This window comes from Astatotilapia calliptera, chromosome 14 (genome assembly GCF_964374335.1).
Source record: "Astatotilapia calliptera chromosome 14, fAstCal68.1, whole genome shotgun sequence".
NCBI lineage: Eukaryota > Metazoa > Chordata > Actinopteri > Cichliformes > Cichlidae > Astatotilapia > Astatotilapia calliptera.
In genome coordinates, this window is record NC_137435.1 from 8,049,053 (window position 1) to 8,173,271 (window position 124,219).

Here is a 124,219-nt window from a genome sequence, read left to right on the forward strand (position 1 = left end):
GCACATTTATACAGCAGACATGTCTGTTGGAGACAGCACATACGTCCTTCCTGCAAGAGGAAACCTCTGTTCATGTTCATTTCCTTTTGCACCAGTAGTTAAATGAGGTGGACAAATCAGGTATACCTGGCACTTGCAAACAAACAATGCTTTATTGTTTAGATTTCTTTGAAACTCTGGTTTTAAATGCAATTTTTGTTTTAATATTATAAAAAATTATACTGGCAAGAAACTTTTAAAAAATGAAATAATTTATAAGGAAATTTGAATACAGCAGGTAGAGGACACACTTACATGGCATGAGAAAAGAGACTGCAGTAACTTACAAGTGATTCAATGCAGTGTAGAGAATCATATCTCGTTGCTGCAAAAGTAGGTGCTCTTTTCATTGTTCAAACGTGAACATTTTTCGGGATTGTTTATATCCTTTTGCAGTGTTTCACATATTTCTTGAAGGCTGTTCCTCCTTTGCCCCAGACATTATTTCTTGCTTCAGGGCCTGTGTTAGTCTACCTTCCTCTTTTAAATACTGAATAATAATAATCTGATATGTATGGAAGTTAGGCAAGATACTTGCCCAATTTCACTTTTTTCTTCTTCCTTAAAACCTCTTGTGTGGTATTGGCAGCTTGCACTTGATCATAATCAGGCTCGGATATTTTTGTGGATATCTTTGTGGATATTTTTTTAAAAGACATGATTTAAGATGCAATCTCTGATCTATCCAACACCTTGAATGAATGCCTGTATTATTGCTCCCCTCACGTCCATACTTGACTAACTGGGCTATTATTTCCCTGTGTGAGGCCTGGCCAGGTTCCTGCCAAACATGTTTTTTATTTCCACTGAAGAAAGTTTTGTTTGCTTATAGCAAAGCTCAATTTTCCAGATATGTTTTTCCAAGCAATATTGTACATGTAATTCACTGGTTGTAAATTTTACTTTATGTGCATTACCACTGCTGCACTACTGAGCGGTACATTTACTTCACCTCCTTAGTATTCCTGCAACTTTGCTTCCCCTCTTGACTGATTTCTAGTTAGTCACTGATCTTCGTGCAACCTCTGTCTTTGTGATATCACTCATGTGAGATTAACTGGAAGTCATAGGTTTGCTCACCTTAGTTTCAGTAAACTGAAGTAAACTGAAACTAAGCAAGTGATCATTTGCTGCAAACCTCTGAGTTTCAGTCTGAGTTCAGTCTTTGTACTCATATTGGATGTTCATAAGGAAATACTTATATTATATTTATAGCTATTACTGTTAATCCTAAATTCTCAGAGGTGGCAGAAGTTCAAACAGCCAGTATAAACTCTTTTAGACAAATTCATACACCTCCAACCCCTCAGTTTATAAGACCAATACATAAAGACACTTCCCGGTTCATCATGGCCAGTGGTGGGAGACCCTTCTATCTGCAGGACACAGACCATGATGAAGTTGCAGCTCTGCTATGATACATCACATTACATGTATCTTTTCCAAACATGCACATCTATGCTATGGAGGTGCTTTTTTTTCTATTTCTAAAAAGCAGGGGGGGGGGGGGATGAACTGTGAGCACTGGAGAGGGGATTCATTGTGCCCTCGTGATAAGGGTTGAGCTTCCTCAGTGAAACACATCGTGGGCAGATATCTGGTAAAAGATACCATGGAGCGCTCATGTCAGCCACTAGGAGTTCTAAGTTACTGAAAGAACTTTAGCAGCTGGATAATCCAGCTCTGGTGTGACTGTTGGTGAATCATTGTGGTTTTGTTGACTCAACGGGCTGTAGTATCCCTATCCTGCTCAGCCCAAACTGTAATGGGCAAGGCTTGGGTTAAGTCTGTCTGTAGCCAAACATGTGGCTGTTCTATTGTCTGGTCCTATTCCGTCAGGCTTCTCATTTGGCAAACCAAATACAGTAACATGTTCCACTTGCTCCTTTGTATTTATAACGTCTTTATGCAGCATGGGGACTCACTGATTTATTTCACTGCCACTGCTAATTAGAAGCTTAATCGCATCTGAAACAATGGTTATCATTTTGTATTTTCTAATTCGTTTTTATTTTTATTTCATTTTTGACTTTTTGTTTTCACTTCAGTTTAGATTTAGTATCCAGAGTGGGTTTGCTCGTTTCAGTTCGGGTTTTGTTTTGTTTGAAAATTGCTTCTTTTTTTTTGGTCAGTGTTAAGATAAGTAGTATTATTGTATGGAGTGCATATGTCAGAGGTAAACTGAGGAAAATCAGCACGGGGATTAAAAAAAAAAAACCCTTTATGAAAGCAGTTGACAGACATCTTATAAGAATACAAAATCTCAATAGACAAGTCCATCAAAGCCTCATCAGGGGAACTGATAACAAATTTTACCAAACAAAGAAAGTCTGAAACTAAAGCTATTTTCTACATATTTTCCCATATTTTATTTTATTCTGGTTAGTCTTCTAAGTTCACAAAACCATTTCAGTTATTTTTTTCTTTTCCCATAAGTCTGGTTTTTAATCTTATTTTGTTACCTAAACACATTTTTTCACATCTAATTTTAGTTTTTAGTTTATTTTACCAAACTTTAATTACCCTGATCTGAACCACACGATAGCGTTTCCCATTCCACACAATGGGATCCCAAAGGGATTCCAACTCCACCTAGTGGTACATAAACCAAATAGAGTGCAGGAAGGATGGGCCCTGTAAGCACTCACTAGAAAATGAAAAAACAACAAAGCAGCTGAAAATACCAGATATGTGGTTTGTTTAGTCACAAGAATAAAAGCCATATAACAGCAACAAGATGTTTAGTCTGCTTTTGATATCGCAAAAGAAACAGACTTCAAAAGGTGCAGGCGGGCTCAAATTGGTGCGACTGCATGGAGACATAACCTTTCTGACTCTAATATTTCCTGTTTTCCGAACAAGCCAAACAGAAGCTTCCCAGTGGCCTCAAATTGCAAGGAATGTTTATCACTGCTAACCTGAGGCGAACACAACTTATTAAACAGAGCACACAAAACTTCTAAACATCTTTATGTGCACAAGGTTTTCTGACAGCAAGCTGAAAAATAAACACAGTTAAAATTTTAGTGTGTTGTTGCAGCATTTAAAAGTTAACCTTTCCTTTTTTACAGGCTCAGAAGGAAAAAAGGTCTTAGTGTTCCAAAAATATTTTCTCAGCTTCATCCATCCAGTCACATGGAGATTCCTCTTCAAAGTCCCTGCAGTGAGAGGACCAACAAAGTCAACACAATTTAAGAACTATACTTTCATTCAGTATCCTTCCCATTTCAGTCTTTTTCTCACCCTGTTCACATTAAAATCAATTAAAACACTGCTGTAACTATTTCCCTTTATGTCCAGATGCTGTACAACATCATCTAATATGCTCTGCATTAATGCTGGGATATTAAACAACAATATGTCAGGGTTACTTACGTGTCTTCATCATCAGAGCGTGGCTGCAGTCGGTCCTCGTCTATAACCAGCTCTTGTTCGGGCCCATCCGTGTCATCACCCTGAGGATGGGAGAGTGGTCCCAACAGAGGGTCTTCACCTGAACAACACCACAATGATGAACACATTAAAGATTTCAGTTGGGCTATCTACAGCTTATATTGAGATAAGAGTCTGCTCACAGATCAGCAGACCTCTGTTTATTATGAAGGTGCTGGAGGCTTTGCTCAGCTGAGCCTTCTCCAGCAGACTCAGAAGCCTCTCAGGAGGATTCCTTTCCCATCGTCTTCTCTGCCTGCTGTCCTCTGGCTCCCCTGCAACAGAATGCTTTGGTTTGGCATTTCAGTCTCCGCCGCTTATTTTTGCACCTTTCAGGAAATGAAATTCTGCTGCTACCATACCTTCATGAGTAGAACTTGTGAAGGTCCAGCCAGTTGATGTCACGCTGTCAGATGAAACCAGACTGGCATTAGCTAACACCTGCAGCACGGTGTCTGATGGCTCAGTAGACCACTGCTTTCGAGGGGCGGGGTCTCTGCTTTCGAAGCAGCTTTTTGATAAGTCCATACCTGATTTAAAGGGTTATTTAGGACATATTTTGATGACAAACCATACAGTCTTAAGAACAAATTCAGTAATGTAACCCTGCCAGCAGTGCAACAGTAGATCATTTTCTTCAACATAACATTGTTAGCTTTGACTCCACCTTCAGATGTTGATGTTTTTATTAAACTCTTCTCTCCCAGAAGACGAGCCACATTCTTTCCCTCCTCTCTGTTCCATCGACCTGTATGCCTCGCCTGCTCCTCCCTCTCTGAGGCCTGTAAAAGATTCAAAACACCGCCCTGAATCAAATGCACAGCACGAGCTCTGCGGCCATCTGAACAAACAAAGGGTCCACATTGGATTACCACAGCTGGCAAAGTTGCGTAAGAGTTTAAATTCTCATGCTACCATTAGGTCAAAACAGCAAGTGACTGTGATGAATGTGCAGCCCTAAAATCAGGTTCAACATACTGATTTTCCCTGGGAGGGCAGGTGTGTACGCAAGAGTTTAGAAACCCTGTGAGAGGTCAGGATGGTGTGCAGGGACGGTCTGTCTTTTGGGTTTGTCTTGAACATCTGCTTGACCAAGTACTGCAACTCATAAGGAAGATGACTGGGGAGGGGAGGGTATGCACCCCGGCACACCTTAAGAATCAGACTCTTCCAGCTGGATGCCTGGAACTGGACACAGGAGAAAAGCGTGAAGACACAACAAACCACGCTGTGCATGAAGTGTGGAGGAGGGAGTACCGGGTGTCGCAGGGTGCAGAGCTCGTACAGGACGCAGCCTAGAGACCACACATCACTGCAGAACACACAAAGGGAGAAATGGTTATTCATTCACACCAGACATTTCATCATGTACTGGCAGAGTCAGAGAGAACTGGTTAACCCATGCATGAGTTACACAATCACTGCTGAGCCCCTTTAGTCAGAGAACTCAAACTAAATCAGAGACTGAAAATAACATGTAAATGTATGCTGTCAGGGAAAAAAAGCCTGCAGAGAGACTCTAAGCCGGGGGTTCTCAAAGTTTTAATGACTTAGTCCCACTTTAAGAAGCCAGAATATGACTTAACTTTTAGTTAGTCTTTGCACTGTCTCTCTACAGAGGATGACAGTGTTTTATGTTGCTATTTCTTCATTTTATTCAGTCACTTTTTGTTCTGGTACATAGTTGTTATTCATGTATTACTCAAGTGAGTGTTACAGTGCTTGATGCTAGCTGTATACGTCAGTGTTAGGAATGTTCAGTCGGCTATGATGGCAAGAACAGAAGAGTTGGGTTTGAAAAGAGATGATCCCTTGGTATCATTCTGCCCTGCTCTATCGTAACACGACATGAAGTGTGGCTGAATGAAATGTGCAGCGGCAGACTCGAGGGCCACTCGAGGGCTAGCACTTGGTGATCCAAGTCCTTTAAGATCTCTGGATATTTTTGTAGTGCAGACTTCACACATACTTTCAATAACTACTGTAGGCATTCCAATGAACTATAATTATCACATACAGTAATTCCGCATATACGCACAAATATGTACACACACTCTGCAGGTGCTCTACTGTCACCATAGTTTGACCAGATTTGGTTCTGGCATGTCCCTTTTTAAAAATAAAAACCACACAGTTGGTTAAACAGATGTATTATTTGTATGTACAGTCATGGCACAAAGTTGATTTTTCAGATTTTCTTTAGATTATTTTTACATGTTTTTTTTTGATATTGTGAATAACACAAGGGTTCTGTGAGATTCAAAACATTTTTATTGGCAAACAAATAAAAATTTAGTATGGGCAGTGACAGCACTGCCAACAATTTTTGCACACAACTGTAGACTATTCTAGCATAGGTTCCTGTTTCTTTTCTCATCGATCTAGTTACTATTAATCCGTATTCACAAATTTTATTCATGTAGAAAACATGCCCAGAAACTCTTGTTAGCACATTTTAGTCAATTCATACACTCACCGGCTATTTTAGTGGGTACATGACGGCCTGCTGAAAACGGGAATCAAAATGGGGAAGAAAGGAGATTTAAATGTAAATGTGGCACGTTAGCGCCAGACAGACTATACTGTATATTTTAAAAACTGCTGATCTGCTGGGATTTTTCTGACACAACTACCTCTGGGTTTACAGAGAATAGTCAGAAAAAAGAGAAAATATCTAGCAAGCATAATTTCCTTGGGTCAGAATGACTTATTGATGCCAGAGGTCAGAGGAGAATGGCCAGACTGCTTTGAGCTGATAGGAAGGCAACAGTAAATCAAATAATCACTTACTACAACCAAAGTATGCTGAACAGGATCTCTGAACGTGCAAAATGTTGAACATGAAAATGCTGCGCCACAGCAGGAGAATAAATACACCGAGTGCCACTCTTGTCAGCAAAAAACAGGAAACCGAGGCCACAATTCACACCAAAATTGAACAACATAGATTAGGAAAATATTGTGCGGTCTTACAAGTCTCAATTTCTGCTGCCACATTTGGATGGCATGATCTGAATCTGGCATGAGCAGCATGAAAACATGCTAATCTCCTGTTCAGCAGCATGCTGAGCAGGAGATTTGCAGCACAGGTGTTCAGTTGGCAAATCTGCAGCAACTGTGTTGCTATAATGTTAATATGGACAAAAACTTTGAGAAACCCTCCACCCTCCTTTTGAATTAAAGCAGTTCTGAGGGTAAAAGGGGTTTTAACCCAGTCATAGCAAGCTGTACCTAATGAAGTGGTTGGTGAGTGTATATTTACATTTCTGCTTTTAACATTTCTTGTTACAATGGCACACATTTTCTAAGCACAGACACTGATCTATGGAGAAGAAACATAATTTCATCTTTATATTGTTTAATATAAACCGGAGGATCCAGCCGAACGCTCACAGTAGCATACCTCTTATTGTTGTACGGCTTATTGTCCCAGATTTCTGGTGCCACATAATACGGAGTTCCAACATATGCATGAGCGTAAGCCTTCGAGCTGGAACAAATTTACAATCAAATTTAAAATCGACAAACTCAACATTAACTTTAAAAAGCTGAACAGCATCAGGTTCTTTACCTGTTCAAAATACAGGCTGAGCCAAAGTCTCCAAGCTTGACTGTCCCATTATCGGTCAGGAAAATGTTCTGGGTGAGGATGAAAGATAAGTGATGATTTAACATGACACAAGCTATAAGTACAGCCAATTATGGCAAAATGAGATTATATCACATAGATGGGTTGTAATGTTTCTGATCTGGATCAGCAGTTTCATTTTTGTTCATTTCATTCAACACACAACCAAGCAAAATGATTCCGATTTGGATTCAATTGTGCTTGCCTGACATGAAATTCACTGATCCACACCACCGGGATATACAGCAATGACATTGGAATGTCATTCGGGCTGGAGAAGTGTACTCAGATGGTAACAAAGACTGGGAAGGTAGTCAGAATTGAGGGAATCACACTACCAGATGGCAACACTGCAGACATAGAGGACAGCTACAAGTATCTGGGGATCCCACAGGCAAATGTTTATCCATGAAGAGGCTGCTAGGAAAGCTGCAACCATGAAGTACCCGCAGAGAGTCAGGCAAGTCCTGAGAAATCAGCTGAACAATAAGAACAAGATCCGGGCTATCAACACCTACGCTCCGCCCGTGAGCAGGTACCTTGCTGGGATAATAACCTGGCCAAAGGAGAAGATAGAAGCCACTGACATCAAAACCAGGAAGCTCCCCACCATGCATGGAGGATTCACCCCAAGTCCAGCACCCTGAGGCTATACGCTAAGCGGAAGGAAGGAGGCCGGGGAATGGTGAGTGTCAGTACCACAATCCAGGATGAGACAATGAACATCCACAAATACATCAGGAAGATGGCCCCAACTCACCACGTGCTCAGTGAATACCAGGCAGCAGAAACCCAAGAAAAGGAGGAAGAAGAGGAACCACCATGGAAGGATAGGCCCCTGCACGGTATGTACCAGAGGCAGATAGAGGAAGTGGCTGACATCGAGAAGTCCTACAAGTGGCTGAACAAAGCTGGACTGAAAGCAGCACAGAGGCACTAATCATGGCAGCACAGGAACAAGCTCTGAGCACAAGATCCATAGAGGCTGGGGTCTATCACACCAGGCAAGACCCCAGGTGCAGGCTGTGTAAAGATGCCTCTGAGACAATCCAGCACATAACAGCAGGGTGCAAGATGCTAGTAGCCTGCTGCAATAGATGTAGGCTGCCGGGGGATTCCCATGATGCATTGAGTTTTTCCTTTCCAGTCACCTTTCTCAGTCACTATGTATTAATAGCAGTGTTGGGACTAACGCGTTATTAAGTAACGCGTTACAGTAACTACGTTATTATTGTGGTAACGAGCACGGTAACTAGTTATTATGCCAAAATCAGGAACGCGTTACTCGTTACTGGGATTTAGATAGGGTCGTTACTCGTTACTTCGTGTGGTGGCATCGCGGAGTTTCCACAGATTCAGTAACATTAGCAAGTGGTGGAGGCCAGCAGGTGGATGAAGGAAAAGGGACGCAGAAGGAAAAGAGACCCGAGGCGGCCGCCGGTCCAAGTGTGAACTGAACTTCAGGTAAGAAGTTATGACCTGCAGTCTCTCTGGGTCAGATATAAACCAAGCTTAGGTGGAGTTTATTTTCGTTATTCTGACTTTTTCCGTACTGCGTGCTAGCTAGCATGACGGAGTTTCTACACAGCTGGGTGGTGCTATGAAGTTAATGATGTTGAACCTTATTTTGTTCATAAGTTATTAGAGTTGCCAACCGTCCCGTCTGGTATTCAGAGAAAATATTACGCGTTTCTTATTGAGGTGAAAAGGAACAGTTTGTCCCGTAATTCAGCTACAATGAAAAAGGCACAAAGCTGGAGTTATTCTGTGTCTTTACGCTGCACAGCTGCCTCTTCTTCTCTCATTCTCCCCCCTCCCTCTCCCGTTTCTACTTCAATCATGAAACTGATCAATGATCAGCTGATCGGCTCTCTTGTTTGTTTATCGCCCACTTTGCGCCGAAAGAGGAAACCAGCGGATGTCGCGCTAAACAACAGCAGCACGTTTAAGCTTGATCAGCTGTTGTTAGAATTTATTTAATATTAATTTCTAGTATCAGCTGATGTTTGCTGGAGCCACAGCTGTAAAAAAAAGCTGCTGGTCATGATATGTTTTGGTTATCTGGTGAGAGGGAAACATGAAGATGAAACCAGGAGATGTCCTTACTGAAGCATCAGAGCTGAGCAGGTGATGGAGAAACAGGTTTACCTTTTAGGTGACATGAATGAGTTGAAGGGAAGTTATGAACTGTTTCTGAGAGACAAATAACCCCAGGATCCTTTTTTAGGTAGCTGACAGCTGGTAACTGTGCAGGTGCGGATCTAGCAAAGTGTGGCCAAGGGGGCATGTAGGGCATTAACAGGGAATGGGGGGCACAAAGAAATACTTTTCTTTCTTATTCTCATTTAAAATGTCTAGCTTTTAAAAAATAATTATCTGAATCTTACAACAAACGATTGATAGATTGATGCATATATACCATCAAAACAGTGAACATCACTGTCACAACAGTGTTTGTTTTCATTCAAAGGCTTTATGATTTTTCCTATAATGGTGGGCCAGTTTCTAGTCAAAATGCCCGGGCCAATTTTCTTTCCCAGTCCAGCCCTGTATGCAGCTCATCTGCAGTCTGGTGTTGCCTACATCTTCCTATTCAGAAGGCAGAATTTCTGAGTTCTGAGTACAATCGAAAGCACCACGACTGCAGTTTTTGTGTTGGATGTAAAAGGCGCACATGACTCTGTGACGTAGGCTAGAATCATGGCAGCAGTCAATGACGGTCCAGGCGTGGGATTTCTCTCGTGGAAATATGCACGTTATCATATCCTTTCTATTGGTAGGTGGCACAGTGCACTTATGGCAAGTAAGCAAGCTAGAAGACTGGCAAAGTTATGGAAGAAACACATTAACAAGAGAATTCTGAGTAAAACCAAAGTTACTTTCCCTAGTAACTAGTTACTTTGAAAGTAACGAGTAACTTGAAGTAACTGAGTTACTTTTGAGAGAAGTAACTAGTAATGTAACTAAGTTACTATTTTAAAGTAACTTACCCAACACTGATTAATAGACCTCTCTGCATTGAATCATATCTGTTATTAACCTCTGTCTCTCTTCCACAGCATGTCTTTTATCCTGTCTTCCTTCTCTCACCCCAACCGGTCGCAGCAGATGGCCGCCCCTCCCTGAGCCTGGTTCTGCCGGAGGTTTCTTCCTGTTAAAAGGGAGTTTTTCCTTCCCACTGTCGCCAAAGTGCTTGCTCATAGGGGGTCATATGATTGTTGGGTTTTTCTCTGTATCTATGAAGCGCCTTGAGGCGACTTTTGTTGTGATTTGGCGCTATATAAATAAAATTGAATTGAAATTGAATAGTATACAGAAACATCTGTGCCGAATATGGCCTGGAAGTTCCGAGGTCAAAATCAGACACGCCCCCTAGGGCGAGCTAAGATCCTGTGGGACTTCCAGATACAGACGGACAAAATGGCAGTAACATCAGGAAGAAGGAACACAAGAAGCTAGAGAAGTAGCACGGGGTCAGAGAAGAGCTCAAGAAGATGAGAAGGGTGAAGGTAACAGTGGTCCAAGTGGTAATCGGAGGACTAGGTGCAGTGACTCCTAAGCACAGTCACTGTCTATAGGTCTGTTGCATATTTTTTACACACTGGGCTAAAATATGCTGATCATGGATACCTTTTTTTAAGATGTAATTTAGCTGAAATCTGGAATTACAGAGCTGAATTTGTTCAGTAAATGCTACCGAGTGACATGAGTGTTCAAACAGAGAACTGAGAGAACAAACATAGGAAATCTGATTCTTCTCTCTATGTTGAAGGCAGGTTTGACCTGAATGAACCAGAAGACACATTCATTAATGTACCCTGAACAAAGTAAAATGCATAAGCTAGAAAACCTAGACGTGACTGTACCTTGGATTTCAGATCTCTGTGCAGAACTCGCTGATCATGGATATGCTTTGCACCTGCGCACATTTCAGCGAACCACTTCAAGATCTGAAAAAAGAATTTAAAAACCCAATGAAACACAAGTAGGGAAGGGTAATTGTGATCATGAGTGCAGGAAGTCAGGACGTACATTATCAACACTGAACTGGTTTGACTTCTGTTGCTTAATCCTCTGGAGCAGATCTCCTCCGCTGCAGTACTCCATAACAATCCACAGGAGTTCATCAGCTAAACAAACACAATCACACATGCTATTTTGAAATCCAAACAATCGTAACTGTATGCTCATAAAAGGTTTGCAATGACTTTTAAAGCGAGTGATATTCGTGTGTACGATTACCCTCGAATGCCTCCCTGAAAGCCACAATATTAGGATGTTTCATTCTGGACAGCAGGATGGCTTCCCTCCTCGAATTCTCCAGTTTGGACTGATTCTATAAAAATGCAAATGCAAACATGATTGTATTCCATACAGCGCGAAACAAAACAAACAAACAAAGGCAGGCTGACAACAAACAGCTTCCATGTCTCAGTGTAAGCAGCAATCTGGCAGGTTATCAGCAAGGCGCAAAAAACGAAACTAAACTCAAATAAAATAAAAAATTTCCATATCCGACCCCAGGCTGCAACATCACGCCTGGAATTCCAACAAGTCTTATTTTACTTGAATGTTTTATAATCATCACAGTTTCGGGGGAAGATTTGAATCAGACTGATTCGTTTGCTCCAAACAGGTGAGGACATTCCCTCCTTTCCTTGCACATACCTTTGGCAGCTGAATCTCCTTCACCACATATTTTTCCTGACTGCTTTTACACCGCACTAACACGGCCCGGCCAAACGAGCCTTCACCGATCACTTTAACAAGTGAGTATTTCTCCATCGATCTTCTCCACATAAAAGACAAAGAGGGAAAGAGAAAGAGCACACTGGGGAAAATAACTACAGCGGGATGAGCCGATGGAGCCGACCCTTCACATCACTGCTTTTTTTAAGCCGCGTGTGATCGTACAGGGATTTTTTTTACAATACATACAGAAGAATACCGTCCCAAAAATAACCTCCACCTAGACTAGTGCGGTTTATCTGGCCACTACTTCCTTATTATTATATGACGTAGGGCGAGGCGCCACTGTGCTACCCAGCGTGACCGCTAGATGGCAGAACACAACCTCGAAAACAGACTAATAGTTTCATATGTCGTGCAGTGATATTGTAAAAGCATTGTAACAAATTTAGCAGTAGTTTTTTTTAAATGTAACACTATGCATTTGCTTAAAGTTGTATTATATGGTATTATGATTCTATATTATATTTGTATTTGAGAAAAAATATTTTTAACTAATAAAAAGTGATGTTAATAGCTGAACAGCCATGTAATAATAACTCTTTGAATACCAACACTTGTTTCCTCGACATCATATACACTTCCATGGAAATATTAATTAATTAATTAATCAAATAAAGTGCTGGGACCCAGTTAGGTACTGATAGTGAGGCAGACAGCTTTACTTGTGAATCACAAGCATATTAAGCTGAAGTAAAACACATGTGTGTGCGTGCAGGGTAATGACATGGAAGAAGAGGTCCGCAATGAATTAATGGAAATGAAACGGACTGTCACTATTCATCATAATGAAACGACTGGTTTGATATAATAGTTCTGATCAGGTAACTGAAGTTTTTGAGTTTAACCCCTCAAGCAAGGAAGTCCACCATAAATGATCCTGTTTTTCATTTCTTAGCAAATGCAATACAAAAAAACTGGCAACCAACCAACGAAATGACTACAAAAACACATTAAATGTTAATAATCATGACTTTGCCCCCCCCCCCCCCCCTCTTTTTTTTTTTTTTTTTTTTTTAACGAAAACGCTTATTTGAAGGTAGGTAGGTATTTGGGGAGGACAGGGGCCTGTTTACTACTATGTTACATCATCCCTCCTTTTGACAACATGCAGTAAGGCTCTGAGCTGCGGTGGCCAGTTGTGTTCTAGTTTTGAAAGTGAAATCTTTTCCTATTCTTCCTATTTCAGTTTCTCAACAGTTCAAGGGCATGCTTGTGTCATATCTTTTTGTTTCATTATGCATCAAATGATCACAGTGGGTGACGGGTCTGGACTGCAGGCAGGCCAGCTGAGACTTGAAGTCTTTCACCACAGAGACATGCTGCTGTTATATGTGGAGAATGTAATTTGGCATTGCCTTGCTGAAATAAGCAAACCTGTTGCTGAAAATGGTGGAATCGTTTGGCAATAGTGATTTATCATTATGTCACTGCATCCCAGTACCAGGTGGTAGCAAGCTGAATGGGACCTCTCCACTTTGCGTGTGTTTGAGCTGTAGAAGGAAGCCAGAATCACAGACGAGAGGAAAACATGCAAAGTCCAGACAGAAAGACCCCAGCAAGATGGATTCAAACCCAGGACCTTCTTTGCTTTGAGGCAGTAATTCCAAATACAATTAATATTGACAGTAGATATTGGATAGCTTCCACTGCGCAGCTGTCAGTCTTCAGTGTAGTGCTGCCTCAGGATATGAAGCTGTGAAGATTTTTATTATTATTTATTTATTTATTTGAGCGTTTTTGGCATTCGCCTGCAGAGATTTTTTTTTTCAGATTCTCTTAATCCTTTAATGATATTATGTGCCACAGATAAGGAATTATTTGCCATTTTCCCATTTCTACTTGATAATATTACAGTCACATTGTTGCATTGTTCCTTACGCTGAATTCACAGGCTGGTGAAGCACCCCCCCTCCTAGCTTTACTTCTAAAAGACTTGACGTCTGTATGATTTTTACACCCAGCCATGTTTCTAATTAACCTTGTTAGTTGTGAGATATTCCACCGGATGTCAGATTCTTTATAAAAAACAATGCAATCCATCATTTTTACTTGTTTACACTCATGTACATAAGCTATAAAAGTCTAAATATAAGATCCTGCCAGTACAGCGTTTTGAAATCAGTCTACAGAGCATCACACCAGCTTAAGCATCCATGTGAGAGTCTGCTAATTAACTTCCATATCAGATGGCAATGAATGAACTGGTGTGTAAATGTGTAAATTGTGCAAGGAAAGAAAGTGTCATTTGTAGCTCAGGAGTTGGAAGTTGAGCACACACCTCTGCTGTGCTTTAATGATCAGCAGAATCCCCCAAACAGCATCTTCTGCGTTTACCATAGAACCACAAATTATTTGTTTCATTACCTTCTGATATGCTTCCCCCTCTTTGGTATTGCTCTGGTTGCACCTATTAGCAAATAGCTGATCCTCCTCAGGAGGAAAATAAAGACAGTTACGAATTATGGTCCGACAGTTTGTTTACAGCTTCTGGATTATGCTGCACAAGCTGTTTGGGGAAATGTGATGGACATTTTCCCTTATTTTGGCACATATAATGATGTCTCATTTAGTCTGGAAAGAAGCCCTGACAAACTCTCAGTAGAGCCTATACTGATAAATGGTTGGGGGACTATATGCAGCATGGAAGAGCTATCTCTTTATGACAAGCTGTTAACTTTGCATTACAGAATTTAAAGGTAAATCAGAAAACCGATGAAGTTCAGCCTCTTGGTGGTGATTTCATCTGCTTCCACAGAATAGTGTTTCTCCAATAAAACTAAAAACATGCTTTAAATACAAAGTTTGTTGGCCACCAGAGGACCAAACTGTAAAAGTTTGTTTTTCTCTGACAGAGCTATTTTACATCACATTAAACGTTTGATTTGCGAGGTATTTGCTGATTCTATATGAAGGGCCTTGCTGTAGGCGTTTGTGGTATCAGACCGTATCAGATGCTGTGACTCATCTAATTTGTGCTGCTTCATAATTGATGGACGGCTGGCATGAAGCAGCTGTGGGGCAATAAAAATTAAAAATTAGCTTACAGGTTTCTCAATTCAGGATTTAGGCGCTGTATGATATATGGACAGGATCATGGAGGACATCAAAGTGAAATACAGTCTACAGCGCAATACATTTACATTTCATGTTCTTGAAAGAGAATACAAAAACACAGGCCAAGGAACAAAAATGACAAAGAAAACCTGTATTGATGACCTTCTTTCACTGTAATATATTTTAAGAGAAATTATGTCATGAAATTTAAGCTTCATTTAATTTTTTATGTTTGACATTATAAGTGGAATACACCTTTTGTAACAAAAAAAACAAACCTTGATGTCTTGCCAATTTAATTTCTAGGAGAAGCTTATAGTATATTGAAAGCCATCAAATGTTCGGTCGTGGGAACAATTTGAAATCCATTGTCAGTGAAGGTGAATGTTTAAGTCCATCAGGGAACCATAAACCTGCATAAGATGTAATATGTAGTGTTTAAATTTAAAAAGAAAAAAAGCAGGGCATGAAATACCGCTGCAATATATTGTAACAACAGTGCATTGCCCAGGTGGCATTAGTATGAGAAAGTTAGGACAGTAGTAATAAATCTTCAAAATGAATGCTCTGAGCAGCTTTGTTTAATAAAAACAGCAAATTATAAGGAGCAAGCATTTTTTTAAAAAAATATTCATTGATATAAGCTACTTCATGGAGGAAATATTAAAGATGATGAGTACAATATCTTCAAACCATTGTTTCATTACCCACAGCTGTAAGCTGCTCAGCTGTTCAAACAGAATTGGATTGAATGAATTCAATCCAATGATCAGCCATCAAAGAAGCAAGACTATGATTCAATGCACCGTGTGGGTGATGAAGGGCAGATCTAAAGTTCACCTGAATTATAAAGTCCATTTGAGAGACATAAAGCAACACTTTATCACCGTCCTTTCCCTCAGACCACAGTGCTGTCCTTCAGATAATTATCTGGGATATTTTTCACCTTGCCCCTCTTTCTTGTTACACTGTCCTCAAAGATAATTATCCTTCACATATTTTTGGATTTGAATCCTACTGAGTAAAAAAGGACAGGCTAAACAGTCTAAAGAGAATATATTCATTCACTTACTAAAGCCCCATATTCAAAATCCCACAAAATTAAAGAATAGATCCATTATAAGAAACTATTAATTAAAATACCGATTTCCTAGGTGGTTAATACCAATGCAACATTTTCAGTAGTAACTGCTTAGATGTTGCTGCCATCCAAAGAATCAAAAGAGAAATCTGTGGATGTTTTGTGAAACACTGTGTATCATATTTAAAGGTGAATGGCTAGGAGATTTAAAGAAGCAGTATCTCTTTGGGCACTGAAGGAAAAAAGATACGCCTATGAAGCAGGAAAGGGAAAAATATCTACAAAATAGTATAAAATGACCAAACTAAAGCTATGTAATCTAAAAATTGTACTTCATTACAGAGGTGAGTATATGTGGTGTGGTACTTTCCTTAATGCGCACTCTAATGTTCACATCATCCTGGGTGACATTAGTGGTTGAGAGCTTCTGTGGCAGTTCAAAGAAACTTAACAGCACATTTAAGACATACAGGAAGTGGGGAAAGACATAACAATATCATTATCAGACAACTAAATCACCTAAACAGCTTCAGTGGAATGCCTAGACCTATGTGAGCTCAAGAATGAAAGATAAATGCATTTTTCCCCCCAGAGATAATGAACCAAATATAGCACGGGCCACTTCTGCAAAATGAAAGAAAGTTCATAAAATGTATATAGTAGCGGGATAATGTTCGTAATCAGAGCAGACGTTCAACAAAACAGCATCCAAAAAAGGGAACACGTTTCTGAGTGTGTAAAGAGATAGACGCCAAGATATCGAAGACATCGAGATGAAAAGAAACCATGACTGATTTTCCAGGTTAGCTGGAGAACGAAACAAGGGCTGATTTTTGTCATCCCGAAGCAGTAAGAATTGACACACCTACAAATAAAAACCTCCGAAATATCATGAGAAATATATCATAGACGTCATGGGATTTTGTGCTGCTGGTACACCATGTGCAGTCATGTGATGTTTTGCAGAGGTACTATTCTAGTGCTTATAGACTTTTGCAGTATTTTGGAACATTTACCACACAACCACCAGAATGCCAGAGGAAGTTACCTCATAAACTCAGAGTACCAGCATCAGGGAGCAGTTCCCGGAGGAAAATTTTGCTGCTAACAATAGCTGTTTTCTTTTCCATTCCTCTGGTCTGGTATTTTTCACTGGGAAAGTGTATTATTTTTCACTTGATCTGGAGACAAATATCCAGCTCTAAAGCTTGTTGATTTTTGACTCTCGCTGTCTCTACTAAGTGGAATCAGGTGTGTGAGAAGTGCTAACCAGCTGCAAATCATCTGTAATCTTTCCAGCCTTACGTACGGGTCTCTGACTTCCCTACTTTACCAGACTGTAGACAATCCATCTTCACCAGCCTGAGTCCAGCTACTGATGCCCTCTCATTGTACTTTCCTTGTACGTATTTCCCTCTTCTGACTGCCCCTCTCTTGTCTTTCTCTGGCTGGGCTTGACACCGCTGGGCTCCATTTCCCCTCCCTTGTCCTGCATTGGTAAATCCATAAGCTGCCAACTTCAACCTTTCTTCCTGGCCCCTGGACTCAGTATTAACTTAACATGTGAATAGCTTGCTCTTTATTGCTACACCCTACTTCTTCTTCCTGTATTCTTCATTTTGGTTCTCTGTTCAGCCTTAACAATATCCAAGACCACCTGAAGTAAATCAGTTGCAACAACTTTTCAGGATGAAGTGCTTCATTTATGTATCATATAAAATAGGTTTGCTGCGATTCAAAATAGAATTAAAATGGTAGTACATTTGGAATCCTGTACTCGTGAGCTTTTGGAGACAGACAGAAGAATCAGCATGTTTCTCCTGGGAGGCCTTCTGTGCTGCAGAGGGTTGATAGCAGAGTTGATTACGCCAAACAATACCTCGGTGTTGTGACAATTTAGATAGGAGCTCAGAGAACGCTCCTCATACATCTTCTCTGCATATATCTCGTATTGCAGTATAGGTTCTCTATATGGCCCTGAAAATATTTGCACTTTTTTGGATGCTGTGTTTGTAAGGAGTTGTGTTTTTTGAGTAACAAGAAGACATTAATGATGGATTTTTCCTTTTTGATTTTCTAGTGCAACAGAACTCTGTTCAGCCTTTAATGAAAACTGTGCCATTTCTGCAAGCTTTGGGAAGCTCTCTGTGTTTTCTTTTTTCTTTTTCCTTTGAGACAGTGCCTAGAGATATGGTTTCAGATCTCTGGAAAATTTGTGAGGCAGTAACTTTTGGTATTTAGGAATTATCTATAAAGTTATTATACCCAGGTTTCACCCAAGTTTGGAAATAGGCTGCTGCTAGTTTCCTAGTTTGAGTTTTGACTGAAGTGTCTTAAAAGGCAATGGCAAGTGCACACAAGGAAGACATCTGTCTGAGGATACCAATGCTTTTTCACTAATGCTCTTTTACTCCCATCCCTCAGAGCCGGTCTCCTCTTACTAGGAAATAATTTGGATGAACTTGTGAAATGAAGTTATGAAGAGGAGAAGTGAGGCAATGTGGAAGCCATCTGAGATTTGGGTGTTTTTCTCATCATGAGAAATTGGAATGTTATTGATGAAGAGCTGCAGACATACAGCCCACAGGTTTATTTTATTACTAATGTCTGGGGAAAAAAATAGACAGATTTGGTATGTCTATTTATAAGAAAATAGAAACCAGTGACTGAAAATTCCAAGTAGGTGCGAGGTGCAACATGGTAAAATCTACAGAGAGCAACAGCAAAGCTGTCTTCTGCCCTGTGTGATATTAGTGCTCATACTAAAGCTTCACTCATAATCTCACCTGTGGCAAATATACAATCACCAATTAGCCTAGCCCTCCTAACTGCATGTCTTTGGACTGTGGAAGGGAGCTGGAGTACCCAGACAGAACATGCAGACTTCACACACACAGAAAGGCCCCGGCCAGATGGTGGATTTGAACCCAGGACCTTCTTGCTGTGATGCGACAGTGCTAACTACCACCCCACTGTGCTGCCCTAAATAGTAAAGCTGATATATAAAAACTGTATCACCACTATTCTGCATATAGATCATCCTTATCTGTCTGATACTTTATAATCACATTTTAATTAACTCTATGCACACCCATGTTAAGCCCATTTAGGTGATTTAAGTAGTTCCGGCTCATTAGAGGTCTTAAAAAGACAAGATATCTCTCTCAGAGAGTAAAACTTTGCACGTGGAATCAATTCGGAATGTTACAATAGGAAAGGCAACAGAAAAATATTGTTTGCACTAGCTCACAATCATCTATCACCCCCAAGTCTAAATCTCATACTTCTGCAACTACATCTTCTTTTTGTTCTCAGTACCGCTGGCCTTACAAAGTGTGTAATATGTATTCTCTAAGACATACCAATTTGTCATAACATGACCTTGCAGCTGTAGCACAGAGGACTGTGGGTCAGACTGACCAAAGAGTGTACTCACTCACTTACATACTGCAAAATGCTACCAAATGCAGTACAAGTTTAAGGTTAAGCTTTATTTGTCGCACACAGTATAGTCACGTATGTACCTAACTGACTGTGCATGAGGAAAAAAAGAAAGAAACAACCAACATAAACAATAAACCAAAATAAACAACAGTGCAATCATAAGAGACGTCAATGACTGAATATTGGTGTAGTGGGGGAGGAGCTTAAGTCTCTGTCTCATTTAACAGTCTAATGGTCTGAGCTAGATGCTCCTCCTGTTCCTCTGTCTTGGTCACCAGTAGACCATAGCGTCTCCCTGATAACAACAGAGAATACAATCTGTTGTTGGGAGTTGGGGTTCCCAGCAATCCTCTTGGCTCTTGTTCTACATTGTTGATGCCTTTCAGACTTGAGGGGAGTGGCCTTGATTGTTTTATCAGCTGAGTAACCCGCCTTCCTGAGGGCCAAGCGGTCCTGTTGGGTAAAGCTTCCCATCCAGGTGATGATACTTCAGCTACCACAAGTTCCTGAGTCGGAGGAGTACAGGCCAAGGTAACTCAGTTTAGTGAGTGACCCCAAAGGGACTATTGTGTTAAATGCTGAGCCATAATCAATAACTAGCAAGCTTAATATAAGCCTCTCACCTGGTGGCCAAGTGGGTGGGGTGGAGTGGAGTAGAGGGGAGTGAGTTGGGTAAGGCTTCATTTGTACAGCTACTGGGGTTCTGTGCAAATTGTAGAGGGTCAAGAAGGATGTGATGACGATTTTTGTTTTGTTTTTTTGCTATAGTTCATTGACATACTGTGAATGTTCGCCTAGATATTATATTAGATATTATATTAGATATATTCTAATTATGCCAGATGCCTCATTTTCTTCACCTGTGTCACATGCTTATGTGTTTGCTATTCTTAGCAGGGATTTGACAGAATGATGTAAGGAAGAGATGTAGGGATGAAGGACCCAAAGCTGCCAAACGGGAAAGCTTTGGTTACACAGCGTCAATCTTAAGTGATGTCGTCAAGCTATGATGTGCTGCGCAGCTGGATCACCTGTCAAACCGAATGGTACATCCACAGAAAAAAACCCAGAACTCCTTCTCCAAAAGGCCAATAAAGTCCAAGAGGTATTTATTCATTTAAAAGGTAAACCATGTTGGAAAACACACATGGGTGTGTGCGTGTGGTCTCTGGAAGGTAAACAGAGGTGCTAATAATATAGAGCAGACATTTTTCCTTGATCAAATATACTCTCTCTGTATGGGCTTTACCTTTTTACTAAGTTCAAACAAACTGCTAATTTTGAAACCCCGCTAACCAGAGCCTCCATATATCCCTGAGGGTGAACCAGCGAACCCTGGGCTGTAATCCCTCTATCCCTGTCTGTGAGCTTTGAGTAACAGCCTCTGATCCGCTTTGCTGATGTGGTTTGTCTGGTCTATGTTTTCATGAATTCCCTTTACTTCCCTGCCCATATTAACATGGTAATTGTCAGATCTCTAAAAGAAGACATACACAGCTAATTGGCACTTCCTTTAAGTAGAGCAGGGACTTGTGAATCACAGTAGGAAACAAAGAACGGAAAAAATGTGGGTGGGATTTTATTTGAAATTAATAAGATGGAGTAACTTCAAAGTTAGTTTACATTCTAGTTAATGTGATCCACCTGTGTAGCTGTGTTTGATGTTGTGTGGGATGCACGTTAGTATTGAAGTTGGTTGTGTAGTTTTTATTTATGCCGCTGCCAGTACATTTAAATATTCCACTACAAAATAACTGCTCTGGGGGGGAAAGTGAGGGTGACACTCTGCTATCTTTCTATACAGGCTCTCCAGATATCCTGCAGCATTATCCATTATGCAATATCTTTATGGAGATTGGTGTTATAGAAGCACAAAACCTTTTTTAAACATGGTTGCTCTTAAGGGCAGCAATTATCTTGCCCAAAAGTGCTGATGGAAAAAAATTAATAATTAGAAAGAACTAATTGATGTTGATGTATCTATCTGGCAGATTAAGTTCAACTCTCTCAAGGTTATTTAGGACTCTCTTTCTTAAATAATTACCATGGCACTGGGAGCTCAAAACATTAGGAAAACATCTTTGCTGTTACGACAATACAGAAATGTGCTCTTCTTAAGTTTCAGTGTGTTAAGCTCTCAGGGGCGTTGTAATCCTCCTAAAATGCTGCAGTTTTAACTGCCTCTAATTTAAGCAACATTCACTACGTTGCCTTTGTTGATTTCTCCTGATGTTGTTTTTCATCTCTTAAAGGTAAAAGGAAAAGCAATTTGGAAATAGACAGTTTGCCTTAGGGTTCTTTTGGATCCAGTCCACGTAGTCTTTCTTTGTTTTTGTTTATATTAAGTTTACTTAGGCTGACCTTTAAAATATTAAAAATAAATACCCCTTTTTTGCCTTCAAGACTGCCTTGGTACAGATTTGAAAAGGTGCTGGAAACATTCCTCAGGGATTCTGGTCCATATTGACATGATGGCATCACATAATTATAGACAGTGGAATTTAAGGATGCTCAGTTCATCTTGAGGAGCCGACACAAAATCTCCTAAATCGTTACATCACCACGGCCAGTCTGAACCAGTGAAGCAAGTTAGGATGAATCCGTGCTTCTATGGTTTAGCTAATCCAAACTTCCATATGTCCAAGGAGAAACGATGACTCATCAGACTAAGTAATGATTTTTCTATATTCTGTTGTCCAATTTTGTTGAGCCAGTGCAAACTGGAGCCATAGTTATCTCTTCTTAGCTGATAGGAGTGGCAGCTGGTGTGGTCTTCTGTTGCTGTAGCGCATCAGATTCAATGATGCCACATTCAAAATCACCTTAAATTGCTTTTTTTCTGATGCTCAGTTGAACTTTGAGATGTTGTCTCATTCATACCTAAAAGCACTGAGTTGTTGCCATGTGATTAGCCGATTAGATTTTTGCAATAGCAAACAATTGACGAGGTTTACCTAATAAAGTGGGCTGGTAAGTGTATACTACTACAGTTGTGGTGATGTGATCCTGCTAGTAATGATTGTATTGTTTTTTGAGTACACGACTTCATAGTTCATCATTTGTATTTGGTCTTTAAAGCTTTGGCTAACTTGAATTTGTTTGTTGACTCCATTGGGGTTTTAAATCATCACCCTCGCTTATAAAAAACAAACTTCTGCTATCTAATCTTATTTTTAGCTCTCTTCCAGCATAAATTAGGTGTCTATAAATCTGTTTGTGATTCTTAGAGCACAAAAAATATGTACAGCTCAAGGTGAACATCAGCACCAGTCAGTCTAAATTCACGTCAGTTACGTCAGTTGTAATATGTCTTCATTCAGGAGCTGATGCGAGCAACTGAATTTCTCAGCCACCACTCATTTATCATGTTTTAAGACAATCAGCCTCTTACTTGTTACAAGATCTCAGATTGAATGGTACACCCTGTCAGTCTGAGATTCGGGTGCAGATATAAAAGAGGGAATGCTCCAACGTGACCCCAATGTGTCTGCGTCTGCTGATGAGGCATCTGGTTGACTCTCTGTAACAATCACTGCTGATATCAATCAGCACAGGAGATCAGAGAGAGGGAGAGAGCAGAATGCAGAGGAGCCATACTAATATATTAAACAGAGCAAGTACTGAGAGGGATATTTCTCCAGTGGGGATGGGGGGGAGGGGGCGTTGCCATTATCTGGGTGATGTTGAGAAATGTGAGAAAATGGGCATGCTAATAAGGGCTAAAACACATCGAGAACAGCTGCATTGTAAATGAGCTGACTTTGTGCACTTGAGCTCGGATGTGGTGTTTGTTAATCAAAGAAAGAAAAACAGAGAACAAATGGCTAAAAATAGTAACTGGAAAAGCTGTGTTCAGCTCGCACCTCTAATGACACGCATGCAGCGGTGGTAATTGCTAAGAAAAGGTTGCCATTATTGTTATTCACACTGTGAAGGCAGGGTGAGGAGCTACGAGATAACCCCTGACATTAAACTGATGGCCCGACGGACGCAGAGCGCCTCAATTTCCCAGGGTATGATTGCATCTCAGGCTTTGTCTGGAAGACTCTGAAGCTTTTAAGCTGAGAAGCCTGATCAAAAGGCAAATACTCTGACTAGAGGTTACTAAATTTACTTCATCAATAAGGTGGAAAAATTAAATTCACAGCACTGCCCATCCTTATCCTCTTTGTCGATCAGAAAAAAAATGACTCCCACATGTAGCGAACACTATCAAGATCAAGAAGTCATGGGAAAAAAGCTTTTTAGGAATGCACGACTGTTCGTTTTTGCTCCGGGGCGTCGACTCAAAGAAGACTTGAAAAACCAGACTTCCAATAAACATTTATTTACAAAACAAACATAATGGCAAAGAATAATTTGAGGGTGAATACAAAACGTGATAAAATGATAAAATACGTTACCATACACAATGTATATCTTATGAATGTGTTAAATAAACTATGCTTTGATTTTTTTTGGGGTCTGAATCGAGGAAGCAGGCAGCCAGTGTCGGATTGCTTTACATTATAGGGATTATTGCATTTCTGTTTGTGTTTAAGGCAAGAATGAGTGATGAAGAGGAGACCGCAAACACTTCACGTAACAATGAGGCAATATTACTTCTGTTCATCACAGGGCGCACTATCACATAAACATTAAAGACCAAAGAAGAGGAAGACAAAAGAAAAAAGAGAGGGAGAATACACTTTTCATTAAAGAAATAGTTATGTAACAATCTTACAAACAGGATTGGTCCATACATTTTTCATTTAAGAACAGCTTTTAAGAGAAGTACCACTTTTCAAAGCCATGTGTGTGTGCTGCATTATGAAACAGTCCCTGCAGTTGTCAGATGAGTAGTGTCCCATGATGTGCAGAGCACCATAATGACTTGATGTCTTTGGTGCCTGATGTGCTGTACTGGTGTGAGTGCACAGAGTCCTCTCCCTTTTGTCGTACCGCCCGAGGTCTCCGCCTGTCCCTGTCTCTCTGATGCTCTCTTCAGTAAGGGTACTGCTTTTGCTTCTTCCCTGCGAAACAGGACAGCCAGGTGCACAGCAGCATAGCACCCGCCGCTCCTGCCCCTGTGCAGTAATACGCCCAGCCGATCTGACAGGAACCTGCAGAGGATGAAAAAAGAAAAGGTCTTTTCACCCTCTAGAAAAACATTGTAACAGATTCAAATTAATCTGGGCAAATAGGTCTTTAGCCAGTAAGACAGTCGCTTGATTTTAATGGAGAACGACACAGCTTACTCTGTATGTATAGCCCTTTTTAGGAAAACTGCCTAAAAATCTCACATCACTTCTGCTATGAAGGGGAACTCGAATATTTACTCCACTCAGATCAACTACACTGTAAAATTGGACCTAACAGCTCACCCATGCTTTGAATGATAATTGAGCATTACGCTATGCAAAACACACCGAACCATTCAGACGTTAGTTTGAAACGCCCAATCATTTTGTTTGAGATATATCACGAGAACTCCGCACCGCGCCTTTGATCTTGCCCTAGATCTAACATTAACGTGTTAATGTTAATCACAGAGAATGGTGGCAACTACTTAACATCTCTGCTCAGGCTACTATGTTCCCATCTTCTTGTGAAATACAGCTAGCACTGTTGAGAAAATATGCACAAAACAGAGCCCCAATTCATGTGCAAACAGTCTGCTATGTGGGAGATGAACAATTAGAGACTTGGAGAAACGCAGAAATGGAGTCTCTGGAAATTACAGTGATGCAACAAAATGCTGAAATGCAAATAAAACCTAAACCATTAAGTGCCTCCTTTAGACACACCTTGCATAATCATCAGAGGTAATTATATGCATTATGAAATAGGATACAGTGGTTGAGTTTCTTTTGAAAGTGTTGAAAATACTTATTTCCCTTTTTCTGTGGCATTAACAAAAAGTACATCCCCTCTTCTTAAATGTGACTGTAGCTTATCTATTCATTCAAATTAACGACAAGGGTATTTTCCACTTGCAAAACATATCCCATCAAAGGAATCACTCGGATCCTTCATGCTTTGCTTCTTTGGACTCAGGTATGGAAATGAACACGTACGCAGTTAATGCCTCCTGCAGAGGCATTCAGAGTTTTCAAGCACTGACTACAGCCTTCGTGGCTAATTAATGAGAGATGAATTAATGAAGGACTGCTTCAGATGTGGTGAAAGCATCATTCGTCGTCACCATCTTATCATAGTGTTGACATAAATGAGACGAACCTTGAGTCGCCAGTTGCTCTGAACAAAACTTTCAACCAAAAGCACTTGTTAACACAAACGTATATGTGCCTGTTCCTCCACAGAGGAAATAAAATGAAAACTGCGAATTCAACATAATTACCTCTGATAGCGTGTGGTGATGTGTTCTTGAAATTTAAAAGGGAGAAATCTGTTTGAATTATGTGGTTTAAGAGTAGATGCTGCTAGAATGGCAGAATCGGTGTGAATCCATAATTCATGTGACAGAAAACTGGATTAAAAATCACAGTTAATGTTTGCTGATGGTGTTCCTAATACATCTGGCTGCTTAGCATTTATTAACTTGCAACTCTTAACTTCATATTAGCAACATTTGCATTTTTTTTTCTTGTGGCAACAGTTGGAGAGGACAGTGAAGCTGTTTGGTTTTCCATTAATCTGTTCAGAGTATCATCTCAGCAGCGACAGAGCACATCTTCATGAAATGGGATACAAGTACTACAACCTGCGGCTATTTTGCCCATTTCCAGTCGGAAAATTGATTAGGATGAATAAGCAAATAAACAGTGGTTATTTTTTTTTTTTACATTTTATTATTTATTTATAATCTGTGTGAGTGCTTCTTCATATTCTGCAGTTGCAAAAAGAAAAAAAAAAACCACATGTAGCCTGTGTGCTGAATTACATTTTAATGTTTGCATCCACTGAAATGTGCATCATACGTCTGTTGCCCGGCACCTTCTTTGACCTGTATGCTGAACGGTAGCATGCAGCATAGATAATCCAGTCCCCTTAGTTATTTTAAATCCCACCTAAAAAAGCAAAGAAAAAGTAGTGCATGGGCAGATTTGTTTGCTTTCACGACTAAGAAATTAGCATTAGCAGAAATTTCCCCCAAAAAGTCTATCTTGAAGATTGATTACTGTATGTCGCTGAAGGAAGAAAGACATCTGAAAGCAAACCAAACTGCACGTTAATCAAAATGAAATTTAAACGGATCTGTTTTCCACTGACTTTTTTCATTTATAGTCAAACTTGATCACTTTTAATTTGTGTGAACCCAGGTAGAAGCTTTAGAGCTAGCAGGCCTATAAATGCTAATAAGTATTTCTTCCCTCCACTATTTGTTTTGATTTATTGGTAATAAGATTTAGTAAAGATACACATTTTTCTTCTTTCCTTTAAACCTGTAATGAAATGTAAAAAGTAGAATGATTGTAGTGAAGAGGATAGAAAAAATCTCATAAACTGAAGAATATTCACATGGGAGTAGGCTTTAATTACCAATATCTATAGTGATAATGATAATCTGTGTCCCCTTTATTATGCAGGTCAAATGTTTTGTGCAGCTCCATACAGATTCTTTTAATTCAAAAATCTGTTTTTATAGGTTTCCCATCCCTAGACTAGTGGTTCTCTGGTGCTCTTTTCCCTACGGCACGCTTTGATTCTGGACAAAAATATAAGAGCTGAATTTTCTCGAGGTTGATTTTGAGTATTCATGGTCCACACTCAGTGTTTTTAGTGAACCCCACTAAGCATTCAGATCAAGTCAAGATCCAAGCATGTGGGTGACGAATATCAAAATGGGCTGGGATGCTTCCAGGGATCCTCAGAGAGGATGAGCCTTTTAATTTTAATCCAGTGACATTAAAAAAAATCTCCATGTATTCTTGTGTTGAGTGTTAATAATATTAATCCAAGTTCCCAATAAAATATTTTACATCCAGTGAAAAACCAAACACTCTTTGATTAGTATCAAATAAAGGAGCAGCCGCAGTATGAAAAGCTTTTCCACCTCCCTAGTGTCTGATAAAGTAGCATATTACTGTCTGTGAGATAGTCCTGATAATACCAGCTGCATGCAGAGCACAAATCAAAGTATTGCTTATTCTCGGCACACATTTAAAGCTATAAAACATTTTGGAAATGGACAGCTACTGGATCTTCTGCTGTTAATTTTTTCCAAATGCATTAATCAAAACAACAAGAAATCACATCTTTTTTGACTACCAGAGAGAGACAAAAGGCAGCATGTCAACACATAAAGACAAACATCGGTCGTCTGTTTCACGTTTTCTGCGATTCGTCTGTTTTTGGGAATAAAAGATCCAGCGAGCACGGCACAAATTTATGAACCATCTGTGTGTAATTAAAGCCTCTGTGTGTGATGGATCTCCCTTGCAGACATCTTACCTAGTTGAAACTGGCTTGAGCTGTTGTTGCAGGTTTGCTGTACTTCCTCGCTGTCCCATCCCAGTGGATAGAGTGCGCAGCCCGATCCTATGAGCAGACCTGAGAACGAGATGAAGAGCAGGACAGTCGGGTCATGTGACGAGGGAATAGCACTAAAGACCGATCACCGGGGGTTCAAAAATATCACAAAACGTAGCAGCAGGCTGCAAAGACACCGTTTACGAGATAAAACCTGCAGCAAGGACAAACTCATCATCAAGGTGCTCGCTCAGCTCCTTGACGAAGGCCAGCATTGTTTTTAGGAAACCTCGCCTCTCCGGGTTTTTTTTTTATAATTTAAGAATCTTTTAAGCGCTGTGAATAAAAATGCAAAGCGCCATGTGTTTTCTTATTTGTTCCATCCAGATATCAAGCAAGGTTTAATTAATTTTAACCTCAGGTTTTGTGCGGATTCTTCCTCATTATTTGGTCAATGATTTAATTAAAATGATCAAAAAGAGACAATGAGCTGTTGCTCTACAGGCATACGTGTGACCTCACCTCTGTGGTTCTTCCTTCTCCTTATCCGCAGCTTCTCATTCTTGTTCTTCCTATTATGTTTTAGCACATATCACCAGAGAGGCAGCACTCACCGCGTCCATCAGTTCTACCTCTGAACTAAGCCTCGCAATCCTTTGGTACATGACACGGGCTGTGATTTTACTACTCTATCACATTTATACAGCAACAAAACAAAGCACCACAGCCATGTAGCTCATAAAACTGAAACAAATGAATGAGAACATATGCAAATAACTTGGCAATTTCTCACTGAGGCAACAGTGAAAAAAACAAGCATTTTTGGTACACAATAATTACTGTAAAACTCTGGAAAATCCTTGAGGGACTTCTTTATGTCAGTGATTAAAGAGACTTATGATTATGCCTAAAGCTGCGCACAGAGACAAGAGCAAAATCTAGTCAAGGCCATTACATTAAGGATTAATATCCTCAATATTTGCCTGCAGCCAGGTCTTGACAAGTTATTCCCTGGATGTCAAGGCCTGTCTCTTAAAATTACCCTGTGGGGGCCCCTGGTAGGTGGCTCTGCCATCACATTAGCTTAATCCCCTCAGATGTGTCTGCTCTGCTATCAGTTATGGGATGTGATGATGGCAGCAGAGGGAGAGACGGGAAGAAAGCGCTGCCTTCCAACCTGATTACCCCTGCCATCCAGGTCTGCCTTATTACATCTAGGCCAGATAACAAGCAGGAATTAGTCCACATGTTAATGAGGATGGGCTAGACAAACTGGCTAACATCTGAGGAGGAGTAGGTAGAGTGAAAGAGACATCTGTGTTGTCCCTGGTCACAGCCAAAAGGACAAACGAAAACGGGCTGTCTCAAATCAATTGGGTGAAACTCTGGCATGTTGATGAGAATGAGGGGATAGCAAAAGGCTCTGACCATGTCTGTGTCATTACAGCTCAGGATCAGAGGGGATCCAGGGATTTTAATACATAACAACTGAGCTGTTTCTCCCTCAAACCCTTAAGAAAACTTCAGACGAACTCCTCCTTCAGACCTAAAAATACTACCTTTAGCCCGTGCACTGCAGCAAAAGCGAAACAGGAGCATTTGATGTAAATCCCTATTCAAGCAACCACTATGGATACCTGATGAGTCTAAAAACCCACTATTTTAAAAGGTGCAAAAATGTATTTAGGAGGAAGGGTGCATTCACGCAGCCATTAAATTTTCTCGGTTACATAATGTTACTCGGTATGTTTTGATTCAAATTTGTAATAGCAAAGACTGTAAAGCATGCCAGCATGATAATGTATTCATGATTAATATTTAACATAATTTAAAATTCTCTTTCAAGTGTTGTGTAATGCAGAGATAGAGCAGCATGTAATCAAACTGAATTTCCTTGCAGCAAAATGAGAGGAGGTAAAAAAAAGAAAAAAAGAGCAAAAAAAAAAAACGACTTTATTTCCCAGAGATGTTATTATTCTATCCAGTGAGGTATAATATTTCCATTTGAAAAATCAAACTTGATGGCAATTCTCAATCATACTTTGGTTAACACGTTTGCTAAAACGATCAAAACCATAAAGTTGCTCAGTTCTGCAGCAGGCACCAAACAGAGTAGAATGGGAAAAGAAAGACTTCATTGCATAGTTTCCACATCAGGTCAGATTATGATGATGACAGTGAATGCTGGAAATTGCTCCAAGACTACGGGCGGGAGGGGAATTATTGCCACAACAAAGACTGGAGCTGAGGTTCATTGTGTAAGCGCCTAAAATCAAAGGTTTCCATGTGAAATGTCACTGTTGGCTGTTGTTTTTTGGAAGTAAACTCCCAGAGTCTGCAACGCTGCAGTGGGTGAAATCAATGTGAGCGCTCACATGTTACCGTAACACTATTAAGACAGTTACCGTGGGAGCAGATGAACAAAAAATATGGGCACACTGCTAAGGTGTAAATATGAGGTCCCACGTTTCTCTTTTGGCTTTTATTTATTTGATTTCTTCATTTTTTTTCCTCACGATGGCTAATTCCATCAAATCCCATCCTCCACACTCCACACTGGTTATTGAAAACCAGAGGTAGGGGGGCTGTTGACTGGGATGTAGGAAAAAGATTACTGAGAAAGAAAAAACCCCAAAAACATTCTTTCACATAATGTTCATGAGCCAAGCTGTTAGAAAGAAGTGTGCTGTTGTGAGAGGCAGCTACCTCAGGCTCTCCTTCTGCATGCACGCTGTTATAGTCAGATACTTCTCATCCTTCTTATTATCCCGTCCTAAGCTAACACTGCTACACCCCGATCTGCACAAACACACAGTTGGGGATTTGTGTCAGTTAGCGTGTGGTTGTCAGCTATAGATATGCTTCTCGACCTTTTGTGCCTTTCCAAGTGAGATTGAAGATTTCCTTTATTGCGACTGTTCTTGAATGTTTCAAGATGTTCTCACATTTTGTGACCTAAATCGAATGTCCTGAGTCCTGGTGTGAAACCTACTCAAGTTACAGACACACGACGGTCACAAGCACTAAAGCTAATTAACCATAAACAGCATTTTACTGCATGGAACTTCACATTCTCTTTGCTGCAAAACAGATTCTCTGAAAGAATTTAAAAGTCTTGAATTACGAGTCGTTTCGTTTCATTGAGGTCTTTGAGGTATTTCAGAGCTTTTCCCAAAGCACAGAAAGGAAATCGTCTCTTTCAGACAACATGAACAGCAGATGGTCTCATGATGAAATCGTTGCAGGACTCCGCTATAAGCTGTCATGAGAATAGTTAGTGGAATAAACCACAAGTCTGTCACAGAGCCTTTGCTGCAGCTAGATGACACTCTGAGACTGACAGAAAGGATGACAAATATGAGAAATATACAACAACAGCTTGCATCGACACACAGAGGCAGGCAGAGGAGTTATCACACCTAATACCCCCCCAAAATAAACTGACCCGCTGAAATGTCTGTGCGATCAAATCTGCCTCTAAAGCAAAGAATTAGTGAACATAAAAGTTCCATTACAGATACGAACTATTCTGTAGCCTGTCACTTTAATAACCTCTCTGATTTCCTCCTGTAGCTTTCAGCATGTGGAGCAGATTTCTCTTCACAGATGGGGTGATGGTGACAGGAGGTTATGTCAGAGAGAGCTTTTGTGCATGCACTCCTTATGAACATTGTAACCACTGCGAGGGTTTTTAGTGTAATGTTATGATTAAACTATAATGGTCCATATATGCTATGCCTGATGGTTGTACAGCATTTATCTCTATTGATGAATATTCTACCACATTATGTAGAATATATGTTGATGGTCTTTGTGTTTCTTTACTGTCTCTATAGATACTTTCTCAAACTAGTCCACTTGATTTTTATACTGTGTTCAGCTGGTATTACTGTAATAGGGGTCCAAGCAGCAGAGCTGTTGGATAAGCCCTAGTATTCCTGCATTGGTGTCTTCTTTCTTCTTTTAACATTTAACGCTCTCTTGAGTGCCACCCATAGGTCAAAGTCGGAGGTGTGATTATAAGCATAACTATGGAAGCCCGTTTCCGCCACTAAAAAGAAAAAAGTACCCATAACTTGAAATTTCGACTTATTAACTCAAAATTTTGAGAAAAGTCACTTGAAATTTCGAGTTAGCGCTGCCAATCAGTAATCTATGTGAATGACAATGACATGAAATGCCTTTCCCTAACAGCCACACTTTGAACATAATGATATCAAATTGTCATGGCAACTGTGCCCGGCTGAACTACTAAGTCCACTAGTCATTGCTTGAGCCCATTGAAAAGTTTTGCACTGATCTGCATGCATGCTTTTTTAAGATTCAGTTTTATCTACTGCTCCAGTGCAACTGAAGTCAAATGAACTGTACTGAAAAGCCAAATTTGTTACTTAGTGAGCTTTTTTTTTTTTTTTTTTTACTATTTCAGCACTCCTCTAAGCTGTCATGATAGGGTAGTTAGTGGAATTCACCAGAATGCTGTTGCAGAGGCAAGGCAGGAACTCATAATCTTTAGAAATCTGCCAGCACCATCATCCACAGACCCCGTGTGTGCTTTCCACAGAGGTGATTAAGGATCCAAAGAGCTAGCTTTCTTTAGTAACATCAATCATGACCTCAGGTCAAATTTAAAGATTCCCCTTAGCTTTCCGGGAGATCAGGAGAGGTTCAAGTGTGTCTCTATCTGGGAGGTATGTTTGTTTGCCTTACTGCATTTCGCCAGCAACCACTGTTTGTAGAGCGTGCCCCCCCCCATTTTTGAAGTTTTGTTTCAGTTGCTTTGGCAGCCAGCTGATGCTTTATAAGCTTCAGGGGTGGATGAGGCGAAGAAGAGGAGGAAAGGGCTGGATAGTGAGTGCAGTGCAGAATATATGAGGCCAGGCAACTTATTCATGATCGAGTTTCAATTGATCTCCGTGTGGTCATTATCGGAATGACTATGTCAGGGCTAATAGCTTGTCTGAAAGGCTCTTCTATGAACTTGAAAGAGTTGGGTTAAATAGATTTAACCAAATACAATCAGCCTCACATATCAGTGTACAATCCAGAAAATCTGCTCTAAAATAGTGATCTTTCTTCTGCCTCTGCTTGCCTCAGATTTCATCATCACAGTTGAGCACTTTTTTCAAATCAAATTATTGCCTGCCTAAAAAGCATACAGAGAAGTGTTTTATTCCATCACGGCTAAGCCATTGTTCCCCATCTTTTTTTCTCTGTCAATGCTTTTTTACCTGAATGAAAAACTGCCCCCTTTTCATATCCCCCCACATTCTCTGATTCAGGCAGTGCTGATGCCTTTTGTCAAGCTTTCTTGCTCTCTGTCAAGACCCAAGGAATTTCTTTACCCTCTTTCATGCCCCGAGACAATACCATTCAAGGTTATCATTCAAGAGGCCAAAAAGGGCAGGGGGAAAAAATGCAGAGGCTAAAGCTGGAGAGAATTTTTGTGGCCAGGGAATTGGAGTGTGGATGTGCCTGAGTGAGCTGGCTTAATGTAAGACAGTCCCTTTTGGGCTTGGAAGATCATCCAAAAGAAGTAGGAAAATGTAAGAGCAACCACACCTGGGAAGACAGTCTTGTTCTTCTATTAATATACCCTTTGCTCAGCATATGTGTTAAGACTTTTACTTACCAGAAACATGCCAAAGATGGATAAAAACTACACGATCAATAAACTGCTTCATTACTCCAGGAAATGCATGAAACGTGACTCTAGCCACATTGTCATTCTCTCCGTGTTTATCTTCCAGAGCTATAATGAAAAGCACCAGGGGTTCACAGTGTCATATCAGCCTAAAGAGGCCAGTGTGACTAATCTGTTCACAGACCCGTCCCTGCATGTCGAGGCATGAATTCTCTTTCATTTAAAAAACAAGACAAACAATAACATGTAACGTTTCCCTGCCTGCTTTTTAAAAAAAATCTTATTTTGATTGGCTCTGTCATTCAAGTTGGACTGGCTTAGTCGTTCTAGCAGGGCTTACTCCTGTGTGAGCATTTTTGCTGGAAAAGTTGGGGAATTTTTTGTGAGTGAGAAAGGGATCTGGAGTTTCACTTGAAAGGAGCAGTGAGATGGTTAGATGGAGGAAAAGGGGGGTGCAGAGACAGGAGGGATTTAAATAGGGTATGTGAAGTATGTGATATTTGATGTGCACAGTGAAGCATATAAATATTTGCTGCTGCTGCAAGTGACTGGCATTTGGCTGCAGCTGACTGTTAGTCTTCTGATTGGTTTTCCGTGGCTCAAGAGTTGGGAGTTCGCCTTGTAATCGGAAGGTTGCCGGTTCGAGCCCCGGCTTGGACAGTCTCGGTCGTTGTGTCCTTGGGCAAGACACTTCACCCGTTGCCTACTGGTGGTGGTCAGAGGGCCCGGTGGCGCCAGTGTCCGGCAGCCTCGCCTCTGTCAGTGCGCCCCAGGGTGGCTGTGGCTACAATGTAGCTGCCATCACCAGTGTGTGAATGTGTGTGTGAATGGGTGGATGACTGGATATGTCCTTAGGGACTAGTAAAGCGCTATATAAAATACAGGCCATTTACCATTAAAAAGTATCAAGTATTTTTAGTTTATTCATGTTATTTTGTTAAGTAGCTACCTCTGCGATCCTGCCACATACAGGGCAGCTGGAAAAGACATAGTGGGAAAGATGCTTTTCCTGTTCTTTTTAAGGTGTTTTCATACTTGTACTGTTGAGTCTGTGGAAACTGAAATCTGGTTTTCTTTCCCCTTGGTACAGTCCATTTGTGCAGATGTTAACACAGCAATCACACTCAAGTACAGTGTGATCCGATCTTGATCTGACCCAGCTACCAAACTGTGCATGGTACGGTTTGAGCAACATGTCTTCCACATAGCCACATATGCTTTGCATTCTGGGATGTGGCTGATTACCATAGACATGCAGGAGTAAATTCTCCCTGTTATCCACTAGTTACGAACATGGCACCTTCTTCCTATATTTACTTTTGTTCTCCCTGCTCCAGACACATGTGGCCAATAAGTGGATTGAGGGCTCTCGCATGGTTTGTAGCGACACATTTTTGATTCCCTTGGTGTTTCCTGTTTGCTAGAAAAAGCCACAACTTTACAAACTCATAATTCAGACCAGAGTAAACGAACTACAGGTGAAAAAACATCCTTACTTGGTACCCAGGGGCTGGACCATGGCCAACTTCCAAGCAGAACTTCATATTCATTTAAACTACACACAATTACCTCTGTTATTTGCACAGTTATTGTTAAAATTACAAGTTTAAAAACCACACCCTTTCTGACATCCCTACATCCATCATATTACATCATATCCTGACAGTCTGTTAGACACACCAAGGACTCTATAACTGCACCCTCTCACCCTGGCAGGCCTTTTGTGTCCCTGCCATTATACTGAAAACAAAGAAAACAGAACCATCAAGATGGTTGATGCATTAGTGTAGTTGAATTTAAGTTAACCTAATTCATTGAATCCTTTCAGCAGAATATTAGTACTACAGTTTTAGATTGATCTGTAATTGCATTTATTTGTCTTTATGTATAAGGAAAAACCCACTGAACCAACCACCCACTCAACAAGCTACAAATTCTAAGAAATAAGCCTTTGGAACGACTTTTTGCATCCCAAGTGTCGATGTGCACGCTGCATCACATGTGCTGTGAGCCAACGCAACCGCCTTCACTGCAGTTTTTTTTCTATTATGTCATTATTATGCTGACAAAATCTGCCCAGAACGACATGCAAAGTATTGCCAAAGTACGGCAGATGGCGTCTTCTGCCATGATGAAACTGACAGACAGACTCACGAGGTGAAAACAGTACCTGCCACACTGTCACAGCTAATAATAAACTGAATAAATTTGTTGCCTACTGCGTGATGGTTGACTACACACAGAAACTCTGCTAGTCCGCAGCTTCTGTTTAGTTTCATGTTTCTCCATGATTTGCTTCACAATTTGAATATCAAACACAGGAAACTCTATTACTGACCCGGTCGGTGAGATCAGAGCACTGTGACAAACACAGTCTGACTATTCATTCAGAGTGTGACCATCATCTCCATGACGCACCCACCTCATCTTCTCTTTGGTATTTGCTTCCGGCCCACAAAAAAGGTCAAACTGATAGAAACACTCACACACCCACATTATTATTTCATGCTCATATGATGTCTGTGTGGTTTTACTTTTATGTCATCCTGCAAACCTACATGTTTTTTCATGTATTCTCTCATTGTTTGGCTTATTTGCCTTTTGTCTGTCGAACATCAGTTGCCCTCCAGGAATGACTTTAAAGTAAGCTGAACAAAAGTGAATTAGAGTGTTTTAAATATCCATCAACAACCCTTATGCCGTTTAGTGGCTAATCAAATTAACATTTTGTCAACTGTATCTTGATTTAGCAAGTCAATTTAGTAAGTTCCTTACATTGTCAGAGATATATAGTATATGAGACGATCTTACAGAGTTTAGTTGACGAAATTTGGACTATGCTTTAGGATAATTTTGTCATTAGTAGGCGTGACAAATATTTTCTACAAGCAGAACTTAGGGCAGAGATAAACCCGTGGTAGTTAAAAAGTACTTATAAGTTAGGGCTGTGGAAAAACTTGAGTAAATCAAAAACTTTAATGACTAATGACTTTAATGATTGATGTAATCAGTTTCGATGACCAAAAATAAGTCAGAAATGATGAACAGCAGGTCTAGTTTGCCTGTGCCCCTCTGCTGTTAACTCAGTCTCATTTCTCTCCTGGTCCACCCATCAGTCAACATCACTGGCCCTGGGCGGAAAGAGCAGTTTGTGTTTTATTGATGTGTTTCAGTGCTTTTGCTAAAGGCGTTCTGTCAAGAGCTGGCCTTATCTAATCACACCATTCATTTGTCACACAGTTTCCTACTACAACCAGTAATTAATAAAAACACCAATTACACAACAAAATGAACTTCTGCTTCATCGGGCGTGATCAAAACCTCTCTCGGTCTGCTAGCCCAGGAGAACAACACGGTGCAGAAAATGTGCACAAGCTGAAAATGGGCTGTGCTAAATACGTAGCAAGTAACTTTCAAAAGAGAACATCCTGTGGATGCGTGCGGAGAATGAGCTTTTCACACAAGGGCGTAGATATTTTCTGTATGTCTCACCCTTTCCACTGACAAACCCATGGCTCTCTGCAAGCGTAACAATGTCTCCTCTGATCTCATACTGCAAATTGGATATCATTCCCCCTCCTTTTGGCTAAGATGAGAGTGCAAGTAGGAGGTATGGAAAAAGAAAGAAAGAAAAGAATTTCAGCAGCATCCAAGAGAAATTTCTCCTTTTTATTTTCCAAATGCTACTCATTTAGTTTTCCTTAAATGCAATGCATACTTTAACCTTTCTCTTAAATGTAGTCACCTCTGTGCTAAAGCTAGTGTGTAAAATCCTGAAAATTATATTCATATTGTATATCTTAGAAACCCTACCATTCCTGGATCACTTGACTTCTACTGTTATCAATTTGCTGCCTTATTCCCCCCCCCCAAACAAAGTCCAAAGAAAGATTAGCTTTTGAGCTATCTAGCAATATTTTAATGACTTATTATCACTATGAAGCTTGGTGGCAGGGTGGTGACAGTAAGCTACTTTGCTTGCACATGACACAGATGGAATCAAAGACAACTCTCAGGCTATTCTGGGCAACAGTTTTTCAGCCCTCTTTCAAATCAATTTTCAGTAATTAAAAGAAAGACGAAGAATGTGCTAAATAACATGCATCTATGGCAAAGTGTTGAAGAAATGATCTGCATGGCAGCCTGGAATCTCTGTAAGTCATAGCTTTTCCATCAAGAGTCAAATGAAGAAGAAAATGTATGTTGAGCACAACAGAGCCAAAGGCGATGAAAATCCTCCTCAGGGTAGGATCTACTTTATAGGGTCCTGTGTAGCTGTTTTAACTGGGTCATATCTGATGTGTCGAGTAGCTCCCTCCTCCCACTGACAGAGCCTTACAGAAAAGCATAATGGTGTGCCATGTGTCCGAAAGCCGGCATATACCTACAGCACTGCGTTCCTTTCTTAATTACCCTTTATAATGAGCAAAAAGCATGCTAGCACAAGGCCTTCTAGGGAGAGGCAAATGAAAGACATTGCAATCTACGCTGTAATATTCATGTTAATAGCATCCAAATATGCAATGAATGTTTTAGTATCCTCCATGCAGACACTGCCAGATATCAAAATGCCTTTGACAGTACTGGGTCTCATCATGTGAGCTGCTCCATACCGCAAACACAAAGAGCCTCCTTTCAAAAGACAATGCAACGCTTCAGGGATCAAGGAAAAACTGACTCCCAATGCCAAGTGTAGCTACAAAGTACTCCACAGCCTGTGTTTAAAATCCCGGCCCACTACATTCACGCTGCCTTCTGGGACACACACCAGGCTAGCTCACCACCAGGGATTTAGTTGGATTGAGTTTAAGCAGCCTTACTCTGCTCTCTAAAATCAAATATTCCCTAAACTAACAGGTCACTCTCGCTTCCAGGGTTTCATTGTGTGGGTGTGATGTGAAAACCATTCAGCAAGAGCGGGCTCTCTTAGGACCTGGGGCCAATTCTAAAGCCTTGAACATGTGTATGGATATCACCAGAACATAGATAACATATACATATATATATATAAAAATGTAGTAAACAATTTCTGAAGGTATATAAGGCTTTATACTGAGAAAAGAAAAAATGTTTCATAACTACATACTGTCTCTTAATGTCTATTTTCAGTCCGCATGCTAAGCTAAGCTAACTATGAGATGATGGAAGTTTTGCATTTCCCATCCCCACATACTAACAACTTCAAAAGTCAAACTTTTTTTTTTAGTGTCTTACTTATTTACAACCACCCATCCATTCTCTTCTGCTTATCCAATTCAGATCACATGTGGAAATTACTTTTAAAAGAAATAACTTCTTATGCATTAATGGTGAATGGTTATATGATAAAGCTCGAGTGGCTCCTCTTTCATGTTCTGCTGTACTGTTGACATTTAAGAGCCCTTGAGGAAGAGAATAGCAGAAATGAGAGCACATTATGCAACATGTCAAGTAGTCTGTGAGCAATACAAAAGGGCAAATGGAGAGCCAGAGATCAGATTATATGTGCTCATATAATCATGTGTGCTCATGACATTTTGTATGATACTGAATTGGTATTGTGATCCTATAATCTTATAATATCTGGTTTATCCTGTCCACTCAAGGATGAAAAGCTTTCTGCCACAGTGACTTTACAGATTGAAACCAAACAGATGTCAAGAAAAGGCTACTGGTTCTATTTCAGGTGAAGTTTTACCATTACAATACTTTATATTGCTATGCCATCCATGACAGTGCAGTAAGTACTGAGGTAAAATGAAGCTAATGCTCTTACATTGTAGGAGACTGTGCTGATGAAATTATAGCTTCCTTGTGAACTCTTGTATTTTGGGCAGTGCTGTTAGACTCACAAATGATATAATATCATCTGAAAAAAGTCCAGTTTCTCGACACTGAGCGGTTGGAAAAGCGACATCACAGAGAAACTTGTTTGAGTCACTTTGGTCTTAAAATCTCAGATGCGGTAAAGCATGATGAAATATACAGAGCCCCTGAAGTCGTTTCCAAAACTAGTGATTATTTTTTTCCTTCTTCATTAGACTACTAGCTAAATGTGATGACTTAATTCCTGTTTTGACATGCACTTAAATTCCATGTTCATCTTGATAAACAGTTTCTAATTTGTCAGTTAAGCCCTTAGGCAGAATAAATCAAAAACATTTAAGGTAAAGAAATAAAAGCGTCTGGATGAGAATGAACTCCGACAAATTAAAACCCAAAGGGTTGGGCGATAGCGGGTGGACTGAAAATGAAGCACTTTATATGGGTAATTATAGAAAATACAGACAACAACCACAAATATGTGAAATGGCATTGCTTTGCTTAGTGCCGCATACATTTAGGAAAAAGCGAAAAGCCACACTCTAACGCAGGATGATAAATGGATAGGTTATTTATCATATTTTTAAAGGAAAATGAAAAGGTGGTATACTGGTCAAGTTTGTTTTTACTATGCCCCAGACAATAAAGACCTAACACCTCTATTACACTTGTGCCTCCCACAACCATATGGCTTCAATCTGCAGCAGGCATTCATGCCATAAGAGCAGTGGATCATATGAATCCACACATTATAGCAAGGCCACAAGGACGAATGAAAATCAATAGTTCCCTGGGACTTTCCAATACTGCCTTTCACTGAGGAAATATATATATATATATATATATATATATATATATATATATATATATATATATATATATATATATATATATATATATGCGCAGTAAGATGTGGGAACAATGGTCTTTAAGCATGGTTGGTTTGCTCCACTACTCATGGTGTTTTTAATTTTCCACTATCCCACTGCCTTCTGCTTAATTAACTCTGGACTAACAGCAGTGTATGCCTGGGTATCGTATAACTTGGCAGACAGACCTCTCAGTTTCTCTTAAAGAAACAACATTAGGAAGACAATGCAAAGCAAAGCTAGACTTCAATTTCTCAAAATTCGTTATTTCTAACTCACTTAAATGGTTTCACAACACCTTGAAATTTAATAGTAAAGTCTAAGATTGTAGTTAAAACAAACAAAAAAGCCTGTGGCTGCATAAAAAAAAAAATCAATTTTGACCAAAGTGAACAAACTTGGACTCAACTGAAGGAATGAAATGCAAAAATTCAGTCAGCTGCCACTTCACATATACATTAAATTGAACTAAATTACTAAATACATTTAGTAAGATTAAAGTTTCAGTTCCACAAATGTTCCACAATAGAAGTGAAGCACAATGACATGGCATCCAGAAGTAATAGAAGTACAGGACAGATTGCTACTCACAGTGTTAAATTACAGTTGGAAAGCGTTAAATTACACCAATATCTCAAATTGTGAATACAATTATCAGCAATCTTTCTGAATTATATATATATTATATTAAGTTACTTTCCAACCCATGGTGTATTAGTTCTGTACAAACAGAGTTATAAAATTCCATTTTTTAAGATCCATCTGTATTCATGAACATGAACCAGTGTCTTCAGAAGCTTAAATTGGAAGATAAAACTCGGGTCCGCTACACTGATGATGTATTAGAGAGCTGCTTTGTGGAATAAAACTATGAAATTTCACAGCAAAATTAACTTTGCGTCATTATAAAGCTCTCAGCGATGAGGCTCTCGCCTCCATAATGTCATGCATCCACAAAGGCTCACTGTCAATAGAACTCGGGTCACAAAACATCCCCTGATTGATTCAGTCTGAGTGTCTTTGGATCAAAGAGGGGCTTGTTCCTACTCACAAATTATGACTGATTTGTCCTAGATCATAGGTTACTGCATGTGCACAGTCATCATTTTCTTTTTTTTGTCTTGAATGTTTATTACTGTAACCCTGTTATGGCAGCTTGACTGTGACTGAATAGGCTGCTAAGGGCTGTTGAGAATGTACCACAGGACATTTCAGAGCTAGTCACTCTGATTGATTGAGCCATAAAGAGTTTGTCCATGGGGTTAACAGGACCCGGACAAAAGATTAAGAGTCTGTTGAGTGTTGATTAATGGTCGAGGATATAACCTCTGGCCAGTGGTGCTGAAAGATTTATATAAACAGGGTCTCAGCAGCAAAATATTTTACACACACTGAATTGGAGTAATCTAAAGTCGGCGAGAACAAAACAATTACAGGATATCCGCAGGACATGAGCTAAATCAAAACAGAATTGTCACAACTCTGTAATCGGACAAACAAGTGTATTATTAACTGACAGAAGAGGTAGAACAAAAGCAAGCTAGGAAATAGGATGAACCATAAAATAGAACTGAAATGGAACAGCCTCACTTTCATTTTTCGTTTTCTAAGTGAGAAGGAATGTGATGACGGGGGGAGAAAAATTTCCTCTGCATATTTATACAGGACGTTGTCTGTGTCAAGCCCTGCCCCACCCCCTGGACTTGGACTGCCTGATTAGCATTCAGAGAATTCATTAAGACACAATCGCTGGTCTATGGGAACATGGGAATTCTTGATGGAGGAGAGGTTGAGTTCAGCCCGCTGGGTAACTTACTACAGAGAAAAACACCCCATCCCCCCAAACCTGAAGGTCACCACGTCCTTACTCTGCTACTGATCTGATGGATCAGAGACACACAGCCAATGCGGAGGAGGGGGATTGTCTTAAGATCTTTATTTGCACACGCTCTGTTGTTTCCAGCATCCGAAAAATGTGCACTAACTCTGCCTGAGAAAAAGGCATGACTAAACGCTAGTCTGACTTTTGCCTTGACTACCCCCAAAGGCAATCTCCCACAGTCCATCAGTTCCATGTTATAAAAGTGTTTCCCTTGTAAGCTATAAAAAAAAATATAAATAAAATCTGACTTTTATGCTCGCACACCATCCATCCTTCAAAGTTTTACCCCCACCCCAATTTCCCCAACTATTAAAATCAATGTAAAGATGAATGAACCGCAGAAACCAAGGGGACATTGGGTAGACAAATTCTTCCGGCTGCGCCAATGGGTCATACATTAGGAAGGCGAGCTTTGGTTGCAACCCAGTGATGAATCATTCCTCAGGGAAGTACTACACACTTCAGCCCGTTTAATAAAAAACACCAAAAAAGTGTCCCGCATGAAAGCTTCACAATAATAAATCACAAGCGATGCATGCAGCGACGCTGCACAAATCCAGCAGTTTGGCTTTGGTCTCCGCTCACTGCTGGACTGTCATTCTGCTATTTCTTTCATCCCGCTGTGGTTGCTTTGATTTGCAGCACAAATATGAATCTTTTTGTCATTACCTCCTTCCTCAGAAAATGATTTCAAATTATAAAGGAATTATCCAGCAGAGGGACAAATACTTCCCTGGGGTTTAATATCACAATTTATGCTTAAGTGTTTCTCTTGAAGTGGTCTCTTGATGGCTGATTAAATTTTAAGCATGCATTAGTTTTAAGGGTTTCACAGTAAAATTAATTACCAGTATACCAGTATGGGGGGTAAAACGAAGAACTGTTGTAAAAGTCCACAACAAATACCCCTAAGAGACATTTGTGCCACATCCTCAAGCCTCCTTCTTTGCTTTTTTTTACCACTACATGGAAGAAAGACTTTGATCATCCACTGCATCTCACTCAGAAAAAGAAGATGAAAACAGAGTCGGGGCATAAGAGTTGGGGTTTTTCACACGAGGGAATGCAGAGCGGTAGGAAAATGAGGTGAACAGCAGCCACAAAAAGAGAGCAGAAAACCTCCAGCAGCTGCAGCACCCTCGACAGGAAACTAAGCTGCTGAAGCAAGTGTCAAACAAAACAAATTGCTTAAACCCCTGTGACACGTTGCGAGGTCTCATGACAAGAGTGGAAATTAAGTTGCCACAGACAGAGAATGCCAAGGCTAGATCACCAATATGAAGAATAATGCTGACTCTGATGGCAGTGGTGAGGTGTGTGCATTAGTGTGCTTACGAGGTATCGCTTCACACATGAGAATTAATTCATAAATCACTAGACATGTGGCTCCTTTGTCCAACAAGGGATTGGAATTCTTTTATGCACCATGTTCTGTTTTTTGTAATGGAGCCAAAGCTAAAATAGACTTCCTCTCAGCAGGGACTAGAGTATTCTGTCTCAAAAGATCCCTTCTTCTCTCAGAACCCAGGCATGGCTGACACGAATGTGACAGCACGAGTGAGTCAACATACCCAGGCAGTGCACTTTCATTTAGGAAGGAGGGAGCGCTTCAAAGTTCAGCTTATGGAGTAAAGAAAGAATAAAGAACAATGAAGAGCAGTATGTGCTGGCTAAAAAAGCACTTTGAGATGGAGAGAAACTGAAATGGCAGCAACAAAAGAAACAATTTATACATTCGAGTTCATGTCAAGAAGAAGAGAAAAAGTATTTAATGCCCCTCAGGTGACTCATTTATTATTACAGCCGTAATTCACTTTTTGTAGATGAGGTTTGGTTTTCAGTGTTCTTCACTATGTTCATCGTCCGTGGCGAATCCCTTCATGGAAAAACTTTGCTGAACTACAGAGTCTATAGAAAGGCAAAGGGTAAGAATGAGCCATTACTCACACTAGAGCTAAAAAGGCACAAATGCAAGAAGACGTAAAAAAATACCAAGGTTGATGTATGGGATATATTTCAGTGAAAACTGCAACAAAGAAATGAGTGTGTTCCCATGAGTGTGTGTGACTAAGATCAGGAGCATGTTGCAAAGGTTTAAGGTACCCATTACTGCTGAGTATAGCAGCAATGGGATTAGTGGTACCCGGAGGGCACAGATGGCACCGAAATCCTCCGAGCCGTTCTGAAAAGGTCACACAAAATACAGGAGAGACCCCCCCCCACCTACTCACCCAACCATTCACTGCTGCTAACAGATTCCTCGGGCAGGATTGTGCTCGGGCTTTTAGTCTCTCATCAATCCTCTGAATGCTCCACAATCATTCTTTTCAAGTGCGGAACAGAGGCAGGAACAGAAATGCCTTTAAAATGTCAAACGACAACAGACCTGAGTTGCAGTGTCATTGATGATATCGTGGCGAGGGCTGAATTCAATGAGAAACATGTGGCACTATAGAGGAAAACAGGTTTATCAAAGCTCTTTTGTTGAAATGTTTAATAAGACATGAAATGCAAGAAAGAAAGGACAGACGCAGAGAGATGTATAAAAAGAAATCAGTTCCAATAAATACGAATTGAGCTGATGGGCAGCTTTTAATCCCATTTGAAGGGCATTTTTGACCCCTTCATTTCTCATTTTCTCATTCATTTGTCTCTGTCATGGTGAATGTAGTCATGTTAGGTCTGCAGAAAGGAGGTTTGCATTCCTCCTCTGTTGTGCATTTCCTGCCACCATACGGCTGCACTGTCCCCAGGTGCCGGCTTGTTCGCCAGGACCATATGGCAAGGCCAGCAAAGCAGGTAGTGAGCTCCAAGACCCTACCAGTGTCACCAGTTTTCATGTTTTCTCCAAAAATACAAATATAGAATAATGAGTTAAAATATACAGACTAAGACATATGGACCACACCATGGCACGGATGTGATGTGGCTTCCAACATTAAACCTCACGAAAGTAAGGAAGGTAAGAACCTCTGTAAATCACTACAATTTATTTGATACCTTAGCACTAAGGCTGGGTTTCAATTATTGATTTTCCGATTAAAATCAATTTTAGCTTGAATAACGCGATTTCGACAGAGATGGGCAGTAAGGTTTGGAGTCTTCTCTCACCCCCGTTCTCTGCGGCCTGCTGGAGCGGGGGGGCTAGGAGGAGTTGGCCGTCCGACTGCGGTCTGGAGTGTGGGGCCTCCCTGCTGCTGCGGAGTCGGGGCGGTCTGCCTCTCCCCACCGCAGGGAAAAGGGTAACACCACCTGGGTCTGGGTGCAGTTCCCCCCTCCAGGGGCAAGGGTACCTAGACCCGGTTCGTAGAGTACGCTTGGGGAGTGTGATCGTGTGTACAGCGTCTCTTTATGTCTGTCTCCACGTTGGTTGAGTGTGGAGTAAGTGCATATGAGAGCATGAGGGGGGGAATGGATGTTTGTATCTGTGTGTGCCTGTATGTCTGTGTCTATATGTCAGGTTGGGTATCAGACGCCACCTCTCTGGGACATCTCAGGCCCTCCAAGGTTTGGAGGCCTATCTCCACCCACCACCACTTCCCCTGCCAGTGGCAGACTGCCTCAGGTGTCGGTGCATTGGTGGTTCTTTGTGTCTGGGGGTGGGCGTCCGGGTACACACCGGCTCACTCCTTGGCGGCCGCTTATCGGGGCCTGGAACCTGGGGCTCGCTCGGGCCACTTCGGAGGTGGGGTGCCCCCGGCCTCTCGGCCTGGGGCTCGGTCACTCAGGCACAGCTGGCGGCCGGCGGAGCTCACGGGCGCGTCACTGCAACTCCCCCTGGCTTCTGCTCCGCGGCTGCTGAGTGAGCCCTCATCTGGGGCTCTCCTCAGCTCTTACTGGGACAGTGGCGCGGCTGCCCCTCTGTTGGTCTTCCTTGGTCTCTTGTGTTCTGGGGGCCTCTGGATGTCTGGAGTTTTGATCTCCTCCATACCTGCTTCATACCCTGGAGGACGGGGCTGTGGCTCCCCACACTCCCTAGCAGATCGTTACATGGAGAAACCTTTGGAATGCAAGCATGCTGATCCACACAGGTATGCACACAGGTGTACACACGGGTATTCACAGACGCGGACTACAGCTTTCTTGGCTGCTGCCTCAAAGCACATTGTGCGCTGTCTATCTTGCGTGCTGCACAATATCGTTTATTACTTAGTATCTACTGATATTTACTGCTAGCTAGTTTATTGTGATGGTGCCGTTTTTTTTATTATGTTGCTCTTTGTTGTTTGCTTTCTCTTCTGTTTTTTTTCTCCATACAGGTGACCCAGGTGTTTTTTTTTTTTGTTGTTGTTGTTTGTTTGTTTTGTTTTTTTCTTTCTTCCCCCCCTTCTCACCGTCTCTTCTCCCCTTTGGTTTTCTTTCTCTCCCTCTCTTTCTTTCATTCTTTCTCCCTGTCCTATCCCCCAGTCATGTCTGTCCCGTTTGTAGGAACTGAAAATAAAATAAATTCATAATTATAATAAAGGTCAATCAAATGGACCAATATGGCAAGGCCATGATGATCCACTTAGTAAAATAAATCCGCTTGGCATCTTTCTTTGCCTTAAGACAACAATTCTGATGGCTAAAGATCCAAACGGGACACAAAAAGAAAAAAAGAAAAGAGATGGGCAGTAACGCATTACTTGTAACGCGTTACTGTAATCTGATTACTTTTTCAAGTAATGAGTAAAGTAAGGGATTACTATTGCAAAAACGGTAATTAGATTACCGTTACTTTCCCGTAGGAACGCTGCGTTACTGCGTTACTAAAACCGTGATTTTTTGCGAGAATGTCTCATGACAGTGACGTAAGCGAGTGCACCGTTAGTGACAACAGCTGTGTGCAGATCAACAATGGATCACATATCGATTGTGGGAGAGAGTATGAGCGTGCAGCGTTTAAAGCGTGGAAGTACTGACCTTACTTTGAGTTTGATTCCATAAAAAGTGACAAAAACATTAGTGTCCGTTGTGCGTGGGAAGAAAACTTCTTTTTGCAGCGAAAAAAACCCCTAAACTTCCGAGCAAGCACTGAGTGCGCAACGACGTAATGGGAAATTCACAGAGAAACTCGCGGATTCTTCCACTGACCGCTGCGGCACACCTGCACCAGGGTAAACCTCCGCCTACCGCAGTCCTGCTTTGCAGGTGAAAATAGAGCAACAGGACCGCTGAGTCTTTGACTTTATTTATTTTCTGCTGTGTTTTACTTGCATCTGTTTGAAAGAGTGAGTGTAAACACAAAAAATATTTTATTTTATGTGCTGGAATGTGTAGAAAATAGGTTTAAATGTTAAACTAATTTATTCAAGTCAGAATGTTGCATATAATAAAATTTTTGATTGATGCATAAAGTTAAAAGATTAAAACTGATAAAACAAGTTTATATAAAGAGACTTTTCCATTTGATTACATTTTGTATGATGGATTATGTAGAAAAAGTAGAATTGGGCTGAAAGATCTATCGCTTTCTCACCTCTTCAGGTTGTAAATCGTGTTTTTAAAAAGTAACTAAGTAACTAAGTAACTAAGTAATTAATTACTTTTGAAAATAAGTAATCAGTAAAGTAACGGGATTACTTTTTGGGGGAAGTAATCAGTAATTAGTTACTGATTACTTTTTTCAAGTAACTTGACCAACACTGGATATCGATTCATTAAATCCTGAATCACTTTTTAAATATAAATGTATTTGCCAGAATCTCAGGTTAAAGCTTTCGTTTCAACAACCACCAAACAGCTAAAACAGCAAACGAGAGCAGATAAACGGATTCAACACAAAGACGTAAACACAAAGCGTGGACCCAATGCAACAGAATCTGTAAGATGTTGAAAGCCGACACCTCACAGATTCTGATGCAGCAGGTTTTGTCACTATCTGACCAAAATTGACTGAAAAGAAGATCAAAACTACGCTTCACATTTGATAAATATCGTCATTAATTCCCTCTTACCTTTGCTGTTTTGCTTCCACCATGATAAAAACCACACTTCCTCCACAGCCCTCTATCTCTCTCTCTCTCTCTCTCTCCTCTCAGTGCACTTCAAGAACATTTTCCAATCTCAAATATCAGTTTTCTGTCTTGTCTTATTACGCACCAGTCTATTGTTGTGTACAGCGCTGTCAGCCGCTGTTTTTTTTAATTAAAAAATGACCTGAGACAAGAAAGCCCAATTTCTGCTGTTCAAAACCGAAGAAATGTAAACTTTTTAAAACTATACCAAACTGCAAAATGCTTAGCTGTGTCTCTAATAAAACCTCTGTAACTTTGCTCTGCTTGACTTCAGTTTTTGATCTACTGCAGAATATTTTTAAGGCAGTTATCTGCTACAAAAAGCCAGGCCAGGAAAATCTCCTTCATGTGTTTCTGTGCTTTATCCTTAGTTACTTTGGCACAAAGGCGCCTGCTGTGATGCTTACACCTGATAAATGATCAGAATTATAATATTTCTGACTGTCTGAGGCAAAATTTCCCCAATTCGATTCAGTTCTAATCAAATCGGGACCTTGTGAATCGGAATCAAATCGATTATAGAAATCAGTGACGATACCCAGCTCTACTTAGCACAGACAATTTAAACGAAACTTTCTAAAATGATCCTAAGAAATGCGCGGTACTGTGCAAGAGTCCTCATTTCTTCTGACTTTCTTATAAGTAGTCCTGAGCAATAGCCTTCCAGACTTTCTAAAGGTCTTTTCAAGTTTTTTCTTTCGACATTACCTGCTTTTTTGCTTATTTTTAGTCTGGTACCTGACTATTTTCAAAGAAGTATTTGTTTTGTTTTTAAACCACTTCTCACTGACCTATGACTCATTCAAGTATAAAAAGGCAACTAACTCATAAGACCCTGATAAGCCAAAGATGTGTCTACACATAACAGGTCATTTAAACTCAATATAAAAACAATTCTTAATTGTAACTTTAGGGACTTTGTTACTAGCAGCCTGTCACAAAAAATGCCAAATATTATTTTTGCATCGACAATGTGATTCCCAAAGAGCTATTAGCATTTGGTATATCTTGGAATACTGTGTAATGTGTCCTTTAACAACTTTTGGGGAAACTGGACAAGTGGAGGGCAAAAGAATAAGAATCACGGCTAAAAAACTATCTAGAGCAGATGAACAGTATCTGAAAGACATGTGCTCAAAAAACAGGGAAAAATCCAACAAAGACCTGACACAGGAGCTGAGAGACTCATGTGGCTCTTCAGTTAATCTTCTGTTCACCAAAGCCTCATTAGAAATGGTCTAAATGGAATGCAGGCTGCCAGGGGAAAAAGGCTAAAGTATGCTAAATTACACATGAACTGAACTGAAAATCAGTGGCAGCAGGTGAGTGATGAGTCCAAACTTAAAATGTTTTGTTAAAATGATCACCAGTATGTACAGAATTGGGGCTTCTCATAATTGATGGAATTATGAATGCAGAAAAGTACCATCGTATTTTGATGGAACATGCAGTGCCATCTGGAAAGCATCTGATTGGCAAAAGCTTCTTTTTTTTTTTTTTTTTACCATTAAAATGATCCCAAAAACGCTGCCAATGTAGTAAAAGCATACCTGGATAGAAACACACAAAGGGACAGCCCACAGTCCAAACCTCAACATTACTGAAGCAGTGTGGGATCATGTTGACAAAGAATAGAAGAAAAGGCAACAACATCCAAAGAAGAGCTCCAAGAACCCCAGAGAATTATTTCTAAAGACTACTTAAAGAAATTACAAGAACGATTGCCTTTCAGGTTGGGTTGAAGAATACAACAACAACAACTTTATTTATATAGCACATTTAAGACCGAAGGTGCACCAAAGTGCTTCATAAAAAGGTTATAACATAACAGATATATGACCATAACAGAGTACAAATAAGCTAACAAATGAGAAATACTGGTTAAACAAAAATACAGATTAAATAAGAAATAGTAGAGTAGAGTAGAGTATTCATAAATATTACGTGGTACATCAATAGAAGATAAATAGGGGTGGCCATACCAAGATTTGTACAAACTACCTTATACCTTATGTACTGTATACACTGCATACACTTTTTATGCATTTTTCCACATTTCAATAAATGGCTACACCTATTCTCCTTATATAAAAAAATGAGGACTGGATCGAGACTTTTGCACGGCACTATATGCATCTTTTCATTCATTTCATACCAATTAAGTATCGGGGCAGCTTAGTAAAGTGAGATCATAAATCAGGTCTTACTTAAAGGCAAAACAAATAAGGGACTGCAGCTGCCTCTCTCGTGTCTGACCAGTTTTTGTGGGTAATTTATGAAAAGTGCTGACAAAAACTGCCGCATATTTTTCCAGTTGAAGATGGAAATCTGATTGAAAGATTAACGACAGCCAAATGAGTGGTATTTTCATCCAGTCAAGGGCAGGAAGACTATATAATGTAACATGAGTGAAGGAGAGATCTGTCAGTCAAGTATTCTGCAGCTTGGTTGAAATTCTTGCCAGGCCACAACGAGCAAAGTGAAACTTGCGGCTTGGCAGTGCGACCAGACCATTTATTCCAAAGGACAGAAATTACAAGGTGCGGTGCAAAAGTATTTTGGTCAGTACATATTGAACTGCTCGACTAAAACTCTTTTTGCACTTCACCCTGGCAACACAACACATACACTTGTCCGTCAGCTCCTTAGCTTAGAAGTTTGGGAGGAGCACCAACATCAGACATCCCCGGTTAACATTTTCCACCGGTTGTGTTTTGTCTGAAAAACAACCAACAGTGTAAGAATGAAACCATCTTGTGGAAGGAAGTGTGAACCCACCTCTGGAGAGAAATCTTCAAACCAATTTACCCAACCCTGGTGGCCAGATGGGAAGGCGGAATATGCGTTATGATATGAAGACGAAACATTTGGACTCTGCGATTACACGTCATGCATTAAATGGTGTTACACCTCACATCTAAGGAAATATAACTGTTGGTTAAGTTGTTTTAGTGATGACAAAAAACAAAAACTAATAAAAACGATCAAAGGCAGGATGGAATTTGACGTTCCAATTAGTAATCTGTTCACATGAGAGCCTCTCATGGAGCTCTACAGATCGCAGGAGCCTACAGTAGATTAAATGCATTATGTAGCAACTCATATCTGTGTCAAGACGCAAGGAGTGATAGAGAATCAGCACCAGCCCTGACATCTGTGACTGATTACAACTTGTAATGTTCCAGTGATAAATGTGTGAACAAGAGGCGGTGATGAATATAACACTGTTCCCCAAGGAAGAGGGACCTTTCATTACATGTCTTATTACTGTCTCTTCCTACTGATGGCTTAATTGATCCTTATGGGCCAACAAACAACCCCCTCCTCCATCCATCCACAGAATATGATACTCAATGCAAGGAGAAAAAAAAACCCCCAACCACAGTAGCTTTTAACCCAACAAGCCCCTTTGTTCATCATTCAATTACAGCGCTTTAAGGCAGTGAGCCTCGTGTAATATTGAGTAGTTGCTAGACCATAAAGGTGAATGCAGCATTTTATCGCATACTTTAATTTATATTGGCCATAACTTATTTTTCTCCAGAACAGAAACCATGGAAATAGTGCCACTGGTCTGATTGGCATGTCCTACTGCCAGAGCTTCCTCTGCTGTGGTGCGTGCTAAACTGAGCGCCTTCATGGATGAATTCAGAGGAGAAATGCAAAGCATGGAAGAATAGCGCTCCTTTCTGCCCACAGAGGTTGACCATGGCCATATGCTGCAGCTTATTATTCTGCTGTCTTCCATTGTATTTATAGCAAGGGGAACTTGATTTAGATCTGCTCCATGTGGTGATTTGCTGTAGGGATGGGTGCCACATCTTCCGCTCTTCTATATAATCTCCCCTTTCTCTGCTTACTGGCCTTTATTTAAAGATAGTAAGTGAGATAGCAGTGCATCGTTTTTCTCGCTCCGTCTTTCTTTGACACCAGCTGCTGCTGTGCACTTTATGATGCTGGTTGGGAGAAAATGGGAAGGGGGGGGGATAAAAAAGAATCCCTCCCACTTTCTCTGGTGGTATGCAAAGATTCCACAGGCGGCCTCCAGAGCCCCTATCCTTCCACAACCCTCCCCCAGCCTCGGCTTCCATCAACCTTCAGTGGCCTCTGAAAGAGCGGGGTAAAGAGTGGAGGTAACAGAGCTGGGGTCTAAGGCAAAGAAGAGGAACAAGCGTATTAAAAAACAGCTTCACAGTTGACGTCAACGGCTGCATCATATATAGATGTGCAGCAGGGTTTCCAAGGATTTGTTCCCACAAAGGTAACAAGTGTGGGTGGCAATTTCTTTCATATAAATACACTCTTTGGAAATGTAGGGCAGGATAGCCAAGCTGCCAAAACACGATTTTGTGATCTAATGAAGTCTTCATATAGGCGCTGTCGATAAAAAAAAATAGACTAGTGAAATAAAATTCTGTCCGTTTCTGACCATTTTTGCAGGACAGGCACGAGCCCATTTCAACTGTAATTACATTTTAGAGGAGATCATAATACCTCCTAATGGGAGGGAAAGTCATTACAATGGACAACTGGTAATGTGATCGTCTACCCATGACTGACACTCAATTCAAATCTTTCTTTAAATGCCCTTATTTCATTACCCTCTAATGTATTCTTTACTCAGTGTGCCGGTGCAGAGAGAAGTGGGAGAGATGAGGGAAGGGACGGTTAAAGATGAGCTTCTATCTCAAATGCCTCATTTCATGGTTATTTTTCTGCTGAAAAAAGTTCAAACTGGGGAAATTCTAATCTGATAATCAGTATCTGGCTGGTGCTGAAACAGGCAGCTTGTCTCCTTTGCCTCACTGTTAAGCCATCACGTTTACTAAAGCTGTATTTGACTTCCACTTGAAAGGAACAAACAGTGAGCTCGGCCTGTAGCAGCTTTGTCAGGGGCAACATGTCATTCATTTTGCCACAATTGCAAGACTTTCTGAGTGTACTTGCCAGAGTAAACAACTTACCATAAGGCTGACCGTCTGTCTTCAGCAGAAGGCAAGAACTATAACATTGTGCTCTGCACAGTTGGAACAAAAAACAGCAGCAAGGCTGTGTTCAGTTCTATTTCTTTTAAGAAAAATCGGAAATTGTTCACGGTAAGCTGTTTGTAGTTAAGAGAAGGAACAAAATGTTTAAGAATTTAAGAAAATTAACCGTGCAAAATGACTGTGCAAAATGTTTCATCTGCTGTTTTCTAAAGATGTAGAGTCACATAGTGCTGCTATAACAGGCTGTAAAAGCCTCTGGCTACGATCCAATGGGTGCATTCTGTGACAATACACACAATGCACCTATTGGACTGTAGTTTAGTGTGCATTGTGCGGAAGAAAACATAAACAAACAAGCACACAAATGACTTGCAAACAGTTCTTTGTCTTCCTAGAATCTTTGTGTAATGGAGAGCAAACACGGATGGGGAACATCTTTGGATGTTTCTGCACCATCTGCAAGTGTTTGCATAACTGGAAGACTGATTGTTTGCTCTAACCTGTCAATATGGTGATGCCAGGACTGAAATATACAGGAAGAAAATTTTAAAAATACATATATATATTCAACATTGTTTGAGCAAACATGTATGTGTGATGTGTGAGCAGCTTCCAAAACAAACAGAAGACAAACATGACAACAGGAAACTGCACAAAGAGCACAGCTAGTGAAATTTCCCATGCTATTCGCTCATCATCACCTCAGTGTGATGCAGTATCACACCGGCTTGTTTCCTCTGAAGAAGCTGGAGGGGATGGCCCTTTTCTGCGCAGGGAGAGAGGACAATCTTCACTTATTTTCAAAAGCTCACCGACACGTGGGAAGATACGGGCCACTGCTTCAGTGACCACCTGGAGACCAGATGAAGGCTCCGGGGTTTAGCATCCCTTGCATATGCAAGCGCAACAGGATAGGCATGAGGATGGTCTCACGCCTGTAGCCTGTCTTGAAGACGAATGAAGCGGTGGTGCTGGGCCTTGGGGCCTCACTGTGGGTACCTCACTGTTGGGCTGGTAGATTAGGTCTGGATCGCACTTGACATGCCACGGGAGAAAACAATTGGATGGAGGGGAAAGAGAGGGGAGAGGTTTCTCTACTACAAAGTGGAGCAGCTACCGTGTGATTATGTCCTTGTTTATAAAGATATTATAAAAGGTATATTTAATCCTTGCAAGTCAAGTAACCGATCGTTTAATAAACAAGATCTGAAATACATTTATTAGATAAAACTATTAGCTTTTAAATCGTATTTTCTCTGGTTAATATCAGTGTGAATGGAATATACTTAAGTAATGGCTGTTGAACAAAACAAAAAGCCTTACCTATGTTAAGCTTTCATTTGTGCTGTTTAGGCCATTAGAAATAATAATAATAGATTGCCTTTCTAAGTGTTTTATATTATCATTGGAGAGACCACATTAGCAGCCACTCAAGTGACAGCAGCCTATTTTCCCCTGCTCATTTCGCCACCCCCACCTACTACTCCTTCCCTGGAGATATATAGCCAGCCATATACATGCCAATGAATCACACTCCTGCTCTGCACACACAAGTTGCCCTTGGTTAGGTGTTACTTATCAAGCTCAAGGTCTAACACTGGGGTAATTATCACAAAGAGCTGAGCCATGGGAGCATGTTAGACGATGATATGTTTAGCTAAGGTGTAAGGAGGGGGGGGGGGGGGGGCTCTTTAATTGCCAGGCACAGACTGTAAGATCAATCATTTGTTGGATTTTTAAGACAAGAGACAAAAGAGGAAGGTCAATGGCTGAATGTGACAGAGAGATAATGCTTCACGTGAAGAATGCGGAGCGAGATGTCTGCAAAGCCACTGAAAGAAACAATGTAGAACAAATGAGAGTAAACAGTGAGGCAACAAATGCTCCATAATTACCTCAAGTATCAAATAGTGGTGTGCCTGTTGTTCATGAGAGGATGAAGATCTCTTTTCAGAGATCAATAAGTCCTACAGAAGCCTGGGCCTCTGGTGGAGTCTCCACCCTCCTCTCTTCCCACAATTCCCACTAGCTCCGTGTTTAACTGCCCACAGGGCTAGTTTAGGGGAGGAGGGCGAACTCGAAACAACAATGCTTAGAGCTAGGACACTAGTGAGCTTCCAGCTGGCAGATCCAAGCTTTGATCATGATTACAGATTACTGTGGTTCAGGGCAGGTGTCTTCCTGAGTAAGCGACACCCTGCTGAGGGCCCATCAATAAGCAGTGGGAAGAAAGACTGTTTGAATGGTATGCCTCAACAACTACAAAACCTTTCAACCACTGATACTGCTGTACAAGCTGGCTACTTTAAAATGTTTTGTTGCCTTCTAAGAAAGAGGATGCTTGTGAAAACCCAGGGTACCTTATGGGTAGATTTCAAAAAGGAAACTCTTTTTTTCTATGAAGGAAATCACAAACTTTTGCCCAAAGGAGTCTATAAAAACCACACCCAAGTTACTCTGTCCCATTTATGTATCTGTTTGTCAAAGCACACAGATTTTTACTTTGCGGTCCACGGCAGTTGTTGTTTGAAGCTTGTATTTTAGCATACGCGTTTTTCTTTAAGCTGAATGTGCATACCACCTCCAAGCACCAGTTGTTAGAAACCAGCCAACGACTGCACAACAAAAAGTGCTCAGCTCATCTCGAGCGTTTCACTTTCAATGTCTTGGAGAAGCTGAGGATCGACCTGTAACCATATATTTGCCAACTGTCTATAGTGTAAGCTTTCCTTTGTGCTGAAAGTGTGCAGAAATGTCAAGAAGTGAGAGACAAACACCAGCACATGAAAGCCTCAAACCCATGGGAATGCAATCTTTTAAAGCAAAAAGCTCCTTGATTTCTTTAGAAACCTTGTAATGTCACATTGTTTGTTTCTACACTTATCCCTCTTATTAAAATATATATTTTAAACCCTGCATTCACTGTAAAAACCTATTAATGATTCAGTCAGTTAGTTATTGAGTACACAGTGAAACCCTTTATGTTGTTTTTAAGTTAATTAATTAAGCAAAATGTCAAGTAACAGTTTTCATATTAGCAAACATGATGCCAGAGTAAACAGCAGGATTTTCACTACCGGTAGAAGACCTGGGTGCGGCACCTTAGCATTTTTTTTCATGGCGCCAAAGCTAAATGAACAGAAAAAAATATGTTAAGACATGTTTTGCTGTTATTTATCAAGTCAAATGCTTCTGTGCTTTCATTTGCTGTACCAAAGTATTACCATATGAAGGAGTTAGGCATGCTATCCACAGACACACAGCAACAATGGTGAACTAAGGATTAAACAATACTCATGACTAACATGTTTGATTTTTCTGATGATTTCAGGAGAGGTCATTACAGTATCATAATTCTGGTGTTTATATTACTGATATTCAAATTTATTTAGGATATTCAGATATATATTTTTCAAATTTCCTTTTGAAAGTCTGAATATTATGAAAGCTCATTGCTTTTAAAGGTACTTGTATTTTGTATTGTACCACTGACATAAAATGACCATAAAGTTATAACATTGTCGTTGTATTATTTTATTAATATTATGTAATCTAAACAAAAGTATTTACTATATCAGGCATCTTTTTTTTTTAACTATATTAACTGAACCACATCCAACAATTCTATCAACATCAAAATACACACAAGTAAAAGTCCACTGCATAATTTACAACATCTTCAACAAAGCAGTATGTGAGCCACCCGATTTTAATCAAGAGGTGCAGCTCTTGGTGCGCAATCTAATCCAAAAGTCACTCTAACCATACAGGAAGCACCTGCCAAGATACATAATAAAAATCCTACTCAAATCCTCGAGGACATTTCCAGCGCAGATGAGCTGCAAGTGAGTCCACATGCTTTTCAGCTGTTTCTCTACTTTCACTGCCAGGCAAAGTGATGTCTAGCTCATTTCTAAGTACACTGCCCAAGAAAGTGGAGGCTAAATGATTGCAGAGCACCAGACACATCGGAGGCTAGAGAAGAAGATGCAGAGATAATAACGGACATTTACCGCCTAAAACCCAGCGGGGTATTGCAGGGTCTCTGTGCACTGCACAGCTGTCTCTGCTTTTATTGCTATTTTGTGCACGCAGCCTTTGTCAGTTTACCAGCTATCTTACCGAATAACCTTGATGTTAGTGCTGTATGTGGCTGATGTTCAGTGTAAATACTGAATGACCGATGTCAAACTCACCTTTCTCTGTAATAGCCATCAGTGCCGCCTCACTTTGGAGAGGTTATGCAGTTATAGAGGCAGAAAAAAACAATTTAAGGCAACATATCTTTCATGAACAAGCTGACTGAGAAAGAAAGATGTCAGTATAGCTTGAAAGCAAACATCAGATATCAAGCTGGCAATCAAAACGGTACAACCTACGCTTTGTCCAACTACTCTCTGACTGACAGTCTGCACAGTGTTATCAGCAGGCCGGAGCACCTCTGACTTCTCAGCTCCTATTATCTCTCTTTTGCACATGACGAGCCATTCAGCTTCCATCATGAGTATGACTGAGTGCTCTGTTTGTGGAAAAAAAACCCACCCACACTCTGGCCAGCCACTTACTCTGTGGTTATCTTCCAGTGTCAGATGGGGAGGCACATCATGGTCAGACTAAAACATGTTGAGCAGAACAGCTTTGGAACATTTTAATATTTGATCGAGCAGCTCTCAAAGAAAGTCAGTCAGAATTGTCTTTAATCTTTGTAGTTTTACCCTGGAATAATCACATCCAATGCATGCTTTGTAAACGAGCCAAATTCAATTTAAGATGCTCGACTAAGAAAGCCATATCTTTAGCTTTCTCGCATTTATGTGGTCTGGCTAAAAGACAGGAGGCAGGAAGAGGAGCTGCCCTGAGGGGAATGCCAACAAAGGACTGGCATTAAGTAGCACTATCAGGACAGTCACGATAGTGACATGTTCTATAATATTCAAGTCTTAGCTGGCGGTGCACGAGATAAGTAGATTTGAGTGATATCTCTGGCAGTGGAGCAATACGGTTCAGCTCCCAAGGGCTTGGCTCCAAATATATAATCACTCCATAATTACAAATCCTCCATTCTGCTTCACCTTAACAGGTGACACCCTTGTTTTTAGCGCTTTGTTAAAAGCTTTCTGGTTTCCTTCCAATTTGCCCATGTAATGGTGACTAAATGGTAGAGACTGACTACAGGGTGTGGAGTCTGTAATGAGGTTTACGTATACACTACTACACAACAGCCTGGAGTTGCCCTGAAATGATGAGACCATCTGAGGGCCTGACATTCTCCCTCCTTTGGCTGCACCAAGTTATAAACAGAATCAGCGGCAAAGGCGAATCCTGGTGCAAACCAAACCCCACTGAAAATGAGTCATACATATATAATCTCATTTATGAGAACCAAGCTCTCATTGTTTTTGTGCAGGGACCAAATGGCCCATTACAACTGAGAGAGCATACTTCTCCCATACTGGCTTCTCCTATCTTCTCATAGGGGATCATCTGATTGTTGAGGTTTTCTCTGTACTATTCCAGTACGGAGGCAACTATTATTGTGATATGGCACCGAACTTCCCTAAAATCCAAAAAATCATGTTCCTGTAAACTGGCTGGTTGCACAAACTCCCACGCACCCTTGAATATCCTCGATCGATGAACTCTAGCTGAGTGTGAAACAGTTGAGATGAAAATTAGCATGTGTGAGGACAAAAGGGTGGAGTGCCCACTCCAGGTAGGGAATGAGTTGTTGCCTCAAGTGGAGGAGTTCAAGTATCTTTGAGTCTTGCTTACGAGTCAGGGAAAAAAAGGGAGCGGGTAATTGACTGACAGCTTCGTGCAGCATCTGCAGTGTTGCAGAATGCTGTACCCCTCTGTTGTAATACGAAAAGATCTGAATGTAGAAGCAAAGCTGTTGCGTTACCCATCGATCTACATTCCTACCCCTATCTTTGTCCATGAGCTCTGTGCAGTGACCAAACTAAACAAGTTCACCGATACAAGTGAGTTTCCTTCACAGAGTTTTTGGGCTCTCCCTTAGAGATAGCATGAAGAGCTTAGTGATTTAGGAGGGGCTCAGAGCTGCAACTCCTCCACATCAAAAGGAGGCAGTTATGGTTGTTCGGCAATCTGATTAGGATGCTTCTCGGATGCCTCTTGGTTAAGGTGTTTTGGGCACGTTTAACTGGAAGGCGGCCCTAGGGCAGACTGAATGATTATGCCCCTTGGCTTGGGAATTTATATGTATAACATTTGCAAAATAATGTGAAGTAGTTGGATAGAATAGCCCAGACACTTACAGAAAAAAAGATGATACAATTATGTCCTTAGAAATGATTTGAAATGATTACTTCATCTTGTGAGGCTTTATTTAAAATGACAGTCACACACAAAGCAGAAAAATGATGGTGGTCAGTGTTTCCATTATCTTGTAGCTATTCACTGAAGATTGGTGTTTTCATTATGGTGGCTAGTCTATAAAGCCTGAGAATAACACATAGTTAATCATTTCGACTGATCCACACCATCTCCCGCTAGAGACATCAACTCGTGTGCTTGTTCAAGCATTAGCTGGACTATGTGGGCTCAGTCCCAGTGTGGTTCTAAATCAAACCCATGAAAACTCTCTCATGTTGTGACGTAACTTGAGCCAGGTCGCCATTGCCGTGGACCTTGGTGTAGATGGGCTGTTGGGCCTGGGATCAAAACACAGGGGAGTCAGAATGGGTGAGATCCAGAATTAGAGCAGACAGCAAAGTCAAAGAGTACCTTTGTTCCCAAACTCCCTTTGAAAAGGAGCAGAACTCTCAGCTTTCAGTTTTTTTAATCCAAGTATTTTGTGACATTTTGCTTTTTGTTGAACATAAAAGAACAAACAAAAAGAATGCACACGGGTGAAAGAAGAAGAACGTGAAAACAAAAAAAAAAAATGATGTGAGTAACAGTAATACAGTGCATGAACATAGCAGCAGAGGAGGTGGAGCCCACATGCAGGACACACTGTCTTGCTAATGTTCTCAACTCTTATAACAGGTGAGGAAAGTGATAAGGTATCATGACTAATATCAGTATTCCCCACCAACCTCAAGGCTGTTTGTACACTGCACCTGACCCAACTTGTCACATTGCAACAAGTCCTTGATTTAGCTTCCAATATGAGTTTATCTTTTATAAGAACCTTTCCTTTGTGACACTTTGTGTAAAAGCTGCCAAACCCCAGACGGCTCTTCTGCAGAGCTGTTTTCCATAACAATCCTATATATGGTCACCTCCTGCTGATCTTCATAAACATATACAAATATGGGTAGAGGAGTATTCTGTCCCCTTTATAGCCTCTTCAAACTCTCTCAGAGATGGAAGCTTACTTTGTGCATTCCAGAGACACTGTGTTATGCTTTCAGAGGCTTATTTTGAACCGAGTGGCTCAAAATACAACCAGCCACTATGTCGTATGGTAAACTGAATGGGCGTCCCAGCTTGGGGTCTCTTATTTCAGTCTGCTTTCACAGCCTTTGTCTGCTCGCGGTTAGAATAACTGCCTGAATTCAAGCTTTTTCATGCTGGGCTTTGTTTATGCCTTGCTGTTGTTGCAGTTTCTTTCTCTCTTCTAGGTTCACCTGAAGGCCAGTCAACAAGGTGCCATTTAGCTGTTGAGGCTTGACAACAATCTGCCCAAAGAGGGTAAAAATAGACTTTGAGCGCTGAACGGACTGTAAGCTGGATGGTGGTGGTGTAACTTAACCTGTTTATCTAGCAGACCCCCAACCACTACAAGACTCCGGGGATTTAGACAAATGTTGACCCTCTCTTTCCTCTTTCCCCACTCTTCTCTTCCTATCTCTGTCTTTCCTCTGGTTCTGCACCCCCTGCTGCTGTGGAAACCAGATCAAGTAATGGGAAAATCCCACCCAACTGCTGCTGACCAGCTGGAATGAGAGTCTGGGAAGTAAAGGAAAACTACTTCCACCAAAACACTCAAACCTCAGCAGTCAACACAAGTACAGCCACAGGCCACAAATTGAAGATTATTCTTCAGCTTGTGTCAGCCTTTTAAAAACTGAGGCATGCACACTTTTTCCCTGAGACATAATTTCATGCGGCACAATTACATGGTTGTCATTTTATGATAATGATGGGAGTGACATTTTGCTTATTACTACACCAAGGTGCTTTGGTGATTTTTTCCTGCTTCCAAAAAAAAAAAAAAAAAAAGAAAGAAAGAAAAGGAAAAGCCTACACAGCACATTTGACTTATATCGAACACTAAACACACAAACACTCTGTGCAGAGTGTGTATTGGAAAAATCCCTGGATAAATGTGAATTTTAACACAGATAGTATAAAAAAAACTGTGAAATTAGTGCAATTTTAACACTTTCTCTTGTGCAGCACAAGTAACTAATAAAAGCCCTTCAACTTAAAATTATACTGGGGACGGTTAGTGGGCAGAATATATTTACCCCAAATTCCCACCATTCCTTAAGGCAGACAGCAGAGGCAGGCCTAGGACTCAGCAGACAGGACATTACTAAACTCAGTCACATGCAGAGTTATCTACAGACACCCACCAGAAAATAAAAGCATACAAAAAGCAACCTTTCATGCTAAAAAATTTAAAAAAAAAGAGTCCAATTCACACATGCAACTACAGTCACCATGTCATTAGGTGACATGGTGCACAGGTGACCTCTGTCCTTCTCTGATCTGATCTTCAGCTGCCTTATATGTCATCTTCACCTGTCTTCACATGTGTTTGAGTGACCCACTGAAGTACAGGGTCTGTCCCAGAGCTGTACACTGACCCTGATCTAATTCACCCAGAGACAGTGCTTACACTCTTCCACAAACTGACGGCTCCGGCTTGCCATGCAGCGCTTAATGCTATTTCTGGCCTTTCAGTGATAAAAAAAATGGGAAACGCTTGGGTTCCCTAAGTCAAATTAAATGAGACATCTACAAGTCAAAGGAGGGAATTACTCACTCTGAAATGAATCTTCGCATTGGCTCTTTGAATACGCAAATTTGAAATTTAATGCAGATCCAGTTTGATGGAAAACACACAATTTAGTCATATTTCTTAAGCAAAAATACACTTCTCAGTATTCCTAGCTGCCTTTTTAGTTGTAGAATCATCTCAATACATTGAGCATATATTCTATTTTCTCACCGGCCTGCTATTTGACCTACGCAGCAGCACAAAAGAAGCACTGACCTCACATTCCTCTCACTTGGAAGAACAGGGTATAATTAACTGTAGTGTTAAAGGCATGGTGCCTCTGAGACTGTAAAACAGGGTATGAATACAGAGCAAACTATTTTATCCCATAGGGCTGAGAGCCAATCCATACAATCTATACTTATTCATTTATTCAGCCAACTCATGGCCTCGGTCTCCCTCGGAAGCGTCTAACGGGTCAAATGTGGGCTTTTCGTCCTCTTCATCTCCAATTAGACATAGCATGTGGTGATCCAGGTATGTGTTGATGTTTTTCTCTTTGCATTGTCTGCTATTTGTGTTTCTGTTTAAAAGAGTTTACTTTTGTGCCTCCCACTTCAGTATTGCTCACTGTGAGCAAAGACCTGGACGCTGACATCATGCATGCCCTCCACAATGTGTCATCAGTGATACAGAGGAGTGGAGCCTCTACCATCTGTGAAGCATCTGTTTAAGCACTGATTCACCCATTCATGCATACAGTATTCACTGTTTTAGTTGTCAGTGGCAAGGATCTGAGATGTGTTAACAATTACTTTTCTGTGTACTTTGCCCTTTCTCTGAAAACAGAGGAGAAGGTCCCAGAAAATAAACTTTTGATGGTCTAGGACAACAAGTAACAAATATTACACAGTCTGTGTAAACAGGAAATAAAGACGCAAAGTTTCACAACTCGAGGAAGGCAGTGTTAGTAGGTCAATCCACCACTTTGGCCCAGGATGAATAATGGATGGTAACATCATCAAGTGTCATTATTAAGATAAAGCTCTAATTTGTTCAATACCAGAAAACCACATACTGTAACTAATGGCATTTCCATCAGCTCTGGCTGTTAACACACTAAACTACTATGATGAACACTGCACTCTGATTAAGTTAAGTGTTGATTAATAAATTACTCAGTCTATAAAATGCCAGAAAAAGGTTAGGAAATATTGATGTTGATGTGGGCAAGGGTCAAATGAAATGTTTTGTGTAGGCAACAGTGAGGAACAACTACCGCTGTGAGTGGCTGGATAATCTCTGACGTTTCACTTGCTAAATTCCTAAATTAACAATGGATAATTGCTTGACTACCAAAATTGTTGTTGATTTTTTTCTGTAACTCAGCTAATCATTTAATCAACTTATAGTTTAATTGCTAGGAAATTCATTTCCCCAAATCACCAATTCCCTTCCACTCTCAAGCTGCTAGTTGTCTGTTATTACAGCTGCTTCAAAGTCAGACACGAATGCAGACACAGTTATGTTCCCCGCGACAAAAAACAATCTGATATGAAGCACGCCTGCAACTACAGCAGAGAAAACAATGACTTAACAGAGGAATAGACTGAAATAACCCTTCTGTCTGTGCTTTAGTTCCCCAGACTTCCTGTTTGACAAAACCAAATCCCTGTTGATGCTGAGCTTTCCGCTCTTTTCTTTTTTTGTTTTTGCCTCACTCTTTTCTCTTCTAACATTTGTTCACTCTTTCTGTCTTTCTGGCTTGGACCAGGTCCACTATTCGGGTCACTGGTTACTGGCCCAATCCATTTTTTTCATGCTTGTAGCCAACAGCAATGTACAGTGCCGCTGTGAGGAGTAGGAGGAGGCACTCGTGAGAAAGGGATGGAGAAAAAGAGGGGATGGACACAGATGGGTGGACACAAAGTAGATATAGGGGAAAGGTGAAACAGGCGTGATATAGAGAGTTAAAGACTGAGAGCACTGGAAATAATACTGAAGTACCCCCAAATTGAATGGCAGAAAACAAGTTCAGAGAGTGGAGGGTGAATGAAAAAGACAGACCTGAACCCTCCAGACAATAGACTGCCTGTAGTTCACATGCTACATTTCACTGCTCTTTGACTCCAAACACTCTTACGCTGGTATTAGTGGAGCTTTGAGGCAACAGTGCACTGTGAAAATAGCTGCCGGGCTAAATGAGTGTATTACAGTGTAAGAGTGGTCTTTACTTTAGGTGATCAATCAACCCAGAGGTAGAGACTTCCACTTTATAACCATTAGAGGCCTGAAACATAAGCAGTGAAGAGCAAGACACAGTTCTAAACATCATTACACTAGACTCTTGTCCACAGTGAAAAGTCCTGGCTCCCTCCTCTTAAACATATGCTTTCTCATTAATTTTTTCCAGTGCTTACATGACAGATGAGACACTGCAGTCCATCATCATCAAATCAGACTGGCAGGCCTATGAGGAGGGAGGAATACAGATAGGCTTTGGAAGTAAAAAGGATAACAGTGCATGTCAGGAAATATTTAAATATTGCCCAACCCCCTCCCCTGGAAATGTCTTGTGATCTGACACCATTTACACATGACTGTCAAGAGACACTGTTCCAGACAGAATATTTCCCGGGAAATGCGAGCCCCTCGTGCTAAGCCTCCCTCATATGGATGCGATTTCATTTTGTTGAACCTCTCGAAAATGAGTGCTGGTGGCGAGAGGGGAGTGGAAGCACGCATTCTGGGACTGGGTGGGATCCAGCTGGCAAGAACTCACAAAGCAGCCACAAGGACAAAGCTCCTGGCTGTGCTGGTATGGCTCCAAAACAGGACAACACAAGGCTGTGCCAAATAGCCCTTGGCAAAATTATGAAAGCCATGAAGGCTGCCCATCTGTAATTTATTTACATGTCTTTAAATTTATCACTCATGTCCATGCCCTCCATATACCCTTTGAGCTACACAGGCAGTGCAGACAGAGATGGTAGTAAATGTCATCCAGCCTCGCCAACACACGAGCGGGATACCGTATTAACATGTTATATGTGACAGGTGGGTCACTTCTGTGGAAATGACAGAGCTACTCAAGAAAGTGAGTGAGACAGATCGAGTTGAGTGCATTTGATGTGCTGCTTCATATTCTTCACTGACCGACATTCCACAGCAGTGCGGCCAAAAAGAGTCGCTGGCACAGAGGTTCAAACAGAGCCAATCAACCAGAAAACGAAATGGAGAAGCTATCCTGAAAAGCAACATGGCCAATTATTTGATATCACAGATCAACTGCAGCTTCAGTGGAGGCTGGTGTGGGAAGTATTCAACCAGGACGGTCAACACGTCTGTGCAAACTGCAGAGGCAAGAGTCAACGTGTCGCATGGTTTCCCTCATAAGCACGTCCTTCTGCTAAAACAAACCGGACTAATAAGGTTTCACCAACTTTTGCTATATTCTGTTTGTACTTTCAGTCTATTTGAAGCTTTAGTCTTTTCTTCAGTTCTGCTTTGAAGAAATAAAAAAAAACCCATAAAGAATAAAAATAAAGCTTTGCAAACACTCAAAGGATAAAACATGTCACATAAAATTGCAAGTTTATCATCTCAGTCTGGAAGACCTCACAGGGCAGCGAGGGAACAGTGATGCATTTGAAAAGCCACATTTTTCTGATCTAATTTCATCAAAGAGCTGTCAGAAGCCCGGGCTAACATTTAATGTAATAGACATTAAATGTCTCTAATCAATAATAAATGCTTTTAGCCCATCCCACAGTGATAGCATTGGATTTTCTCCCTCAAACTGTGAAGAGTTCTTCATGGAACAATGACAGATAAAAAAATGAGACTTTATAGATTCCCTGCTGACCACAACTTTCCCTTATAGTAGTGAAAACGCTGCGCTGAGCTATTTCTTGTTTTATATCCCAGGAGACTGTACACCTCAAAGGTCTGCACCCCCTCTGAAACTGTAGCAGTACAAATGAAGTCCCCTATTTCCACCAAACACACTGCCCTGAGAAAGTCCCTGAAAAAGGACAAGCAGAACCTGTCATGCATTATATTGTTTGTCTTGTTGTTTCACCTTCAATTTTAGGACAGAGCAGCTCCCCACACTCTCAATAAAATATAGCTTATACCCACTGGCCTTGAGTTGCTATATCTGCTGACATTTTTATCAGCAGTTATAATGACTTCAATCCAGCTGACATTTTCTGCAGGTCGAGGCAATATATCGAGAGATCGCAGGTTATGTTTTGGAACAATGCTTTACCACTGTCACTTTAGCACTTTTTGTTTTTTTATCAACAACTTTTTTATTTGATTGAGTGCCTTAAAATGAAGATATGGCATAGTTTTCTGTCATATAAATGCAGTTCCAGTTATTAACTTGAACTGCAACAAACTGCTATGCTTTGGTCTTAACAATATGTCGGAACTAATACCTTTAAAATAATTACACTTCTTCAAAATCCCCTTTACTGAGCAACAAAGAAATGATAGGAAAGATCATTTTGTATTTTCTTCTTTTACAAGCAACAACAATACTAATCAAGCCTTTGTTATTTCTGAACAAATGTATAACGCCAAGTATTTTCATCAGGTGTGATTAAAAATAGGTTGCTTTCCTCTACTTTGGCATCTCAGCATTGTTTTCCTGCCTATTTTGTAAAATGGTTTTTAGGCTTTTAAGCTATGGTGCAGTTTGGCATCTGGGTATGTCACAAGGTTATTAATCCCTTAAGGCCAGTCACACACACTGCTTGACTTAGTCTGTCTCAGACAAGGTTTTGAGATCTGGACAAAATCCTGATATCGTACCCAATTCAGAGCACATGGCGGAGACTGAAACCTCCAACTTCAATCTGGGCTGAGAGGCAGCCCGAGGCAGGGATTGTGTGCTTTCAGACATCAGTAGATTTTAAACATATTTGAAGTTTTTCAGCGCACAGTCTGCATTGCCTTTGAATGGCACATAGAGTAAGCAAGGCAACATATAAATACAGAGTGACTTTGTTAAAAAAAAAAAAAAGTCAATGTTGCAGCCACAAGCTCCAGGCTATTATCAATTATATCCAATATTTACTGATGCTTGGGCAGAGCAGTTATCCAGTCATAGGACTTGTGATTGTTAGTCATTAAGAATTGATACAATACAAAATATCCAAACAAAATTAAATTAAAAACATAAAAACACAACTTATTGTTAGTTTATTTTAGTATGGGGGAAACAGAAAACATTTAAAAGGTACAGAAGATGTTTAAATCATAGCTTTAAAATAGCTTTCTTCCTGCTGTGTCTAGCTCCACTTGAAGCATGCAAAAAAGACAAGGCAAGGCTCTGCGGGGGGGGGGAACAAAATCCCCAACAACAAAATCCGAGTCAAGAATCTTAATGTTTGAATCTGTCGTCTGGGCCACAGTCGGTTTAAGTCCCCAACGCTGTATAAGACAAGACGCTACAGTGAACGCAGTGGTTTGGTGCAAGTACAGGATTTATGAACCAGAGCAGTCTCCTGCTCTCATACTTTGACTCCAGCTCTGTTTCCTAGAGGAAATCTGGGCCTCAGCCATTAGCAATTAACAAGCTCTGGAACAACCTTGCCTGTAGTGAGCTGGGAATAAAACGCTGTTATAAGAGGTAAACAACAACACTAGAAACAATAACAGCCATTGTCAAAAGTCTTTCTCTCCAACTAATGAGATAAAGAACTGATTTCTTTCAACTCTAATCCGTTTCATCAGAATGAGATGAATTACAGGAAGATGTAAAGTGGATGGGCTACTCGTGCCTTCTCAGAGGTCCTGGCCTCTCTGGCAAGATGCTCTTCATTAATCAGAATGGCACCGGTATCAGAGAGCGGACCATTAGGCTCACTTCACTTTCGCTGCTTCACAAACTGTCCTTGCTCTGGCTAATCACTGATATTTGATTACACTTTTCGGCACCTTCTGCAGCTGTTCTGCTGCAGATCTTTATTTCTCAGCCAGGTTCTCAGTTAATGAGAAGTGAATGCTCGGTGTTTCAGTCATCAGGTATTTTCCGTCCTCTCTCTCTCCCTCTCAACTTCCCCTCCCTGCCTGGATATTTCAACACTTTGTTAGCGATAAAAGACAATACATGGTGCAGCCCACTGAGTTTCCCCAGTTGTGTCACTTCCAATTAGCCCTTCTGAGACATCTCTGCCCTTTGGCTCACCAGTATTCGAGTTAAAAAAGATCTGATCTTCGTTGTATTGCGTGCTGCCTTGCTTCACTCTCCCACTGTCTAAATTCATGCATGTCTGGATTTGTGAGTCTATGAAAGAGAGAAATCGCAAGAAAGACAGACGGGGAATTTTTAATCCTATAACCAGAAATAGCAGCTTGCTGTAAGGCTCCACGTATGGGGCTGCTGTGAACTTAAAAGGAGCTTTCCTTGTATAAAGGTACACATTTCTGAATAAAGCAGCAAGCCTTCACCTTAATCATCTTCCATATTATACATCATTAATACCGATGTTCTTAAGTAGCTAAGCTTTTTAGAACTGGGACATGGCATGTTGTGGTGGCCCTCTGTAGATTTATCCCTCAGGAAAAAACCTGGCAGCTCTGTCAAATCTGCCCGCAACCTGCTTCTATGTCACATCACTTTTTGAAGCCAAAGTGAAGTGGTGGGGATTGTAAACAGCAGAGTGGTGAGCCACAGTATGTGAGCAAACGTTTTTGAGCTAATGAGAGGACTGGAACGCCGCAGCTTCTTAAACTAGGGCAGAGAAACTCGCAGTTTCAGTGGAAGACTTCCCTCAGACCTCACGTCCCGGGAGTACACATGTGCAAAACCAACAGCACAAACAAACAAAACTGGTGCTGTGCGAAACAGTGTCCACTTAGCGGAATCAAACAAACAGCCAACAACAGGACGTTTTCAGGGCCAACGTTGCAGTGAGGACGGGACTCTGTCTTTACAAAAAACAGTGCCGGAGGTTTCATTTAAACTTTAGGGGCACAGAAGAGAAAGTGTGGGTATAATTTCAAACGTCAAACTACAAAAAGAAGACATAAAATTGATACCAAATGTTGACTTCACAGAAACAAGCACGGGAAAAACAACTGATCATAGTAAAATAAAGGAAAGTATATTAAAATCCACATTTTCATTATATAATTGATTCAGCATATTCACACACCTCCTCTAATTGGACCAAAGCTGTACATGGCCAAAAGGCACTCAGAATTCATGTGATGATGTTAATATTTCAGTTTTTGCCACTTTTTGACACATTTTTACAAAAAATCAGTTCAATTCCAAACCGCAATGAGTAGATAGTGGGTAACTTTTACTATATTAAATGTAAGTAAGTATTAAGACCAAGATATCGGGGATGGTTTTTCGTTTCCTATGCAACGAGTATCGGAGGAAGTAACAGCTTAACTGGACTGAATGCAGGTTTGCTGGCCAAGAAAAGTATTGAGATTTCTATACTGCCTTGTTTCCTCGCTGATGCGCCTGCAAATGGGTTTGAGCCAAATCTGACGAGAAGTTAATTAAAGGCATTACATCCTTCATAATCTCTATAAACATCTACATCTCAGGAGTTTACAGAGGCTCTTTAAACCATCTTTCAATAGAAAGCAAACCGTAACAAATGAGTGATCTGTTCACTTTTCATAACTGCAGTCAGAGCTTCTGCGTTGCATGCCAGCAGTCACAGCCCAGTGAGCACATTGTAGAGTTGGGCTCAGAGTTGGCTGCAGGTACGAGCATGCACAAACGCACACAGACGAACACACACACGCATATAAATACTCACCACCAACAAACTGAATACCGCCAGCCACGCGACCGATTGTACGTGAGATGAGGTCAGAGATGCAGCAGCCCATGAGAGCTGTGAGCGCCACCAGCAGGAGGAGGCCACATCCCACGCCTGTCACCACAGTACAGATCCTCCATTCAAGACTCGGGATGCCGTGGAAGGAGGCGTACCTCCCACACTGCTCCAGCATCACCGTGGTCTGGCTCTCTTCATCCCTCACTGGGTAGGAGCAGCGACGGAAAGTGCCAAAGGACACTGGCTTGTCCATCTGTATTCCCAGCAGCCAATAGGGCATGAAGAAGCCAACACAGGAAGCAGCAGCGCACAGCAGGGACAGCAGGGCCCAGATAACACCCGTACATGTCAGACTAGACGCCATGGTAAACAGTCTGCAAATGGTTCACACTGAACTAACAGCAGTTATATGAGCAGTTGCTATGTTGTGGGAAGTCTTGCAGTGAGCATTTAACACTAGCAGCCTTCACCTCCTCAGTGACTCCGGGTTCCTGTCAAGAGGAAGAGAAACATCCAAACTGAGCACTGACCAGACAAATCATCTGTGTGAACAAGTTGCTGACTTTGACATGTGACCCTGAAAACAAGAAATGTGTTCCCCGATCTTTATAAATGGATCACTAACACAAGCAGAGGAAAAGAATCACAGACAGGAGAAAAATCAGGGGAATAAAGACCTTCAATTATGACATCATCAGGCAGTTATTCTCTAATCAGGTCTTTTGCATGATTGTTAATTAGTAAGAAGTGTTTTTAAAAGTCCTCAGCTAAACTGGGAACTTAGTAGAATAGACTAAAGTAGACTAAAATGACACATTTCTGAATTGTGATTTAAATAGATTTAAGATCTAAGAGGAAAAACAGTTACCGATCATATTCATTTAGTCAATAATTAATCCAAGTTTGATGAACTAAAGGCTGGCTTATTCTCCATCTCACTTATTACTCTTGGGCTTCTTTGTTTATTACATATAGGAATTCATTGAAGATATATATATATATAATAAGAAAGTAAATATGAATGCTAATTAGTACATCCTATAATTGGAACAACTGGGATAACTCAGAATAACTCAAATTTAGTTTGATATTTAAAATAGAGCTAATCCCTATAATAAACTTTAAACTTAAGCTACAAACAGTATTATATCGTAACTGACTATGACCCATACTCACAAAATCAGTAGAATTTGGATGCTTAGTACAGGAAACATAGTTCAAGTGTCTTCATGAGCCGTCACTTCTAGAACATAGTGATTTTTTGCTAGGGGTGACCTTAAGGAACACATTATCGCAGTGCCTACACTATCGGAATGAAAAGAATGAAAACAGGGCAAACACAGGGGGAAAGCAGAGGAAAGCTTACATGTTGGGAGACCTCCGAAATTAGGTGCGCTCGGTGTGCACTGAGAGCTTGTTTCCATCTGCAGACTCCAGCTGTGTTGGATCTTAAAGCAAACTTTTCTTCAGACGAGGGAAAAATGCAGAAGAAATGCGTTCGGTCCTGGAATGTAAATCCAAAAAGTGACTGCAGAATTGGCTCATGAATCACTTCGTGCTCGTCAATATATGTAACTGAAAGGATGATCAATTATTTACTCCTGTGCGGGCGCACAAATGTGCGGTGCAGTCTGACTTAACTCCCGTTTCCACATTCCTCCTCGGAGAGAGAGAGAGAGAGAGCGAGCGAGCGAGCGAGGGAGGGCTGGATGGGGGCGGGTCCATAAAACACTCTCAGGAGGCGACCATCAATCACACAAATCCCCACCCAGGGGCTGGACTCGCCGCTACTATCGCTCCTACAGGCTCCTGGTGCATTCACTGACCCTTTGAAAATGATGCACGTTCTCGTACTAAATCCTTCGGGATGCTCAAGATAACGAAAAGCTGTCAGTGACTTTCATGTTAAAATGTTTACCACATCTAGCTTTGCATTTGGTTAGGTAACCTCAAATTCAGGTAAATTAATTCAATATTGACTGACATTGTATGTCAGTATTTGCACTGGACATCCTTAAGGGAGAGTTTAAGGAGCATTGCACATGTATAACTGTTTGTGTGTGTATATATATATATTACACTCTTTTTCATAGAATTATGGTGTACATATTTTTTCGTAATGCAATTTGCACTACTGCCTATAGTGTCAGTCTCACTATTATTGTTTTTTTTTTAATCTAGCTGAATTCGGATATTTGTGATGCATCTTTCATTTAAGACAAACCTGAGAGTTGGCTGCACCTTTCTAAAAACTCTACCTGGAAGTTTGTCTTTCTTTGAAAGTTTGTGTTAGATATTTCAAGCAAATCTTTTATTATTTTCCTTTGGTTTAAACTCCTTGGAGTTTTTACCCACTATCTTAATTGCATAAAACCAAGGAAGTGCCTAGTGCAGTTGAGCAAAAGTGGGTTATTCAACATTTTCAGATTAGTAACAATGTCTTGTGTTTGCTTTTTTCATTTATTCATTTCTGATTCGAGTTCATGCTTGAATTTTAAAGAGTGCAATATTGCCAGAAGCATTTAAATGCAGCTTTGCTCCCTGTGAATTGTGTGAAGGCAGCTAGATGGAGGAAGTTATTCAGCCTGTCGTTAACAGGCTATAATTCTTTACATTATTGTGTCATCCTTCATATGTGTTAACGTTAATGTGACACAGATATGACTGACGACACAAGAAACTGGAAATAATGAAGCCTCTTGGGCCTACTCTATTCTTTGTAAAAGTAAATATGACCATTTCATTCAGCGCTTGTCCCGCACTTGCAGTAATTTCGAGGACATAGCAGTCAATTAACAAAAACAAGTTTATTTAAATAGTTTAGCTAAAGCCTCTATAGTAGTTTAAAGGCACGGGAGAGTAAAATGGGTATATAAACTTTCAAAGCCTCTATTTTAATTCCGCATTATTGCCAATATTGAGCTCACACGATGGAACGTTGTATCGTTTCTAGTCAGGAATCCAGACGGACGTTTATTTCAAACGGACCACAACATCTTTCCCAAAGTTGACGTGGAAGTGTTTGTGTACAATGGCTGATACTAAAGTAGAAATTTCAGCTGACAGCTCGACTGCAGCACAAAATGCAAATGCGGCTTCACAGCCGAACAATCCTCTGTCGAGGAAGCTTAATAAGATATTAGAAACCAGACTTGACAACGACAAGGTAAGTCGGAAGACGTTAGCTTCTTGCTTTTTGGCTAACTAGCTGAATGTAGCAACGAAATAAGTCGTGTTTAAATCGGCCGTTCATTATTATTAGAATGATTTTTCGAAGTTAATCTTTCCAGGTGGCAGTTGATCATCTCTGACTCTATCAAAGCTCGGTAATAACATTGGTCAGATCTTTAGCTGTCCAAGACTTAGCTTTTTGCTGCATCCATTCACTCTTGTTATCCCACCACAAAGTGCTTGTTATTTAGCTCAAATAAAAGGAAACATACACTTCAAGTGTGAAAATGCAGGCCACAAAACTATTTCCACATTTTATGTTCATTTTGAGATATGTGGATTTGCCAGCTAAAGCAACTGATAGCTTGGGACATTACAGTTGTCACAACACTGCAGCTGACAGTAATGGTTTTGTTGCTTTGTACTTCCAGGAGATGCTTGAGGCTCTGAAGGCGCTGTCGGTGTTCTTCACTGAAAACAGTTTACGCACCAGGAGAAATCTTCGCGGGGATATAGAGAGGCGAAGTCTGGCGATCAACGAGGAGTTTGCGCGAATATTTAAAGGAGTAAAAGAGGTGATATGGAGTTTATTATAATTGATGAGCTCTCAAGGCTGTGGGATCATAGCCAGAAAAATGTATAAAATATATATGCAGTAACTGAGGTGGGTTGGGAATTTCCACAATGAGCAAATAAATCAGTTAATTTTTAACTTTATTTTATAAAAACAGTAAATATTAGGACTTTTTATTTCTAAAGAAAACAGTATTTCAGGGAGTGAAATTAGAGAGAGTGATTTATTAAGACTTCTACTACTTCCAAACAATTTATCTGGGCATTCATAGTCTTTTAATACTAGATATTTTGTTCTGACGAAGAATGAGTCATTACTTTTATGTAGTTCTGTGTGCCAATGTCATTTCAAAACTAATTCATTAATGCTTTTAAAGTTGCTTCTGTGGAGAAAAATGCCATCATTCAATCATAGACATCTCTTCCCTTCATTCTAAGCCCTTACTAGCAGGCAATTACAGGTATGTTCATACTTCAAATGCACCAAAAGTAATTTATAGTTAGTTTTTGTTCTCGTACTAAGGAAGCACTGATCCAGTTTTTTCCATTTCTGATACAAGGCTATGGTAGCGCTGAGAAATTAAAAATGCACTATGACTTAAAAAAATATAACAATGATGATAGTAGTAATAATAATAATAATAATAATAATAATAATAATAATAATAATAATAATAATAATAACCTTGGTTAGACTGAGAGGCTGAGTGCATTAATAAGGTCTTAGAAGCAGGGATGAGCAGGGATCTGTCCATGTAGAGCTTTATATCTTAATAACAGAATTTTAAAGTGGATTCTAAATATCTCTGGAAGCCAGTAAAGGGATCCAAGAATAGGTGTAATATGTGACCACCTCCTACATTTTGTTAGCAGCCTTGCTCCTTGTGTTGTGCCCCAGTTGGAGACGAGTTAATGAGGACCAAGAGATGCACGTGAAAAGTGCATTAGAATAATCAAGGCAGAAGAAAATTAAAGTTAAAGATGATTGAATGACAGTGAAGGATTGATTTTCACAATATTGTGTTACCAGCATCAGGATGAAGGAAGTTTGAAATGTAAAAACACTGCAAGAGCACAGACAACAAATAAAAGCTCACAAAACATGCAACAGAACACACAGACACAATGAGGATGATTTAGAGGAGACAATAACGTGAGAGAACAGCTGCAGTAAACAGCTAACAGCAAATATACATCTACAGTATTATATGACTTATTATTTATTGCCTTTCCTGTTTTTCTCTCTCACAACACTGACAGATCCCCTGCTTATTTTAGGCGTGTCTCAGTAGAGTCTGTTGCATCTTTCAGTTTCTGTCACTTCAGTAGCTTTATGATGTTGTCTTTACTTCATGTTATTATCTCCCTTAAATAACTTCTGTTGCAGTTAAGGGAGCTTTGGTTTTATTCAATTTTTTATTATTTATAAGATTTTTTTTTTTTACTTTTGTTTTTCTTCAGTTGTATATTTTGTGTGCTTTTTCAGCATTTATTCAATTAACGGATGTTTTTACCAGTGGGTTTGACCTCTCAGGCCACAAATACAATACGCTGAGAAGGTACAGTACAATACTGATACCGTGGTATCAAAATCAAGTACTGATCCACTACAGTTGTTGTTTCAATAAACTGCATTACTTATTCTGAGGAGAGAAGAGAACTGGGAATCATTTCATCTTTTGTTTAAAGCAACAGCATATCCTACTGTAGAATAAATGTAAATGTTAAATGTAGAATGTAAATACTTTCAAGAATATAACTTTACAGAGTTGGTATTTGCTGGTAAATGATGAACTGGTAGAAGGAAAAAATGCATTCATGTTATTTTGTAAATTTAGTTGCACAAGTCTCATTTAGGGTAAGTTTAAAGTCGTCACTGCATGTGGCCAAATGGCCATTCATGGTCATCCTGGTTTCTCCGTTCCCTGCTCTTAGTCACACTATGGGTGCATCACCTCACATACACACACAACATGCTGAGTGGAGCTAAGAAAATACAGATGCGGTAAACATAACAAGATTAGGAGTGAGCGTGCCTTGAGGGCAGCCATTCCCCAACTTCAGACCACTGTGGCCCACTTTGATATGTGAAAACTGTCCATGCAGTCAAACTTGTAGTCACATCTCTGAATATCACACAAATTTAATTTAATTATTTGCATGACTTTTGGAGCCAATCCTGAAGAATTTTATTTTATAGTCCCATACAATGATTGGACCAAAAGGACTATAATCTGATTTACCCTTTATCCTATAGAAGTAAGTCAGGTAACATTTGAAAAGGCTCAGCTTTCAAAATTGTGTGTTTCAATCTGTTTAAAGTTATCAAATTGCGTAAGGAAAAAAAATAATTTCAGTTGACTAATTTTTTTATTTTTTTATTTTTTTTAATGAGTTGATTGTAACTGATGGGCGCAACTACCATACCTTCACACCCCATCAATAGGCCCTAGCACATACTTGGGGAATTTCTGTATTAGGGAAAGCATGCTGGATGTTGTCAGTTATGTCAACTCATTTGACCACAGTTAACGGTTAAAGCTTTTGCAAACATACAGAGAAAAGCTTTTAGCATCACAGATGTGAAAAGGCTCCAAACTTCTCACCTTTTGATGTGAGCTTCCTCCCTGCTATGTTGGCTCTCCCATTAGAAACTGGTGCACTGCAGCTGATTTGTGGTGCTGTAAACTAAGAACTGAATTAAATGCATTGGCCTTTTAAATCAGCTGTTGTCACAACACCAGATCAAGCATTTTGAGTAAGGATCAGGCTGCTATCCAATCCAAATATCACATTAGTACATTCCTTAATCGAAAGCTGATATCCAAGATCTGTCCTACAGATACTTTATCTCTCTTTATGCAACTCACTAGATCTTGTGCGAAAAGACTAGTTATTGGGCGAGTCACTGATCTAGAGTTCAGAGCCCAGATGACTTGCAGAAATCTAGTGCTCCATCTAATAAAATAAAAATATGCTTACAATTTGGATATTTCTTTATCCAAAACACAAAAATGTGTGGTCTGGACTCTGGACCAGCTTTAGAAATATTCTCACGGCACACTGTAGTACTACTTGTGTTTGGTTTTTGAATGTGATCAGAGGTGCATCAGTGCTGGTGTAACTGATTTCACATGATCTGTAGGAGCTTGAAAGTGTTCACGAGGATGTCCAGGCGATGAGCACATGTTGTGAAGAAATGACCAATAGATTAAAGGTACGTTAATCAGCTCCATATGTTTCAAAATTCTCCCGTAAGTTTAAAAAACATGACCTAGTTTATTCTTATTGGCTTGATGGCGTGTATCAAAAATATGACTAAAGTGATTATAGAGTTTATTTTGGGAATATAGTTATTGTAAACTGTCTTTTAAACATAATCCCTCTTCTACAGGCTGCAAAAGAGCAAACACAGGACCTCATAGTGAAAACCAACAAGCTGCAAGGAGAAAAGTGAGTAAATTTGGATGTGTGTGGAGATCAGCTTGTAACTTTATGTATATTTATGTTTTTAAAAAAGGATACAGGTGAAGAATCAATTGTGAATTGTCCTTAAGAATAAACAAAAGGAAATAGACAGTTCAGTTGGATGCCTATAATTTGTACTTAATGGCTGACTGACAATCTTAATATCTTTTATCACATTAATGGATGGAATAACTTGCGTATACTTAAGTGCACTGATGCACTTAAGTAAAGTTCTGCAGCAGGAAAAAGATTGGTTGACTTTGAAAGTTATTGAACTTTATTTTTATTTTTTACTTTATTGTTATTTGAAAGTTTATTGGACCCAGTTTGTTTGGAAAAATAGATCATGCAGTATAGGATAGCACTTTCTTGTTTTCCCATATTTGCCTCGTACTGTTAGCTGCCAAAGAGGACTTCTCCATTTAACTGGAACATGTTTTAAAAAAATGCAAGTGTAGTAGTAATACTATTCTGATTGTTTACAATATAAGATGGTCAGCAAAAGAGGAGCAGACCATAAAAGGCCATAAAAATAAAACTAATACAGAATCCTACAAATTCAGGCCAGTTATGCTTATTACTTATTTAACACTTACTTTAAATGACTAAAGTAAAAGTTAAAATATCTCTTAATTCAGCTGACTTTACACATAAATGCTTTATAAATCTTTAACACCTCTATACCACCTCTGCAAAAACCAATGTTCTCATTTATTCATTGACACACACCATTGGGGGCAATGAGAATCAAATCTGGACAACTACCATCTGTCTTCCAGCTGTCCTACTTACTCCAGTGTTACAGCTTCGATATCCACAAGTATGTGGGGCTCAGCTTAGTCTTGAGTTGCTTGGTGATTTATACTGCAGTGAATACTACTGCAAGTCATCAAGGTGGGCTCCAGTAGTGGCGTGTGAACAGGTGCAATCCCAGTTTTAGATACAAAGGAAGTACAAGGTTATCACTGAAAGTTGTCTGACCGTCACTCATTTAGGTGATAGTGTTACACGTGAACATGAACTGTACTTCTGCATCAGATCTACATTGTAACTTGCACCATAGCCGGAACCCTATTTTAACCCTACGCTGTAACCTTCTGCGACATGCATCTTTCCGAGAAAGATGTCGGGTCGAAAACATAGCAAAGCGACTTGTATGGTGCAGAAGTTTGCGGTGTAGTTATGAAAGGAGTTTCTGGTTACTGTGTAAGTTGGGATAAATATTTCCCACAGAAGTCAAAATCAAGCTTAAATTGTGTGCTTTAGTAAGTCAGCTTTTTAAAGTTCTGGCTGCACTTAAAAACCTTACTGCACAAGACAGTAAGGTGATTTGATGTTACTGATACCTATGATATGTTACTGCATTTTTAACTGTACTTTGAATATAACTGTAAAATAATTAACAGTTAAGATTCAGAAGAACAAGACAATATTAATAATCCTTACAGTCTTCTCTACATGTAAATGTAAGTCTCAAAATCAAGGGTTTGTGGGGGTTTTCCTGTGCACTCTCAGATCTAATTGAAGCCAGACTCTTACTGGAGAGCAGCCGTCAGTACATTCCTGCGTGGGTGTGTGTACATTAAGATTTGCTGACAGCACATATTAACGTCTATCAGATATGCAGATCCAGTACAGCTCATGATACCGAGTCAAACTGTAGACACGCAGTGTATATTGGGTACTCTCTTACAGCTCTTGGAATACTGATGGATATTTTTTGGTTGAAAGCCTTCCAATAATTTTTTATCTAGGTTTCATTAATCTGAATTTGGCCACAAGAGTGCTGGCAGCAATGCAAAAATAAAATGTCCCCCCCTCCCAACATCCTGTTGGCTGATGGCTGACAATTCGGGTGGGGTTCATTAACATTTGTGCCAGATGTGACCTCCGCGCTCAGTGACCTTGCCAGTTGACATGGAGGCAGGGGTAGAGATAATGTAGATTCCTGGCAAAAGACATTGCTGACAGCTGTGATGTACTGCGGCAATTCCATGCTCCACTGGCACAGCTTCAGGACCTCCTAGACAAAAAGGTGACATGGGAGCAGTGGCAGCAAGATTGAAGAGGAAGGAGATGAGTTCCGAGACTGAGAGCAATGAAAGACACCGGTGGGGATAAAGCCAACAGTGAGCGTGTGCAGGCAATTTTTTTTAAAAAACAATGTGTCGCTTTGTGCAGTGGGTCCTGTTGAAGGTGAACAGTCAGAGGTTTTACAAGAATGCCCTTCTGAGTGGCCTCTTGCCTTGTCTTCTTCTTTGCGTAGCAGTCCCGTGGGACCTGCTGTCTGTCTGTGTGACATTTTCATTTGCAGAACCGCAATGCCCCCACAACGAGATTGGACAGTTTGTGAACGCTGGGCTATGACCTTGTCTTTAGCAATTTTGTCCCAGAAGAGTTGCCAAGGGAAGTGTGCAGTCAGGCTGTCTTTCTTCACCCACCCACCACTCAGCTCACTGCACCACCCCACTCCAGTCTTCTTGGTCCGATCTATTTCAGGTCACACAACCCTCTGCAGTCCTGAGACACTTCTTCTTTTTTTTTTATGTTTTGTCCTGTTGACACTTATTATAGCAGTGCTGCATTTGCCGCACAATCCCCCATGTTTTGCTTACAGGGCAGCTCTACTGAGAGAGTGTAATCGTTTTCAAAGGCCTGCAGATGCTCCAAAATTGTATTTACTTGGCCGAGGAGGCCTATCCTCTACTGTTTGCCGTCTTATCTGCCGGTGGCACTGTGTCATTTGTCAACACTAATGAAATGGAAGGCAACAGCAGATCACTTACAGTGTGCAGAAGCAAAGGTGGGAGCATAGAGCTCCTTTGTTTCGAGCTGGTTCTGTTCAAAGATGCTGTCAGCAAGAGCACATTAGGTTGATATGTTGTGTGCTGTTCCGTAATGAAATGTAATGTTACCCACCTGTACTGCTTTGTGTGATCATTGGGTTAGTGTGACATGTCATGGTGTTGAACAAGTTTAGACGTCTCACAAACAGATGTTTCCGTGTAACCGCATGAGCCAGAGCTGAAGGGTATGAACTGTTGGAGCTGTTTACTGAGATGCTCGTAGTTGGCTGCCTACATGGCTAAGATTTACCTGCATTTCCGTTGTGGCAGAAACTCATTTGCCACATTAATTCCGTGAGCATGTGATGAATGATCAAATATGGATCCCTGAGAATAAATGTTCTCAGTACGACGTCGGGGCAGGTCATTAATAAATACAAGAGTGCTGAAACCCCTTAGAGAACAATCAGGGACATCAATAACAACCCGTGTAAAATGACACTTGAGCGTTATTAAGACTCAGCTTGCTGCTAATGAGGACATGGCTGTGAGTATGCCTTTATGCTTTCTGATGTAACTGCATGCTCTCTCTGATCGCTGGCACATGGCTAACAGCTTTGGGAGTGCCAAATTTCTCTGCAATTCTTTGAAATGGCCCCTGATAGATGCTAATGCATAATCGACCTACATGCTTCTGAACTCGTGTGAGACTATTGGACATTTGCTTATTAAGGAGAGGTGTTGCACTAGTTCTTTTCTTTTTTTTATGCATATGCTTATCAGTCATTTTTCAATTTAAGCAATATTGCAATTCTTTTTAAACAAGTCACCTTACATAAGAGCAAATGGAATTGGTAAACGGTGCTCTGCAATCAGGCTGTCAGTTTTTATAAACTTGGTGCCAAGCTCATAGCGCTTGGCACTGTGAGGTAATTAAGAAGGTACTGACAAGGCTGTTTATGAGCTTGAGCAGTGTTATATTGCTTAAACAATTTTCATGCTTGAAGAGACTAAATCAATTGGCCTTATTGGGAAATCTGAGCACACACAGAGACACCAGCAAAGACACAGGCTGTGACTTGTTTTGATCTCGTCACATGACCCAGCTCTAATTCAATTTTGCACGTGTTGGATATTGTTAAGATCAAAGGTAAAATATTGACTTAATTTTCCTTTGAACCACTAACCCATAGTCTCTTGTCATACTTACAGTGTGCTGTTTCCGATTCACTCAAGTACTGTGCCTCTCTCTGGTATTCAGTAATTGCAGTCTTGCGAAGAATGTGTCATGTTCTGACAGCACTGTAGAAAATGATCCTCCTGCTCCACTGTTCCTTTGCTCTTGTTTGGTGTGTAAGAGAGCTCCCACAATCCCCCTCTTTTCACCTTGTACAGCCTCTTTGTTGTGATTTACATCCTGGAGGAACGGGTCTGTCACTCCTGGCTCGGATGTGAGGGGGCATTTCTTATCTTCTAAAGGTGAATCTGATGATGCGGGAGCAAAGTTTTTTTTTGTGCTGCTGCTAACATGTCTGTCAAGTTTGGCGTTTCCACACGGCGAAGACGAATTAAGGATGCGAAACAACGGGGTACGAGTTAGGATGAACCGCATTATGTCGTATTTTATTTAGAATGGGAAGTTGAGTAAATAATAAGTAGTGGTTCACCCATAATAACTGAAAATAAACACGTAAGCTTCATTGTTCCCTTTCAGAAATTGCTAATGATTTTTCTTTTTGTTGTTGTTGTACATCCGTGCGTTTGTCTTTTTATTCCCTCTCTCCCATTGTGAAGATAATAACTCAAGTACCTTAAATGATAGAAATTCCATGTTTATACCACAGTATCTGACTGTAGAACAGATGATCCAATTAGATTTTTGTCAAAGCCTGCTGCATAAATTTGCATATTAGTGATAAAATCGTTTTTCTTCAGACAGCCATTGCTCCTCACCCTAAACGAGTTTACAGATTTTGAATTAACAGTGAGTGTGTTTGTGTGAGGACCAGCATGTTCACATGGAAATGGTTTCTCTCTGTTTAGTTAATGACCTTGTTAGCATAGCTTGTTATTTTGGTGCGATATCAGTGTTTGAGTGTCTCTTGTTTTAATTTGTTATCTCGCAGTAATGTGATGTTTTTTTTTCACTTACTCCTGCCAATTTTCATTCCATTTCTCTCCCTTTGCCTTTGGAGTTCAGTGCATTCTCTTCTCGCAGGTACTTCTTATGCAAAACATATAAGTTTGTTCTTTTACTTTACCTAAATATTATACTGTTAGGTGTTTCTAACAGGCTAAAGAGCTGCTTTGGACAATCCACTAGTGAAAACCTGAAACACAAAAGGCCAGTTTATGTAGGGGGTGCTCTGCTTTATCGCTGAAAAAGTAAAAAAAAAACTAAACTTTTTACAGTCACCACTTACAATTTTGATGTCGACAGGTAGCTGTAATGAAGCCAGCTTTTAAAGTATGCAATCCAAGCGTGCCGTTGGATCTGTTGTGTGCTGCAGCAAAATCTCAATAAAGATTTTGCTTGAGGTCCTACAGTGTGTTTGAGCCTTGGCAAGTTCTACAGAGAAATACTGAATTACTAGTTTCTGTAACAGTTTTACAACCCTTTACTTTCAGCCGGCTGAGCACTAGTAATGGCCATGTGAGACACAACTGTCAGATAATGTTGAGTTCTTCTGTTCTACCCAAGTAACCCAGTTATTTACTGATCTTTCTGCACTTTTGCCAAAGAGAGAGACTATAGAGGAGTTGGCTCACACGGGGATGAAGGGAGGACACGTTGCTGTTCCGCTATCCCGTGACAGAGTTCCCCATTTGAACAGGGTGGTTTCCATGGTCACTACTGTGTTAAGACACTTATTGTCACACTGATAGCCATCGCTCTGCAGTCATTGGTGACAAAACCTGGTCGGTATCTGGCTCTGTGCTTTCTTTGTGTCTCTTCTCTTACTCTGATATTCAAGCTGCTTCACATGATGCCTGTGTCCCACCCTGCTTTTACTCTGTTTTCTCTGTTTGTGTGTGTGTGTGTGTGTGTGAAGAGTGTGATTGCCATCTGCTGCAGGATTTTGATCATTGCACCCTGTTGACAGCTTGCCCCCTTCTTTGTTAAATGAAGGCATATAAGGTAGTTTTTCACACCTTTTTATTTGTGCAGTAAGGAAACACAAGGGGCCGTAACAAAATGCTGTGATAACACTCTTTGATGAAAGACTGAAGAAAACAAATTTTTTTTTCTATGACAAAAATCCACAAGGGTTTTATAGAAAGACATAAAACATCATGATGATAAGCAAATACCCTGCTGAACAGAAACTAAAATAGAAGTGCATCATAAGGATAAGAAAAGGTTTTATTACAGTGCAGCTGTGACAAGTCAAGGAAATGAACAACATTTATCTCTTTCCATTCAGTCAGCGTCTGGAGGTGAGGGCTCAGGTTGCTCAGGCATTCCTCACCAAGTTCCAGCTATCTAATGAGGAGATGGCCACACTGCGAGGGTCTCGAGATGGACCCATTACTGAGGTAAATCTCTACTGTCATGAACAATGAATTAGAAGAAGTGACAAATCTTATGTTTTGCAGGGGAAGGATTAGGAGACTATATTTTATCTTTAATTTTTTTGACTTGTCTTCGGTGATCATCTTTCTACTCGAGGCTATACTACCTGCATACTCCATGAAATCTATAGTAAGATGTGAACAGTACTACAATTTCTTAGCAAGTAAATGTTCAATGCTATATTTTCCATCTCTTTATACATTATATCAAGAACTGAATGCAAATACAAAAAGAAAACTGCTTTATTGATCAAATGCACTTTATGTTTTTTACTGAGTACCCAGAATATCAGATTGTTTTTGCAGTTCTGCTAGCATTATTGCTCAGATTACATAATTTGTGTGTTGTTTATTTTGCCAGGATTTCTTCAAAGCTCTCAACCGAGTGAAGCACATCCATGAAGATGTGAAAATCCTCCTGCGAACTAACCAGCAAACTGCAGGGTAAGATCCACATTTCACTGTGTAACTGCCTTTGCCTCCACTTTCACTGAAATAAAAGAATGTCACTTACAGTAATTTAATCTTTGTTATATTCATCTCTATTAAATTTAATAATTTAAGTGGAAGAATTACCAGTAAAGTGTATTCACATCACTGTTATGCTTCTGACATTATGCAGCAAGTCTCGAGTGTTTAATGTGTGGTCTTGGCTTGCATGCTTCTTCTAGGTTAGAGATCATGGAGCAGATGGCAGTGTTACAGGAGACCTCATATGAGCAGCTCTACCGCTGGGCTCAAAGTGAGTGCAGAGTAGAAATACATAAAAGGCATGTGCATGTTCTGAAAAGACAAAGAAAAGTATGATTTTTTTATTGCTTTTGATCATGATGTGTTCTTTTTGGTTTCGCATTTAAACAGAAAACTTTGCTCTTTCAAGTGTGAGTAACTGCGTGTATTGGATACATTTAAGGATACATGTGACTCATATCCTGTCTGTCTTTGCAAAAGAATGCCAGACTACAATATTTTCCGCAGCTTAGCCATGTGTTTTGTCACTGATGTCAAATGGATTGGAAATAAACTGTTTAGGTCACAGTAACTTCATTTGTGTCTTCATGAAATTACAAAATGTAGAGCGTCGGCTAAATTATGAGCTGCTCTACGCACGCTTGTTTTGCTGTGGTTTAGACCTGCCAAAAGCCTGAAATACAGAGATTTGTCAAGTAATAGTTTGTTAACTGTGAAGTGACACTAGGTTAGAACGTTGTTTGGTCGTTTTTGAATTATGTATTTTGGGGAAACCTCTTTTTTGTCAGTTGTTTAAGACTGAGAAACAAATTTTACTTGCAGATACAATTGCAGATTTATCTGTGTTTCCAGCTTGAGTTGAGATTGACAACAGTGGATTGTGTGTTTTGCCACAATCTGGAAGCTTGGCTGTGTGCTTGTACTGTGTGAAACACAAGCAGAGTCACCAAATTCAGGGGAAAGAAGAAGAAGAAGAAGAAGGAAAATAGAAAATTTGTTTTCTTCTTCTTCTTTGATTTGCTGTCCCCAGCAGGGTCGCCATGATCCACAACATTTAGCAACAAGGAGTAGAGCATAACTCTCAAGACTTCTGTTGTTAAAATCATCAGATTATGCTCCAGTGGAAGTATTTCTTGTTTTATTTTGTTTCTTTCACCATAGATGAATGCAGGGGACTGACCCAGGAGACGTGTGATATCAGCCCCGTCTTAACTCAAGCCATGGAAGCCTTACAGGACCGACCTGTTCTTTACAAGTAACATATAATCACACACATTAACAGAAGCATGTCTCTGTGTTTGTCTTTCTCTTTGTGTCAGCATGTCTTAAAGTCCTGAACCACAGGATCATATTGTGGCTAAAACATTATTTTGGATTTCATAGTAATAATAGTAAGATAGGCCACAAAATACATCTACAAACTTTCACTACAAATCCATGTTAACTTCAAAATTATGTAGGGTTTTTTTTCACAGTGACTATATTGCACTGTGTTATTGTCTTCTTCTGGCAGTCAGTGGTGAATAGTGAGAACTAAGGGCATTGTTGTCACTGTGGTCTTGGAAAGAGAAGCAAAAAGCGTTATAAAATGACGGCCTGGCACAACCGAATGTTGCCCTCGTGCAGCCTGTAGGACAGGAGAGGGGAGGTCTGCTAAAAGGGAAAAAACAATCCCTCTTATTATAAAAATAGTCTCAAAATAAATAGTCTTAAATATATGTCTGCAAATTTCTGAAAAATCCTCTATAAGTAGTATAAATTCAAAGGTTGTATTTTGAATTTCCAAATCTACATCACTCATAGTTTTTATAAGGAGTATTAAAAAAAAAAAAGGAAATCACTTTCCTTTGCACTCAGTTTTCCTCTCCAAAGTTCATTGTGTGTGTTTTTTAAAGTCAACACAAACAGTATAATGTACTGTGTAAGCAGTCTTTCTTTCTTTCATTGCTGATTGTTATCTGCATCATTCCCCCTGCAGTCTACAGAAATCAGTGTAACATCTTTACCATTTTCTTTCTTATAAGCCAAAGAGAAATAGTCATTAGTCTTGTTTTTTTGTTGTTGTTTTGTTTTGTACAATTACAAATGTTTCCAATTCAGTTCAATTTTATTTATATAAAGCCAAATCATACTAAGAGTTGCTACAAGGCACTTGTAAGGTAAAGACCCTATGATAATACAGAGAAAACCCCCTATAAGCAAGCCCTTGGCCACAGCGGGAAGGAAAAACTTCTATTTAACAGCAGAAGCAGGGAGGGAATCTGAAAAGTAGAGAGGGACTTTTGATTGTAATGGGGGATTTATTCTTCTGTGTCAAATCTATGCTGTTAGTAAGTGTTAACCACAAAACTCTTTCTAACGAAGACATATCCTACACCTTAACCCGATGTGCCCTGCCTGGAAATGCAACTACACGTTCCACTGAGGTAGCCCACAACTATTGCGAATGACCTATTAAGTACTGTCTGTGTATTTCTTGGAACTTTTTTGCTCCAGTTATTGAATTTATCAGTGAGAGAATAACAATCATTCAATATAAGGAGTTATAGTCAAAGCCTCAACATAAGTAGAGGCTAAGACAGAGATTTCAGCATATTTGTGGAGGGAGATTGCTGAATGCCAGAATGTGCAAAGAAATATCAAAGCTACAAACTCAAGGGGCAAATATGTTTGCCTCTGCGGAAAAAAACCCCAACATAGAGCGGAGATCCAGGAGGGGAAAAAAGTCCCGACCTTCTCTTTGTTTGTATTGTGGCTGACACCAGATTCAAAACACTGGGACGTGACCACGAAGTAATTAACACATAAAACTCCACGCAAAAGCACAAATGCTTTTAACAGTGTTGCCACTTATGTAGGTTATGTTGTAGGCTCTACAAAGATTGACCGCATTAGTCTAAATCCACAGTAAGTCTGTAAATACAACTTGGACACGCATAAATATTGATGCTTTGACTGAAGCAACAGAATGAATGCAGAGGTAATGCTCTGTGTGCTCAAAATTAGCCAAATGCATTCAAATGTATAAAGGTGTGCTACGGGTCAAACATTTTCTAATTGATAAAATTTTCATCGCGTATCAGGCTAATTCATTTTGGTCACTGTCTCGCACAGTTGTGTTATTGAAGCAAATCCACTCAAACCAAAGCTAGGACTTGACACGTTAATTCCAAATTAAACGTGTTAAATTGAAAAGGCTAAGGAACAAAAAAAAATTAATTGCCCAGTGTTTTGGACCATGTGAGTCAATAACATTGAAACATGTTACTCACAGAAAGAGGAAAAGCTTAAGGGCTGAATCAACATGTGTTTTAAACCAGTGAATATCAGTATCTGCAAATAATTTATACCTTCTAGTACAGGAGAAGGTCATTCGTCCTGACAGAGAACAAATATTTGCTCATAGATTTTCCGAGGCATACCGTGAGATTAACAAGACAAGTGAAAGTTTCACACGTTTTTTTTCTTTTTTGCTTTGGTTGTTTTTGTGGCAGACCTCTCCCGTCTGTCCCGCTTTCTCGGAAATGCACCTGTCTCTGCACCCACAAAGTTTCCAAGGTCAAGCTCTGGCTGTGGATGTTGAGGCTTAGAGAGAAGATATGAGAATTTTTGGAATCTTAAGTCAGCGCTATCTTCTGTTTAGTCTGTCACAGAGCCTGACACTGCATGGTCTTCAGAATAACCTTAAACTCTTTCGTTCTGGAAAAGCTCCCTTCATTGTTGACCTTACCGGCTGACCACACTGCAGCCTGCACAACAGTACAGCTGCTTGTTTCACATCACATTTGGTTGTTAATTATTGCTTTGTTTCCTTTTGTTTTGTAAGGTACACTCTGGATGAGTTTGGCACTGCACGCAGGTGTGCCGTTGTTCGAGGTTTTATCGACGCCCTCACCCGTGGTGGGCCAGGAGGAACTCCCCGGCCTATAGAGATGCATTCACATGACCCTTTGAGGTACAACTCCCCTCACACTGTAATTTTACTTTAGGTTCTCAAACTGCATTTAAGAGCTGAATACTGCTTTTTCCTATCTTAAAAAAAGAGCTTATTTTCTTATAAGTATGATCATTTTTAAGTTATCAGGTCTGTGGTAGGTCTTTTATAGTTTAGGGAGTCTTCCCTTTAAGTCAGGAATATCTAAGTCTGCACATCTCAAAAGACACATGGCTGTTTGTCTTTAATTCTTTGATGTTGTTGCATAAATAATAGATCAATTTTTAAAAAATCAGAAGAAAAATTGCAGAATCTTGAACAACTATTACTTATGAAAATTCAGTTTTTGATGATATGATAAGGATAGCTTCTCTAATAAATTATTCAGTAGAACTTTAATAAACAGACACATACAAGCCTCACACTGTATATCAAGAAATGCTCTACAGTTCTTCAGAAGCACAATCATGCCTTTAAAATATTTAGGCTATAAATATTCTAGAGCATAAATCAATCACAGTTTGTTCCTTACTTCTTCGAATTTGGACTCTTAAAACCCAATTCAGGAAGATATTAAATGTCTATTGAATAACAGGATCTGAGTGTACCCGTGTTTCCTGTTGTACCACACACTCCATCTTCCCCCTTCCTCCTCTGCCCAGGAGCCAAATGGGAGATTTTCTCAGAACACCAGCCATGTTTGGAACACAAAATCACCTCCACTTTATAGGAAGCACCAACAGTTCTGAGAACATCAAGTTCTTTCTCACCTCCTTATGTCCTCGATCACACATTCGCAGTCACACAAACATACACTATAATAATAATTTAAGCTTAGCTTTCCTGTTTTTTACCATTATGTAACACTAAAATTCACGCTGTGTGTTTTTTGGCTGAGGGGAGTGAAACGCGATGGCCCACTGTTGTAGCTGTGACCACAGTATGGAAAGATTAGCCTTGGCTCGGTCCATTGTTGACATGCTGTTTTGTCACCCTTTCAGGTATGTTGGGGATATGCTGGCCTGGCTGCACCAAGCCACTGCCTCAGAGAAAGAGCATCTGGAAGCTCTGCTGAAACAAGTCACTCTGCAAGGTAATGACAAATTATACAATGCACAGTTAAATTCCCATCATCCAGTTCAGGTTTCTGTCCTAAGGCTAATATGGTTGTATGATGCCATTTAAATATAATTCAATATAAATAAGTCATATAAATCGTCTATTCACTAACTATGTTGTAGTTAAGGAATGATGTATTTTTTCTCAGTTGTATATTTATGAATCCAGTGATTACATATACAGTGATCTCAAATGCTAATGTATTTTTTTATGTCTTTGGGCCTTTTGCTTGCATTAGGCGTGGAGGATAACATGCAGGAAGTGGTTGGACACATTACAGAAGGAGTCTGCAGGCCGCTAAAAGTGAGAAATCACATCAAACTACTGGACGGCTGTTTGTGCATCACTATTTGACTGATTTACTCACTGTTAATGTTCCTCAGGTTCGGATAGAACAAGTCATAGTAGCAGAGCCAGGCGCTGTCCTTCTTTACAAGCTGTCCAACTTGCTCAAGTTCTACCACCACACCATCAGGTATTTAAAGTTTTGGTCCAAATAACTCAGCAGCAACCGCAGAGCTAAAATGAAAGGTTGATTAATCAGCAACAAAAACCTGAAAAACATCAATTTCAATAATGAAATAATCAATGAACTCATTGTATAGAACAAAGAATTCTGTGGCTTTTTCGACTGGTTTTTGCAAACTGTGGAGTTAGTCTCTTTTCTATTTTATTTTCTATTAGTCATTACAGTAACTTTCAGGTTTCACGCCTTTGGTTGGACAAAAGATGCTACTTTAAGCTTTTAAAGTGTGAGATTTCAGGTTTTTTTCTGCTCAAGAATGGCAAACAAAAGGTAATTGATCATGCAAACATACACTGATTGTGGCTGTCTGTTTATCTCTCTATTTGGTCTTTGTCCAGCTCAATCATTGGAACCAGTGTGGCCTCCTTGCTCATCACTATTGAGGAAATGCACTCACTCAGCAAAAAGATGTTCTTCAACAGTCTAAGCCTTCATGCAAGCAGACTCATGGACAAGGTAGCATAATCCACAGTATTGTTTTTCTTCACACATTTGTGGGGAAGTGGCGGTTTAAAAAAAATCACTAGTGCAGACATAATAATAGAGAATACAACACTTGTAGTGTAATTTAGAAAAGGTGTCACCATATTGTCTGTCCAGCAGAGAGCACTCTGTCTTAGTTATGTACCATATGCTCTTGTGTTACACATTTACTATACAAGCAAAAGGTCCCTGGTTCAATCCCATGAGGACACAAAGAGCGTTCCTTTGAGGTAGCTTTTCTAGTAACAGATCTTCGTCAAAAGTTGTAAACTAGTTTGTAAAATACTGTGTTAGAGAGTTTCTAAATAGTCATCACTTTTCTTTTTGTTATAGCTTCAGTTTGCTATTTGTCTATGATTATAAGAAATGTCTGGTGAAATGTCAGTATTTATTTCTTTTTTTGTCCCCTAAAAAAGATCATCGGTCTCAAAAAGCCAGTATCGGTTAGCCTCTTTACGACATCTTAACTAAAGAAAGAGATAAAAGTTCACAATGTTCTTTCATAAAAATGCTTAAATGACAGTGTAGTGAAGTTTAGTATTGCACCATGTGGAAACACTTTGTATATTTCAGCTCTACATCTAAACCCTCAAACACAACAAGGCTATTTCTGAACCACTTATGCTTGTAAACAATTTCGGCCTGCTGGCCGCATCATCAAAATGGCGCTAGCTGCCAAGAAACACCAGACTTGTCACCATTTAGTCAAATTGCCATCCAAATATACCTCAGCACGAGCAGTAGCTCTTCCACATTACATGCTGGCTGTGTCCCGATCGATAGCAGTTACAAGAATTATTGCTGTAGCTTGCTGTTAATCAAATTGAAGGCCCTCAGGGTTTTGGTGTCAATTCCACCTAATGCCAGGAACACAGCTTTCTCATAATTTGCTCTATTAGTTGGACAAAGGTGGCCATGCTCAGTTCTACATTGTGTGTCCAGAGGCCAATAAAATCAAAACCCTCTTCATTAAAAAAAACAGCTCAACCGACTGAGGATCAGTGTGATAGCAGGTTGTAGCATTGTGTGCAGTGTAGTTGGTTGACAACTTGCCTGTGTGGAGGATATATCCTGCACACAACTAACCATTGCGATTGCCATTTTGGTTGTTTTTCTACTTCGCTTACATCTTGTCTTATGGCGCCGTCTGCCTGAGCAGGTGGAGCTACCACCTGCAGACCTGGGACCAACAGCCTCCCTCACTCAGACCCTCACCCTTCTCAGGGAGGTGTTGGCCTCCCACGACTCCTCAGTAGTTCCTCTGGATGCTCGTCAGGCTGACTTTGCTCAGGTAAATACATGTTTTTGGATTTAAAAAAATGTATTCCCTAAACTAACCTCCCTTTATTGTTGTCTATTGTAATATTTGTTTCCATCTATTAATTTAGAAAAGGTGCTATTTAACTCAGTGATTAAGGCTTTGTCTTACTTTTTCTCTCCCAGGTTCTTTCTTGCATATTGGACCCCCTCCTACAGTTGTGTACTGTGTCAGCCAGTAACCTTGGCACAGCTGACATGGCTACATATATGGTCAACTCACTGTATGTCATGAAGACCACATTGGCCCTCTTTGAATTTACAGACAAGAGGCTTGAGATGCTCGAGTTCCAGGTCTGTTCCAGTTGTAAACATACATAAATAATTAGTGAATTAGACATTCTTTTTCTCATTTTACGTAGCTGTATTTGATGAATAAGTAAACACCGTGACTCTAATAACAATGATTAAGAACCATATGCCGGTATGGAACAAGACTTATTGAATCACAAGTCTCTGTTATTCCACATTACTGCATCTGTATTGTTCATTATTAATAGCTGATAATTATTCCCATCCTTTTCATTACAATCCGCAGAGGCCAAATCTTTCACTAAAGAGATCTAATTTGCTGTCTCATAAAAGGGTGTGCATCGTGCATTGTTGTTCACGCTCCAATAGTCCATCTACCCCTTTTATTTTTAGCACTTTTTTTGTGTAATTGAACACCACAAGAGCTCCAGTAGAAGCTTCATTATCAACAGCACAGTGATTCTCTATTAATCACAAGTACCATTTATTCACAATGCACGCTTGGACTTGATTTTGAAGCCACTCTCTCCCACATTTTTCAGATCGAGGCTCACCTGGACACTCTGATCAACGAGCAGGCATCCTACGTGCTGACCAGAGCCGGACTAAGTTATATCTACAACTGTGTCCAGCAGCACAGTGCTGAACAGGTCTCACACAGAGCACTTAAACACATGTTCACATGTGCTCACTTATGAGTTTATAGAACTGGATTTTTTTTCTGTCATTTCTCTTGTTAGACACGCTAATGGTCCTCCTTTTTTTTTCTCTTTTTTTTTTAACAGCATACAGACTCCCGCAGTATTGTTTGCACTACCGCTTTGAGACACATTTACAGGCTTTACTATTGCTATGGTTACATGACCAGTTTCTTTGTTAGGGCATAATAGCATGTCCATCAGATTTTTCAGATGAAGGCAACAGAGAAGGGCAGATCTTATCAGCTTGTATTTAAAAATGGGTTCTCCAGTAGTGTCCTGTGCAGATAGGAGCTGATGAGCCTTCCACCCTCTTTATGACACATTTTGCCACTGGACTGACTAAGACCCATAGTTGTGGTTTAGCATGCAAGCTTTGACTCTGGGTCATGTCAGGACATACCACACCCTGCTGCTGCAGTTCAACACAGAGGTCAATCATAAACTGTGATCTTCTGCAGACTATTTCTCTGCCCGGGTGGCCTGTCTTGTTTTTTTTTTTGTTTTTTGTTTTTTTGTGGTTGTCTTTTTAAAAAGATTAAATCACGCCTTTTGCACTTGATTCCAGCCCAACTGTTTAACTCCTTAATACTTTGTGTTGTGCTGTATTTTGGGTTTTTTTTATGATGCATTAAATTTCAGAAACAACAAAACAAAACTATGATTTTAAATGAGGCTTTTCACAGAGCTTGTTGCTAGCAGATGACTTTGTAGGTTCATAGTATGTCTGTTAATGTATCCATATCCCTATAAAACGACTCTTTTGCTTTGAACCTTGCACTGCTTTCTATTTGCTGGTTTTAATGTTGGCAATTTAGGCGCTTAAGCTTGACTTAATGTTACCATTCTGGATAATCAGTGGCAGCTAATTGCCTCAAAGGTATCTGCTGTTGTGTGCACACAGTCAGGCATTTATTTACTCAGTGTAGTTAACGTCAGGATTTAGGAAGGGCATTTCTCTTTTTCACAAATCGAGGCGTGCATTTCTGATTTCAGTAATTTTGCAAAGATGAACTACACTGACGAGTATTTTCCTAATTCTGTGTCTTATAGGTCAATTAGAGGTTGGGTACTGATTTAAAATAGTGTCTTTGTAAATTTCAGATTGTAAATCATCTAAACCACATATAATTAAATCAGGAATAGCTCCAACTAACCCGGTTAGGCCTTTTAAAAGGACAAGAAAGGAAGTGTCATGCACTGATGCATATTTACATTTATAGATGCTGAGATAAAGATGACATTTTATCATGATATAGCACTTAGATCATATCGTCTAGCCCTAATGTAAATCATCTTTCCAGCCAGCTCTCTAGGGGTCAGCTCAGCCATGCACAATTACGATTACCTTTTTGTAAGCATTTTAAGTTTTGGCCAGAAGAGCAGGTTATAGCTGCTGCTCAAGACAGCATAGACGGTACACAAAGAAACCTTTTTGGCACTGCATGCAGACATGAATAAATGGAGACCCTCCACTGCCTTACCTTTGTTCAGTTCTTTACATTGTTGCTGCTCGAGCGCTGTAACCTGAAGGTGGATTCTGAACTGACAGTTGCTTTTCTTTTCTTAGGGTGCTCTGTCCCTCCTCCCCGGCATGGACAGCTCTTCTGTGAAGGCGGCAATGGTGAGTTATGCTAAATGTGTTAATAAAGCTAAGGCCCATGCAGATACCTGATTCATGATGCCTGCTGTTACCCTTCGCATGCAAACAGGTCCAGTTTGATCGGTACTTGTCGTCCCCTGACACGCTTGTGATGCCGCAGCTCAACTTCCTGCTAAGTGCAGCCATCAAGTGAGTTTCTGTCCCTAATGTTGATAGGTGTTTCTCTGTTCACACAGAGAACAGCATACATGCAATATTCAGGCCTCAAATTAAATGTTTACCCAAATCACCTGGTGTAATAACAGAGTGGAGAGCGTTGTTCTGACTGAATAAAAATAGAACCGGTGCATCGACCTAATTATGTTCAACATTCATCACTTACTCAGATGTAATATGATCATTACTGCATTCTAAACAAAACACTCGAATAAATTTACAGAGAGTTTGGATACTAAATTGCTGAAGCCACCAACACATCAAGAGCACGGTGGGCAGGACTGGCTGTATTTGTCTTACTGATCAGAAAAAGCACATGCTTTTAGCTCAATGCAGCTGCTACATTGGAGGGCTCTTTCTATGAGTTACGTTTACTGGAAAGTGCAGCAGGCTTGAGGAGCACTCTGTACCTCAGGTTAATGTTCTCTATTAATGGACATGGAGGACTGATGGGCAGGACGCCATTAATTAGCTTCTGGTCCATTTCTCACCCTCGCTCGTTCCCTGAAATCATCCCTCCTCTTTGTCTTTCTCCCGCTCTCCCCGCTATCACTCACGTCCGCTCCTCTGCTCACCTAAACACATATAAACAGCCACCTGCACTCTGAAAAATGCTCCTGGAGCCCACAAATAATGGGAATGTGATTTTAGACTCCTTTCGCTTCACTTTTTGTTTTTCTTTCTTAGTGCACTTGGTTTGGAGTGTGTGGTGTTACACTCAGCACTGTGCCACCTCGTTCTCTGCGGGCCAATTAAAAATATGGATTCTCAAGAGCGTGAGTGGGATACAACCAAGGTGCTCCCACTGTGTCCCCGAGTCCTCTCACCAGGCTCTTCAGCCCAGTTGTTCTATCCTCTCTTTCTATTGCACTGCAAATAAAATGGTCACCTAATGTTTCTTGGACAACACTGAAGCAAATCCTGTCTGTAGAGAAAGAAGTCGCAACTAAAATAAAATGTAGTAATGTTCCTTTTATGTTATTGTCCAATTATAATTAGTTCCTCAAAATATATGAAGATAATGTCTTTCACAGTATCGTAAACACCAACATACTAACAAATAGAACAAAATGGCTTTATTATAATACAAGCACAGTTGTCAGAAATTGTTGCCAATTGTTGTTTTGTTTTGTTTGTTTTTTAAGTTGGCTACATTTTAGAGCTTTAGAACTTTAGATGAATAGTGGCGCCAGATCTTAATTGCATAATTATGACGTCTGTAAAATTGGGACAGAAATCGGAGAAAGAGATTAAAAGTCCCTCATGTGAGCGGTATTTTCTTTGCCAAGTCAGTATGTGTTGTTGTGGCAGTCACCTGATTCTTGTGCCTTAATGCTGTAACGTGCGTCCATAGATGGCAGTGTGCACCACACACTGTTGTTCTTTGTTTTGGTACAGTAGTGGCAGCACACATTGGTCACATGAAAAGACACATCTCATTCAAGGCTGACTTTATTCAGCTCTTGATCAGTGATTAATTGCAACATGCCTTCACTTGCCCGATTAAGAAAAGCTTAAAAAGCCAATTTGATACTGCAACATTGACGGTTTGGTTTTCACGAGTTGTATTTGTTTGTGCAGGGAGCAGATTTTCCGCCAGTCGACAGAATTGGTTTGCCGAGCCTACGGGGAGGTTTACACAGCTCTGACCAGCCCAGCTAATGCCTACAACGACCCAGAAAACCTGGTGCCCAGATCCCCTCAGCAGGTTCAGACCTTGCTGTCATGAGAGACACTTTTGTGCCACTTTGTTGATCTCAAATACACCGGGCGAAGCACAGGCCCAGCAAAGGTCAACCCGCAGGGTATTTAAAGAGCCGTGTAAGTTGTATAGTGTAATAACATCAAAGTATATAAAAGTAGGAGTAAAGGTGGGGTACTTTCTGGGAAATGTGGGGTGTGGTCACTGACCTCAGAGAGAGACAGGACCTGTATATAGAGAGCATTATATGTATATGCTGTATGATGTTTTCACTTTCACTGGGGCTTTCTATCTGTTTTCACCCTGTGTGCTCTTTGGGTTCTATAAGTGTATCTATAAAGTATCTGTACTGAAAATATTGAACATTATATTAAACAAAATAAAAAATAATTTAACAGACTTGTCCAATTTGTTTCTTCACTATACTGACAGGGAAAAACTAAACAGCATTGCAAGGGGGAACCTCAGAAACTCCAACAAAGGCCATGTTTATTTCAATCGCAGGTGTGTGAAGTTGTGGGTTTAACACAGAATTTATTTTTTATAGGTGCAGTTGGCTTCCATGCAGTCCTTAATATGAGTTCAGTGAGACTGAATGTAGTTGCTGACCCAACATTTGATCTTGTCATCTTCTTCACACACCCAGAGCAATAATTTGTCTATACATTTACATATAAAACTGGACTGACTTTCAGCCCAAGGTGCAGTATAACTTCACCTCATTTGTAGGCATACACCTCTAAATTAAAGTTACACTATATGGGCAAACGTATTAGGTCACACATCATTGAATTTAATAATGCTTTGGGATTGTTTTTTCTGGAGTTGTCTTGGGTCTTTTAGCTCCAAGGAAATCTTACTGAGACATTTTGGACAATTCTATGCTTTCAATTTTGTGAACAGTTTGGGGAAGGCCCTTTTGTGTTCCAGCACGACTGTGCCCCAGCGGATAAAGGTTCATAAAAGCATGGTTGGATGAGTTTGGTGTTTAAGAACAGACTGGCCCACACAGAACACTAACCTCAAACTCAATGAGCACCTTTGGGATGAACCGGAATGGAGATTTGATGAAAATTCCCATAGACACACTCCATGCAAGCTGCAGTAGCTTTAAAGGTGAACCAACTCCATAAAAATGCGAGTGGGTTTAGAATGAGATGTCATAAAATGTTGTGTAGGTGGCCAATACCTTTCTCAGTATAATGTAGAAATAAAAGGCTTACTGGGTTTTGGTTTGACACAGAGAATATTTAACTTTTTGAACAAAGGATTTCTCTGTTGATAAAACCCAAGGATTAAGGAATACGGTTGGCCAGACTTATGCAAGTGAAAAGAGTTGTCCTTAAGTTAACTTCAGTCTTAGTTATTTATAAACGCATGCACAGCACAGTTGATCTTTGTAGTATTTTTAGTCTCTTGCCACAGTAAACTTCACGGCTGGCGACGTCATATAATATCACATCGCCAAAACGTTGACTCCGCCCAGCAAAAATAATCTCCACAATCGATTGTGCCTGTGGTCTGAGAGGGAGCATTTCATTTCTGCTATCTGACATCAGGGTTCATGGCAACAAGCCTGATCTTGGCAGCACTGCCAGCACTGAGTCCCAGGATTTCCCCAGTCACCGGATGTTACTCAGATATCATTGGCCAGGACATTGAGTACTGGGAATAAATGGAATACCACAAAGTTCAGCATCTGGACAGCGTTTTTAAGTCCTTTTAAATAGCCCAGTTCTCTGTTCCAGTTCAACAGAAAGCTGGGTTCTTGAGTGTTTTTACACAGCAGTCTTTGGCAGAAAGTGCGCTGATGTTTGAGATGCAGGGTTATTGAATAACAAATCGCTGTTTGTGTGTGGCAATACACTGAGTGCTTGCCTTCGCTTACTTACCTGCAGATAAGTTGTATGTGAATATATGTGGGCCTGCACAGTTCAGCATGTGAGAGCTTTGCCCTTCCAAAGGCTGTATTAATGAGAAAGCAGATGTGAGAGCTACAGGGTTCCTACACAGGATAGAAAAGGATGACATTTCGTTTTAGTGATTTCTAGGTCTGGGTAAGCATGGGAAATAAAAGTACTATTGAGAAATATTTGTTTTCAGACCCATTCTCCTGTTCTGTTTTGTAAAATGTAAAATTCAGAATTCCCAAAAATGAAGAGACCATGTAAGCAGGACAATTCATGGCGAGATGTTGTCTGTGAGAAAGCTTGGTGGTGGAGAAAGCAAGGCAAGAGTGGCATAGTTGGTAAAATAGCTCTGGCCCATGTACAGCTGGAGTTGGAAAGATGGCCGTGCTCACTGCAGTTTTTACAGAAAGTGAATTCACAAGGCTCAACAGACACTATTAAATCAACCAGATTTTTAAAACTTTTTTTTTTTTATTGTTATTCGTAAGGGCGTAAAAATATGTGTTAAATAATAAGCATTGAATATCAGGTAGTGCAAGCATAGGTGAAAAAATTTGCTGTTTTTACAATTTCCCAGCCTTCTCCGGTTTGGGAGATGGTTGATCTGCATGATCTACACTACCTAGAACTGCAATCGTGTGGCAATAACATACTCACATTTACTTGCATAATAAACCTGAAAGTTTTATTTTATGCTGTGTCCAAAAATCTACAGAGAAATCTGGAAATTTGAGAGTGAAAATGTAATGGAAAGTTGTGTGGAAACACCTGGAAATAAATGAGTCAGCACTTAGAGGCAGGGAGCAGTAAGTCTGGTGGAAGGCATTCATCTCATCACTGGCAGCAGATACCAAGCTTTTGCCAGTTGAAGCGTAACACATAAAAGAATCTGGGTTAAAGGACAATATGGAGTTTTTGTTTTTTCTTCCTCATGCTCCAGTGACTGGCAACAAACAACAGACATCAGGTGACCAGTTGTATATTGCCTCAGGAGGAACTTTGAGAGGAAAATGAGAGATTCAAGCTGCTGTGGAAATCCTTCTGCAAATCTGTGCTCTAAATTTTGTCACTTCCTTATTAGGAACTGACTTACCTTTCTCAACCAGTGGAAGTGAGAGTTGTCACGGTGTCGTGATGTTGTTCTAATGCACTGTATTTAGGAAAAAAACTATTAAGTTATTACAGGATAAAGTGGGGATAAATGCTGTTTACAAAATCTTACTTCCTGCCTTTTTCTTCAGAAAACTAAATGCACAGCATGATTTGCTTTATTAACAAAATACAGTACTGGATGTATGAGAAAATACCTCACCTATAGCTAAATGTCAAGTAACTCTTAATGGCTTTATTTTTTCACCCATTTCCTTATTAGCAAGAACAAGCAGACTCATAAAATTTCTCATATATCCTGTCAAACATGCAGAAGAGATTTGAACATGAGATTTCAACTTTCATGTTGACTAATATCTTTGCAAGGTGAAACAACGGTGGATGTGGCTGTATTCATGTTTTTAATTTTCACATAAAATAAAACCAAATATTACAGATTAATAAAGTCTTGTGTTAGAAACGCTCCAGATGATTTTTTTGGAAACCGAGGCAATGTTCAGTCAAGCAGACGAATCAGTAAGCCAGAACAATTAAAACCACCTACATAATATATAAGTGGAAGCCAGGTTCCTACATGTTTTGGAGGGGGCTTTTGTTGTCGTGTTTGGAGGAATTGTGTTTCTAATGAGGGGGCAACTACACCAAAGTTTCTTTTTTTATGTGTGTTTTCTTTTTTATTGTCGTAGTGAGCTCCCTATTAGCAAGATAGTCCCTCCAAAAACACAGCAACAACAACAGTTAAATAATAAATCAATACCACTTCCATACATAAGCTTTTCATTCAATTTTCTAACCTTTAGGCAGAAAATGCTAGGTCAGCTGTCACAGCAGTTAACCTCCATTACGCACGGATTATGTCCATACTTTTTTACCTCATATAGAGTCTTTAATTTGGAACATACTAAACTTTGGAGGAGAAAAAAGGCATGGCTCAGACAAGACACTTTCTACTGTCTTTTTGAAAAGACAACATAGCACCCAGCTGGAAGCTGTTAGGAGATCAGGGATGAAGTGATGGACTTTGCAACACTACCGAGCTAGCACACAACAGTGTTAATGAATTATCTGTTCAGGCACCTTTTTTCCCAAACTGACCTGTACACAGTTGCATCATGTCCTGTGCACCTGTTAAATAGTAAATGCAAACTGGCTGCAGAAAGGGAGCATTTTTTTTTCCTTTTTTTAAAATCCAGAAATCTAAATTATCAGTAATATAGTTTAACATAAGTAGTACTTGGAAAATGCTTTGTTTCTGGATTCCCTCCCATCGGCCAAATTCTTGGTTTGAATTGAGCCTCTCACCCCTCACCTCATATTAAGCTCATTTGACTGAAGACATAAATTATGTAACATGCTCTCCGAGCATTGTTCCCTCGCTACTTCAAGCCCAGGGTATGATCACCATCTTATTATGAAGCTTAACTATGCCCTCCCTCATATTAGTGCTACTCGTAATTATTTCTCTACTTTGCTTTTGTAATTTTGAGAGGTTACCTTGTGTCAAACTTCTCTCTCACTCACTGTTTGGAGGCTATTATGTAATTTGTCTATTAGCACAGGAAGGGGAACACTGTGAAGTACTGACCTGAAACGCGAGTGCACAGTAATTAATTTTCTCTTCTGATTGTCTGCTGTTCCCATTACCCTAATCAGCATTTCATTCACTACACTCAACATAACACGGCGTCAGGAACTTCAAAACTACCTCAGAAGTCTGCGTTTGCAACTTGTGATTTTGACACACAAGGCACGGTTATTAATCCGCATCCATCTGGCTATTGCTATTGACAGGCATGCTCCCTAGCTGACCAGATGCATGTCCAGGTGGCCTGATAAACAAAGCATATCAGAGACGCTAACAGCACAGTGTTTGGATAGTTGTGGGATGAGAGGAGAGCGCAGAGCTGACTGGCTTGCTCCATCCAAAGATTAGCCAATGATGGAGCTGCTTTTGCCCTCGCACTGTTAGAAAAGGTTGGACCCCCTGATGGTGCCCCAGAATGCTTGTACAGTATTGCGTGTGGCTGAGATACTTCATTGTGTAAGCTTTCCCTCCCAGCAGAAACATGTTTGCTTTAGCCGGCATGAACACTTTGTACAGACTCCTGATCTGAACATAAGCATGGGCAGTGATTTCCAAATTGTGTCACTAATGACCAGATTTTTCCTGTGTTGTTGTTGGATTTTAGTCACTCATGCTGTTTTTTTCCTCTCCACGAACAAAGAACATTTTGCAAAATTATGCACGATACAATAGCTAAGCTCTTCTTTTTTTAAACTTTGGTGATGCATTTATTTATTTAATGTATTTTTATATACCTGAATTTTATATGAATTAAGTAACTGATGTGCTGAAGAACAGCAGAAGCTTTTTTGCCAAACTTTGTCAAGATCACCAGGTTTGCCACCAACATACGACCAACTCTGTGGACTTGAGAGACAGACAGACCTATTCACACGCACAGAATAGAGAACAAGAACATGTAACAAATTTAGCATGACTAATGTTTCGATGAGTAATCCAACATGCTGTCAATCATTACTCACACCGAGAACAGTGTCTTTGCTCTCATTGGTCCACAGGCAGCCGTGCTGTGCGCTTTGTCAAAGCACAGTCCCGTGACTCCCATCCTAAGGCAAAGAATTGGGCCAAGCTGTGCTCGTGTGTGTGTGTGTGTGTGTGTGTGTGTGTGTGTGTGTGTGTGTGTGTGTGTGTGTGTGTGTGTGTGTGTGTGTGTGTGTGTGTGTGTGTGTGCAGAAGAGGGGAAAAAAAGTAGTGATTATATGAACAGGGGTTGTTCTTGTCACTGGGGTGACGGCTACAGACCAAATCAACCTAAATTCATGTGTTCCCGCTCAGGAACTGTAAACAAACAGGGCTGCAAGGACAGGCTGGAGCTGCGTTACATGCGACTGTTTTGACGCCTGGGCGGTAATGCAGCACCGTGAGGCTTTTATCCAGTGACAAGTGGCAACATCCTCATTGGTGACCCAAGCTTCCACGCTTCTTGCGTGGAAGCTTGAAGCATCTGTATCTTATTACGGATCGGTTACACACACATTTAGTAAACAACACCAACAGCTGGTTGCTTGTATGTCACATTTGCTGAATTTTCATTTGCTTTATTCTTGTGTTTTTTAGAATTAACCCACTTAATTCTCAAAGGTTACTTATGTATAGAACCACTTGCCAAATTATTTAATTTCTTGTGATCTAAATTGTCTGCCTAGAGCGGACTGAGCGCCTCACTGAATGATAAATGCTACAGTACTGCTGAAGGGAAAGGAAATGAAACTCTCGAAGAGATGAGTAAATTTCCCATTAATCCCATCGTTTTCTGTTAAGAGGAAGATGTTTTAGCTTCTCCTGGCTTTGCCCCTGATGTTCCTCATTCAGGTTCTTCTTAATGTATTGCTAAATTTTTTCTTTTCCTGATTGCCTAAAACCAAAATCTGTTATTTACAGTTGGATTTGTGCACTGTAACTTTTAGTCACGCTTGCACACCAGTTTATAGTGTAGCTTTGCATTAGCCTTCATGCTTTCCAGGAAGAAAATGAATTTTAGAAATAAAGTATTGCTTCATTTTTTCAGAAAAGGATGACAAGGAGCAGTGACACAGCTGTAATGTGGTTGCGGCGGGGGGGTGGTTGTGCACAAGCAGCAGTAGAGGTCTAAGAGGGAAAGAACAGAGCTCCAGTTACTGAGTAACCCCGAGCAGCAGTCCCATGCTCACCTTTCCCCTAATAGCCCTTCACCTTTCGAACCACGTGAAATGAGCCTGCATGCTGACTCCCCATAGTGTGCACACACACGCACGCACAGCTCACTCAATAAGAAAGCTAAACCGGTGAGAGCGTCACAGCAGAACATGAAAACACTAGAGCATTAGGCAGTAGTTTTCCTTGACAGAAGAACACACAAAATAGCTTGAAGGTGGAGTGCATTATTTTTGCTGCCATATAACATAAAATGACCAGAGTGTACTGTAATGTGTCTTAATTTGGCTGTTGGTCAGCACTAATGACTCATCGCTTGCCACACTGTGCTGACATTTCTGTTTTAAAGCTCATGTTCACACACTTTAGTGTGCTGAAAACACCAAGCTGTTAGGTGCCATTAGGGCCACACTCAACTGACTGTCACATCACCTATAGTCAACTGTTTTTTTTTCTATGTACAGTACTATGCAAAAGTCTTTATGTTTTGCTGGGAAAATGGGAAATAGGTGCAGTTATTGAAACATTCGCTATCACACATGAAAAATAAATCACAGAAAACAAAAAACAAGATTGGCAGTCAATATTTGGTATGACCGCATTTGTTCTTTAACGCAGCCTGAACTCTCTCAGGGAAGCTTTCTTGTAATTTCTTTAAGTATTCCTCAGGAATAGTTCTCCAGGGTTCTTGAAGGTCATTCAAAGCTCTTCTTTGGATGTTGACCGCTCTTTTTTCAATTCTGTGTCAAGATGATCCTGCACTGCTTTAATAATGTTGCGGTCTGGACTGTGGGGAGGCCAGTTGATGACTGGCAATGCTCCACTGTGTGTTTTTTGATCCATGCTTTTACTGCGTTGGCAGTGTGTTTGGTATCATTGTCATGCTGGAAAGGAAGTAGTTGCTAATGACGCCTTCCATATGATATTGCATGGCGGATCAAAATATCACTGTACTTCTGAATTTGTAATTCCATCAAATTGGACAAGATCCCCAACACCACCAGCTGAAATGCAGATCCAAACCATAAAAATCCACCACTCTGGTTTATAGATGGCTGTCGATACTATTGCACCTTTCTTCTTATCTTTTGATGACAGTTTGAAACATAAATTTCAGAAATTTGAACCAAAGCTTTGGATTAATCACTCCCTAACACGGCTTTTTCTAAGGCTTTAGTGAAAAGGAGGTGGATCAACTGAATGCCCAGATGCACCTCTACTGTCATGTGTCAGGTATTTGTAGATTTTTTTCCCCATTACTTTCAGACTGTTTCAGATACCGTTTATCTGAGTTTTGGTCCTGTAGTGTGATATTTGTTCTCTACTTGTACAGTTTAAGGACACGCATACTGCATGTTATCCCAAGATATTCCAAGTTTTCATTTAATATTTCTTGGAAAATTACCTTGTTGGTGGAAAAACTGTAAAAAGTTTTTATACTAAGCAATGTGTAGACACAACACTAGTTCATCCCTTGATTAGGGATGAACTAGTGTTAGGTTAGGTGCTGTTTTTCATGCTCGAATGATTTGTAAGCCTGTGTTTAGTGGTTTCGCAAATAACAAAAAAAACATTCCTCTGAAAATGATCAGATAAAAGGATTGGACTGAAAATGGGTAAATAAAAAAGCAGCCAATGTCTAACGAAAAACTTTATAAAGACCTGAAGCTTAGTCTTAGTCTTTAGCCAATTGCTCAGGACAACTTAGAAATAATTACACAAAAGTCTGCCTCCATGGAAACAAATTGAAACGAGATCAAGGGCATCTTTTGAATGCATGAAGAGATGCATCCGTTGGTGTATGTCAGTGTTACATCTTTCAACATTCCAGCTCCAGGCACTTCTGTTTTCAGCTTTGGATCCAGCTTTATACTGACAGAGTGCTATATGTCACAGAGGTCACAAAACATTACAACTATGAGTGTTCACAACCCAGATGACGTGCCAATGTGTCATAAAACTATGTTGTTTTCTGTTTCTAATTAATTTTCTAATGACCTAACTCTTTTAATTTGAACTGAAGCTTACTTTACTTTTGTTATTAATTAGTCACTGAGGCCCATCCCGACACATCTGAAATTTGAGGAACACACACAACAGTTGAAAATGACTGGATGAAACAATGTGTGGGAATGTGTGTCAGCAGAAAGCCACTCCTTCTCATTGTAGTGGCTGAATGACTAAGATGTCGATGGAAAGTATTAGTCACTAGACCTACAACTCACAACAATAATATTTAGTATGAACTCGAAGTTGTCTGCGAAGGTAGATTGGTGATTAGTGGCTTTATACGCAGACTGGGAGTGGCTGTGACAAAACTGCTAGCCTGACATCATTAATCCATCCCAACCCACACACTCTCTACGCTAGACTGGTAAGGGAGGTGCTGGCCGAAAGACAGGCTAGTAATTCAGTCCAGGGTAAGGAACAGAACCAGAAAGATCCAGATTGGCCACACGGAAATCTTTGGTGTTGGGTAACTGGGAGCTTTTGTGATGTTTTACAGGGGGGGGGGGGGGGGGGGGGGGGGGAGGAGTATACGTTCCCAGAGACTGATTTCTGCAAAGTCATTACATGCATGGTTTGAATTTCTGAATGAGTCAAAAAGAGCTGGTGTTAAAGAACAAAACAAAAAAGACCCCAATAGAAACATGTGAAATGTACTTTTATTGGTATTATGTTAGTAGTAATATCATTTTTAGGTACACCTATTCAACTGTCTGTTAACACAAATATCTAATCAGCCCATAACATGGTATGCTTGTTGGTGCCTTATAGACTAGTCTGACTATTTACTGGGATTTTTCCAAAGAACCATCTCTACAGTTTAAAGAGAATGGTCTGAAAAAGACAAAATATCCAGTAAGTGGCATTTCACAGTTTGAAAATCGATTGTTTATGTCAGAAGTCAGATGAGAATGTCTAGACAGCTTTGACCTGACAGGATGGCAACAGTAACTAAAAGCATGGGTCAGTCCTTCCTCGTATCAGTGGTTAAGGCTGGTGGTCTGATGATGTGGGTGTGTGGGGACATTAGTACCAGCTGAGCCTGGTTTAGATGCCACAGCCTCCCTGACTATTGTTGCTCACAATGTCCATTCCTTTATGACCACAGTGTATTCATCTTCTGATAGCTGCTCATGCCACAAAGTTCAAATCATCTTAGGCTGGTTCCTTGCACATCAAAATTTGGCCTCCATAGTCACTCAAGCCAATAAAGCACTTTTGGGATGTGGTGGAACGGGAGATCATGGATGTGCAGCTGACTAATCTGCTGCAACTGAATGATGCTATCATACCAACATGCACCAGAATCTCTGAGCAATCTTTTCAGCACCTGGTTAATCTATGCCACGAAGAAATAAGGCAGTTCTGAAGGCAAAAGGGAATGCGACCCAGCACTAGCAAGGTGTACCTAATGAAGTGGCCTGTGAATGTATTTCGGCCAATAAAGTTTCCAAAAATCTCCATCTCTGTCAATCAAGCAGATGAGTCATGTGCTGTTTTTTATGGAAAACGGTAACTATGTTTTTGCAGCAATATGATGGAAATCAGACGTCTGAATGGCATGACTTATTATAGCCCAAGCAAATTTAGGGGAAAAAACATGCACAGTCAGACTGTGAAATCAGTGCATTTCTATCCAAAACTTCAATAGCCTTGTGGAAGTTGTAAGGTCCTTAAAACTTTTATTATTAAGTACAAAATCACTATATAGAATTTGAACATATAAAAACATTTCATTGGTAGTGAGACATTCTTTCTAATATTAGTTAAGAAAGGAAACACACAAGCTGGCATAAATGCAAACGCATCATTTGACAGTGACGACTTTAATTAGTAGGGATAAATTCATAGGAATGTGTCCTAAGAATAGCATCGACCAATCAAAAAACCCAACAGAGACCCATAAACTGGACTCTAAATGATAGTAAACTGTGAAGCTGTGAATGTAATGATATTAGGGAGACACAAAGCAGGTAAGAAAAAGAAGCTGGGAAATTTCCTACTGACTAAGACTAAGAAAAGACAAAGACTTTAAAAAAAGAGGAAAATAGCTGAAAGATAAAGACTTACACTTTCTCTGACGTGCTGATCTTCTCTCTGTCATCAATACCAAGAATAAGGCAAAAAACGAGCTTATAGGGATTTTTTCTTTTTTTAATTAACAAGCATTGTGGTCAACATTGATTCAGATTTCTCTTTGCGAGAAAAGAGCAGTAATAAATACCCAGCACTCATGACACATGCGCTCGTGACAGCAAACAGAAAGCAAAATATGTATACCTTTTGTCTGGTTTAAAAAAATGAGGAAGGAAAGTCTTGACTTGTCTTTTCTTTTGAATCTCTTTTTTAAAAATAACGTTTTCACGGCTTTAATGTTAGATGCGCACAAAGTATCTATGGTGTACACATAAAACTGAGTAATCATTCAAATTTACAAATCTGGCGTGAATCACTGCTGTATTGAGGTTGAAGCTCAAGTTCATGGTGTTGACTCAGAAAATGAATCATGGAACCTGCAGCGGGTCCAGATCATCTGAGCAGCTGTCCCAACAAGCTGGCTGCTGGGGCCAGATCGGGCCCTGTTTTCACAACGGCGGCAGTGAGTGGGGGTGGGGGGGAAGGGGGGGGGGGAGGGGGGTCACTTTCATATCATGGAAGCAAATCAAGTCTGTACAGAGAAAACAAGCTTTGGTATTTAACCTGAGAGCACAGAAGCAAAGAAAGGGTGTTATTATTGAATGACTGACTTGGTGGGTAAACTCTCCAGCCATTTCCTCCCATTCATACACCAAAAGGTCTTGACTTTCTCTTAAATGATATCTTGGCTCCAACCTACGAAATTCTCCGGATTGATCAAGAAGTAGGAAACTGTGTTTGACTTGAAATAGGAAATCGCAGTAGGAAGTCAGATAAAATGAAAGAATGGAGGATCAAACTGTCACGAAGCACTATTTTGTATGTCTTGCAGTGTGATTTATGTGGATTTGTGCTGTTCTGGTCTTTGTCGGGGCCCAACATCTGTTTTGGCATAATGCCAAATTATTACAAACATCTGTTTTCAAAGGTTTTGACATACAAGGCTTTGTTGGTTCAGATTAAGGTTATTCTTGTACCCCTAGGTAGATTTAGTTTGCAGTAGAGTCATTACTACTCACTGACATTTTTTCAAAACAACACAAGCTTTGGCTCACCAATCAGCCTGCTTAAGTTATCTGTTGTTGACGGTCGAGTATCTAAGACATGGCATCAAGAAAAAGGACAAACCATACTCAGTATATGTTAAAATCATAGTTCTGTCAATGTGAAAATGATGATGGTCTATAATTTTTGCACAAGGCTTCAAAGTTCAGTTTGATTTCCAACAGATTCCACATACTGCACATATACTGACCTTATATGAGACTATTTTCTAAAATCATTAAGAAAAAATTAATTGCTTTTCAATATTTTTAACTGAAGATAGAACTTGTTACACCGTTCAGCAACATTGTGGTGCTCACCTGTTCTGCTGTGCATAACAGGTGAACAATGCTCATTCTCAAACTAAGCAAAACTGCACCATATATGTCAGCCTGAAAGTTAGTTTCTAATTGCACTTTTTTTGCTCAACATGAAAGAAAAAATTGTTTTGAGGGTATAAATTATGGTTGTCGTGGAAACAGTGTGTGATTTTTAGCTTGGCGTGCTCAGACGTGGGTGGCCCAAACATGTGAGTCAGCGAAATAGACCACTCACAATGCATCTGCTGTCACGATATGAGAGATTGTGAACTCTATGTATTTTTTTATTCCCTGATGGGAGGCCATATGGTCGAGCCTCTTTTTCGGGTGGTGCATCCTTCAAAATTACTTTGCTTGGTTTGGGTTTCTCTAGGTTCATCTCAAAGACGAGCAAACACCCAGTGAAATGAATCATAAAAAGGCATGTGCACTTACATTATACACAGTAAGGCTCGAGTTTTGGTAGTAAGAAAGAACAGTAGGTGAGTATTGCAGCTATATAAATCATCTATAATGTGTCCTTTATGACAGCAGTTCAATACTGGAATCCCAGTACAAAAAGATTTTCCTTTCCTTCATTTCCTCTCAATAGGCTTTTGATAGTTGATTTATTGACCATAACCTTGGACTGACCCAACCAATGGGAGCTGATTACCCTCTTTTCAGCTCAGCTGTTAACTTCTAGATAACAGAAAGTGAAAACAAAACTGAGTATAGAAAACATTTAACCTCAAGTGCATGGGTCATTTTCAAAAATTTACATTTACATGCTTTCAGTCACATGAGTCCTTTAACTTAAATAAGGTAGACCAAGCCTGACACTAATATCAGCTTGCTTGTAATCTTTTGAGATCCTACAATTAACAAATGTGAATACAGCATATTTTTTGTCATTTATAAAAAAAACTTTTTTTAAAAAATTTAGACAAAAACAAATACATGAAATTCAGATTTTTTTTCTTTCTGTAGACTCATGTTTATAGTGTTTTAGCAGAAGTGTCTAAGTACTGGGGGCAATTTCAGCTCACTGGGATGAGCAGGGGACCATATTCCATGAGGCTGAGAGCAGCCAGCCCAGGTTCAAATCTGACCCGCAACCCTTTGCCGCATACCTCTCTCTCTCTCGCCCTCTGCTTTCCTGTCACTCATCACTGTACCCTATTTAATAAAGGCCGAAAAATGTTTTTTAAAAGACAAGTGTCTCAGTGCCTACCACATCAATAACCCAAGATCTTTACTGCAGATGCCCACTGTGTCGGAATCCCAAAGACTAATGACCTTCAGATGAATCAGCTGATTGCCTATGACCAAGCACTAGGCAACAGTGGGAAGGAAAAACTCCTTTTTAACAAGAAGAAACCTCCAACAGAACCAGACTGAGCTAACCGCCACAACTGGTTGTGGGTGAAAGTGAAAGACAAGCGGGCAGAGAGCTACAGGAGAAAAGGAGTGGGAGACAGAGTTTAATAACTGCTAATGACTAAAAATGGTGTATAAACATACAGAGATTCAAAACTGTGAGTGAAGAAGAAACATACTTCACACACTTTCAATCACCTAGTGATTGCACAGGTTGCCTGGTAGGAAACAACCTATCTCCAAACAATTCCAATCTAACTCAGGTTAACAGTGAAGACTTGCTACTTGTAATCTAATATAATCTAATTTATGAACACAGATAGATCGCTAACACATTGCAGACAATGAAGGTCAGTCTAACCCAGGGGTGTTCAACTCCAGGCCTCAGTCCTGCAGGTTTTAGATATCACCCTGGGTCAACACACCTGAATCAAATGACTAGTTCATTACCAGGCCTCGGGAGAACTTGTTGAGGAGGTAATTTAGCCATTTAAATCAGCTGTGTTGGATCAAGGACACATCTAAAACCTGCAGGACACCGGCCCTTGAGGCCTGGAGACACCCCTGGTCTAACCTAATGAGGATAGCCCATCTGGGATAATGCTTTGTACTAGGGGACTCAATTCAACTGCTTGCCAACTGGTTATATTCTGGTTATATAATATATATCCTGCAACGGCTACAGCGCCATTGTGTAGGAATTTTTGAATGATGTTGGATTCTGACTCTGTAAGTAGTTAAGTAGTACTAAGTTAATTTGTAATGTAAAGTTAATCTGTAATGCAAAACGCAACAGATTGCAAAATTGCATCTTTGCAATTTTAGCCAATTTCTCACAGATTGCAAGTAATTGCCACCTTTATGACATTCACCTGCAAACTAACAGCACACTGACTCTGCATTATTTTTTTTCTTTATTACTGTCTTTACACAAAGTCACTTTGAAGATGGTAAGACAACACTGCATCAATGAGGTGCAATAGCAAATGATAATATCGTATTTATATTGATGAATATAAATGAAGGATGGACTGAAGAGGTGGACAGCTAGACGTGGGTATCCCACAGGCCAACGGGAACCATGAAAAAGATCAACCACAGCCAAAAACATCCAAACGACAGGTGCTGACAAGCCAGCTGAACTTCAGTTTTTCAATTCAGTTCCATTCAATTGTATTTCTGTAATGCCAAATCAAAACAACAGTTGCCTCAAGGCGCTTACAATAGAAATAGAATCCAAGCCATCAATACATGTGCACTACGAGATATCAAAGTCTCCAGCTGAAATAATAAGCTGGCCACAGAACAAGATATCTGCCCCTGAGAAATGTCAAGACATGAAGACTCCTCACAATGAGGTCACAGTGATGTCCACCCGAAATCCAGCACCCTGAGGCTCTAGGAGCAACGGAAATAGGCAGGGGTGAAGATTAGTAAGCGTCAGAGCCAGGATGAAACACAAAGCATCTGCAAATACATCAGATGACCCACTGAGATGAAGTATGCGTCAAGCAGCTGAAGACAGACACTACAGGAAGAGGAACTATCATAAATGACCAAGCTCCTACATGGGATATACCACTGACACATAAAGCAATGGCTGACATCATTAAATCCTACCAGTGCCTTGAAACGGCCGACTCAAAGAACAGCACAGAGGTACTGACCATGGCAGCACAAAAACAGGCCCTGAGCACCAAACCAAGTGGCTGGAATAGTGTGACTTCCAGTTCCAGCATCATCTGTTCAGCCAGTCAGACATGCAGGTGAGAAATTATTTGAAAAATCATATCAATAAACTACGCAGGGTGTGTAAAAGTTTCGAATGCCTGTTCCAAAGATAAGAAACTTCAATTAGAAACCTCAAGCGACGAAAATATTTATCATGAATAATAAATTTTCTGTTACTTCAAATCTCAATCAAAGAAATGCACTGATTTAAAGAATGTGCAGGAAATACAATCCTGTTGGAAGGCCCATTATCTCCTAGTCGGTAAAAATCTCAGGACACTAATGAGCTCAGGGAGTCAAAAAGGTAGCTGTAGCCTTCCACCTGCTCCCTGGCACAGGCACACATGGGAGCAGGTTTGGATCAAGCCTTGCATGAAGCTCTCTAGTCTCAGGAGATGTTCCGCTATACAGAAAACCTTGTCCAGACTTGCCAGCTTGCAGTCGAAGTGACTCCCACAGTACAAGTCAGGCCTGTTTTCCTCTGCTTAGCCTGGAGCCTTGTAGGGGATAATTAGCAAACTTTCAAATGTGTATAACATTGGCTTAACTGTAACAACTGAGCCACTGCTTTGATATATGTGATCTTGTGCAGGATAGAATATGTGTAAAACCAGTCCAGCATCTTTTTTCACAACATTATTACACAACTTTTGAGATCCTCAGTTGGATTTTGTCAGTGAAAATCCAACTGAATTGAATACAGTGAGTTCGAATCCGGATGGGATTTAAAAAAGGAAGGAAAGTTGAGATGGCTCGGTTGGATGTATAAGTGCAGTCACTTTGGTAGAATGTATGTATATTTTTTCATTATCCACTGAGTCTGCAGTTGACTGGGTTGGTGGACTATTTTAGTCTTGATTGTTTGTTTTTTATAATAAAGTGTCACTTTTATTTTTTTATAAGGCTGTCCTATTGTATAAAGGTAAATATGAAACTGTAATTGATGTAAAATGTGAAAAAAAAAAAAATCCCAACAGCAAAGAATAGCTTTTCTCCACACCTTCAAAATCCACCTGATGATATAAATCATGGTATTGCTTCCTAGGACACGGCCTACAGGGACTGACAATGTCGGGCATGCATTGTATAATATTACCTCAAAAATGAGAGCTGTTCCTCGTTTTTGTGTGGCCGCGATACACCGGGGCTGTGAGCATCAGCTGGGAAAACAAGCTGAGGCTGATAACAGATCAGGCCCACATTCCACATTCCTTGCTCTGCCCTGCTGAGGGACACAACAGCCCACCAATTCTCACACACCCTGTAAGCATGAGAGTAAGTGTGAGGCCTGCAGAGGTGCAAGGTCGGCAGCATCTTACAAAACTCCTGCGCTTTGATTACGTATCTTATTTCACGGCTAAGTTGCGCACGGCCGTGTGAATGTCTCTTTGAGAGAAGAAAACAAAAACATGGTATCTTACTCACTTTGTTTGGGGAGAGTTTAGGCAAGTCTGTTGTCAACAATGTGAGGAATGGTTTGGAGCTGTACGGTCCAGGTGCTGACAGACCTCCCTCAATGCTGAGCAGACTTTTTGGATCCATGCTGTGCAGGCCTGGCTGGGCTCGGCTGGACGACTGAGTACAGGTTGCCCAGCAGGCTGTGTTGTCTCAGCCTTCAGCCGTGGATGATAGATGGAGCTGGAAAGGCTCCCAGAGAGGGGGTGAACATGTGTGGCAAGCCGTGGCAGGTGGCGAGCGCTGACTTGACAGCAATTAAATGTACAAATCTTTGATTAAGCTCATGGGAAGGCAGTCATTAGCGACACTGAATTGACTCTCGCACACATGCAATTCTCTCTTTCCCTCAAAATGTACACACAGGAACATTTTTCTGTTTGCGTAACAATAATAAAGATATGTGAGTAGGTCTGATAGCACTCATACACTGTTGGGAGACAAATGAAAGTAAAAACCCAAACCCTTGAGCCCTACACTGAGTGAATCAAGTGGTTCTGCTACAGTATTTTTCGGACGATAAGGTGCGTCGGATTATAAGGCACATTGAGCGAAACAAAACAGTCAGATAAGTCAAACTTTACTCAGCTCATTCTTCTTGCTTCCTCCACTTCTGTACCATTGATTATGTTGAATTCTCTCACAGCTGCTCTATTTCCGTGTTGTTGCAGTATATTAATGACTAATTTCGTATTGTGGATGGATTATCTCAGTTGTTCTCCTGACTGAATTTTGGTCCGTTTACAGCATCCTGCAATGCGATTGTATTTGTCCCTAACCATCGGGAACCCTCATGTTAACTTTAATCGAGTGGAAAAAAGTTAGCATTCATCCTACAGCTTCACTGTGTTTATGTTATGCTACACATCATTATATACCAGCTAGTCCAACTTCAGTAACCCTACAAACATCACTGCTGTTTAGTTTTCTGTCTTCATTTATGTTGGAAGTGATAGCAGAGCTGTACGTTTTAATTTGTTTCAGAAATCTCTCAGTCAAATCATGTTTAGTTGGAAACTAGCGAGCTAATTCCCTGCTAACTTCTAACTCTGTTAAATTTAATAAATTCTGTTTTCATGGATGCATGGATGTAAAACTTAATTGTTACACCTGGTAAAGCAGCAACTCTGATCATTTTATTAAAGATGACAGAATTTAGACAGTTTTTAACTCTTAGTGATGCTGCAGTGTTTGTTTGACTTTGGGACCTGAAGCGGACGGAGTCTTGGACCCAGATTACTTTGCTAGGCTAATGATCCAACAGTCCATTAAGCGGTGCGGCTTCGTAGCTTATCAAAGTCATACTAAAACATTTTTTGACAGTTTTGAGCGCGGTGTACCACATAAAATCAGTTCAAGGTCAGTAAGCACAACCGGGAATTCATACATAAGGCGCGCTGTCAATCTGAGAAAATTAAAGGATTTTAAGTGCTAAGGTGCAGAAAATACGGTGTGCTGTTGTGGGTCTTTTGGGGGGAGAATTTGAGTCCTTTTCTCCCCTTAGAGGGAAGGGTAGCACAAATCAAACTTTATCCCAGAAAACATATCTGTCCTGATATGAGTGGTCTCTCCCAGGATCACAATACCCGCATTTCTGTTTTGTAATTTAAAATTTTAGTTTAAAAATATTTGGAATCACAATTAAAATACAACTAAAATAAAACATATTTCTGGTGCTTCTTTTTAACAGGTACATTTTATATTGCATTTTTGAAACTGATGCAGCAGTCATCACTGTTGCATCATAGCATGAATCCAGGTGGCTGGGCCCTTTGTTTGGAATTATATTATATCCTCCCTGTACAGTTGTGGGTCCTCTCTGATTATTCTCTGACTTCCTCCCACAGCCTAAGGACATGCATAACTTAGGGTAATTGGCAATTCTAAAATGGCTATAGGTGTGAATGTGAGCATGAATGTTTATCTGTTTCTCTGTGTTAGCACTGTGATAGAGTGGCAACCTGCCTGGGGTGTATACCACCTTTTGCACCATGCCAGCTAGGATGGATGGATGCTTAAACTGAACAAAAAAAATGCTTTTCTAATGGCAGCACCAACACTGCTTGTCCTGTCCTTGCTAAACAACGGTGCAAAAACCTGTTTTGTGCATTATTTCTCACATTTATTGGATATAAATGTTATACCACTCAAGCACTCAACTCAAAAGCACAGCACATTAAATGGAAGTGGACCAATGAGTACTCTCCATAGCCTGCCCCCTTGAAATATGCAGTATATATAAGGTCAAGTAAGTGTGTTTGTATGTATTTGTGTTAACATCATTGGTTTTCTAATGTGGCTGCAATCCAGTCTCCATTTTCATTCTCCTTTACCACGTTTAAACTGAAAGGTAAAGAAGAAAATATTAAATGGGATTATTTTGCCTTGTCTATCAACTGATTTGAGGTTATATGTTGAAAAGCCACAATAAATACAACATGGTCAATTCCCCTTTAGTATATAGAGCATATAATACCAAACCAAACCCACATAAGGAACCTTTCACACTGAAGACAAAGCTTCACCTTTACATACAGTGTAGCACACCTAACAACACCCTTTAGAGTTGCCACTGTCTTCCTGAGGGACTCAAGAGTGGTAATTGCTATCCTCTTCCCAGCTCACTAATGAGAGAAAAGCCATTCCTTATACCCAGGCTACCACCAGCACCAGCATGTCTCATGTTGTATGTCCAATAACCCCACTGTCTAGGAAAATGAGGAAAGCTTATAGCTTAAAACCTGACAGCTCTCTTGTGAATGTGCTCTCAACTCAGAGCGAAGTAAAAGTTTTAAAAACTTATTATGTACCTTAGTGTACAAAAACACACTTTTTTATTTGCAGCCAATATACAGGATTTTGCATTTAGACTTTATAAAATACATAATTTTATACTGTCAATGATCCCATCTGTTCAGGAACTGAAAGAAATATTTCCATCTCCCCTAAAAATAAGTGGCTCCACAATTTATTTAATAAGTATTTTGGTTTTTGAAGTGCTGTAAAACAGAACTCTTTTTCTTTAGCGGCTGTTTGGTGTGCTGCTCTGCTCCTTTCATGGGAGCCTGTCACCGTGGAGATGTGGAGGTGCTCCCACCCTGCCAGATCCAGGAGAAACTGCAGCACATCCCACTGGACCAAATCCATCCTGAGAATTACACCAGTTCATCTTCATGATGAGTTAATCAAAGGTGTAGAGCTTAATGTGACACATGGTAGTTATGCTTCTCCTGATGCAAATTTCAGAAAGTCACAAAAACACCACAATAAAAGCATTGAAACAAACAGCTGGGGATAGTTTATGAGTAAACTAACTTACCATCAACAAATCCTGTACATTTTTTGTTATTCATGACATCAAGCAAATAGAGGCAGAATCTAAATTTGAATTTCTAAGAAATTTGTACCAAAACCTGGACTCAAATAATCGTTAAAAATAACAATGAATGTTTACATAAATAATTTACAGTTGTCAAAAAGAACATGCTAAACCCCCATGAATGGATCCATAAATGCTCGCTTTAGGTTTTGTGTTTATTCTGAAAGCTTTTATTAGATATGTTGGTTTGCAGAAAGAAGAAACGTACAAAACTCTAAATCAGCCTCTTGATAAAGCTGTTTCCAATTTCAGTAGTGAAACATGAGTTAGGTTATCACTTTGAAGAAGCTATAAACATAAAAACAATGTGGAGACAAAATGGCAAACTCAAACTTGACCTTCATATTTATAAATGTACACAAAGTAATTGTGCAATCTACAGATACTCTCAGCTGTACCAAACTCTACACTTGTTTTAAACTATGTGGTCTGCTGCATAGCTCTTATTTTTATTGTTTCACACACACTGCTCTTAGTGTCATTTTTGGCAGTGATTTTCAGATAAATAGCACTGCAATATTTCATAGTGAATAAAGTTTTAATTCAAACAATTGAATCAAAATTTGCTTAACATGAATTTTGGTTGTTTAAAAAACAAAAGACTTTGTTTAATAAGACTGTTAAGAATCCACTTAAATGCCACACCAGCTTTTCATCTGTATATAAATTTACCATTAGAAAGAAGGTGTTATAGTTCACAGAACATGAAATAGCATTAGCTCAGGTTCTTTAATTTCCTTTTAAGGGCTTCTGGTTGTAGATTGACATGGCTCAGCGGCTGGTTCTGGTACTCGGGATGTATTTCGCCCTTGTGTCTTTTAAAACTTTCTGCATCCAATCTGTCCAGCTCCAAAACAGCATAAAGCTACAAATATGTAAGCCAACATTTATGAATTAGCAACAACTGAAAAACAAACCAAATAAATAAATACCTCTCTTTAATACTGTATCTATTATTGTGCGATCTGCCTTGAGGCGACTTTTGTTGTGATTTGGCGCTTTATAAATAAAATTGAATTGAATTGGACACAGTAAAAAACAATGATTAATGGAGCTTAAAGTGATATTCAAATTACATTATATTTATCTGTTATTTATAATAATAGCCAATTGCTTCAGGAAAATTGCTACCTGTGTTAAACCGATAATGAGAGTGCTTTATTTGGTTGCTGACAATCAAATAATGAGCTGATGAAACATAAACAAGGATTTCAAAAGACATATTTGTGGTTAAAACTTTTCGGTGGTATTTTTGTTTTGGTTAGATGTTGCTGTCGAACCATATCACGGCATTATATTAAGAAAGACCATGTCAAGCAATCAATAGCCTTTCCTGGGTCTTGTTTCATTTCCCCATGTTTTTGTGCTCCTCCCCTCTTCTAAGAATACGCTGGCTGGCCTAATCACAGGAACCGACCCAGGCTAGAGGTGCATGCCTTTGCACATGGCAGCACAAATTAAAATGTCTCCTGCCACCCGCCTCTCTAATTCCCTGGCACTATGCCCTGGCCTGTCCCACGAATTACAACCAGACCTCGATATGCTGGAGCCAGCATGGGGCAGGCCTGCTTATTGACATGAGCTCCTCCCTGAACTCTCTAAGTCAATAACTGAGTATCTCAGAACACACAGAACGCCTGCCACAGAGGGCTAACCTTGTAACACTGTTAGAGGCAATAGCAAAAGGACTTGGATAGGAGTTGCTTTTTTTGTCTCTTATTTACATGAAACTACAAGTTAATACCACAACATGTGTTACAATGAGCAAGAATGAGACCTTATGAGGTATACTGTGTGGTTGTTCACAGTTCTAAAGAGTGACTCTTGGTCAGATTAATTATTTTTTCTTCTCCCCTGTGTAATAACCAGATAAGTATAAAGATCGCTCAGTTAATGAAATGTGTCTCTAATGCTCAAAGAAATGCTTCAAATGATCTGACTCAGTCATAGATGTTGCTATATTTGGTCAAACCAAAAACCAGACTTTGAAAGGAGAATAGGAGAGAACAATGGTGCGCTATAGGTAGCAATACTTGAATCATAATTGTAAAAGGGTCCATTAAAGCATAAGTAAAAGTCTGGAAATCTTATTAGTAATCTCCAAATGATGGCAATAATAGAATAAGAAAATTGGTTGAAGTATAATAACAGGAAGTCAGAGAGCAGCGAGTGAAAAAATTCAATGTAAAAAAACGATACATATATTCCACATATTTAAGACGCAACAGAGCCTTTGAATATTTGGACTTAATTGAAAACATTCTGTTTCCGTGTTTACACAAATGCACTTTTATAGCCTTTTATGCACATAAAGCTTTCAAAAATAAAGATTTGCATTTTACATTTTCAGATGAAAGACGATGGGGAGGTTACAGTCTGAGCCTACATAACTGATAACTTGAAATGTAAATGCAAAAGCGGTTACCACAACAAAGCTGCGGCATGAAAGAAAAATACTTTTGGTTGCTCGAAAGATTTTTAAAAATAGTTTTGGAAAAAAATGCTGTAAATTTGGAAAAAGACGGGTTTGGCTCCCATTTCTTTTGCTTTGATCTCTGCTGCATGTATCACTACTTTTTCTAGCGCTTATTGTTTTTCCATGTGGTTACGTCCTCACCACTAGAAGGATGAAGAAATTAGTCCAAAAAGCAGAAACTCAAAATATGCTCTTTCTGCAAGGCAGTATTGACAATACAGTAATCTAAATTTCTGAAATTTAATGGAAAGGGATTATACAAAATAAATCGATGAAGCCTGTGGACAAAGGGACAGCTCAGAGGCCCAACTGTCATCCTGAAACCCAAAACCTCACTATGATGTTGTTGATCGTATCATCAGAGAGCAATCACAAAACTTGAGTGTAACAAGCATGAGATAAATCCTGTGGTTGGAACACAGAGAAAGACTGCTTCCACCTGCAACTCAGCGCCAGATTTTTCCAAACACACATGCTGCTTTGTTAGGATCAGCAATCGGTGTTTGTCAGCCACGCTGAGTGCTGTTGATGGTGTTGTTTTCAAATGTCCTGCTGATACTAGGTTCTCGCCCACACGTACCCTGGATGCATATTATTAGGTCAGGGCTCAGGTAAACGATATGTTCCTAGATAAAACGTAAACAAGCCTGAAACACTTTATGACACGCACGAGTAAAGGGGACACTGAATCAAATGCGCTAATGAATAACTGCATCGCTAACTGAATGAGAAACTGCAGGTTCAGGATATATTGTCCTATCCCGTGCCATTGAAACTCATGACTTATGGCAAAGTAACACACTTGTTCCTGCGCTCGTACACTGAAGACAACTCTTTTATTAATAAAATCTGAGATTATGAAACAACAAGTTTAAAAGTGGTATAATCCTCTAGCTAGATTGACCAGTTAACATCTGTTAGGATGAAAATCTCGCTCACTTACAAGAGAAAACCAGAGAATCATAACTGATAGATGAGAGCAGTCTGGAGCAGATGTGCTGCATCCGCAAGAACTAGCAGATGATCTTTGTGGCTTCACTGGAATGAAGTTATGACTTGCAAGTTGGTGCTATTATTCCAAAACAATAAAAATGTACTATGCCGAAAACTGCAACCAAGAAAAATACAGTTACAGCATCCTGTGGTTTTTATATTTTAAGCTGTGTAGAGATACAAAGCCCTGATCTGTCTGTAACACTGAGGATTTGTTTCTTTGATATAAAATACATTTGAACAAATTATTTTCATTGTGTGACAGACCTCATACTGGTGGAATAAGGAAGTACAGGAAAGTATTCAAAGGAAAAGGTTATAAAAGAAAAAGCGGGATGGTTAAGAAGATGAAGAAAGTAGACAGGAGTGCTGGGAGGCCAGCTGTATGACAAAGAGAGACATAGCAAAGGCAAATGAAAAGTGAATTGTATGTGAGACTGGACACTAAGGAAGGAGACGAGGACTTGTGTTGATTGGTGTAGAGATCAAACTAGAAAGGATGTGCAGCAGTTAAGGATGATTAATGATATAGAGGAAATGTGCTAAGGAGTGAGCAGAGTGTGTTGAGAAAGTTGAAGGAGTTCTTGATGAATGAATACAATGAAAAAGAGGAGGAAAAATGGAGGAAAGTGAATTAAGAAGTGCAGTTGATTAGAAAGGATAAAGTGAGGGCACCTATGAACCAGAAGAAGAGTGGAAAGACAGCTAATCCAAAGGGATACCTGTGGAGGTGTGGAGAGAGGACAGATTTCTTTTCTTTTCTTTTTCTAAATCAAATTGTTTAACAGAATCTTGCGTGGATGCCTGAGAAATGAGCCATACCATGAGGCTATGGTTAAGAAGAGAGGTGACAATTAGTGAGAAGCAAAATGACTTCTTAAGAAAGAGCACTAGAATTGCAATGTTTGCTTGGAGAGTGGGAAGAGTATATGGAAGATCAGACAGAACTGCACTGTGTCATTGTGGATTTAGAGAAACCATACGATAGAGGTGCTAAGAGAGGAGATGTGGTACTATATGAGGAAGTCAGGAGTGGCAGAGATGTATGTGAGGCTGATGCAGAATGCATGGGGACAATGAGACAGCGGTGAAGTGTGTGGTAGAAGTGACAGATGGTTTCAAGGTGGGGTTGGGATTAAATCAGTCCCTTCTAGTTTGCAGTGCTGATGGAGAGGAAGAGGAAGGTAGAATGGAAGTCAGTAGGCACAAGATAGAATACATGTGTGTGACTAAGAGGTAGGCACACGTAACAACGAAGCTGCAATGCGTAGAGATAGTGAAGGTAGATGAGTCTAAATACCAATGTTCAGTCATCTCCACTTCTATTGGTGCACAATAGAAGTGGAGACGAAGAGCTCAGGCAGAAGGAAAAGAGGAAGACCTTTAAGGAATCACGAGATGAAGACCAAAATGAAGAAGATGATGTCTGGAGTTTTGCCTGGTTTCTTTGCCTGCAAATGTTAAAAAGGAACTATTCTAAAGTGCTTTGTAATGTCTTTCTGTCTGCTAAATGTCAGAAATGTTTCTTTTTGCATATTTTTTCTATTTTCATGTAACTTATTTTCTCCTTTCTGTAGATGTTTTACTCCGTGTATTTTGTCTCTTTTCTCTTTCTCTTTCTTCTTCTTCTTCATATTATTGCAACTTTGCCATAGAAACTTTCATGTTTACATCCTGTGTGCCTTTCAAGACTTTGTTTATTCTTGAGCGTGCCGGTGTGTGACTCTCTTACTATCATTCTGGAGGAAATACCATGAGTCGCGTGCCAGTCACAGCTAACCACAAACCCAAGCTGGGTGGAGAGGGGCATTTTTCATGTAAATCATGGAATATGTCTGTGGGCGAGCCATTGCAGGCTGAGTGAACAGCCACAAATAGACTCCCATTGCATGTAGTAACAGCTTTGAGCAACACAAAGAGAGACTGTAGTAACCATTGCCTGTGGTATAGCTGGGAAGAAGGGCTCGTATTGTTTCTGTGCATTGCAGGGTTAGTCATAAGATACAGTACTGTGCAAAAGTCTTGATTCACCCCTCATTTCTTTATACCTTGCTTCCAAAAAGGCCAGCTTTTCTTGTCATTTTTAAACTGGTCTTGGGCAATAGTTTCCAGTAATTTTAAAGTTCTTTCAAAGTTTTTCTTTGGAAGTTGGCCGTGTTTTCGCTCATTATCAGTCCAGTCCCCGTACCTGACCATATTCAGAGGAATATTTTTACATGTTTCTTAAGCCACTTAAATATGAGTCATTGAAGCATAAAAATGCCCTTAACTCAATGGTTGACTGTTTGTCTGCACACAACAGGCAACTTAACAGACATACTTGTAATTTTCCTAGTAAAATGTTAAGAACTGAGGATTGGCTCAAGACTTTTGCACAGTGCTGTATTACCAGACAAACCAGAAGCAAATGTTTAAAATTTTCACTTAAGGCTGTTACTCCCAGCACCTGCAAGACTGAAAACATGACCAAAAACACACCATATTTGAGATGTTAGTGGGCCGGCTCTGACACATGTTGGCCTTCAACAAAACACTTCCAGACTGTTCTGTCTAGCGCCCACGCTCCAGATTTCATACATCATTTGCTATAAGTAGAACTCCCCAGAATATATATCTAGCACTGCCATAATAGACACTAAAATAGAGTATGAGGTGGAAAATAATGTCAGAGGTGTTTAGCGAGGTCTTCATGAGCAAGAATATGTGACAGTACAAAGGCGCAGGGAGCAAAGACTGATGTGGAATGTAACTAACCTGGAAGCTGAAGTCATATGGGCTTAATCGGTTCCAGCGATGCATAAATTACAAAGGAGGACCAGCGATGGTCAGCAGCACGGGCAGAAACTGTAAAGATAAAAAGAGAAGGAGAAAAGAAAGCAGCATGCGTGTGTGTCATTCGTGTTGGGTATCTTATCGGTGCTGATGGAAGGGTCAAGTCAGGACACAAATCACCCCCCAGGCTGCTGTCTCTTCTCAACTTACCCAGCAGTTAAGCTACATCTGTTTCTCCTTTACTCTCTGCGTCTCCCTGTCTTTCTTTCTCAGCCTCTCTTCGCACTCATGGAAGTGTGCTTTTTTTTATAATAGTGATTTTTATGGGCCCCAAAGTACAGCTGCTTTGATACAGTTCGATGTGATGAAGTGCAAAGGAATACAACTAGTGATGTAATTGATGCCATGCACAGGTTTTTTCAGTCAAAGATGGAAAAAGTGGCAGCTGTATCATGTACCTTGGGAGGTAAGTTTTATTTGGCTAAAGGTTAGAATAGAATAGCATTTAAACAAACCACAGAATCGTTTTTGGTCACCAAGACAACACTAACAACAAAGTTTCTTGCCCTTACCAAGGAAACATTTGGAACAAACCAAAGACAGCCAGATGGGGTCAAAGAGAACAGAAAGAAGATCTGGGCTAGCTAGAAGGAATTTAAACTAACAATAAGGACAGATGGGAAATCAAAGAAAAATAAAGGAAAATGTTTAATTTTACAGGCTTTGTGGATTTAAAAACAATAATAACATGATAGATAAACTGTAATAAAGGTTAAAATGAGTCATTATTATGGGTGTGGCTGCTTTAACTGACAGTTAGATGCTGTCATAGGTGGCTGGGCTGCTATATCTATCTCTGAGATCACATGGGCCTACCAGTGGACACTTAGAACAACAAGTGTGCCTTGGTTGTAAATTTCGGTGAAAATAATGTGTAACTTTACAACTGCTCGATAAGTTCTCAACATGTAGGAGACAGGCTCAGCTGATACTGGTGGCCCATGGGTCTGTCATCCACACTGGCACTTCACTAGTTACATGCCCCTTTGCTCAATGTGCTCTGTGCCCAGAGTCTCTCTGAGACTCATTTGTATCACCTACTGAGCCCTAAGGACAAACCTCTAATATACAGTCACACGCACACTTGCGTGTTCAGGCTTGATAGCCGGAAAGGATAAGCATGATAAATGAAAGACGATACAGCCTTGTTGTTAGTAGTGTTTTGTGTTTCTTCTATATCCGGTTTGATCAGTGCATACCACACACTTAACACACCGTATCGCATTAATAGAATTGTAAAATAGTACAAAATTATAAATGTCAGTGTCTGAAAGCACAAACAAGGACATTGTTAATGTAAAGGTATCACAAGGTGGCTTCGATAAAAGGTTGCATGTCGGCTGTGGTATTTTTGTTGTGAGAGTCTTATGACTGCAAATCTCACAACCCTGCTATATAATAACAGCTCAGTTTTAACAGTACAGTTTCTTTTAAATACATTCATAAGCCCTTCAAGTCTTCAAGTTAAAACTGGGGCTCAATGAAATACTGAGTGGAAACTGCAGGGGAATTCAAAATCATGCACAGTAATAGGAATGAACTCAATGACATTTTACTACGTCCTCACACTACATCTGTGTCCTGACATTGCCCCAACTATTTAACCACATTTTGTCTTCTGGCACCCAGGGGAACATAAGGATCACATATGCCTTTGGCAGACGTCCACACCCACATTCTTCAGCTATGTGCTCACAGGCATTCTCTTTCTCTCATCTCCCTCCCACTTTGCTCTGACACCAAAAACTTGGCCCACATTGGTTTACACTGTAAAGAAATGCAAACACTTTTTTTCCTGGACACAGGGGGAGTGACATTTAGAGAGCCACTTCATCTGTTAAGTTTAGTTCCAGTTCTTCCTGACATGTGTCTTTTGTAAACCAACATTTTGCTAGCTGATTATGTAGGTGATGATGGTTATTGCACAGAAATTTTCATTAGTGTTAAATTCAATGTTTTATTTACAATTTAGAGCCAAAGACAGTAAGGGCAGAGAGGCTGTGCAGTTTTCTTTCTGGGGTGACTGGGTTCAGTGGTAGGGGGTGCATGGTGTGGAATGTGGCTGTAAGAAAAAGCCAGGAGGAACCATTATAGGGAAGAAATGAGACG

General features: G+C 40.1%; 3 protein-coding genes across 5 annotated transcripts in view; 1 reads left to right on the plus strand and 2 right to left on the minus strand.

The window, feature by feature from the left end:
* nek3 (NIMA related kinase 3) overlaps positions 1-12,295 on the minus strand; it is a 12,355-nt gene extending 60 nt beyond the window's left edge. The window contains exons 1-13 of one of the 3 annotated variants that reach the window (XM_080288641.1): positions 11,768-12,295; positions 11,342-11,435; positions 11,132-11,229; positions 10,966-11,049; positions 7,043-7,110; positions 6,875-6,961; positions 4,729-4,783; positions 4,624-4,659; positions 4,139-4,253; positions 3,834-4,001; positions 3,615-3,746; positions 3,415-3,532; positions 1-3,197 (exon numbers count right to left, since the gene is read on the minus strand). The exon at positions 1-3,197 is cut by the window's left edge and continues 60 nt beyond it. In XM_080288641.1, coding sequence (XP_080144767.1) covers positions 3,131-3,197; positions 3,415-3,532; positions 3,615-3,746; positions 3,834-4,001; positions 4,139-4,253; positions 4,624-4,659; positions 4,729-4,783; positions 6,875-6,961; positions 7,043-7,110; positions 10,966-11,049; positions 11,132-11,229; positions 11,342-11,435; positions 11,768-11,899 — 1,254 coding nt within the window. In that variant the 5' untranslated portion in view covers positions 11,900-12,295 and the 3' untranslated portion in view covers positions 1-3,130. Of the gene's footprint in view, positions 3,198-3,414; positions 3,533-3,614; positions 3,747-3,833; positions 4,002-4,138; positions 4,254-4,449; positions 4,660-4,728; positions 4,784-6,874; positions 6,962-7,042; positions 7,111-10,965; positions 11,050-11,131; positions 11,230-11,341; positions 11,436-11,767 lie in introns of all 3 variants that reach the window. The other 2 variants (XM_080288640.1, XM_026193096.2) reach the window with 2 other exon arrangements.
* Positions 12,296-23,741: 11,446 nt separating this feature from the next.
* On the minus strand, positions 23,742-71,431 carry LOC113035882 (LHFPL tetraspan subfamily member 6 protein). Its single transcript, XM_026191720.2, has 4 exons — positions 71,115-71,431; positions 69,728-70,239; positions 27,825-27,923; positions 23,742-24,532 (listed from the first exon to the last, which is right to left on the minus strand). The coding sequence occupies exons 2-4, from the start codon at positions 70,110-70,112 to the stop codon at positions 24,414-24,416; spliced, it is 603 nt and encodes a 200-aa protein (XP_026047505.1). The 5' UTR covers positions 70,113-70,239; positions 71,115-71,431; the 3' UTR covers positions 23,742-24,413.
* Positions 71,432-72,693: 1,262 nt separating this feature from the next.
* cog6 (component of oligomeric golgi complex 6) lies at positions 72,694-96,039 on the plus strand. Its single transcript, XM_026192108.2, has 19 exons — positions 72,694-72,914; positions 73,351-73,494; positions 76,638-76,709; positions 76,887-76,945; positions 83,172-83,283; positions 83,681-83,763; positions 83,991-84,061; positions 84,952-85,045; positions 87,617-87,745; positions 88,726-88,817; positions 89,082-89,146; positions 89,227-89,318; positions 89,708-89,825; positions 91,012-91,143; positions 91,296-91,463; positions 91,964-92,071; positions 93,690-93,743; positions 93,832-93,911; positions 95,520-96,039. The coding sequence occupies exons 1-19, from the start codon at positions 72,780-72,782 to the stop codon at positions 95,665-95,667; spliced, it is 1,956 nt and encodes a 651-aa protein (XP_026047893.1). The 5' UTR covers positions 72,694-72,779; the 3' UTR covers positions 95,668-96,039.
* The last annotated feature ends 28,180 nt before the right edge of the window (positions 96,040-124,219 follow it).

Coding starts and splice junctions, on each gene's coding strand:
- cog6 (XM_026192108.2), top strand. CDS start 72,780: ATGGCTGATACTAAAGTAGAAATTTCAGCTGACAGCTCGACTGCAGCA. Junction 76,710..76,886: donor AAATGACCAATAGATTAAAG/GTACGTTAATCA, acceptor CCTCTTCTACAG/GCTGCAAAAGAGCAAACACA. Junction 76,946..83,171: donor AACAAGCTGCAAGGAGAAAA/GTGAGTAAATTT, acceptor CTTTCCATTCAG/TCAGCGTCTGGAGGTGAGGG.
- LOC113035882 (XM_026191720.2), bottom strand. CDS start 70,112: ATGGCGTCTAGTCTGACATGTACGGGTGTTATCTGGGCCCTGCTGTCC. Junction 27,924..69,727: donor CGGTATTCAGTTTGTTGGTG/GTGAGTATTTAT, acceptor TCTCGTTCTCAG/GTCTGCTCATAGGATCGGGC. Junction 24,533..27,824: donor CTCAAGCCAGTTTCAACTAG/GTAAGATGTCTG, acceptor CATCCTCTGCAG/GTTCCTGTCAGATCGGCTGG.